The 121609-nt window shown below is 37.8% G+C and overlaps 2 protein-coding genes and 1 non-coding gene across 8 annotated transcripts; all 3 read left to right on the top strand.

The window, feature by feature from the left end:
• Positions 1 to 9883: 9883 nt before the first annotated feature.
• ATXN3 (ataxin 3) lies at positions 9884 to 43277 on the top strand. Of its 6 annotated transcripts, none has more exons than XM_060004022.1 (11): positions 9884 to 9932; positions 16862 to 17026; positions 17254 to 17298; positions 18816 to 18901; positions 19327 to 19393; positions 22236 to 22323; positions 27943 to 28075; positions 28411 to 28577; positions 29881 to 29977; positions 34068 to 34153; positions 38590 to 43277. In XM_060004022.1, the coding sequence occupies exons 1-11, from the start codon at positions 9909 to 9911 to the stop codon at positions 38682 to 38684; spliced, it is 1053 nt and encodes a 350-aa protein (XP_059860005.1). In that variant the 5' UTR covers positions 9884 to 9908; the 3' UTR covers positions 38685 to 43277. The 6 variants fall into 6 exon arrangements, with proteins under 6 accessions (XP_059860005.1, XP_069396512.1, XP_059860007.1 ...); XM_069540411.1 differs by lacking the exon at positions 38590 to 43277 and adding an exon at positions 31164 to 31217 and having other exon boundaries at positions 34068 to 34139; XM_060004021.1 differs by lacking the exon at positions 9884 to 9932 and adding an exon at positions 10013 to 10199.
• Positions 43278 to 50420: 7143 nt separating this feature from the next.
• On the top strand, positions 50421 to 114338 carry TRIP11 (thyroid hormone receptor interactor 11). The gene is given in 22 exon segments (XM_060004025.2): positions 50421 to 51804; positions 55884 to 55945; positions 60844 to 60954; positions 63922 to 64200; positions 66127 to 66195; positions 68040 to 68205; positions 69834 to 70199; positions 72925 to 72965; positions 73545 to 73631; positions 76974 to 77186; positions 78073 to 81096; positions 84192 to 84332; positions 84918 to 85111; positions 88582 to 88745; positions 90849 to 90952; positions 96446 to 96545; positions 108684 to 108765; positions 110039 to 110153; positions 110578 to 110694; positions 111865 to 112009; positions 114108 to 114180; positions 114182 to 114338. Coding segments are annotated over 22 exon segments (5844 nt in total). The 5' UTR covers positions 50421 to 51665; the 3' UTR covers positions 114234 to 114338.
• LOC132421417 (U5 spliceosomal RNA) lies at positions 104310 to 104425 on the top strand. The gene has a single exon (XR_009518670.1). It is a non-coding gene; the product is annotated as a U5 spliceosomal RNA (small nuclear RNA).
• Positions 114339 to 121609: the final 7271 nt, after the last annotated feature.

The following is a 121609-nucleotide window of genomic DNA, read 5'->3' on the forward strand; positions in this document are numbered from 1 at the left end:
GATCACTACATATAAAGTGCTGTAGGGACTAATTAGAGTAGAATTTATTTTTTTAATGTCTAGTCGTTTGTATTATTCCAGCGTGAATTCAGAGGGGCTTACAAAAATGCACACTATATACAATTTTCTTTTTAGAAGTTAAGCGGAAAAAAATTGGGTTGAAGAAAAGGTAATACAGGCATATCAAATTTTATCGTGCTTCACAGATAATGCATTTTTAACAAACTGAAGGTGTGTGGCAACCCTGCATTGTCAGATGTTGGTTAGCATTTTTTTAACAATAATGTGTTTTTTAGTTAAGGTATGTACATTGTATTTTTAGACATAATGCTATTGCACACTTTAAATAGACTCTAGTGTAAACCTAATTTTTATGTGCACTGGGAAACCAAAAAATTCTTGTGACTCGCTTTATCTCTATGTTATGTTCGCTTTATCACGGTGGTCTGGAACCAAACTCATGATATCTCCAAGTTATGTCCTTATTAGGAAAAACGAGATAAAGCCAAAAGTAAGGTTAATATAAATGTTGACCTTTATACTTACTGTAAGAGACAGTAAAGCACCAATGAGCTTGGACCAAGGATCCAGACTGCCTGGGTTTTAATACCAGTCTGCCACTTACTGCAAATGTGACCTTAGGCAAGTTGATTGTCCCTGGATTTCCTCATCTGAAAAAAATATTCCTACTGCATTGGGGACATTGTATTAGTTAATACGTGTATAGTAATGTGAGGATTACATGAATTGGTGATTGTGAAAAGCATTAAGAACCATGCCTTACAGAGAGTACTATAAGAGTCAGCTCTTTCTAAAGGTAGGGAAAAAATTTTGGATCATTTTGGTATCAAAGGATACATCATCCATTACTCAATTCCCTAAGTCCATAAGATAAAAACTAGTTTGTTTTGTTTTGTTTCAGGAATAGCATAGCTACTCCCCAGTTCCGAAGTAAAAAGAAAATTTTTCTTGAGAGATCTTCATATAAAGAAGACACTAATAATATGTGCAGTGACGTTGAGGGCACCCCTGTGGATGTCACTCTTTATCCAAGCCTAGACCTGTCTCATTAGAGATTGTCCCAGGTGCTTGCTGCCCTTTGCCCGTCAGATGAAGCCATTTTGCTGTCTTGAGCCGGTGATCAGGAGCCTGTCTACGTTCCCCCTCCTATCCTTTCTCGAGGGAATCATTCTTGCTCACTTTTTATGTCCATCAATCTTTGTCTTCCCTGGTCATCCCTTTGTCTTTGCAGTGACATATGCAGGATAAATTATGCTGAGTGCCACTGGGTCCCAAAGTCCACTTAGTAGTAAACTGTATAGTTGTAATATGAAATGCCTGTGGGGCTAAGATTTGCCTTTTATGTCTTTGGGATGGAATCAGGCTTCCATCATGGTAGTTGAATCCTGTAGAGTTTCTGTGAGAGCCTGTATACAGCAGGAGTCTCAAGGTCTTGGCTCATCTCTTCTGCTTAGAGTAAAGCCAGACAGAATTGCTTTCTGGCCCTGTTAGAGGAGTACCAACAGTAATGGCTTATAGCCCACAGGTGGCCATGGGCTTATTTAAAAAGTCTTGGGCTGAGAGTCAGCAATTACTTTTTTTGTTGGTTAAATACAGTTATCTTACAGTCAGCTGTGCTGAGTGTTAGAATTGACACCTCTTAAGAAACTTGAGGAATCTAATAAGGACAGGTGGGAGAATAGATGACCCCCCCAGACTTCTCTAGAAACCTATATTGTCTAGTATTTTGTAGTTTAGTGCTTTCCAGGTTACATCATTTGATTAAGGCATGCATTGTTATTCCCATACTTGACTGGTTCAAGTTTATAAAACAAGTGGCTAACTTGATCGGAATCACAAAAAGTACCTAAATGTTTATCAAACAGTATTTAAGGATCTAAATGCAAATAATGCTACTTAGGGAACGTACAATGCTAAGAGAACCACCATCTTCTAGGCATAAGGTAAGATTGGTTACACTTACATTTATATGTCTAAGAACTATTTGCAGCAAATCAGCTGGGGAGTTATTTCAAACATCTCATTTACTTACATCATAATTTTCTAGATCAGTGATATTCAGACTGGAATCTGCTGTGTGTAATATTACACTCTATGAAAGACAGTATGTCGTAATTGTGTGACTTAACTTCATGTCTGTTTCCTAACCCAGTGCCTTTAGATAGTAAAGCTTGAGAAATAAAGAATTAGAATGTGTGTGAGAACCAATATCCTAGAAGGAGCAGCAGGAATCCAGTCTACATAATCCTAGCAGAGTTCAGTGCTAAGCCCTTTTGTTAGCAGTAATGTATTATCTTTCTATGATGTTGTCCTGTCTTCTCAGCCATAATATAGGATTTATTTATTATAGATTCATGTGCATACATACGTATTTTTATTTCATCTTTAGATACAAATTTTTACAGAAAATTGATGATTCAACTGTGTTTTTATTGAATTACTGCAAATTCATTTTCCATATGATGACTTCTAGATCTTCTATGAAGAAGTCCTCCTCTTCTGCCATTTAGAAACTCTTCTTAACACTTAAAAAGTCTTAAGTACCATAAGTATCGATTAGGGGAAGGTTCTCTACAAGAGGCATTTGGATATGATAGAAGGAGCTAGAGCTTTGGAATGAACCTGAGTTTGAATTCCAGATCTACACATAATACCTATTTGGGTTAAACTGTATTCTTACCTGTAAAATAACGATAACAATGTTTCGTGTTATATATTGGACTATATGATGGCTCTGGTACCTAGTAGTCATTCTACAAAAGTAAGTTCCTCTGTCCCCATATGTTTCGTAGAGTCATTTAATTGATATTCAGATCTGTTGTGACATTATTCAATATGATTTTTTAAAATTTCTCATATGTTTTCATTTCCTTTCAAATTTAGTTTTAAAAAAAGTTTTCAATAATCACAGCTTGAAAGAATTCTGCTTCTGACAAAATACTATTATATTTGGTTTAACATTGTGAGAGGTTCTAAAAATATTTTACAAATGTAAAGGTTCTAAATCAATACTAGGAGGGTGCAAATACTCAGCTTTTGCAGGTAGAATTTTTTTAATACTCTATCCATTCCTGTGTTATATCAGATCACTGGTGGAGCTAGAAATAAAAGGTAGTAAATTGACTTCAGTGCAGTATAATTTTTATACTAATCATTGTACCTATATAATCTTCATCAAGTAGATTTTAAGTAGTATACAACATTCTGATGCCAAGCAAATGTAAAGAGGCTTATTATGCTTTTAACATCTATATCCTTCCTGTTTCAGATGTGATTTAAAAGATACTTCAAAGGCAGTTATATTTCTGGTCATTTTTTTTTTTTTATAGCATTCATGATGAACTTACTTCAGATTGTGCGTGACCACTGGGTACATATACTTGTCCCTGTGGGATTTGTCGTTGGATGTTACCTAGACAGAAAGAATGATGAAAAGCTAATTGCCTTCCGGAACAAGAGTCTGTTGTATAAAAGGTTAGTTTTTGTATTTTTTTATTAAACCAACAGTCAGGTTTTAGAAGTATTCTTCTTAATGTCATTTGTGCCAAAATAAACAGAAGGGGTAATTTTCCCCCCCTGAGGATTTAGTTTTAAGTGATATTATTTTGTAGTCTTGTTTGTTGCTTAATCCTTAGACAAAACTCTATGATTACTTTTGGAATGTAAATAAGTCTTTAGTTTCTGAACAGGCTATTTCACATCTTTGAAAGTCTTTTTTTTTTTTTTTTTTTAAGTCAGGGTACATTTTAACCTAGAAACAGTCTTAAACCAGCTTGCCAAAGCCTCCTCTATGTACTTTAACATATATGATCATACACTGTCTTACTTAGGCCATGATGTAGCTGAAAACAATGGCACTAATTGTGGCTTGGTGCTGTGTTCTCAGCAACACTGGTTGAGACCTTTAGACATGGTGGTTGGGTGATCAAATAGCACCTGGCAGCTGCCTGGTCCCACTGTGTCTCTGGAGATGGCACCAGAGTTAGAGTTAGCAAGACAGGGTGTCTGCCACTGACTGTGCAGCCAGGCAGGAGGAAGCTCAAGGGACAAGAGAACCAAGCAGCAGCCAAAGGCGTTGTGTAGAGGAGGTTCCAGCCAGGGATTTCAAGAAAGATAAAATGAGCTAGAAAGAATATAAAAAACATTAAATGAACTCACTGAGAGGATAATTGCTTTCATATAAAGATAGACTAAGAAATTACAGTTCTTTAATCTGGAAAAATGAAGAGATGGTAAAAGTTTAAAATCATGAGAGAATAGAATGAATATGTTGAATCTCCTAACTTTTAAATGGGTCAGTTTAATACAATATGAAATACTGAATCCATATTCTTCTGACTTTCCCTTTTATCGTCTCATAAAAGTTTTATTTACACTTTTGCTTTTTCTTCCTTTTTTTTCTTTCCGTGCAGGGAATTAACACCCAGTGAAGAAGTCACCTGGAAATAAAGGCTGCTGCTGAATTACAGAATGTTCACAGTTTTTAAATTATAAGAGAAATAAAAACACATTCATTACTTAATTTGAAGACTTTGAAGTGTGATTCTTTTTGTGCTGAAATAATCTTTCCCATTTCAAATAACAGACACTTAGTAATTAAAAAATAATCACTGAATCATATGGCTCAATTTTTCAGAAAAATTTTTTCAAACATGTTCTTCAAAGGCACTCTAAAAGGATGATGCTAGGATTTTATTTGGCAGAAATCAATAGCTGAAAATTTTAGTGACCTTGAATTTAGCAAAGATTTCTTAAATACAATACGTAAAGCATGAACCAGTTTTAAAAACCAAGACATTGTACTTTATCAAAATTAAAACTTCTTCAAAAAACACAGTTAAGGGAATGAAAATGCAGCCATAGACTAGGAGAAAATATTTGCAAAACATACACACAACAAAGAACTTATATTTAGAATATGTAAACTCATAACTTACTAATAAGACAACCCGATTTTTAAAAAGCAAAAGATTTTAACAGACACTTCACCAAAAAAGGCATATGAGAATGGCATACAAGCACGTGAAAAGATGCTCTAATCAGTAGTCACTAGAGAAAAGCAAATTAAAACCACAATGAGAAACCACTACACACCTGTCAGAATGGTTAAAATTAAGGAGACTGATCTTACCAAGTGTTGGCAAGGGTGTGGAGCAACTGGAACTCACACCCTGCTGGCAGGAATGGAAAATGTAGCTGCCAGAAGTTGCACCACTTTGGAAATCAGTTTAGCAGTTTCAAGTTAAACATGCACCTACCATACGACCCCGCCATTCCATTCTGAGGTATTTACCTCAAAGAAATGCATATATGCCAAAAGAAAGCATATGTCCACACAAAGACATCTACATGAAAGTTCATAGCAGCTCTACTTGTAATAGCCAAAAATTAGAGACAACCCAAATGTCCATCAACACGGATAGATAAATTGTATTAAATCCATATAATGGAATATTACTACTCGGCAATTAAAAGAAATGATCTATTGATACAACATAGATGAATTCCAAATTAATTATCCTGAATGAAAGAAGCCAGACAAAAAGCACACACTATGTGATTCCACTTATATAAAATGCTAGAAACTGCAAACCATAGTAACAAAGCAGACCAGTGGTTGCCAGGGAGTGGTCCAGGAAGGGGCTGGAGGAATCATTTTCTTGATTATGGTGATGGTTTCTTGGGTATGTACATATGTCATCTGTTATATTCAACTACCTCTTCTTGGAAAGCAAATTCTGTTTCAGGTAAGCTTGAATTTAGGAGAAGTGAAATTACAATGAAATGATACTCCCTTATCACTGATTCTTTTCAGAACTCAGGACATTTAAAGATGACACACACAAATTTTAAAATCTCAGTTGTTTGAAATTCTGTTCAACTATTTGGTTTGGGGTAACAAAATTTAGGCCAGTTTAAAAGAGACAATGTTCAAGAAGATAGATATAACTTTGTGCCATCTTGCTTGTTAACATAAAATTTCAATGAGGTAGATTTAGAGATAAGTTGAACTGTCCAAGGTGAAATAGAAGTCTCCTGGAAGTGCATCTATTTCATGTCCTCTGTCTCCAGGAACTCCTTGATTGGCTCAGTAATCACTGTCTCCTACTGAACTATTGTAATACTTGTCTGTGCCCCCAAAATTTGTACATTTATTCACTTCTATGCACCAACCCTTGTGATAAAGAGTAAGACTCCTTTGACACTCAAAAACTGATAGTCCACTGGCATATGAAGTAGTCAGTCCGGTGTGTTGTAATGAGGGTTTTAATGTAGGCAGGTGCAAGGTATAGTGGTGGCACAAACGGCTTTTCTTCAGAGGACTTTCCGGAAGTCAAGGGAAGCTGTTGTGACTGGAGCAGAGGGAAGTCCAGGAGATAAAGCCAGACAGGTCCAGAGCACAAAGAACCTTTTAATCCAGCAATAGGAAGCCACTGAAAGATTTCAAATAGAGTAATATCGTCTAATTATTTAAGGATCCCCCCCAATATAAGCTCTGTGAAAGTTGGACCGTTTGTCTCTCTCATGGTTATAGTCCCAGTGCCTGATACGTAGTAACATTCCATTTGTAAAGATAAACTGGTGAGGTTTGCATTTTTGAAAGATCACTGACAGCACTATGAATTAAACATACTGAAGCTGGAATCAGAAGACCAATTCAGAGATCCTGGACCTGGAATACACAAGAGACCAAGAAGGCTAAGCAGTAGCAAAGCAAACAGAGAGGAAAGAGCCATGAACATGCACATTTGAGGACTGACTGGAACAAAATGTGAAGTGGAAGAATGGGGGGAAAAGAATCAAGAATGATTCTCAGATGCTAGCTTCACTAATTCATTTGAAAGGCATTGACTACAAGATATACAAAGTCAAATAAGACATGGACCCTGCCATCAAGACATTTATAGGGTATTGGCAAAGATGTATGGTCAAACCAACTGTTATGATACTATGTAAAAGGTACCAAGTAAGACACAGGCACATACAGGAGCTCAGAGGAGGGACAGGAACTTTTAAGTTAGTTGAAGAGCCGGGGATGCTTCCTGGAGAGTGTGGTCATTGAGTTGTTTTTGGTTTTTTTTTGTTTTTTGTTTTGCGGTACGCGGGCCTCTCACCGCTGCGGCCTCTCCCGCTGCGGAGCACAGGCTCAGAACGTGCAGGCCCAGCGGCCATGGCTCTCGGGCCCAGCTGCTCCACGGCATGTGAGATCTTCCCGGACCGGGGCAAGAACCCGCGTCTCCCGCATCGGCAGGCAGACTCTCAACCACTGCACCACCAGGGAAACCCGGTCATTGAGTTTTGATGAACAATACGAGTTAACTTATGAAGTTCAAGTTTGGGATGTGCCGAATATCAAGTGGAGTTATCAGAATAGGAAATGCAACAAATCTAATACCCAACTCACACATGGCTTCAGGGGCAAAGCCACACCCAGAATTTGCATTCTGACTTCCAGGCACTGATCTTTTCATTTTATGATGCTTGCTATTAATCACATACTCAATAGGTCGGAAGGCCTAACGAAACGATTAGTAGTAATTCAACATTACTAAATATTGCCAAGCACTGTTCTACATGCTAAATGAACAAAACTATACGGTCCTTTGGGGTCATTTACATCCTAATAAGCAATTAGTCACTGTAGAGAGTTGGATCATTACCCTCCAAAATTCAAGTCCACCCAGAACCAAAGACCTTATTTGGAAACAGTCTTTGCTTATGTATTTAGTTAAGTATCTCAACATGAAATTACTCTGGATTAGGATGGAACCTAAATCCAATGACTGGTGTTTTATAAGGGGAGAGGACACAAACAGACACAGAAGGAAGAAGGTCATGTACAGAAAGAGGCAGAAATTGGAGTTAGGGTGCCACAAGCTAAGAACACCAGGAGCCACCAGAAGCTGAAAGAAGCAAGAAAGGATTCTCCACTAGAGGCTTTGGAAAGAGCATGGCCCTGCTGACACCTTGGTTTCAGACTTCTGGCTGCAAGAAGAATAAGAAAATAAATTTTATTGTTTTAAGTCACCAAGTTTGTAGTAATTTGCTACAGCAGCCTCAGGAAATGAATAAAATCACATATTTTTTCTGAATTAGTAATACATTAATTAGCTCAAAAAAAAAAGACTAGGGACTCCCCTGGTGGCGCAGTGGTTGAGAATCCACCTCCCAATGCAGGGGACACAGGTTCGAGCCCTGGTCCGGGAAGATCCCACATGCTGCGGAGCAACTAAGCCCATGCACCACAACTACTGAGCCCGCACTCTAGAGCCTGTGAGCCACAACTACTGAGTCCACGTGCCACAACTACTGTAGCCCGCATGCCTACCTGTGCTCCGCAACAAAGAGAAGCCACCACAATGAGAAGCCCGGAAGCCCGCACACAGCAACAAAGAGTAGCCCCCGCTCGCCGCAATGAGAGAAAGCCTGCGCACAGCAACGAAGACCCAACGCAGCCAAATAAATAAATAAATAAATTTATTTAAAAAAAAAAAGGACCAAAATTGTATACAGTGAGAAGTCTCCCTCCCACTCTTTCCCCATTTGCCTTAGTTCCCTTACCACTCAAACATGTAACCTCTGGGTTTTCTGTATATTCTTCCAGAGATTTGTAATGCATATGCATGAAAAAAGAAATACATGTTTCTCTATACAGACACATTTTCTTTAAAAAAAAAAAATCAGAAAAACTGGTTTGCATATTTTTTGCTTCATGAGACCATGGTTTCTTTCCCCAGTTAGGCCACAATTTCTTAAGAACACAAACTATTTCCAATACAGGACTGTATTTCCAATACAGGACTGTATATGCAGAGACATTGGATAAATGGTTACTGAATCCTCCCCTTGAGAACCTGGTCCTCGCTGGCAGTCTCCTTTCCTTCCCTCCCACTGCCCCTTCTGTCCCTCTGGACCTGCACTCACCAAGGTCACCAGTGGTCTCCATAGCAACACAGTTCAGTTGGCTCTTGTAAGTCCTTATGTTGCTGGACCTCTGGGCAGCAACTGACACTGACTGCTCCTTGAAACATTTCCTTCCTGGGGCTTCCATACGTTACACCTTCCTGCTTTTCCTCCCTTCTCCTAGGCTATGCCTTCTCTACCCTCAGGGCTCTGTGAGATCCTCTTCTCAGTCTCTTCCTTTTCTCCAAGATGATTATATCCACTCCTGTGGTTTCAGTTCCCTTTTTTATGCCAACAGCTCTCTGTTCTACAGCCAAACTATCTGTCTACCTATCTAGTTGTGCTGTTCTTAATCTCTTCATGCCTCAGCTTCCTCATGTATAAAATAAGGATAATAACGCCTACATCAAAGTTTGCTGTATTAAATTCGTTAATACATGCAAAGCACTTACAAGAGTGCCCACCGACAGTAAGCCCTACGTAAATATTAACTCTTATTTTTACACAAGTGCTCAGTATTCAGGGATGTAATGAGAATTTCTGCGCAGGAGGAGAAAGATATTAAATAATTGTATGCAAATGCGATAAAAAGAAGGTACAAGGTAAAATAGAAAACAAAAAGAACATAGAATTCAGGTGGTCCTTATCCAATCCCCCTGAAGCCTAAGAATCCACCGCAATGAGTGGGAAGCGGAGATGATCCTCCACACGGCAGGGGCCGCTGCATCATCCTCCAGCCGGGGGCACAACAGGAGATGGGAGGACGCGCTACAAAGGTCACGTGCTCCGGAGTTTACCGCCCCGGCGTTCACGCCTCTTCGATCCACGTGACTCGCATCCTCGGGGGTGATTGGTCTACACGAGACACGTGGGCGGGGGTGGCACGAGGCAGGGTGGGGCATGCTGGGTGGAGGGGTCGGGCTGGGGGCGGAGCTGGAGGGGGTTGGTTCGGCGCGGGGGCCGTTGGCTCCAGACAAATAAACATGGAGTCCATCTTCCATGAAAAAGTGAGTGTCCGCGTTCGGTGGGGAGCTGTCTGCAGCGCGGTGGCGGGCGTGGGGCGCGGCATCGCTGCCTCCCGGGGAGCTGGGTGGGGCCCGAGATGCCCCCATCCCGATCTCGCCGGGCGGGAGGAGCTTCACCTGGAGGGGAGTTTCACCGATGCCCCCATTGCACCCTAAGGCCCGTGCCCGAGGAGCCGGAGGAGACCCGGGCCTGAGATGTCTGGGAAGCCCGCAGGGAATAAGGGCAGGGCCGGCGGCACGAGAGAGGAGGTGACTTCCGCGCTTTCTCTTCACTTTCCGTGGGAGTCCTCTAGTTCCTCTCCCCCACTCTCCCTAGGTTCTAGCTAGTCACCTCTTGGACACGTCGCTCTACCCTTCCCAACTCCACCCCGCTCTCCCAGTCCTACCCGTTGGAAGAATTAACTTTTCCTTCTCTGGGCTCCTCAATTCTAAATTGGAATTTCTCATATACTCAGATCCTTCTGCACTGGGTCCGTGAGCATCCCGGGGGCAGGGACCTTGGCTCGTCCCACGGAGGGCGTGACCCTTAGGGAAGTGAAGTAGGAAACCCAGTGCGCCCCTGAACTGGGAAGTCGTCACAAGAGTTTTTGTTATGAGATGTTTGGGTTTCGTTTCTTTTGGTAATGGCATCTTTCCGGATCAGGAGGCCAGCTTTCTTATTAGGTATTAAGAGTGGGCAGGAATAATTTTGTTTTTGTCTGCCTAGCCTGTTTTGCTTTGAATCTTCCATGACCATGCGCTTGAAGATAATGTTTGTGGCATGTGGAGAAACTCGTCTTTTCTCGCAGTTATCAAATCATTTGGGTGTGAGTGAAACCTTCCTCAGGACAACTTTGTCACATATCTTGTTTCATAATAGTTTCGTGTTTAGAAAGGGTTGCTGGTGAGGCTGTTATTTAGTAGGAGCGAAGGGGTTTTGTTTTGTTAAATACTTGTCCATTTAAAAATACACACACAGCAATCAGATAAAGCAATCGAAGACAAAGGAAGTGCAGTATAAATCTAACCAAATTGTTATGGAATGCTTTTCTTTATAGAAAACATTTCAGAAAGTTTGGTACTAGAATAGACCAGTTTTTATGTGTGGGTGAGGAAGGTCTCAGTGGTACGGTTATCACCAATCTTTTGACTTGACTGACATGTTATATGAATCCTGGACAAGAGAAATTTAGCTGCTTGGCTAAGGAGACTGGATGAAGAGAACCTCGAGTGGGCATATTTTTATGACTGATTTTCAAAAGCTTTGCTGTAGGACCAGATGGTTCAACACTGAAGATTTTAAATTTGTGCACATCACTTCCTGAGAATTATACAATATATATTTTTTAACAATAATGATTGGTACCTAGTTTGGATAGAGTTCAGCGAAGGTAGCTGCTTAACCATGGGATCAAAAGAAGCTGGACGCTAGCCTAATGAAAATCTACTTACCTGAAAGCAGTCACTCTGAATTATCAGCATGAATGTAGACTTAAACCTACTTCAAGAACACATTTACCCTTATCAACTTATAGGTACTTAGCAAATGAAGACTTAAAGTTCTTCAGGCATATTTCAATAGTATGGAAAGCACCTGTAACCATAGGGCCCATTGTCCATCTCATACACTGTCCATTCTGGGAATGTTTGAGCTCAACATGACATTTTCCAGAGCACTCCCTTCCCCTCCTCCACATACATTTAACTCTAGGTCCTGGGTTTGGAGAGCCGGAGAACCAACTTTGGCCCTAGGGAAGCTGTGCATGTAGGGTTATCTGACTACAAAGGACTTTGCAACCACTTCCTCTTGGAATTTTGGTTTCTCCATTTTCAGAATTGTCTCTTGGAGTGCCCTTTGTTAAATTAAAATGTAAACTCAACAGTTGTTTATTGATATATCCCCAGTGCCTGGCACATAGCAGGTGCTCAATAAATATTTGAATGAATCAAGAGTGTTCCTTGAGCACCTAAGATGTATATGGTGCTATTTATCTAAAGTAAACAAGTTTTTCTGTAAATATTTTATTTTTTAAAATAGGATTTTTTGGGGCTACATTGAGTCTTCATTGCTGTGCGGGCTTTCTCTAGTTTCAGTGAGTGGGGGCCACTCTTCGTTGCGGTGTGTCGGCTTCTCATTGCAGTGGCTTCTCTTGTTGCGGAGCACGGGCTCTAGGCTCACAGGCTTCAGTAGTTGCGGCGTGCGGGCTTGGTAGTTGTGGCTCGAAGGTTTGGTAGTTGTGGCTCGCAGGCTCTAGAGCGCAGGCTCAGTAGTTGTGGTGCATGGGCTTAGTTGCTCCGTGGCATGTGGGATCGTCCCAGACCAGGGATCAAACCCATGTCCCCTGCGTTGGCAGGCAGATTCTTAACCACTGCGCCACCAGGGAAGTCCTTCTCTAAATATTTTAGACTTTGCAGGTTTTTTACGTTCTCACATATTCTTGTGTGTGTGTGTGTGTGTGTGTGTGTGTTTTCCCAACCATATAAAAATGTAAAAACCATTCTTAGCTCCTGGGGCAGATTGAATTTGGCCCAAGGGCTAGAGTTTGCCAATCCCTAACTTAAACCCTAGTGCTATATGGCCACCAACTGCTGGAGTTTTTTGTTGTTTGGGTTTTTTTTTTTTTAGTTCTGGTGCCTGATTTCTGTCGTTTTTGTTATCCCTTCTGTTGCTGACAGCTCTTGGTGAGGTTAGTGTGCCATCTGAATTGGTACTTTTATGTGTTTACAGCTGTGAATGATAGCCAAACTTGTTGGGATTATATTTAAAATTAGTGAAAATACTGGAAAGATGCTGAGATTTGACTTTATGACATTCGTTATGTTTTTTTTTGTGATTGGTGGTTCTTAACCATCTTCAGGATATTTGAAGTTTAAGAATCACCACGTTCCAAATAAGTGGCTTAAGGAAGTGGTAATAGTACAGACTTGAAACCTCTGCCCGGGTTTGAATCTCAGCTCTGCCGTTTACTACCTGTATGATCCTGGGCAAGTTACTTGTTATCTCTGTTCTCCAGTTTCCTCCGCTGTATTTGAGGGTTTTGAAGTGTCTGTCTCAGCGTTATGAATGCTTAGAATGCTACTTGGCACATAGTGCTGGACAAGTGCTGGCCACTGTTGTTATTCAGATGCTTGTGCTTGCCAAACTTCATAATAAGGGGTGGGACCTTATTCTTACTAAGATGAGATGAACAAGTGCTGCTAGGTTGATTGTGTGGCCCCAGTTAGGCCATTTCTGAGCACACCTTTGGGTTTATGCCCAGTTTCAGTTGGAGGCAGTAGTGTCTCTGGGAATTTGAACTAGTTTCAGGGAGGTCCTGAAGACTCTGGGGACAGTGAGGGAATGATTTGGTTGAAGTTACCCTTGGTGGTTTTGTAAGATATCTTGGTAAAACTGAAGATGCATTTTGTTCATCCTTGGATCCCAACACAATAAAGTCTGGGCTTGAAATCATGGAATTTCAATACCACTGAACTTTGACTACAGCAAAGTGAACTTCTGTCCAAATTTGGTTAAAGTTTGATGAGAAAGAAGTGGTTGGGGGACTTCCCTGGTTGCATGGTGAAGAATTCACCTGCCAATACAAGGGACGCTGGTTTGAGCCCTGGTCCTGGAAGATCCCACATGCCGCGGAGCAACTAAGCCCGTGAGCCACAACTACTGAGCCTGCACTCTAGAAGTCCGCAAGCCACAACTGTGGAGCCCACACGCCACAACTACTGAAGCCTGTGCACCTAGAACCCATGCTCTGCAACAAAGACAAGCCACCACAATGAGAAGCCCACGCACCGCAACGAAGAGTAGCCCTCGCTCACTGCAACTAGAGAAAGCCCGCACACAGTAACGAAGACCCAGTGCAGCCAAAAATAAATAAATAAATTACTAAATTAAAAAAAAAAGAAAAGAAATGGTTGCGGGGACTTCCCTTGTGGGCCAGTGGTTAAGACTCCATGCTCCCAATGCAGGGGGCCGAGGTTTGATCCCTGGTCAGGGAACTAGATCCCGCAACTAAGAGCCTGCATGCCACAACCAAAAGATCCCACGTGTTGCAACTAAAGATTCCACATGCCTCAACTAAAAAGATTCTGCATGCCGCAACTAAAGAGCCCGCACGCCGCAGCAAAGATCCTGAGTACCGCAACTAAGACCCGGCATAGCTGAATGAATGAATGAATGAATGAATGAAGTGGTTGGGGATAGTTTAGGGGGTGGGATGGGCAGGCAGGGAAATGCATAATCTTAGATGGGACCATTTTACAATTTTTTTGGTCCATGTAGAATTTGACTCATCTTGTGACTTTAAAAAATAATTTTATTTAAATTTGACTGTACAATTTGTTCTTTCCTTCTATTAAATCATCTTAGAAGTACAGAACTTGATATAATTTCCTAAAGCAATACAGTATTACTTCAATTAGGTTTAATTTCAAGTGCTTATTTTTTGTATTTTAAAGCTAATTTTTTATAGAGAGAATTTTAAAATCAAATATTTGGATTCACTGTTTCTATGTATGTTATTACATATGGTGACCATAGTCTGAGAGCCCCAAACTGAAGCATGTAGCCTGACAGCAAACAGAAAATTCCAAGATAATCCAGTGTCTGGTCACTGTATTAGGTAGCTCTTAATGTGAAGTACCTGTATCTTAGTAGAGACTTTTTTATCGTTGTTTGAATTTTTTATTAAGGATAACACGTGTAGGTGCACACAGATCATAAGAGTATAGCTTAATGAAGTGAACACAAGTGTGTAAATAATACTTAGATCAATTAACAGAACATTTACCTGCATCTTATAAGCCCCCTTACATCGTTCGTCTTCCAGGATACTAACTCTCCCTCCACCCCTGCAAGGGTAACCACTACCCTGATTTCTAACGTCATCGATTAGTTAGTTTTGTCTGTTTTTGAAGTTTTGTAAATGGAATCATATAGAGTGTACTCTTTTGAGTCTGTCTTCTTTTGTTTAACATTGATTGAGTCATCCATATTGTTGCAGGTAGTTGTAGTTAACTCACTGTCATTGTTACATAGTAGTCCTTTGTGAATGTAACACAATTTAGCCATTCTACTGTGATGAGCATTTGGGTAATTTCCAGTTTGGGGGCCAATACAAATAGTGCTTCTATGAACGTTCTTATACATGTCTTTTGATGAACACAGGTTTACATTTCTGTTGCTTATGTTATGTACCTAGCGGTGGGATTGCTAGATCATAGGGTAGGTAAATGTTAAGCTGTAGTAGATATTTCAAGTAGTTTTCCAAAGTGGTTAAACTAATTTACACTTCCATCAGTAGTATATAATAGTTTTGATGTCTCTAATCGTCTCCAACATTTTAGCCATTCTGGAGTGTGTAGTAGTAACACACTGGTAGTTTTAATATAGGTTTCTCTGGTGGTTAATGAAGTTGAGCCCCCCTCTGTGTTTTTTATCCATTTGGCTATCCTCTTGTGAGTTCTTGTTTGTCTTGCCCACTTTTCAATAGAATATAAGTAGACATCTGTGTATCCCTCCAATTCACATTATATTGTTCAGTGAGACTGGCTTTCTGGCAGGAGGAATACAGTAGAAGAAAAAAGAAGTGGAGACAAGTACTCTCTCACCATCGTAGTTATGACTTGAGGGTTGGATAGTGTCTTCTTTACTGCAGGTTACTTATTCTGTACCAAAATACGAAGATAAACTTGTTTCAGCCCCCTTTCTCACACTCAGACTGTCTCAGTGCTGCATTCCTATTCCATTATATACATATATCCTGTATCTTCTTCAGCAGCGGAATTTTGTTCCTAGAAAATTAACTCAGGAAAAAGATGTATCTTGCAAGGTGTTGGTCTTTGGGGTCTGACCTATTGTGTGACATAGCTCGAAACAAACTGCAGGATGTCAGACAGGTTGGGTTAATGAACAGACTTTACTGGGGAAATGGAGAACTTAGAGGGCCAGCGTTATTAGCAGGAGAAGAAGGTGTTCTCCCATCTGCCATCATACTATAGAAAGACCAACCCGGGGCTGGGTTCACTGGGAGGGATCTCATCCACCCATTAGTCTCCCTTCTTATAGGGAAACAGGAAAGCAGCAGTGTTGAGGGGAGAGGGGTGATACACAGGCTGCTTAGTTGGAGGAAGCCTGGATTTAGGTTTGGGGTGCCAGTTGTGTGAGAAAGCCAGCTGCCCAGCCCGCGAAGGGCCTGTGGGAAGTTGTTTTCTCCCCACACCCATAACAGGAAGCCAGTGATCCCAGTTCCCAATTGGAGAACTGAGCTTGGATGCAGCCCCGTTGCTGTTTGTCCAGAAGTGAACTCCAGGGGTGGTTTTTGGACAGTTTTGCTCATGCACCAAAACTGTGTACATTATCTGCAGAGTTCTTGAAGAGAACCTTGGCTCTGTAGCTATAAGTTTTCATAAACATCGAACAGAATTTTTCTTACTATATCAATTTTTGAGATTCTTCATCTGTTCATGGATTTGAAATTCCATGAACGAACATTTAGATGGATTAGAGATTATCTTGTTAAAAGAAAAAATGTTCTAGGGATTAAAATTCCTTTTCAGCATTAGTAATTTACCATGGAATCTCCAAAAATGTATTTATTTTGGCCACTGAAAACAAAGGAGGCTAAATGTTTATTATAATAGAGTAGTTTTTAATAAAAATTGGATTTGGTGTATTTGACAGATGATGTTTGTTTAGTATAAATCCTTCTTAAAATTTTGATCATATAGCTAAATAATTGTAGTTTCATTAATGGTAGAATTATAAAATAAATGTTAACAAATGAAAATGCATGTACCCGTGTTAATCATGCTTGTCTAAAGCTAAAAATGTTTGGTTTGGCTGTGTTAAATTAATGATTAAATTTCTGTTTCAGGGAAGATACTGTACAAATCTGTTTTACAAATCCCATTTGAATTTTTTCTTTTGGAAATATTAGCAAGAAGGTTCACTTTGTGCTCAGCATTGCTTGAATAACCTGTTACAAGGAGAATACTTCAGCCCTGTGGAATTATCTTCAATTGCACACCAGCTAGATGAGGAAGAGAGGATGAGAATGGCAGAAGGAGGAGTTACTAGTGAAGACTATCGCACATTTTTGCAGGTACTGATTTTAAACTCACTAAATCACACTTCTTAAAGAAATGTGGGTGCTGTTTAGAAAAGGATGAACCGCTCTTCCTATGGGGATCTGACTTGTTAATTATAAATCAGCTCTCGTCTTTGTAGATGGGAATGCACAAGATGTTACTTTAAATATGCACACTAATGACACTATCCTTCTCTTCCCACCCTCAACCCCTGTCCCAACTACCTATCCAAATTAAACAGCAGCCTTCTGGAAATATGGATGACAGTGGCTTTTTCTCTATTCAAGTAAGTAGTCACAGGCATCTACTAAGTGTTGTTTATGTCCCAGGCACTGTTTAAGCTCAGGGTATGCTTTTCACAGTCTTTCATAGTCACTGTAATGATGTAACCTTCAGAAGTTCCTCCAGTAGATTATGTTTAAGATTCTATACCAGAGTACTAGATTTTTATGCAGATAAACATGACAATTAGGATGACAGGATCTTCATCTCAGAGGAGGGCTTCCTCAAAGGAGGTTGTTAATTTGCATCCGGATGCTAATAACCGTAATTCCAGTAAGTCGCAGGATTTCAAACTTACCATCTCCTGTGTAAATTTGAGAAAATACAACACTTTCCTACCTTCCATTTAAATCAGCCCACTAGGATTGGATTCCTTCATTATGGTCTGTGTCTTTTGCCTTTTTCCTTTTTAAATCTTATCACTCCCCTTGAATTCTGTGGGTGAATATATGTGTACTTGTGAGATTGATTCTTTCATCCGTGGATCTTTCATTCCATTTCTAACACCTGTGAGGCGTATCCAGCGTTCTTTAGAACTTCTCTTGGGGGAACGTTTTCTGCAGATATCTCTGCTTGTGTTCTGCTGTACTGTCCTCCTGGACTCCTCAGTCACCAGCGTTTCCAACCAGTGCTTTATTGTGGACCGTTCCAGGTGACAGCTACTGCACGGCTTGGAGCAGAGGCCTGAGCAGGGCCAGTGCTTGCCATTTCCTGTTTGTGCAACGCTGCTCTTTTTTTTTTGGTTGTACCACGTGGCCGTGACATGCGGAATCTTATTATACTTCCCCAACCAGGGATGGAACCTGCATCCCCTGCAGTGGAAGTGTGGATTCTTAACCACTGGACCACCAGGGAAGTCCCTGCAGCGCTGCTCTTGGTGCCAGTTCACATTTGCGCACCTCATAGCGTTCACTTTTTGTTGTAGTCGTGCCTGGTTCACTTACTGCTTTGTTGGCTACCTTGGAGGGAAGGTAGTGAATTTTCAGAAATTTCCCTTTTTTTTCTCAGTTTGAAATAATCAGGTTTATCTTTTGTTTTTTTTCCTACAAATCACAAACCCATGATAACAGAAGTTTAAAATTTATGAAAGCTTCGGTTTAAATCCCCAGAAATAACTCATTTTAATAGACATAAAATTATCATTATTACATATCAGGTAGTGAGTTGACTATCAGTGTTCTAAAGCAGGACCCGTAGCAGCCAAATTATCACGTTTGCAGTGGACTAGTTTTAAGAGTAGCACTTACTGGATAGAAAATACATCTGGAGTTTTGAGGCAGTTTTATCTAGGAATTGTGTGGTTCTCTGGAACATTCCAGAAACTTAGTGTAAAAAGTACTCTTTTAATGTTACGTTTGTATATTATTTATGGACTTAGTGATATATCTAGACACACACACACACTTTAAAAACCATAACCTTCTGGGGAAATTTATATATGAACTACAATTGTGTATACAACTAACATGGCTACACCACTTAAATTTGGAATTTTTAAAAGTTGTTATTTTTTTATAACAGGTTATAAGCAATGCCTTGAAAGTTTGGGGTTTAGAACTAATCCTGTTTAACAGTCCAGAGTATCAGAGGCTCAGGATCGATCCCATGTAAGATTTTATTTTGCCTTTCCTACATTTGATTTTTAAATTTATACTTTCTTAAAGGAGAAAAATACATCTTGCATGCTTTTGTTTTGATATTGCCCGTTTCAATCCCTCAGGTTTTCCTAGTTCACCTTTTGCGGCTGTCTGTGAACATCTGCCCACTGAGCCCTCCTGACCCCTCAGTGTCTGGCAGTGCAGAGCTGATCCTTGAATGGGGTGTGGTGCCATCGCTTTTGCACGGCGTCACTTATCTGCACAGAGATTCATACTGTTTTGTAATTTTTTAAAAATCAGTGATACTTAAAACTGTGAATATAATCCTAAATCCTCATAGGTTTTGTGTAATACTTTCCAATAGACAAACTAAATGAATATGAACTCTAGTATTTCAACTTAATATTATGTATGTTTTTTTTTCCTGTTTCTAGAAATGAAAGATCATTTATATGCAATTATAAAGAGCACTGGTTTACAGTTAGAAAATTAGGAAAACAGGTAATGCTTCCCCTCTTCCCCTGTCTTTTTCCTCATTCTGTAGCTCATTTGCAACTGAAGTGTAAGGGATTTGTGCCTTCGTCTTTAAGGCGCCTGTCCCTTTCACTTCAGTTGCAAATGAAACTCACCAGTAATGTGTGTATGTGGCCTGGTTTCAATAGAGAGAGAGAGGACATAAGTAAAATTCTCTATTTAATAAGACAATACAGCCGTGGTTACTTTTAATATGTTTATGAGTTTTTATGTTGTAAAGATGCTCCGTCAGTTAACTACTATTTTCATGGGTTTGTATTAAGCGTAGCAATGTCACAAAGCCTGAAATAGTGTCTAGCATGAATAAAAATTTCCAGTCATGTTTGCTTTTGCTTAACAAGGTTATTCGCATTCCAAAATGCCATGTAATATATGTATCTGCATAAATCATTTCTATTTTTTCTAAAAAAAGGACATGGAATGTGTCTTGAGCAAGGCTTTTTCTAAGATCAAGAAAAGTACCTAAAGTGTTATTTTTTAAAATAATTGCCAGTGATCTTTGTATACACGATACCATTTTTGAAAGAGTTAAAGTCCTTTTTCTTAGAATTTTGACACTTTGAAAGAGGATTATTATTATTTTTTGGCATTATTTATTTACTTGTTTATTTATTTATGGCTGCATTGGGTCTTCGTTGCTGTGCGTGGGCTTTCTCTAGTTGCGGCGAGTGGGGGCTACTTTTCATTGCGGTGCGTGGGCTTCTCATTGCAGTGGCTTCTCTTTGTTGCAGAGCTTGGGTTCTAGACACGCAGGCTCCATAGTTGTGGCACGTGGGCTCAGTAGTTGTGGCTTGTGGGCTCTAGAGCGCAGGCTCAGTAGTTGTGGCGCATGGGCTTAGTTGCTCCGTGGCATGTGGGATCTTCCCAGACCAGGGCTCGAACCCGTGTCCCCTGCATTGGCAGGGGGATTCTTAACCACTGTGCCACCAGGGAAGTCCGGAAAGAGGATTATTGAAAACAGGCTAATGTAGTAAAAAGGAATGAATTATTGATACATGTAACAACATGGATGAATCTCAAAATAATTATGCTGAGTGAAAGAACCTAGACACAAAATACTACATACCATATTGTTCCATTTATATAAAAGTGTAGAAAATGCAAACTAATCTGTAGCGACAGAAAGCAGATTGACTAGTGGTTGCCTGGGGATGAGGAGGGCAAGGAGCAGTGAAAGAGGAGGATTACAAGGGGCGCAGGAAAGTTGGCAGTGACGAATATGTTCACTCTTGGTTGTGGTGATGGCTTCATGGGTATATACATATGTTAAAACTTTTCAAATTGTATACTTTAAATATGGCCAGTTCACTGCATGTCAATCATACCTTAATAAAGCTGTTTTAAAAAACAAACTAATACAAAACAAAAAAGGAAATGAAATCAAGAAAGTTGAATTAAATCAATACAAGATAATTCAAAAACAAAAGCCTTGCTATTACCTTTTAAGTCTGCTGCCTAGAAGCAGCTTCATCATAACTGATTATTTCTTAAGGTCCCTCCTTGGGGGGGCAAAGAGCAAGTAAGGAGGTGTGGTGTGATGCAGGAAAGACTGACCCAGGTGGGAATCAACTCTGGGAAAAACCAGGGCAGGACAACTGCCAAGGTTATTTAACCTCTGGGTTTTATTTAGATCTTTAAAAATATGATCAGGTATTCTTCACTTTCAAGATCTGAAGACTTAAATTCTAGAAATTCTTTTGTATTGATTTGCATGTAAACTTACGTTATTATTTTGAGAAAAAAAAATTTTTTTTTGTATTTCTTTATTTACTTTGGCTGCGCCGGGTCTTCTTTGTGGCACTTGGGATCTTTGTTGCAGCATGCGGGATCTTTAGTTGCGGCATGTGGGCTTCTTAGTTGCAGCATGTGGACTTATTAGTTGCGGCATGCATGTGGGATCTAGTTCCCCAACCAGGGATCGAACCCGGGCCCCCTGCATTGGGAGCACAGAGTCTTACCCACTGGACCACCAGGGAAGTCCCCTATTTTGAGAAATTTTTAAAATTTTAGTTCTTCAAAATTGAATTTACACATTTCAAATTATCTTTGACAAATACAGGAAATGTCAAAGTATGGCTTATTATCTTTGGTTCTAATTTGTACTTTTGTTTAAAATTGTATTTTTCCCTATAGACTCTTGTCTGAGGTCCTTGTATAAAGAAAAAGATGACTGAGAAAAATATTATCTCTGTGAAAATCCAGGAAAAGTAGTTGGTCATGTTGCTGACAGTAACTTCTGAAACTTTTGTATCTTGTGGGTTAAACTAGGAGGCCCATGAAGTAGTGACCAAATGATGTTACTTACATGCAGTAATGGCTTACTTTTTAAAATGAGTTGGCAATTATAAATTCTCTTCCTGGAATGTCTGGCTTTCTCTCAATTGAACTATTTTGACCAAGATTATCAGCACTGAGAAAACTGGGTAGTTTTCCTTTTTCTTCCACCAATATAATATGATTAGATGAGGATTTTGTTGGGCTCTTCCTTTGAAAAAAGATTTAATTGTCGCTATCAATAAAGATACTTTAAAATACTGGCTATCAGTTTCTTTTCTTTTTTGGAGGAGGGATTTAAAGCTTATGGCTCAAAGCAAACTTTTAAAACATTTAATAGTGATAAATTTGCAACATTCTATTTCAATTTTTTAGAATCACATTATTTAATTACTTAAAAAAATCTTGATTTGACATGTTTTCAGTCTTTAGACAGTCTTACTAAGTTTAGATGGGTTATATCTATTCTTAACATGTGAAACTTCCTTATTACTTACATGTGCACTAACTTAAACATTGACAACTTTTTTTCCAGTGGTTCAACTTGAATTCTCTCTTGACGGGTCCAGAATTAATATCAGACACATACCTTGCACTTTTCTTGGCTCAGTTACAACAGGAAGGTAAGTAAAGACTGAACATTTTATGTTACCTTTTGAAGTAGCCAAATAAAACTATTTCCTTAGAAGTGAGTGTAACAAGGGGCTTCCCTGGTGGTGCAGTGGTTAAGAATCTGCCTGCCAATGCAGGGGACACGGGTTCGAGACCTGGTGCGGGAAGATCCCACACACCGTGGAGCAGCTAAGCCTGTGCGCCACAACTACTGAGCCTGCGCTCTAGAGCCTGCGAGCCACAACTACTGAAGCCCGTGTGCCAAGAGCCCGTGCTCCGCAGCAAGAGAAGCCGCCGCAGTGAGAAGTCCGCACACTGCAATGAAGAGTAGCCCCCGCTCACCGCAACTAGAGAAAGCCCACACACAGCAACGAAGACCCAACACAGCCAAAAATAAATAAATTAATTAATTTTTTTAAAAAGTTAAAAAAAGGAGTGAGTGTAACAATATTGTTTTCATGGCAGCGGCAGGGATATAATTTTTATGTTTTATGTGGTGAGCTTTAGGCTGTGATTTGGATGATAACTGCTCATTTAGCATTCTTGCTGACACTTGGCCCTCCCCTGGGGATGCTGATTCCTTTGCAGCCCTTCTACAGTAATGGTTCTTTTGTCTTCCGTACCCCACATACCACAGAGCCAAGGGGAGGTGTAGGTATTCTTCTTGCTCCTCTTTGCCCCTTCTTGGCCACTCTTCTTCCCTAAAAACTCCAGGTGCTTTGAAATACATGTCACGAGATTAAACTCTACCCCATGCTCCTTTGTAGTCTTTTGCACTCTGATCTTCCTCCTTTTCCACTGAAGATTTTAGGATCTGACTCACTGTCATCTCTCTACTTCAACTCCTTTCATCTTTCTTGGTGATTTCTACATCAAAAATCAATCCAATTCAACCTCTTCTTACTTTCAAAGATCATTTTCTTCACTCTTGCCTTGCCATTACTAACTACCACCTTCAAATCCCAGTTGTAAGCATCCTACTCTTAGACTATTGCCTCTATGTTTACACCATATTTTTGGATTTTTTTATTTCCAACAATTCTTTAAACCCTACTACAAACCTAAACATTCCCCTTACATCCTAAAATCCTGTATTACCCTGCTTATTTCCAGTAATCCATCATTATAATAATTCTGTTGCATTTCTCAACTCCTTTGTCCTTCTCTCCCTCCATCATACTTTTTTTTTTTTTTTTTTTTTTGCGGTACGCGGGCCTCTCACTGTTGTGCCCTCTCCAGTTGCGGAGCACAGGCTCTGTACGCGCAGGCCCAGTGGCCATGGCTCACGGGCCGAGCCGCTCCGCGGCATGTGGGATCCTCCCGGACCGGGGCACGAACCTGCGTCCCCTGCATTGGCAGGCGGACTCTCAACCACTGCGCCACCAGGGAAGCCCCCTCCATCATACTTTTAAGACAAAATCCCAACCCTGGTTAAAACCCAATCTTGGGCTTGTGCAGTCCTCCATCAGAACAGCTGAACATGACTAAAGATAAAATATGATTTATTTTGCTTTAAATTTATAATCACAAATTTTTTTTAAAATTTTTATATGATCACAAATTTCAAATGAGCCTTTAGTGCTGCTTGACATCCCTACTATGTTCTCTCGGTTAGTTCACTTACCACTGTCCAAGGTGATGATTTCACAACTAATGCCTTCAAACATCTAACCACTCCCCTCCCCCGTCCTGACTCCTAGCTTATGGCCTTCCTTTATATTCTACTACGAAAACAGGAGCAACTAAAAGAGAACGTCCTCATTTTTCTACCAGCAATCTATCACCTTGTTTCTATCTCTACCTGTGCTTTGAGCCTATTAAAATAGATGAATTGTCCCCTGTTCCTAACCAAGACCAACCTCTCCACTTTGGGGCTAGATCCCAGCTCCTCCCACCTACTCAGGATCTTTGCTTCTGCTTTTGTCACTCCACTCTCCTGTGTGATTAGTTTCCCCCTCTTTTCTGTATTATTTCTATCAGCAGAGAAATACACTTTTTCTCTCCATTGAGTAAAAAGAAAAAGCATCTTTAACACCAGGAAACTCCAGCTGTCTCCCATTTTTATTTTCTCCTTAGAATCATCTCTAGGGTGTTGTCTCCTATTCATGAACTCATTCCAGTTACACTGTCATAACCAATGTGTCACTGAAAACCCTCTTCTCAGTGTCACCAATGACCTCCACATTTGCCACTGCCAGTATTCAATTCTCAGTCTTCCTTTGACCTCATCTTTTTTGAGGGTATAGTTGATTATATCCTCCTTTAAACAGAATAAAACAAAACTTTCTTACCAAGAATGTCAAACAAGTATAAAGTATGGAAAATAATGTGATGGATCCTCACGTACCCTTCTCCCCGCCTCAACAAATATCTCATGGCCAGTCTTGTTTTACCTTTACCCTAGCCACTTCCTTTTCCAGTTTATTTTGAGAAAATACTAATTGTCTTATTATGTTCTTTGTAGATGTCTTTTTCATTAAAATCTTTAAAAAACAAGGACTCCTTAAAAAAATATAGTCACAATACTATAATGACACACAAAAATTTAATTACAATTCTGTAATAACATCAACTAATAACACCAACTAGCCAGCCAGTGTTCAAATCTCCAATCTCCTTGGTTAATTCTTCTGGGTTTTTTTTTTGTTTTTTTTTTTTTTACAGTTGAAGCAGGTTGAAATAAAGTTAATTGATTCCATTGGATTGCTGTGTCTCTAAAATATATCTATAGGTTTCTTCTCCTCTTAATTTTTTTCCTTGATTTATTCTTTTGAAGAAAATGGATCTTTTGTTCTCTTTCCCACATTCTAGATTTTGCTGGTTGCATCCTTTTTTTCGTCTGAGCCCTGGATGCCCAATAGACTGGTCCTTATATCTAGAGGCTGGATCAGATTCCGGTTGATTTGGGGAGGACAGAATTCTCTTTACAGATGGTGGTGTCTAGTTAGCTCTCTTTTTGTGATTTGGGTAGCTATTGATGATCAATGCCTAGTCCGTTATTTCATTGAAGACTGCAAAATGGTGATATCAGATTCCTGTCATTCCTTCATTTATTAGTTGGAGGACTTCTATACAAATAAACTTTCCCTCATCAACTGTTTGGTTATCCTGAAGTATAGTTCATATAGAAAAAGCAGGATAAATATTTCTTTTATCAGTTTTTTAAATGAGTCGGTTTCATAGTATCCTTCCTCCAAAGGTAATTGGTTTGTTTCTGAAGTGTCAGTGTAAACAAATCCATTAAAACCATAGTTCATTTGGTTTAGTCCATTGTAATTATTATTCATGTTGATACACAAAATTGTCCCATCTTGGATGAGTGGGAACCTTTTGAACTTGACTCCCAAGCTTCTGAAATGACCACTCTAGCCTTTTGAAGCCCTTCTTTCTCATATAGTAAGAATTTTCAGTCTTATCTTGTATGTTTCCTGCCCTTTTAGTAATGGTGGTTAGAGATCACAGTCTGGGCACTGGCATGCTTATTGCTACCATGTTGGTTGTCATGTACCTCTCTCCAGTTTACATGTAGGATCATAGTGTTGTAACTTCTTTGACTTTATATACTTGTATCCCTTTTCTTTTATGCCTAAAACCTTTGTTCCTAGCTATATCCTCCCTTCTTGAAATACTGTCTACACAAGGCTTCCAGGCCTCTGTGGAGGTTTACCTGCTGCTTGGCTGCTTCTTTCAGATTCCTTTTATGGATCTTACTCTTTTCAATCTCTAACTAATGAAGTGACCCAGAGTTCAGTCTTTGGACAACTTCTTGACTGCTCTCCCATTATTTTAAATATCATCTCTAAATAAAGTCTATCTGCCAATAATTCCTTAGACTTTTATCTTCTGCCTAGACATCTACACTGAACTCCAAACTCCTAACTTTAACATCTCCACTCAGAAGTTCAGAAAGCATTTTGAACTGAACACGTCTACAAAAGACGTATTTTTTTTTTCTCCCCATATATGCTATCCCTCAGGTTTTCCATTTTAGTAAGACCCACTCTTCTTGCACACTGGTTCCTATATATTTTGTGGATAAAGCAGCCTAGAATGCTTTTTAAAGTGTAATGCACATTATGGCACACCTTCATTCGTCAACCCTTCAGTGGCTTCCTAGCACACTTAGAATGAGATCTAATCTTGAATGAAACCCAAGATCCTTACAGTGCCACCTCCATAAGGCAGTTTCTGCCCTTCCTGATACCCTTCATGGAATAGCATCGCGAGCTGACATAGTTTATTCTAGAATCTAGAAACAATTTTATTGGTGTAAAACATGTTAAACCATCTGAACTCTGAGCACACTTGTCCTTGTGAGAAACAAATGTTAAGTGTATTATGATTTACTCTTTTGAGTTTTTCCATTAACAGTCCTTTTCATCTTTGTTCATTTGTTTCATTATCTGTTAGTGTTCACAAAGAATATCCATAACAAGCACCAAAGTTGAAGAAAATTTATGGTAGAAAAATGTAAATTGAGGGACTTCCCTGGAGGTCCAGTGGTTAGGACTCTGCACTTCAATGCAGGGGCACGGGTTCGATCCCTGTTTGGGGAACTAAGATCCCACATGCCACGTGGTGCAGCCAAAAATAAGAAATGAAGAAAAACATAAATTGATTAGAGTGACTTAGGTGTAGCCCACCCTTATTTAGCTATTGTGTGGCGTATCCAGCTGGGAAAACCCTGGCTTTCTAGAATCGTATTTATAAAAAATTACACTGGGCCAGTGTAATTTTTTCAAAACATGAACTGCATCTTCAACACCTTGACTAGATTTGGGATATTGGCTTTCCAGCTCCAGTTTTCAGTTTGGAGGGATGTGTATGTGTCAGTGTCAGGGTCAGGGGCAGCTGTTTCCACAGATGACTCATTTTACCCATATTACACATTATTACACACATCCTCTGATTGTGTCCTCAAATAGCCCTCCGAGGAAGGTACAGTATAATCTATGTAGCAGTTGAAGAAACCAAGACCTAGATGGGTAAAGGGGTTTACCAGAGGCCAGGCAGCTAGGAAATAGATAGGGGATTAAAACCCAGGTCATCTGATTCCAGATTCCTTGCTCTTCCTTATTCCTTTCCTTGCCTCTCTGGTATCATTTAGTGTAACCTACTTGGTCAGGCACTGTTTTAGTAGATCCCTTTACAGATTCGATTATTTCTCATAGTCACTCTGTGAGATGGCTCTTCCCATTTTACAAGTGAAGAAAGCAAGGTTCAGAGACTATGTAATTTGTTCTAGATCACCCCACTAGTAAGCGTAAGAATCATTATTTGAACCCAGGTACTCCTGACTCCTCAGTCTGTGTCCTCACTCCACTGCTCTGTGCTGCCTCTCTATCTGCTGTCATTTTTTTTTTTTGCGGTACGCGGGCCTCTCACTGTTGTGGCCTCTCCTGTTGCGGAGCACAGGCTCCGGATGCACAGGCTCAGTGGCCATGGCCCACGGGCCCAGCCGCTCCACGGCATGTGGGATCCTCCCAGACCAGGTCACGAACCTGTGTCCCCTGCATCGGCAGGTGGACTCTCAACCACTGCGCTGCCAGGGAAGCCCTGCTGTCATTTTTAATCAATTTTGAATCACTTGCTAACTGTTTTAGTTTATTTTTGCCTTTTTTTTTTTTTAGGTTATTCTATATTTGTTGTTAAGGGTGATCTGCCAGACTGTGAAGCTGACCAACTCCTACAGATGATCAGGGTCCAACAGATGCATCGACCAAAACTTATTGGAGAAGAATTAGCACAACTCAAAGAACAAAGGTAAAATTGAGCTTGCAGTATGGAATATATGATAGTATTTCATTACAAAAATTAAATTTTCGTGCTTACACTGAAGATGAGGTCCTTTTATTATTGGTGATTTTTTTTAGACCTTTATGTTTTAGTGAAGTTTATTGGTTTAACCTTGGATCAACTCTGAATTATTTAAATATACTTAGATTCACATCACAGTAAAACCTTTATATTATTAGACCTTATCTGCCAGAAAATGTGTAAGTTTTGACTTACATAAAAATCTTTGGTTTATAAATGTCTCTGTTATATCTAAAATAGAAGAGTGGTCTGCAGTTATTTTTAGTGCTTTTTTTCTTTAGAGTCCAGAAAACAGATCTAGAACGCGTCTTAGAAGCAAACGATGGATCAGGAATGTTAGACGAAGATGAGGAGGATTTGCAGAGGGCTCTGGCACTAAGTCGCCAAGAAATTGACTTGGAAGATGAAGAAGCAGATCTCCGCAGGGCCATTCAGCTCAGCATGCAAGGTATGGACATTCCAACACATACTTTATTCACTGTTGAAGAATTGATTCAGATCATTCTTAGTTCTTCTGGAAGTTAATGTACTATTGGTAGAAGTTCTTGGACAATCACTGCAGAAGCAATAGCTATGTACAATCAGTTATTGTTTTTTAGATTTCTTTTAAAACAACTTTTTACGACTTGTGTTATATTAGGACTAGTTTTATTTTTATTTCTGGTTATTCCACTTGGTTATAATACTGTGCTAACACAGTAGCAAACTGAGGTTAATCATTGTGAGGTCAGTGGGCCCTTACCCAGACCAACTGTTCTAAAAATGTATGCTGGTGCACACGAAGGAAGGCCTGGACAGAGAAAGTAAATTGATTTTACAAAACTCTAACAATTAGTGGCTGTGCAGCTTACAGCTTAAGCCCACTTCGGTGAGCCCACTTTTTTAGTGATATAAGCCCATCAGCTGAGAGTAAAGATGCATCCCTCAGGGAATCCAAGCTGAGGGAGTTGTCTGGGATGTTGTTCAAAGGGGCTTACTTAAAAGTGTGAGGGGTTTTCTTTTCTTTTTCTTTTTTGATAGTTTTGATTTTGTCTAATGTGAATTTGCCTTCTACTTTCTAATGAAATTACTTGTCAGTTGAATTCCTTAAATATCTAAATAAGGAATTCACAGGTGTGCCAGGAGGCTCATGAGTAGTCCATATGGTGTGCAGGCCCATTTTGGATTAGTAGAGCCTTGCTAGATTAGCCCAGTAATGGACAGACACCAGCTTTAATAGTTTTAGATATTTCTGTGTACTTTCCTTTCCTTTCCACTTTATTTCACAGTTTGTGCAGAATCTCTGATTGGTGCAATAATGAAGTGAGAACATGGAAACATACTTAAGTTGTTGTAGTACCCAAATGTTTCAGGATAGAGGGATGCAGAGAATGAGTGTGTTTTATGATCACCCACTTTGAGTTGCTTCTAGGAATTCTTTGCCTTTGAAAGTGCAGATTCGTTTCTAATAAGAGAGCACACAAGTGTGGCGTTAATTATTTCTCCTGCCAAGTTGGTCGTTGGGCTTGCCTCCTCACATCCACTACATCACAGATGGGTAACAGCTTTGGCTGCAGTGGACACAGGTTAGATTTGAACTGCCTTATTCAGATTCTCCCTGAGACTTTCAGAGCCTTTCTTACATTTACAGAATGGTACAGAATATTTTTGAGAACAAAACTTATCGAAAGTTCCTTCACATAAGTATAAACATATTATTGCTTGAATTGGTAAATAAAATAGTATTTTGTTCTGTTTTATTTTGTTTTCAGGTACTTCCAGAAATACATGTCAAGATACTCCACAGACGTCAGGTACACATCTTACTTCAGAAGAGCTACGGAAGAGAAGAGAAGCCTACTTTGAAAAGTAAAGTAGTTGGTACAATATTAAAATTGCATATTTAATATTTACCTTGGCTGTTTTGTCTATTTGTAAACATACAGCTTTGACTTAAACCATTTATTGAGGGTTCTCTCCTTTTTTAAAATACTGGTTACTGCCTGACCCTATGAGCATTTAAATGTATTTTTTAAAAATTTGTAGGTAGGGCTTCCCTGGTGGTGCAGTGATTGAGAGTCCGCCTGCCGATGCAGGGGACACGGGTTCATGCCCCGGTCCGGGAAGATCCCACATGCCGTGGAGCGGCTGGGCCCGTGAGCCATGGCCGCTGAGCCTGCGCGTCCGGAGCCTGTGCTCCACAACGGGAGAGGCCACAGCAGTGAGAGGCCCGTGTACCGCAAAGTAAATAAATAAATAAATAAATAAATAAATAAATAAATAAAAATAAAAATTTGTAGCTAATAAACTGTGAAATCAAATATAGTTTTAGGGGAAAACTTTGCCCCAGTACTAATTAAATTTACATGAAATAGGGTGAAGGAAACCCTGTAAAATTCGTCATCAAAAGGAAAATGGAATTGGGTCAAGGCAAGAGCAAAGCCTAATGATCCTTTGAATGTACTTCTTGGTTACTTGGACCAACCCTGCGAAGTTCTCCTGTGAATTAATAGGAAAAACAGCATTTGCGGTAGGGGAACACACCCCCAAATAGAAGTGATGGTTAATTGCTCCACTCATTGCCACAGTAGCGGGGTACTGCAGGCCCATCAACATCAGGGACATGAGGGTAACCATAAATCTGAATCATCAGCTCCTAAAACCTAACTTTGTGCCCAGGTTTATAAGTGCTTTCAAAATAGAAATTTCACCTATAAAATTATCCTTTCCAGTAACTGTCACTCACGTCTTCATCCCTTTTTCTTTTTTTAATGATATAACTTCATCTTAAGATCACAAGATCTATAATGATACTCAGATCCTCTGATCCCAGGTCAGAAAACAAAGGCCAGTGGCTGAGTCTGGCCTATTATTTACTATATTTCAACAATTCTAAGGTGCACATTTTTTCACATGTCAACATCTCTGCAATTCAGAAGACTCGTACACATCAGAGTTGGTAGTACTTTAGTAGTATATAGAATGTTAGAGCATTTTACATTTGATGGTATAATGAAGATAATATTTACTTTGTTTTCTGTTTTTTTTTTTTAAGTCACAGCTCAGAAGTATATGAAGGAAAGTTCTGATCAACTGACATCCTCTTAATGTGAGATATTTCTAGTCTTTATTCAGTGATAGATTAATGGATTTAATTATGTATAAAATTTCAAAATAGTGCTTATTAGTGCTTGTCACTCCCTTTTAAATTTTAAAATTAACTTTTTTTATTTTTTAATTATGATAAACTTCAAATTTATATAAAAGTAGAGAAACCAGCATAAGGAACCCCTATTTATCTGTTGCCCAGATTTAACAGATATCAGCATATGGGCCATCTTGTTTTTTTTTATGCCCATGCTTTCTACTCTCCCAAGCCCCAGGGTGGGATTATTTTGTAACAAATCTAAATCATCCTACTGCATCTGTATTAATTTCTGTGTGTGTCTCTAAAATATATGTTTTTTTCTTAATATAGCCAAATGCTCTTGTCATACAATAATGGAATAATTATCACATGATGATTATTAATGGTAGTTCTATAATATCATCAACTATCTAGTTATTGCTAAAAATAGCTTTAAATCGATAAAAAATAATATTTTGGAAATTTTATTTTTAGAAATATCTAAATTAAAAAAACATAATCCTACCTTTAATAACTGATGTGAGTGTTTTGGCAGTCATACGCTTCTAGTCACACAAACGCCCATATATTGTATATCAGTTATACCCATTTTCCCATGATACTAAATATTCTTTGTAATAGGCTATGTTATATTTCATAAAATGAATTTATGTATCACAGTTTATGAACCTTTTGATTTTTGCTATTATAATTAATAATGCAATGAACAATCCTTGTATTGACTTTATGCCGCAAATCTCTCATCATTTCTGCTAATTATTCTGAGAATTTCAGATTACTAAGTTAAAGGACATGAACATTTTTAAGGCCTTGGTACAGATTTCTAAACTGCTCTCCAGAACAGTTTCCAAGTGATACTTCTGCCATGCTTTTTTTCAGACTTCAATTTTTTCCAGAATAAAATGGTCCAAACAGACATACTTTATAGAGAAACTATAAAATTCACAAGTACGTGTAAGAAAAAGAAAATGTCTTTAAAATATAAAAACAAATCCCTCTTTTTTTTAAAAAAAGGTTTTTAGATTTTTTTGGATTAAAAATGTAGAATTTCCAATGAGTTAAACTTTTTAGAATACGAAGGATAATGCAGTAACATTCCATAATGACTAAGTAAGTTATAACAAGCGCAATGCCAGCTGTAACTAATGCAGGTGTTTTATTCAACGTTGCACCCTTTTTTAAATGTTTGAGTCTCCTTTCTGACTGGGGGCAGTTGATTGGGTAAGAAAGTACTGTGATGGTTTCCAGCTTCGCCTTACTATCCTCTGCCTCCTGGTTTGGGCTTGAAAATACTGGTGAGAACTTGAGTAGAACTAGAGAATATTTTACAGTTACTTTTTGCTGACTAGAGTTAAGAGCTAACTTCTTGGGGTTTCTTTTTAACTTTGGCTAGCATTCAGAATCTTGTAGACTCATTAGTGAAGGAGCTGAGAAACTAATTTTTGCTTTTCAGTAGAATTCCTGATTACTACACCTATATGGGTCCTTGTCTCAATACCTTCTATTTTGGAGAACTTGGCTCTAAGGTTATGGAGCCGTTTCTTCCTTCTGATTCTTTCCAAACTGACCCTGGTGCTAATTTGTTTTTCATTGAAATGTTTAGATTGTTTTTTTTTCCTATAGAGTGTTTGAAGCTTCACACTTAATATAGTAGCCACAGTGTTCATGCATTAAGCATGAAAATGCTGTTGAAAGTCTACCTGTTGCAAATTCATAGTTTATGAGTAAGAGTTGTTCACTGATATTTTCGTAGCCATGATATTTTTTCCAGTGGTAATCTCCAAATCCATGGTACCTATCATAAAACCCTGAGCAAAACTCTGCTGTGTCAGCTATGTCATTGTAAAACCTTAACTCACATGTTATGTGCATCAGATGAGGCAGTGTGTAAAACTGTTCTGTAAACTGTGAAGTAGCCTACAGGTATATGTCAGTGTTATTAATGCCTTCTCCAGCTCTGAATACCACAGACCCGGACCGGGGTCCCTCTTAATCCTGTGTTTTAAATATAAGCAACAGGGCTTCCCTGGTGGCGCGGTGGTTGAGAGTCTGCCTGCCGATGCAGGGGACACGGGTTCGTGCCCCGGTCTGGGAAGATCCCACATGCCGCGGAGCGGCTGGGCCCGTGAGCCATGGCTGCTGAGCCTGCACGTCCGGAGCCTGTGCTCCGCAACGGGAGAGGCTGCAGCGGTGAGAGGCCCGCGTACCGGAAAAAAAACAAAAAAGCCCCGAAATAGCTACCAGTGACTCCTTTTGTACAATGTGTTATTTTTGTGGTGAAAATACCTACCCATTAATTTGCCTGATAAATTCGAATTTTCTAAGTTTTCTAGGATCAGAACTGTGATGCTTTTCAGTAATTTATATGAGACTGATTGCTCTTTTTTTTAAATTGAAGTATAGTTGATTTATAATGTTGTATTAATTTCAAATATAGAGGAAAGTGATTGAGTTTTAGATATATATATTCTTTTTCAGATTCCATTAGAGGTTATTACATCCATTAGAGGTTATTACAAGATATTGAATATAGTTCCCTGTGCTATCCAGTAGGATCTTGTTTATGTATTTTATATATAGTAGGTGTATCTATGAATCCCTAACTCCTAATTTATTCCCCTCCCTTCCCCTTTGGTAACCATAAGTTTGTTTTCTATCAGACTGCTTGCTCTTGCCTTCTTTTGTGGTGTTCATGCCAGTGACTCTTCTGTTGTGTGGAACCGTTTATTTTCCACGTGAATATTTTTTCTCGTGGCATATTTATTCTTAGGTTTTGTTTTGTAAATACACATTCACTCTTGAATGTTTCAGGCAGCAGCAGCAGCAGCAGCAAGATCCACCAGGACATCCATGTGAAAAGCCGAACACAAGTTCAGGAGCACTTGACAGTGATCTAGGTACGCCTCTCTGATCGCATATCCCATTTGTTACCTGCATGCTCTGTTTGACACCCAGACTCCATGTGATTTTTGGCTTTATAGGCTTTTTTTTCTCCTCGCTTTCATTATATTGACACTCTTGAAGGAATTGGTAATGTACCAAACCTTCTTGGCTTAAGGAGTAGGCTAACTCCTTAGTGTGTATCCTTAAGTGCCCTTGAAGCACTTAAGCAATGTTTTGCTTTAAAATTGTAAACATCACTTGCAACTTCACAGTAATTCGTACATTCTCCAAAAGTTTCTCAGAGATAATGAATATTAGTAGGTGGAAAATAAGTTCATTTTACCACTGGGAAAACTGAAAACACCTGAGTGTAGTCCAGATTACAACAAAGAAATCTAGAGTTACTCCTCAGGCCTTGGTTTAATAATAGGTCTTAAACTTTGGCCAATTATTGGTAGTAGAAATCGAGTGAGAAGGAAACTGTACATGACAAAGAACTTTTAAGTAGAATATGTAAAGAACTCTCAAAACTAAAATAAGAAAACAATTCAAAAAGATGAGTGAAGGAGTTGAACAGACACTTCACCAAATATATGGATGGCAAATAGCACATGAAAACATGCTCAACATCACTAGTCATTAGGGAAATGCAAATTAAACCCACAATGAGACACCATTACACACCTACAAGAATGGCTTAATAAAAAATTAAATTAACAATACCAAATGCGGCAAGAATCAGAGCAACTGGGACTCATACATTGTTAGTAGGAACATAAAATGGTACAGCAATTTTGGAAAACGGTTTAGTATTTTCTTAAAAACTTAAACGTACACTTAACCATGTGATCCAGTAGTCGCACTCCTAGGTATATAACCAAGAGAAAAGGAAATTTAGGTTCACACAAAATCTTGTACATGAGTCCTTACAGCAGCTTTGTTCGTAATAGCCCCAAACTGGAAACTGCTTACATGTTGTCCTTCAGCTGGTACATGCCACAGAAACTGTGCTACATCCAAACAGTGGACTACTATTAGCAATAAAAAGGAATGAATGGGTACTTTTTCCTAATCATTCTGCTAAGTATAGCTAACAACCCCAGACATTTGTATAAAACAAATATAAGAAGAATCTGAAAGGTAGAAGACAGACGGGCTGAGAAGCTCAGGACTAGAGGAAGACATAGTGGTCAGTATTCTGGATTTTCTTTTTGCCCCAAGAAAAGCCTGCTCTATGGAGCGAAAAGGGAATACTTGGCAAGACAAAAACTTTTAGATAATAAACACTCTAGTCCAGCCAGCCTGGACTAGGTAAATAAACTGGTCCTACTGCCACCCTACCCCATTGACAAAGGCCAAGTAACGTAATGAGGCACATCTCCCGCCTCTCTGGGCCAGAGTGGTGTCAGAAAAAGCCAAGTGGAGAGCTGGGATTTTCTTTTCCTCCAGGAGACAATGATGCCCCCTTTCCCATGGTGTCAGTGGTCTTAGGGAGCCTGGACTTCCACCCAGCAATAAAGAGGCATCCTTCTGGCTTGTCGCCCGGGTGATGTCAGAAGAGGTGTAGTGGAGAGTCAGGCCATCACTGATTTGAGGCAGTAATGAGGAGACCACCCCCACAGTGCCAGTGAGAAGCAGTAACGAGGCATTCCAACCCCTCCCAATCAGGCAGGTATCAGTGGGAAGCCGGAACTCCCACGGATGTTCAACAGTAGTGGTCACACACACCCTCTCCCCATCTGGAAGCAGCAGGGCACCACCCTTTTTCTGCCACTGGTGCTCATGTCAGAGGAGGCCTGCTGAAAGAGGAGATTTAAATAAGATTCACGGGACTTGCCTGGAGGCACAGTGGTTAAGAATCCGCCTGCCAATGCAGGGGACACGGGTTCAAGCCCTGGTCCGGGAAGATCCCACATGCCGCAGAGCAACTAAGCCTGTGCGCCACAACTACGGAGCCTGCGCTCTAGAGCCCGCGAGCCACAACTGCCGAGTCTGTGTGCCACAACTACTGAAGCCCATGCGCCTAGAGCCCATGCTCCGCCATAAGAGAAGCCACCATGATGAGAAGCCCATATGCACCACAACAAAGAGTAGCCCTCGCTCGCCACAACTAGAGAAAGCCTGCGTGCAGCAACGAAGACCCAACGCAGCCAAAAATAAATAAATAAATAAATTTATTTATTTATTAAAAAAAATAAGATTCACATTCTTATAAGATAATACCCCAAATATCCAGGATTCACTTAAAAATCACTTGTTATATCAAGAGCCTAGAAAATTTCAACTTGAATGAGAAAAGACAATCAGTAGACACCATCACCAAAATGACACTGATGTTAGAATTATCTGGCAAGGATTTTAAATTAGCAGCCATCATAAAATGCTCCAGTGAGCAGTAATGAACATGCTTGAAACAACTGAAAAAAATAGCCTTAGGAAAGAGATAGAAGATATAAAGAAGAACCAAATAGAAATTTTAGAACTGAAAAATAACAATAACTGAAATTTTGAAACTCAGTGGACAGACCCAACAGGTGGATGGAAGGACAGAGAAAAGAATCAGTGTGAACTCAACAGAACAGTAGATATTACCCATTCTGAGCAACAAAGAGAATTAGACTGGAAAAAATTAACAGAGCCTGAGACCTGTGGGGAAGATCTAACATTTGTGCCATGAGAGTTCCAGAAGGAGATGAGAAAGAGGGTAGAGCTGAAAGAGTATTTAAAGAAATAATAGCTGAAAATTCCCCAAATTTGGCAAAAGGTACCAACCTACAGATTCTAAAAGCTGAGTGAACCTCAAACAGAATAAACCCAAAGAAATCCATGCCAAAACACATCGTAGTCTAACTTCTGAAAACTGAAGACGAAAAAAAAAAAATCTTAAAATCAGCTAGAAACAGCTTGCCTACAGCAATTTGCGTGACATCAGATTTCTCATCTGAAATCGTGGAGGTCAGAAGGAAGTGACAGACATTTTTCAAGTGCTGAAAGAAGAGAAGTCTCAACCCAGAATTCATGAAATTTTCTTCAGGAATGAAGGGGAAAATAATGGCTAAAGGAAGTTCTCTAAACAGAACTGTTAAAAAGTAATTTTGAAACATCAAGAAGGAACAAAGAACAGTAGAAAGAATAAAAATATGGGTAAGCACAACAGAATTTCCTTTTCAGTTTTCTAAATTACATTTGATAACTGAAGGAAGAATTGTAACATTGATTTGGTTTTTAGCGTAAAATATAGGAAGTACTTAAGGTAGTTATAAACAGGGGAAACTAAAGGGAGGTAAGACTTCTAACTTTCATTTGAACTGGTATAGCCACTCTGGAAAATAATTTGGTAATTTCTATAAAAACTGAACATACATTGACCATGCAACCAGCAGTTATATTCCCATTTAATACCAGAGAAATGAAAACTTCCATCCATGCAAAAACCTGTACATGAATGTTCATAGCAGCTTTATTTGTCATGATCAAAAACTGGAAAAAAACAAATGTCCTACAGTAGGTGAATGGTTAAACACGCTGCGGTACCTCCATACCATGGATACCACTCGGGATTAAAAAGAAACCAACTGTGGACACATGCAACAGCTTGGATGCATCTCAAGGGCATTATGCTGAGTGCAAAAAAAAATCTCAAAAGATCTTATACTGTATGATTCTATGTGTGTAACATTCTAAAAACGACATTTATACAGATGGAAAGCAAATTAGTGGCTGCCTGCCGTTAGGGAAGGTGGGGGGGAAGAGAAGTGGGTGTGACTCAAAAGGGATGGCAGGAGGGAGATCTTGATGGTGCCGTACAGTTCTCTGTCTTGATTGCAGTGGCAGTGGTTACACGAATCTACATGTATGACGAAGTCCCAATATTCAGATTTAGGTTTGAGCTGTAGGTATGTAAGATTTAATTATTAGGTGAAATTTAGCCAGAGTGTACACAGGACCTCTCTGAACTATCTTTGCACCTTCCTGTGAGTAAATAATTATTTCGCAGAACAAACTTTTTTAAACTAATTCATCATCGATAGAAAGTTAAACTTTCTTCCCCTTAGCTGAATGCTTTTAAGTGAAAGATGCCATACTGAAAGGCTACATACATAATGATGATTCCATTTGTGTTGACATGCAGGAAAAGGCAGAACTGTAGGGCAGAGAACTGATCAGTGGTTGCCTAGACGTAGGGCTTGGGGATTGATTACAAAGGGGCAGGGCGAGGGAATATTTTTGGTCAGTGGGACGGTTCTGTAGCTGGGTGATGATAATGGTTATACCACTCTACGTATTTGTCAAAACTTACAGAATTATAAAAGTGGATTTTATTGTATGTAAACTTTTAAAATCAACAAAGGAAACTATAGTAGTCAAAACAGTTTCTAAGAGCTTACCTTTTGATGACTTTGGAAATTTTCTAGAAATTTCTAAGAAATATGTGTTTTATCCCCAACAGGTGATGCTATGAGTGAAGAAGACATGCTTCAGGCAGCTGTGACCATGTCTTTAGAAACTGTTAGAAGTAATTTCAAAACGGAAGGAAAAAAATAATACCTTTCACAAATCATTTAGATATTCAGTCTTTCCAATATTGTCCTGTGTGTTTACAGCATAGGGTCCATTTTGGTAATGTGTCAAAGAGAACAATTTTCAACAGAGGAAATAAGACTTAGGTGGTTTGCAAACAAAAAGTTGAGAGGGTGAAAAATACATCCGTTGTAGGACTAAATAACGATCCTCCAAACACTAGCCAAAGAGGCATTCAGCAATTAAAGAAATTTAAAATAGTTTTCTAACTGTTCTTTTTTCTTTTTTGAGTGTGCAATATCTAACATGTTTAAAATTAGGGCATTTTTCTTGGCTCTTTTTGCAGACCAACTAATTATAACCAGCTATTGCCACAGAACTTTTCCCCCACATTTTATCTTCTTTTCCTCCCTTCTGCATAGGGAATTTGGCTGACTTTCATCATCTAAAAGTTGCTCTTATTTCTCTTTAACCAAATTAACCTTTTAGGACAGTGTCTCCTCTGTGTTGATAATAGTAACAGTTCCAGAAGGCTAAGCTGTTTACCCTCTGACTATGTATTGTGCACTTGGGTGTTTTCTCATGTTATTTTCTCTGATCACAGTTTCTCTGCTACGTGGTTTTCATTACTTTCTACAACTCTTTTGAAAGATGGTAATGTTTCTTGAGGTTTTGCTTTTTAAGCCCTCTAAGATGGGATCATTATTTCATGATTCTGGTGCATTCCGAAACTCTGAAATCAGCTCTGCACAAGTATTTGAGAATAAATGAGAATTTTGTTAATGTGTGAGCACATCCTTTCCCAAATGCTTTGTGAATGTCTTCTCAGTTACGTCAGAACTGTATAGGTTTGCTGTAACCCTCTTTCCTGCACCTTGTTATTTCCTTTTCTTTTCCAATTAAGAAAAATAGGAGAAGCATAGTGTGCAAGTTTCCTACTGTTATAAAACAACATCCAGTGCCCACCATGAATGTATGATAGATAAAATTTGGCCTTCAATTTTAGTAGGAGTTTCATTTTATTTTTCCTCTTGTGACTGGAGCTGTCCTGTTTACAATTGAGTCATGAAGTGCAGATGTCTGCTTCTGCTGTACATCTTTTAGTAGGTATAGTTTGCCAGAGATAATGATCTAGAACATGAAAATAACTTACCAACAAAACTACATTTAAATTTATACTGTGATTTAACACGTGCATCATGTTTAAATAGCTTAGAATTACAGAAGTCACAGTACTTACTGGGTCTGTAAATAAGAGAGTCTTTAGTTTTGATAAACATTCTTTAATTGGGATGCAGAGTTTCTTGCTGGGTCAATGCAAGAATGGGATGATTTCAGTGAAAATTAACCATGTCTCTCTGAAATGGGCCTTTTAAATTCTGTCATCTACTCCCCTTCATTCTCCATCCCCTTTTGAAGCCCCTTTGAATGATGAATTGTTCATAAGCTAAAATTTAAGAAGCGAAATTGCAGCGAACAACTTAGAAAATTAAAGTATGATATGTTGCCATATCCTGGTGTATGGCTACACACATTTTATCAGGGAAAAATTTTTGATGTAGGATTTATTGCTAACTGAAAAGAGATGAAAAACTGCCTTTTATTTATGATTATGAAATAGCTTTTTCTTGGATAGAGACAGATTTTTTTTTAGTCATTATTTTGTGCCAAGTAAGTTTTCTGAAGTTTCCCTTACATAAAATTAGATGGTTTTCTTTTAAAATCTAAAGTTTTCTTTTGACAATTGAAAATGTTTTAGAAGAATTACAAAACTTTAGAACTACAAGGGATGTTGGAGTTTGATACTACTCCCTACTACTCCCTATGATTTACAAACCAAAATATTTTAAGACTGGACATTTCTGTAGTTATCCCGAGGATGCCAGTCATATTTTCCATGGATATTCGGCCTGTATCTTTTCCCATTGAAAAATTATGTTAAACTTTTCATATATTTAAATTGATGAGCTACCTAATATAAAAATGAGAAAATGAATATACATTTAAGTTTTAACCTTAAGAGTTAGGGTTAGTTCTTATATTACACACCCTTGTTAAAGCACTTAAAGAAATGTGGCATGTTGACCTTCGTTTGTTAGGGATTTTTTTAAAGCAGGGCTGAGCACACACTGGATATATTTGAATGTGTTTATTTAGTTGTGAAATTGTTATATTTGGCAGGCAGATTCAGAATCACTAGTGAACTGCCATCTTGTGTGGATTGGCATATATTTAACTGAACATTTAGATTCCATTTCTTAATCAGTTGGCCAGTATGAAAAGATGCCAGTGCTCATAACCACAGTAAGAAAATTTTAAAGGTACACAAAGCTATAGTTCACACATCAGGAAGTGCTGTTTACTTTAAACCACCTGCAAGTCAGGAACAATGCAATTCACTGTCCTAAGAACTCTATTTATATAAAGATTTCCATTCTGTTTTACCAATTGGGAACACCTTAATGTTTAATATTTAAACTATTGGTATCATTTTTCTAATGTATAATTTGTATTACCGGGATAAAATACATACCATGACAATACTAGTATTATAAGTAAAGTTTAAACAATCTTTGGAAATAACACTTTCATACTTATAGATGTCATAGATTTAATAAGTAGTTATTTATGTTTTAAAAATTCAGAGAAGTTAACATCTGATCTAAACCATCAATGTACATTTTTATAGTAATTAACATACGAATATTTCAGTAATGTAAATTGTTTGAGGGGGCTTCCCTGGTGGCACAGTGGTTGAGAGTCCACCTGCCGATGCTGGGGACACGGGTTTGTGCCCCGGTCCGGGAAGATCCCACATGCCGCGGAGCGGCTAGGCCCCTGAGCCATGGCCACTGAGCCTGCGCGTCCAGAGCCTGTGCTCCGCAACGGGAGAGGCCGCAACAGTGAGAGGCCCACGTACCGCAAAAAAAAAAAAAAAAAAAAAAAAAAAAAAAAAAAATTGTTTGAAAAGGTTGCTGCAGGTAAACTGTATATCAGCTCTAAGATCTTGGCCAAATAGTTTACAATTTGCAGAATATTTAAGGAGGTGCTTTTTTTCTTTAAAACTTAATTTTTCTTAATTAAGACTTTATTCATGCCAAAGTTAACGAGGAAAAACTCAACTAGTTGAGGATCACTATAGGCAAAACTACCCATAGTCTACATTGTTTCATTTAATATTAAGTCAAATAAAGTAAATTTTATGCCAGTAAGAGCTTAAGTCACATTTTTAATGTCTGCATGTTTGATACTATTTTTAAATAGTATCAAGTTAGTGCCAAGATTTACTAAATGTCTTAAAATTCGCCCATTGGACCTGTGCAAATTCAAAAAAGATTGATTCTCAGTGCATAAGCAAAATATAATGATAATAATTGAAATAGCCTAGAATGAAAACTAAATCTTGATGTTTTAAATTCTTAAGAGGATTCAATTATTAATATTGATGACTTTCTATTAAAAACTTTATCTGCAATTGGAGAGGTCTATGGCCACTACTTTCAAAGTAAATTGTTTGTTGTAGCTGGGCCCTAACAAGCATGGAGATGTTACAGATGTGACCTTAATTAAGAAAAACCAGATTGATTAACTAATCATTTCAGCAATATAAGTAATTTTTCATATTTTCAAAATAAAAACTTTGCTTCATTTCTGGTCCATTTCTAACCGTCATCTTTTGCTAAAGAGATGAATCAACTTGTTTTTTAAAGTCTTATACATAAAATATTTTTGTTCCATTTTGCTCTCATGAATGAGAAGATTATTGACATGGTTGGTTAATTCTTGAATTTTTATCTTTTTGTTTTTTAATTTGAAGAAAACCTCTGCTATTTTAATTGTTTTGCAAAATGGTCTGGCATTTTAAGAATTAATGCTAGTAACCACTTCTAAATTTATAGCAACTGGCATATTTAATTATAATAGTGTATCAATAAATATTTTAAGACTATGGATTCATAGACTAGGAATGGGAAGCATTAGTGAAATATATGTGGAAATGCCTGATTCATTTAGGAAGCACTTCACTTGGCTCCTTCACATTTCAAAGGTGAATGTTTTCAGGAATTTTTTTTAAAGAGGAAAACATACATTTGAATGTGATTATCTAATTTCTACAACACTGGACTACTAGGAATAACTTTTTAAAAATCACTGTTCTGTACAAATAAACTTTGAAATTCAGCTACCAAAAAACATCTGAAGTAAAAAGCATTCTTTTGGCCATGACACAAGTGCACTGTGGCAGTGCCATTTCTCAGGACCCAACTCTGCAGCCCTTCTGTGTGTGCTCCTCTGTCTGAGTTGTTTTGCCGTTAATACACACACAGGCCTTCCTGTCTGGTCCTTAGAAAAGCCGGGCTTCCAAAGCACTGTTGAACACTGAGGATACTGTTGTTAATGTGGATGTTCGATGAGTTGTATTTTAAATATCAAAGATTATTAAATAAAGATAATGTTTGATTTTTTACTTCTGTTTTTATTTGTTTATTGTTAATTTATAGCTTTGCATTCAAAGTATGGTTGGAGCATCTACACCCTCAGAGCTTCTGAGAAATGCAGAGTTTCAGGCCACACTCCCACCTACTGGATCAGAACCTGCATTTTTAACAAGATCCCCAGGGGATTCACATGCAGAGTGAATTTGAGAAGCATTTTTTTATGGCTGTGGTGATGAATGAAGCAGGTCAGGGGAAGCCACTGATTCTCCATTCCAGCTACAGCAAGTGCTGCCGGAAGGCCCATTGTTACTGGATCCTCTGATCTTTTCTAAGAGAGGCTAAGAAGTCCATATTTTTATTTGAAATCTGATTTTAAAATGTTGGCTCAGTTGCTTTTTTAACCCTGAGAGCCAAGCAGAGCACATTAGTGACAGATTTAAGCGTGCCATTTTTCCTCATTTTATCTAACTCCGGACACCAGACTAACAATTGGAATCCACCTGGACTGATTGAGGGTTATAGAATCCTCAGCTTTTATAATGAGCGTTGTATATCCATTTTAGCTTTACTTAGGGTTGGGCACGAATTTTGAAACAAAAATTTCAAATTGATCACATGCATCTTTTTAGCATAACTTCATAGCTTAGTCCTCAGATGGACCAATCCATTGAATTTGGATGCCACCAAATGACTCTGATGTCGTCAACATCACCTGTGGGCCCTATGAAACGTACAAGTTGATTTGAATGCCCATTTTATGGTTAGCTAAGAACTTTTATAAAGGATAGGCAAACTTTGGGTTGTCCTTATCCTGAAGATTTGCGTGTTTCTGGATCCTTTCATCCATTTTGTGTCTGCATCGCTAATGCTCATCGTTTAATTTTATAGGTAATTCGGGTCCAGCTGACCTCTTACGCCTCTACTCTTGACATTTCCCCTTTTCACACTATGGTCCTAGCAGGCCTCCTTATAGGTCTTCAAAGAAGCCGAGTTCTTTCTCACCCCCAGGCACCCTAACACTCTCGTTTGCCCCTTTGCCTTTGCCCCTTGGGTATCCCTGTCCCTAAAGGTCATTGGCCTGCTATGAGGACTTTCTCTTTCAACTGGACTGCCACTCTTCTCTGGACCTTATTCTCTCAAGATTGCTCCAGTTCTCCCTGGGTCAGGATCCCCAACCACCCTTTGTCTCATGGGCTACAAGAGAAAACCAATTCCTTATTCATTCACTCACTCAGCAAGACCTGTGTGCGTTCACCATGTGCCTGGCATGGTTCTGGGTTCTTGGAACAGAGCCATGATTAAGATACTCTGCTCTGCTGGTGCTTGCATTCTGATTGGCCATTAGGCAGAGGAAACATCTGAATTACTGAGCATGGCTTCATAACATGTTAAGAGCTATGCTTGTTCTGTGAGATAGGAAGACAAAATGATGATGTGATAGCATGTAACTGGGAGGGAGTGCTGCTTCAGACTGGTTTCAAGGAAGGTCTCTGCAGAGGTGCCTTTCAGACACCTGAAAAATGAGGAGGCGCTATACTGCCTGGGGAAACAGCAAAAAGCACAATGACTCTGGGGCAGACAGAGGTGGTTGCTTGTCTCTGAAGAACAGAGAGAGCTGGAGAGGCTAGCGGGTAATGAACAAAAGCTGGAACTGGGATGTAGGCAAAATCTTATGTACAGTTTTATAAAGATAAGTTTGAACTGTATTTATATTTTATTACACCAAACACTCTGATTCTAGAATATTCTCTCCTCTAGAATATCCTAAGCCTTTTTTAAAAAAAAATCTTTTAAAAGGCCCATTAACTACATCTTCTACCAAAGAGCCTTCCATGCCAGTGTCCACCTTAAGCAACCCGAAAAACTGAATTTTTAACACTAAAGGTATATTGCTTAACCTCTCTCAGATCAGAATTTTAGGCAAGGCTCCCACTTTCCACTTGTGCATTTTGTTTTCCTTCCCGTTATATTTATGCAGTATTTTTCATCACTGTCAGAAACTACCGTTTTGAAAACTTAGCATTGTATTGATATTTTGCTTGTCAATCCACATCATCAATTGTAGTGATTAATATCTGAGTAGCTCCCTTTGGTCTTTCTCAGCCACTTCTAGTCCAGGACATCATCATGTCACATTTAAGCATGTACCATAACACCTTACCCGTTCACTTGGCCTTTGGCCTCTCTGTTTTTGAAACCAGCTTTCCCAAAGCTCTTTAGGCCTGTCACTCCCATTACCTTTAAGTGAACCTTCATTACTGTCAACATGTTATCGTATGAAATGATGATGTGTAAATATTGGGAAGGATGATGCCTAATTATTTGCTGATATGATTGTACACCTAGAGAACACAAGGAAATTAACTGAAAAGCTACTGGAACTAATGAGGGAGGTCAATAAGTCAACAAAAACCAATAGCTTGTTTGTATACCAGCAATAACCTGGTAGAAAATAAGACGCAAAAGTACCACGCTCAACAATGCCTAATCCTTGGAGCACCAGACGGGTCCTAAGTTCCAAGCAAAGGTGAGTGGAATGGCCTTGTCTCAGCCCCAAACCACACATTGTCACACAGGCCCTGAGAAGCTCTGCTGGTACCCAGAGTCCTGCTGAGTCTCTCAGAAAATCGTTCAGTGGGTTCTGGTATTCACCCCTCTAAAGTGGCTCAAACCCAGTGCCAGAGGCCAGGAAGGAGCTGATCCCACACCTTTCATGCCTTCTCCAAATAAGAGATGTTTTCTCCAAAGGCTGTGTTTCTCTTCTGTACAAGGGTAGCCCTGTCTCCAACACTGAAAACATTCTCAGACCCAAAGCAGATTTAGCTTTTTGGAACAATCATCTGAATCGTCTCCCAGGGACTTTTAGTTAAGTGCAGAGGATTACTGTGTGATTCTACTTATGAGGTCCTTAGAGCGGTCAAATCCATAGAGACAGGAAATAGAATGGTGGTTGCCAGGGGCTGGGTAGAGTAGGCGCTAAGGGGTTGTTATTTAATGGGTACAGAGTTGCAGTTTAGGGAGATGAACAATGTTCTGGAGATGGATGGTGATGATTGCACAACAATGTGCATCTACTTAACGCCACTGAACTGTGTAATTAAAAACAGTAAATTTTATGTGTATTTTTTCACAATAAAAAATACATAGGATTGATCACTGTATTTACTCCCTTCCAAAATCCCACCTAAATGAAAGTAAAGGGACTTCCTTGGTGGTCCAGTGGTTAAGAATCCGCCTGCCAGTGCAGGGGAAACGGGTTCGATCCTTGCTCCAAGAAGATCCCACGTGCTGCGGAGCAACTAAGCCCGTGCACCACAACTACTGAGGCCATGTGCTGCAACTACTGAAGCCCACGTGCCTAGAGCCCGTACTCCGCAACAAGAGAAGCCACCGCAATGAGAAGCCTGCACACTACAATGAGGAGTAGCCCCTGCTCGCCACAACTAGAGAAAGCCCGCGCACAGCAATGAAGACCCAACACAGCCAAAAATAAATAAAATTTTAAAAAAAGGAACTACATAAATGAAAGTAAAGAAAAAAATATAAACTCATAAGTACAGAGAGACCAGCAGAAGAGATGAATTCATTAGATTAGATTTGACTGTCATAGAAAAACCTAATATGACAGTGACTTTACACGCTACAAATTTTTTTCTCTCTCATCTTCAGGAAATGTAGAGATTGCCAATCCAGGGCTGATAGGGCATCACACAGTGTCAGGAATCTGCTTTCTGTATTCTTGCTTTACATACATGGCTTCCATTGCTAATGTCAATTCATGGATCTAAGACAGCTGCTATGGTGCCCATGCTTACATCTGCATTCCAGCAATCAGAAAGCAAAAGGAGGGTGGGAAAAGGCCATGTGCCCTTTAAGGTCACCTCCTTAAAGTTGCACACACCACTTCCAGTTATATGACCCCCAAGGATAGGTGTGCATGAAAACGGTAAAGGGGTGACAGGCTCAGAAGGGGCACTGGCATCTTTTACTGTACCATTGTCCAGGTAAAAAGTGACAGTTCGGTCTTCCCTGGTGGTGCAGTGGTTGAGAGTCCGCCTGCCGATGCAGGGGACACAGGTTCATGCCCCGGTCCGGGAAGATCCCACATGCCGCGGAGCGTCTGGGTCTGTGAGCCGTGGCCGCTGAGCCTGCGCGTCCGGAGCCTGTGCTCCGCAACGGGAGAGGCCACAATAGTGAGAGGCCCGCGTACCGCAAAAAAAAAAAAAAAAAAGTGACGGTTCAATTACTATGCCCAAAGGGGAGAACAGACTTTGGGGAACAATTAGCAGTCACTGCCAGTTGAGGCAACAGCAGAAGAGAAATGCGAACTTTTCTCTGGAAAACGGAGAAAGTTGATACAGGAATGAGCAGAACTGAGGAAGGTGCATACCAAGTATTAAAGAGAAGGACATCCAGCAGTACCCAGGACATGAAGCAACACCGATCATGGAAGGTGGGGGTGAGATGTGGACTGAAACCAGGCGGATTGATTAAAAATAATCCGAAAAACAGCTGTTTCCCTAGAGAGGGGCCATTCATCAATAAAAAGTATTTAAAATAATTTGCAGAACTAAAAGACATGGTTTTTGAAAGGGTTTGCTGAGTCCCCAACATAATTAATGAAACAACAAACCCACCCCAAGGCACATCATTATTAATTTCAGAGCATCACAGATAAAGGGAAGCGTCTACGAGGTTCCAGAAAGAAAAACAAGGCCCAGAGAATAGGTCAGGGGAGAGTGGAGCAGGGAAACAGAGGACTCCGGGTAGAAAGGACTGAGTCTAAGCAAATAATAGAATTCTTGATACTTTCTTGAAGAATTAGGAGCATGTTTTACAATTCTGTTGCTAAGTTTTAGAAGGATTAGTGATTCTGTAATAACATTGTGCAAATCTAAAAGATGGAATTTGTTAACTTCAGGAAGAACAGAAGTTTGAAAAATAAAGGAAATGTTATCTTAGCATACCATGTGGCTCAGCAATGAACAACACTTACGTAGTCATATAAAGTAAACTTTAATTAGTGATGTTACCAATAATTATGATATCACTCTATTGGGAGCTCAGAAGGAAGGGAAATAGAGGCATGTGGTAATACAAGACTGCTAAATCTTTTATGTTCTGTAATAGAGAGAAGGTAATGTCTAAAATTAATGAGAAAATGGCAATTATAAGCATAATATTTAGAAATTCAGAGGGAAAGATCAGACTAATATTTTAAATTCTACTTTAAAAAATGTGTTTTTTTTCCTTCACATTTGCATAAATAAAACATTTGGATGGTTTCATCAGAACAAAGGAACTGTTCTCCCTAGAGAAGTATTGGTGATGCTGCCTCGAGAAATGGAAACCAGTTTGCAGTTGGTAGTACTTTTTGTTGTTGTTGCTGTTAGCTTTTTAAAAAAATCTTCTACCTGTTGAGGTTACAAAAATCCTAAGTTCAGAATTTCAGCTGGGCAGCCTGGATCCCACCACGGGGAGCCATGCAGGTTCATGGGCTCTGTCTGATGTGGTATGTTTGATATTGCTGGGCTGATTTTGCTACTCATTAAGTGATGATGAACACCCTTATTAGCTACAGGGGTTTTGGGTAGGAAAAAGAAGAGGTGTTTTCAGCCCAAACTTCATCAAACTTGTATGTCTTTCAACTTTTGATTATAAAAACTTTCAAATCTATGCAAAAGTAAAAGACCACTATAATGAACCCCTATGTACCCATCACCCAGCATCAACAATGATCAAGTCCTGACAATTCTTGTTTCACCTACCCTGTCCCCATTTTTCTGAAGCACATCCCAAACATCATATCATGCTATTTATCAGAACCAAACTTTAAGTCTCTCAGACCATAGTCCATTGCACTATAAACAATTCCCCATAAGGAGGACTTCAGGATGTAGGTTTTATGTTAATAACTTAATACATGATGTGAAGACATATATTTTGTTTGTTTTCTTCATTAACTGCAGTATCTTTATGGCATAACATGAGTTTATGGAAATGGCACTCCAGAGAACTTACACCTGTAGGAAATAAGAGCTTGATTTACACTAAACTTTTCACTGTCATCCAGGAACCCAATTAGGTCCTAAGTTCACGTGGCTCCTTTTCTCAAAGCAATCCCTCAACCTCCTCTAAGTTCCTATACTGGCTTACCAGGTCCTATGTGATCTGCCCTCTCCTATTCTTACTCCTTGGTCCTCACTGCTTACCACCATTCCCCAGCCCACTCTCCTCCAGCCATCCTTGCTTTTTGCTAATCCTCTAACCTGGCAAGGATTCTCCTACCTCAGGACCTTTGCATCAGCTGTTTCTTTTGCCTGGACTGCTCTTTTCCAGATACCCACATGTCTCACTATCTTATTTCCTTCAAGTCTCTGTTCGAATATCACCTTACCAGTGAGGCCTTGCCTGACCACCATCTACAATATTACAAGTGCCATTTCTCCCCACATCCCTTCCATATCATTCTTACCCTGTTTTATATTTTCCCCATAGCAGCCATCACCACCTGTCTTATATTTATTACATTTAATTTCTCATCTGTTCCTTCCCAGTAGAACGCAAGCTCCACGAGATCAGGGACTTTGTGTGTGTTTTTTCTCCTGCTGTATCCCTGGTGCTCAGAATAATGGGAGACACATTAATAACTTGCAGGTCACCTTTATGTCACAATTTTAAAACTTTACACTTAATAGAACTCACCACGTACCAGGCACTGTTCCAAGCACTTAAAAATTACCTTACTTAATCCTCCAAACAACCCTGCCCAGTAGATACTATTATTATCATTCCCCATTTTACAAATGAGAAACTGGTACAGAGAGGTTAAGTAACCTACCCAAGGTCATACAACTAATAAATGAAAGATCCAGGCAGTCAGGCCCCAGAGTCTGCACATCTAACCCCTGGGCAATGATTCCTTTCAAAAAACTACATGGAAAACATTTAATAAAAACTTCCAGAACGAGATGCAAATTTTATTTGAAAAGCATTCAGATTTCTGGGAGGGCTACTATTCCTATGTGCCATCAGAGTTCAAATACTGGAGGCATTCCCAATGTTCCACTCACAAATGAAATGAAATGAAATCTGTGGCGGCCCCTGCTGTGAATAAAATCGAAGAGAAAGATGCTGGTATATTTGGTGCTATGCTTAAAAGACCTGCAGACCTATCCTTCTCTTTTCAAAGTAAAAACTGTGGCAGTCTCTCTGGCCAGGTAGTGTGTGTCCACATACCACTGCAGCAAATGCCTGTAAGTCACGTGACTTATTTTCCTTTAGGGAGGAAACCAAGCAATTCAGGACACAGGTGTGTGCACCAACTTGTGTAACTGACGGCCGTGGGAGGGGTGGGGCCTTGCAGGGCTAGTGCCACCAATAACTTAGGAGAGTTCACATTAGAAGAGCTTTCCTTCTGTATTAAGTTGGCATACTGTCCTCTAAAAAGTTATTTTTAAAAGAGATTGTCTGTTTTTTCAACTTCATGGGTTAGGTCGGCTTCATGAATAAAGCTCTTCGTATATTAAAGAAGGCAGGGTATCAACTGTGAGCTGGAAAGCCAGCAGAGAACATTTCCATTATGAAGATAATCTATGTAAGTATGTTTGCTGCCTGGACACTTGAATTTGCAACCCATCCCTTCTGTGTATCCTTAGTTAATACCGTAGTGCCGGGCACAGAGCTGCCCTGGACAGGGTGTAGAATAATCGTTACTGTATACGTGTGATAAGTTATGTAAAGTCCACTTCCTGTCCGGTGGAGGGTCTCCGTCCAGTCTCCTCGCACCGCTGCCTTCGCGAGTGTAGTCAGAATTAAAGCACTCAGGTTTCACCAACAGAGTAGGAGTCCACGGGGTTCCCTTCCCAGGCCACGCCGGCTTTGGGGGGCACCCACCGAGGGTCGGCTCTACCTGAAATCCAGCCGCGGTCGGCCGAAAGCGCAGCGTCGCAGCAGGTTCCGGTCGCTCTTCCACCTGCTGCCAAAGCGGGAAGGCTACGTGGAAGACAACCTTGTCCTGGGCTGGAGGCAGCGGCCACCGCGGCCGCATTTGGTCCTCCGAGATCCCATGTTCCCTTGCGCCAAGGAGACGTCCGGCGGCTCCGCAGGGCCTTTCTACGCCATCGCAGGGCCTTTCTACGCCATCGCGGCGCCTCTCTATGGTCCATTGCCGCGTTCAAGGTGGGTGTCATGGCTGCCGGCGTTGAGTTGGCAGGAGTTGCCAACGGAACTGGGGAAAGTCACTAAAGCAGAGGAAGAAGTGGCCTAACCCGGACTGTGGGAAGTCGTGAGAATGAGCGGAGGCCCCGCGGGGGTGCCCATGTCACTGGAATTGGGCCCCTGGTAAAGTCCCAGGCCAGGCCTCTGCGTTTCTAGTCAGAGCCCGGCGGTTGCTGGGGGTCTCCGAAGCCGGCGTTGTCTAGGAACCCCTGTCTTATCAAATCCTGAGTGTTGTGATTTGGACCAGTCCCCCGGAGACAGCGGTTCAAGGACATTTGGCCGGGGTCGTCCGACGACGCTGGCCGCCTTTCTCGGAGCGGAGCAGGTTGTTCTCTAACCCGCAGCGATGTCGTCCTGGCTTGGGGGCCTCGGCTCTGGCTTGGGCCAGTCCCTGGGTCAAGTCGGGGGCAGCCTGGCTTCCCTCACTGGCCAGATTTCAAACTTTACGAAGGATATGCTGATGGAGGGCACGGAGGATGTGGAAGGTAACCGCTGGGGCGATGGGAGGGAGGGATTTACTGGGACCCTGGGAGCGTCCGTTTGGTCCCCAAGTCCATCTGTCACGAGACGCAGACAGGTCCAGAGGAGTGTCACTCCTTTTGCCTCTTAACCGATTTCCTCTGGTGAGAGACCATGGGGGTCGGGGGGTGGGGGAAGAGTTCTGGTTCTTCTCCTTTGAGTACCCAGGATAGTTCAGAGCTGTAGAAACTGCCCCTACGTCGCGTAGTTTATTTTTGTTTGGTTCATCCACGCCCACCTCTTCCTTTGCCCTTAACTTGGGGGCGGAACTGATTTTGATCCTCTTCCTTTATACTGACACAGTTTAAAAAATTATTTGTGTATGACACGTCACTTTTGGGGGGTTTTCTTTCTTCGATTTTCGTTAACAATTGAAGTAACTCATAATTAAGGTATTTAGTGACTCTTACTCTTTCTCACTTGAATATATTGTTAGTGAAACATGGGTATGGTTTTCCTATTATTTTATAGTTTTGCTTATTCTGGTGACACATTACAGCGTTCCAGCTGAAAGTGTACTTTTGTGCCTAATTGCCCACTGCCTCCCCCCCCACACCATATTTCTACAGTAGAACAAGTAAGATAACCCTGTTCTTTGGGTACCCTTAGCAACCTTCACTCATTTTTGAAGTCCTCATTTTGTTTTACTAATGAATAGTGACCCAGAGTTACATGGTAATCGTTGATTAAGTTAATTACTCCTTTGATTTCTTGATATTTCTTTCAGCAAGTAGTATTTAGATCAAAAGACTTTTTAAATTTCATTGTGAGTCTGCCTCCAGAGAGATAATGGGTGGTCTTTTGATGAGAGCAGTTTCTTTGGCAGTTTGTTGTAAATAAATTAGAATTCTGGTTTAATTTTTTAATACTGATTTAACTGAGTTTTCGTGTTTATTTGGTTGAAATAGAGAACGATGGTTTGATTTAGAAAAATAGTATCTATATTTAGAATTTCTGTGGGGTCTACTTAGAAGGGAGGAAGATTGGGGAGCTGCCGAAATCCATTTAACTGCTTGGGGGTACATCAGGTGGGACAGGTTGGGGATGGGAGTTAAAGGGATTCTTCCTGTGTTCAGGAAAGGCTCATGTGACCCTGAGGGCAGTCAGAAGCAGAGAAGGGCTAGATAACATGGGAAATGCCAAGTCTCTCCTTGTTTCCTAGATAGGGGAAAACAGTTGACTATTCCTTTGACCCTAAGCCAGAAAATAGGCACCCCGCCTCTAACTTGGATGTCCCACAGGCTTAAGGTAGAATTCAGTTTGTTCTTCCCACCAAATGTGCTCCTGTATTCTCAATTTTAATGGTTTCACCATCTACCCATTCTAAACTTGGAAATCTTTGTCACTTTGTTTTGCGACTTTCTTTCTTTTCTCCTACTTCCAATTAGTCACCAAATCTTGTTCATCCTGTGCCTGAATTGTTTGTATTTGTCCTTTCCTTATTATTCCTACTTCCCTACTTCAGATCCCCATTATCTCTCCCACACACTATTTCTCTTTCATGTCCTGTCACTTGTTTCTCCTTACATTACTCCATTTCCTGTTGTGTTGCCAATTACTTTTCTAAAAACAAATGTGCTTTAAAATCTCTTGACTCTGTTACTTACAGGATAAAATCCAAGCCTCTCAATTTTGGGAGACCAGAAACCTATCCTATCTGGGTTCAACCTACCTCTTCCAGTCTTACCTCTTGTTCTCTCCCCTTTTCTCCCAATAGCCGCATATATGCACATTCATATACACAAGCATGCTTACACCCAGAGCTTCTGCACAGGCAACGTTGTGAGGTACCTACACAGCTCCAGGCCTTTGCATGGAAAGCCCTTCCTTTCTACTTCCTCCACTACCCTCCTTTGCCTGGAAAACAGTTTTTCCTGTATGACCCTGTATGACCCTGTATGACTCACATGTCAGGTACCTGGTGAAACCATTCTCACTCCATGGCAGGCTGAGTTGTGTCTAACAGAACTTTGTGGATCTCTCTCTGACAGCTCTATTTTATTTATCCTTATATTACCAGTATGTGGTCCCTTCCTTGGTACCTAGTAGATGCTCAATAAAAAATTTGCTGAGTGATTAAAAATCTGCTTTTATTGTTTTCCCTTTGCATTAAAATAGGACTTGCTTAACATCCAATTTATTGATTTTGTGACTCATTTAAAAATAGGGTCAGAGTGCAGTTCATTTATTCATTCAACAAGTATTTATTGAGTGTCTACCCTGTGCCAGCAGTGAACAAGAACCGTTCCAAAATAGCACTGTTGATACAACTTGAAAATTATCCATCTTTACAATATCAGAAAGTTGCTCTTTAACCAAACACTATATTGATTTAGGAGCTTGGGCTTTTAAATCAGACATGGATTGAAATTCCACTTCCATGTGTTACAAATTGTGGGATCTTTGGAAAACTATTAAATACTTAACCTTTAAAAAGCAGAGTGTTCTTATCTGTTAAATAGGGATAATTATACCTGTCATGAAGTTGGGAGGATTAAATGAAATCATGAGTGTAAAATGCATGGCACTGTGCCTAACAAATAGTAAGCATCAATAAATGATAGTTGTTATTTTTGTTTTCCCTCATTGAGGAAAACTTTTTTGGTCTGCATAACATCTCCCATTTATTCTTAAAAAGACCAGGATTTTGTGGGGGAGGCTCTGGGGGGAAAAGCCTTCATGACTTTTTTTTTTTTAATCCCTCTTTGAAACAACTGCTGCTTCTAACAATGACCTTCCTAAACAGATTAGATTATAATTTGTTCCCTTCTAAATAGCAATTAGACAATCCTGTCAGAGTTTCAAGCAAGATGTATAAACAACCACCCAAGCATCCCCACCTGATGATTTTCAAAAGAAGAAGAGTGGGTTTGTCACTGTTATTAATTGGATGCCACTTGTATTTTCTTTTGATTTAAACTAATTCAGAGAAATTATTTTTATAGTATTAAAGGGCTGTGAGTAATGAAGAATACTAGTACTTAGAAAAGAAATCTAGCTCTGTGGATGATGATTATCTGGCAGCATCAGCTGTGCCATTTTGGTACTGTGGGCCTTTGACTTTCCTTTTAAATGAAAATGTACAAAACAAGACTGAGCTCATTCACGTTTTAGATAACTTGTGTCTACGTTACTTGAAATAAGTGTTCTTTTGCTGCATTTTTATTCTTTGTTTGTAGGTCATTAATTTTTTGGTAGTATTGGGAGTAGAAAAAGGCCCTCTAAACCCCAGTTTCATAAGAGAAATACATCCTTGGGAATTCCGTGGTGGTCCAGTGGTTAGGACTTGGCGCTTTCATTGCCGAGGGCCTGGGTTCAATCCCTGGTCGGGGAACTAAGATCCCACAAGCCGCACGGCACGGCCAAACCAAGAAAAAAAAAAGAAAAGAAATATGCCCTTAAAACCCCAGCTGCGTAAGTTTCATCAAAATTTATACTAAGCCAACAGAGAGAGATTAATTTTCCATAACAAAATTTTTTTTAATTTATTTTATTTTTGGCTGCTTTGGGTCTTTGTTGCTGTGCGCTGGCTTTCTCTAGTTGCGGTGAGCGCGGGTTTCTCATTGCGGTGGCTTCTCTTGTTGCAGAGAACGGGCTCTAGGCTCACTTTTTCAATAGTTGTGGCTCGCGGGCTCTAGAGCGCAGGCTCAGTAGCTGTGGCACACGGGCTTAGTTGCTCTGCGGCATGTGGGATCTTCCCAGACCGGGGCTCGAACCCGTGTCCCCTGCATTGGCAGGCTGATTCTTAACCACTGCGCCACCAGGGAAGCCCCATAACAAAATTTTAATGAACACTTCCATGGGGTAAAGGTAGATGCTCTAGGGTATAGAAGATAGGCAAAGAATGACTTACATGACGATAAAGAACATTTGTGACAATAGAAAGTTGTGATAACAATCAAGTGATGTTTGTCTTCTGAATTTGTTCTTAGATCAGCATACCATTCTGTTTAAAGCTCAGTGAAATATGCTTCCCTTAAAATGCCTGTTTACTTCACATGGTGTTGACTGAGTATATATTCAGTATATGCTGTTTCTTTTGTAGCAGAATTACCTAATGCTAGGAGAAAGGAAGTTGAAGCCATTCATACAATCTTAAGATCAGAGGTAAGGAAACGTTAAAGATTTAGATTTTTTTCTTTTTTGAAGCCATGAAAGTTATTCATACTTTATTTCAGTCCTCTCTTTTTAATGCACTTTTTCTCTCTTTCCCTTTATCTTAATTTTTTTTTTTAAGCCCTGTCATCTTCATTTGATGAAGAATATATTTACATGTTACTGCACTTTGCTATTAAATATTCCCACCGCTGCTTCTGAATGCTGGAAGAAGGAAATCTGCCAAATTTAGAAAATAACATTGGCAAGTTTATCATTATCAAGGATTTACTATGTTTTATTAGTATGCTAAACTGCAGTAGTACATTTATTTAAGTATAATGTGAAGAATGCAATTCTGTTTAATCTAGAGCTTTTTAATCCCCTAACATTAAAAAAGTGTGATATTTGTATACAGAGAATGTAGAATATAGGAGTAGCAAATTAATTTTACCATTTTTTTCATTATTAGTCAGTGCCTCATGGTAACTAGCTCTGGACATTGTACTTAATAGGGATGAGGAAATGTTGGAAAGGGTTCAAAGGAAAGCCGTAAAGAAAATGAAAGGTTTTAAAGTGGGATCTGTTGTAAAGTACTAAAGACACCCAACTATTTAGCCTTTGGATAAGAACAGCAAGGGAACACTTAATAGTATTTCAGCAAACAGTATTCTTAGAGGACTGTGGTAAGCATGTTTTCCCTTGCTAAGCCCATAAAAGAGAAAATGGAATTTAAATATAAGAAAATACTTTCTGACTGAGCTCTGGTCTAGATTATCAAGGTCAGATTGTGGAATTTGAAAGTAGAGGGATCTCTCAAGAGGGACTATTGAAGTATTCTGCCTCAATAGAAGATGGCAATTTGGTGGCACTTAAGAGACCTTAGCTGTAATTACCTAATTAGTAGATACTTCAGTGACAGATGAATGTAATAGCTTCTTTCTTTGTAAGGCTGAGATAGGAAATCGTCCCTATAGTCCCTAGAGAAATCCTTGAGAAAGCACTCAGGATGGGCCCACCGAGGAAAATTAGATGGCAGAGATGTGTGTAATGGTATTAATTAAGCTAAATTTGCCAGTATACATTTGGGGGAGGGGGGAAGCAAATGGGGTTAACCTGCTTAATGAATGACTGCTCTGTACTGAGGTTGAGAAGAGAGATAGAAATCTTCTGTCCCTCTGTTGATTTCAACTCTAGTCTCTCTCCTTATTTTATCTTTGGACTGTGGCAAGTATGGTTCTAGTGTTCAAAAATATTTATTTTTGGTATAACACATCCCCAAATGAAAGCCAACTTCCTTGCTTGGTGCTTATTCAGAGTACCGTGAGCTACTCAAATACTGGGTTAGCCAAAAAGTTTGTTTGGGTTCCTGGACAAACTTTTTGGCCAACCCAACACTAGAGGAAAACAGACTATTGGACTTTCCAAAGACTTTATTTTCTAAGGTGATTTTGACTATACATGATTCTTGCCTTCTATCAGCACATAAGCACTTCATAAAGGTAATGCCTTATGTGACTGCAATAGGAGAAAGTGAACATATGATTGAAACCACTAGGAGATTACAATAGAAAATTCTATTTATTTAGAAAGTTTTAGTATAGACAGAGGGCAGTATGTTTTCTAGAGGAAATTAGATTTGCGTACAGATGTTAATATTTGAAATTGACTTAATTAGTTAAGTTTCCTCAGTTGCAACTAATGGCAACCAATCTAAGCTAATTTAACCATCTGTGCCAAGAAAAAGTCTTCACATTTACCATCTCGATCCAATGTACTTTTAATTTTTTTGTTTTAAGTTATTTTATAAAAAATTTACAGAAGTAAGAATAAAGTGATAGTGAAAAACTTTATTACAAATTTTAATAAGAACTTATATATAGCAAATTCAGACTTTTATTCCATGTGTTTCTGCTTTTGAAAGCATATATGCTCAGAATAGGCAATGTTCTTTGAATGCAGTTAACTGCTTATTAACTCTTTTTGTGAACTGGAATGTATCTTGTGAATACTGATTCCAGATTTCAATTACATCTCTAATAGATTTTAACCTATTATTACTTCTGGTTCTTCTTCCTGACTTGTGTCATTAAAACCAATACTTATGAAAACTTTGACGGCTTATGATTTTGTTAAATGCATGGCTGTTTGCTCCATAATTACAAAGCATTTTTATTCTTAGATTTATAAATACCAATTAGAGTGATCAGTCCACTGAGTTTTTTCATTTTTATGTCATCTGTTTCCTCCTAGTCACCTGTGTATACACCTGCCTTCAGCATTTGTCCATGTAGGGACTGTATCAAGTAAATGCTGGTGTACAAATGTGTATAATGAAAGAATACTGTTACATATCCATTTAGTAAAGTGGCATGAATGGTTCAGGTTTTTGTCACAAAATATTGTGAGATAAAATCTTTTCTTATAGAATGACTAACTTCATGAGAACACCATATTTCCTTTTTGCTCTTAGAAATATGTTGTTCACTCCTCAGTTCTTGAGTTTGAGAAATTCATCTAGGATATTGTTATTCGAAGACTTGTCTGAGATTTTGCTCCTACATTCATTTTCACCATAACCATTAGACTCTAGAGTCTAATGCTGTTTTCTGTCTCTTTGCATTTATCTTCTCAGTTGTCTAATTGTGGAATATTTTCCTCTGTCAGTTTTCTTCTCTGTTGAAAAGTGAAAATTCTGAATTTTCAATTGTGTTCAATGAAAGTGAAAAAAAAAAAAACCTCCCCCCAAAACAAACAAAAAAACCACTGCAAAGATGGTGTCTCCAGATTGACTTTTTCCTTTTTAAAAGATGATGCAGTACTTTGGGTAATGCAGTCAGAAAACTGGTTATTTCACTGTTGCATCATTCTTCTAGGTGATTCCATCAGTTCTTCTGTTTTCTTAAGTCTTTTTTTAACATAGTTGTAAATAATTGATGATTAATGATTAATTCTTAGGATGATAAAATAGCAAAACGTTTCAAGATACAGAAAAAACAAGATCATTGTGACCTCATGATTATTCTTAGATTTATATTGTAAAAGGGCCCAATGTACCCTTATGGTAATTGCAAGATAGAATGAGTTTTAATCTTTTTTTTTTAAAAGTGTATTTTCTCTTTGTTTGTTGGAAGACTACTAGGAAAGAATAAATGTTTTAAATATCAGTCCTTAATACTACTCAAAAAAGAAACTCACAAACTAAAATTGGTTCCAGTAGACCTTGATGATATAACAAGGGTTAAGCACAATGGAATAATTTAAGGATATGAGTATCTCATGGATTCCAAGGCATAAATTTTAGCCAGTCTTTAGGAAAGGGCTTCAACCAGAACTGGATGCCATCAGGAATCCATCTGTCTCATTTTTATTCCTCTCTGTTCTTTGTGTGTGTTTATTCTTTTTTCCTTTCAGACCAGCCCCCTCTGCTTCATATTTCATATAATAGAAAATATGACCACGGACAACTCCTGGCATGTTTTGGGTCAGCCACATGAAGAGAATCTGTCCTTCATATGCTTTATCAACCTGACTCTTACATGACTAGGGAGATGAGGAAAGACAACCAATTAGTTATTGGCCAAATTGAAAGTTTTCCAGTTCTAGTTATTCATCAGCGTTAAACAAGTAGCCTTAGGTATTTTTATGTGAAAAAGCCTAGAGTGGACTTTACGACTAGGTTTTGACTTTAGTATATTCTCTTGCTTCAGTTATGTATGGTATTTTCATGTGAACAGCTCACAGAAAATCGTGCAAATGCAGCCAGTACATTAGAAGGTAATTAGTTGTGTGACCATTGATCCTGTTTCTTATTCATATTTCTGCAGGATAACCAAGGTCTGTTAGATTTCTGGAGATAGACTCCCAAAACTAGAGTTTGTGTGTGTGATAATTTTTCCTTTATTTTACACCATTGATTTTCTCTGGGAATTCATTTAATCTCCCTGGTTCATAATTTTCACATATGTTGATGTAAGAAATTCCTAGAATCTAAGAAGAAAACAGATGACATCCTCAAAGTGAAAAAGTCTTCACCTTCTAGCGGGAGCTTTCTTTCCCACCATGAATCTCCTTATTCTCAGTTATCATTGTTAAACTCTGCTTGCAGATACATTAGTAGAATTCTTAGTATATTATTATCTGTAATAATTTGTAAATTCCTTTTTGCAGAAAGTTTTAGTGTCCGTTTCTCTTGCTCCATTATACCCTTATTCATTCAAATGTCAAAGGATGATATTAGGTTAATAATTTACTACTTAGGTACATAAAATTTAAGTAATTTTTTCCAGCATCTTAAAACAAAAGACTGTGATGTCCAGATTCATTGAATTATATTTAGAGTATTTTTTGTACTTCTAACTGTAGTTTTCCAAACTGAGTTCTATTAGTGGTTTTTAAAATGGATTTTTCAGAGGTGCCTCACTCAGGAGCCTAGGGTTCAGTCAGAAAAGTAATGTCAGTTTTTGTCCTCCTACCTATACGTCAGCCATAAGTCTTTTTTAAAAAGGTTTCTTTAAAAAATTTCTACTGTTCAGGGAGAAAACAAAAGTTTAAGCATGTACTCTAGGTCATTCATTTACCAGACACTTATTGCCTACTGCATGCTAGACATTGGGTGTACAAAGATGGGGGAAACACTGATCAGTGAGTTTTCCTTAGCAGAAAATCAAACTGATCAAGATTTTTAAAAAACTTTGGTTCAGAATTATGCATAATCTCTATAAACATGCTTATTGCACTTGTAACTTTAATTGAAATTGTGGTTTAAAGGTCAGAATTCTGAGACCTACTATAGTACATCTTTTTTGTGCATGAAGCAATATGTTTTTCATAATGCCCTGCACATAACTGTTACTAACATGTTTTACTTTTAGTCTTTTTGTTGAAAACACTTTTTTCGTTGCTTCTAGAATGAGAGACTCAAAAAACTTTGTACTGATCTGGAAGAGAAGCATGAAGCATCAGAGCTTCAAATAAAGCAGCAGTCTATGAGTTATCGAAATCAACTGCAACAGAAAGAGGTAAAGGTTATTACAGTTACTTCATGTTTACTTCACTGTAATGTATTTAGGATGGTTTCTAAGAGTTATAATATAAATCAGGCTCTGTTTAGATCCATGAAAATATCAAAAGGGTGTTGAAATTAGTAATTTCCAACTCAGTATGATACCACTAATTTAACAAGAACTCTGAAAGCTTTTACGTTTATATTACATAAACTAACCTTTGTGGAGTTTAATTTCTACTTTCCAAAAGAAGAAAAGTCTTTGTGTACAATATCTTCAGGCATTTGTTGCTTATAATTTCTGATTTTATGAAACTTATTTCTCATCTATTTACCTAAATTTGTTTTAAATCATTGTGATTGTTAATAACATTTCTTTTTAAAAAAATGATTTTAACTACAAGTGTTAACATATGCTTACTAGTGTTTACTTGATTTTCCATGGAAAAACAGAATATTAGGTATTTTATAGTTGACTTATACTGTTCTATAATTTTTCCCCCTTTTTGATAGAAATGGTTATTTTGGAGGTAGCTTATCTTTCCTTTGCGGTTTTGATAATATTATATAATTTAACCAGTGTTACTACAAATCCTTAAAATAATAGACTATGTCCCTAATGTTTCATTCTGTCGTTGAATTCTCTTTAGTGTTTAGTATGTAAGTGGAATTCAGTAAATGATTCTGTGGAATTGAGCCACAGAATTTCTTGTTTAATTATCCAGATCACTGGGGTGTTCTTCAGTTTGTTGATTAAATGTTCATTTCTACCATCACTTTATATTTGGGTTTTTAAAATTTAGATGCATTGATTTCAAGTTCTTTTAGTGACATACTAAGATGAAAAATAAACCACATTGAAGATAAATATAAACATTTAAAGAAGAACTTAAATTTCCAATCTGTTTGGAATTGATTTCATAAAATACAATAAAAATGAATAACTACAAAAATAAAATGAATGTAAAAAAGCACAGTTACAAGTTCAAATTAAAGTTAAAAGCCCACTTTTTTTTTTTGTAAAGATTCAAAAGATGTAAAATTACTCTGTCAACTTGCTTTATTTTTTTAAACTTTATTTATTTGTTTATTTTTGGCTGCGTTGGGTCTTCGTTGCTGCGCGCAGCCTTTTCTCTGGTTGCGGCGAGCGGGGGCTACTCTTTGTTGAGGTGCGCGAGCTTCTCATTGCGGTGGCTTCTTTTGTTGGGAGTACGGGTTCTAGGTGCACAGGCTTCAGTAGTTGTGGCTCACAGGGCTCGAGCCCGTGTCTCCTGCCTTGGCAGGTGGATTCTTAACCACTGCGTCACCTGGGAAGCCCCTGTCAACTTACTTTAAAAGTCTTTAAGCCTTACTCTTTCAGTTTCTTTACTTATCTTGTCATGGACTGGTAGCAAACATTCATGGCATTGGTCCACAGACCACACTTTAAGCAGCACTGATTTACAGATACTCCAATAGAGCAGTAGCTGAATCACCCAGGGGTTTACAGCTGAATCATAAAAAATACACATTGTTAGGTCCTCTAGGAGATTCTGATTTAGCGTACTGGGAAGGGGCTCTGGTATTGGTATTTTTTGAAAACCCCATAGCTGATTCTGATGCTTACATCCTAGTTGAAAAAACTGCTGTGGAATAATCTGGCATTTTATTTTCTACTTCACTATGGATATTAGAGGGCAAATTAAGAATTCAAGTTTAGGAATACGTCTTTGTTAGTAGAGTTTGTACTTTTTAACTCTACAGCTTGATATAAATGTCTGTTGTATAATGAGAACTTTTTTGCATTATAGCTACATTTGAAAAGAATTGTTGATTTCAGTACTTTTTAGTAGAATGAAAGATAATATATACTTTAGATCTGCTATTTTCTGAATCTATTTGTTGCTCTCGTGATGTTCATACTGCCCAGAGATGCAATTTGCCTCATGTCATTTATGGGAAAATAAAATTTGTACATTATTGTAAATCTCCATTAGAGAAGGGGCTCTGATACGAAAAAATGTCTGTTTACTATGACATTTAACATAATTGTATTTGGTTTTTGTTTGTCTAATTGCTTGACATTAGAAATACTGTTACTTGCTGACTGTCTCCTCAGTATCAAATTTTCCTCCATTGTGGCAGGTTGTCTTTTGGACTAGCTTGAGTATTTTACAGAAAGCTTATTTCAGTTTTCTCTAGCTTGCTTTTATGTTTTGAGTAATCTTTTACTTGGAATGGATGTGGCATTATGGTAAGTCCTATTTTTATAACTTCTTTTGGACATTGACTTGGTATTGCAAGCCTTCAGTCAAAACTCTACTCGGGGTTTCACGGTTTTTATACTGTTGTCTCCCTGAATAGAGTCAGATTTTCACGGGCCTTTCTTTGCCAAGGCTAAAGCCAAGGCCTCTTTCAGTGCACGATTTCCTTCTAAGGCTAATGGGCTATTAATCATAGGCTTACTGTGAAGATCGGATTAATAAATCAAAGCTTCCTTCTAGCTGTGTTGTGTAGACCAGTACAGAGTTACCTGATTCATGGTGCATTTTAAGCCTAAATCCAGCCATACATAATCAGTTACCAAAGACTCTTCCAACAGGTGTTCTAAGGAAGCTTACAGTGCATAGACTGTTGCAGCTTTTATTTTCTCATCTCTTGAGGCTTGATAATCACAAACAGAACCCTAAGAAATTGCGTATATACTATACTACCTGGTATGTAGAAGGTGGTAAACTGATGTTTAACTGAGCATTTTATTGCTTTAGTTAATGTATGAGTGGAATTCTGTTGCTCATATTAATCGGAACATTATGCTCTATGGTAATCATGGTTTTGAAATAAAAATGTTATGTTGGGGTGTTATAGACAACTTGGATTCAGTTGATGGAGTACTGTCGTTGGGTAATCTTAAACTATTATAACTTTTAACATTATGAATGTATAAAAGGGTCAATATGCTTATTTTGAAGTACCTTCTCTAAAATATGGATTATAAATATAGGTAGAAATCAGCCATCTTAAAGCAAGACAGATCGCGCTGCAGGATCAGTTGCTGAAGCTACAGTCAGCTGCTCAGTCAGTGATTTCAGGAGCTGGTGGTGTACCAGCAACCGCTGCATCTCCTTCATTCAGTTACGGTTTAAGTCATCATGCTTCAGCGTTCCACGATGATGACATGGATTTTGGTGACATCATTTCATCACAACGAGAAATAAACAGATTGTCAAATGAAGTTTCAAGACTTGAGTCTGAAGTTGGCCACTGGAGGCATATTGCTCAGGTAGGTAGAATTTTCATGAATTTTTGAAAACTGTGAGTGAGTAAAAGTAACGATGCTGTGTGTAGAAGTCTTGGTATCAGAAAGAACCCTGGACTAGGAAGTCAGAAACCTGTATTCTGATTCAGCCAGTGACTTTTTAAATGGTTTTAGTCAGGTCATCTTTCTCTCTCAGCCTCAGTTTCCCCTTCTGTACAATATTTGGAAGAAATTTCCAAAAAATTTAAAGCAAGAGAACCATGCTTTAAAATAAAATTAAAAGCTACAAGTCCAGCACTTAAAGGAGACAAAAATGGAGTTGCTGTGGTTGAACCAGCACCTCTTCCCCTGGAGTCCCTGAGACTTCTCTGGTGGAACCAAGACACCAGATTTGAAACTACTTGCTTAGATGTTGTCTGAGGTTCTTCTTTGCGTTAATTATATGTAAAATGAAAAATCTGATAATTGGGATTATAAGACACATAAACTATTATGTGTTGTTTCTCACACATTAGAATAGAAATTAAGTCCTTCCTATTTTGGGCTGTAAACTTTCTTCCAAGGATCCCTTTTTTGTCTTCTTTATCAGATTTTATTTATTACTGAGGTTGCCAATACACACGAGACCTGAAATAAACTGGAACATTGTTCATATAGACTTTATTCCATCAGTGTGGAGAAAAATAAAGTACATAAGTAAAGAGATTATTTTCTATCTTTTTGTGAGTGTAATCTTGTTGTGTAAAGGAGAAATCCTCCCAATTAAAATGACCTCCTGGGCTTCCCTGGTGGCGCAGTGGTTGAGAGTCCACCTGCTGATGCAGGGGCCGCGGGTTCGTGCCCCGGTCTGGGAAGATCCCACATGCCGCAGAGCTGCTGGGCCCGTGAGTCATGGCCGCTGAGCCTGCGCGTCCGGAGCCTGTGCTCCGCAACGGGAAAGGCCACAACAGTGAGAGGCCCACGTACCGCAAAAAAAAAAAAAAAAAAAAAGATCTCCTTTCTTGTTGAGCCAAGAAAAATATTCTGTGGTGTTTTCCTTCTTATTTTGTAAAAGTATTGTCTTCCCTAATTAGTTAACAAACTCTTGAATGGTATCTTGTATTTATTGTGTATTAGTCACTATTGGACTAGGTTCTTTAAAGGGTGCTTGGCATTCTTTAATAAGAATTTGGGAAATAAATGCCCCCCATTTTTTCTTACTTGTTTTTTAAATTTTTGTTAATTGAAGTATAGTTGATTTATAATAGTTTCAGGTGTACAACACGGTGATTCAGTATTTTTATAGGTTACACTCTGTTTAAAGTTATTATAAAATATTGGCTGTATTCCCTGTGCAAATGCCCCTTTTTAAAAAAACGTATCTTCTAATAAAGCTAGTTTCTGACTTTCTCTTTTTTTTTTTTTACATCTTTATTGGAGTATAATTGCTTTACAATGGTGTGTTAGTTTCTGCTTTGTAACAAAGTGAATGAGTTATACTTTACATATGTTCCCATATCTCTTCCCTCTTGCGTCTCCCTCCCTCCCGCCCTCCCTATCCCACTCCTCTAGGTGGTCACAAAGCACCGAGCTGATCTCCCTGTGCTATGCCCTGTGCTATGCGGCTGCTTCCCACCAGCTATCTGTTTTACGTTTGGTAGTGTATATATGTCCATGCCACTCTCTCACTTTGTCCCAGCTTACCCTTCCCCCTCCCCGTGTCCTCAAGTCCATTCTCTAGTAGGTCTGTGTCTTTATTCCTGTCTTACCCCTAGGTTCTTCATGACATTTTTATTTTCTTAAATTCCATATATATGGGTTAACATATGGTATTTGTCTTTCTCTTTCTGACTTACTTCACTCTGTATGACAGATTCTAGGTCTATCCACCTCATTACAAATAGCTCACTGACTTTCTCTTTTATAAGAAAATCAGTACAACTATTTTCTAATTGTGTTTTTCTGATCTAGACTTCTAAAGCACAAGGATCAGATAGCTCTGATCAAAGTGAAATCTGCAAACTACAAAATATCATTAAGGTAAGGTGGATTGTTGGAACAGTGGCTGTTATACATCTAAAATTTGCTTATTAAAAGTATAAGCCTAGGGGCTTCCCTGGTGGTGCAGTGGTTAGGAATCCGCCTGCCAGCGCAGGGGACACAGGTTCGGGCCCTGGTCCGGGAAGATCCCACATGCCACAGAGCAACTAAGCCCGTGTGCCACAACTGCTGAGCCTGGACTCTAGAGCCCTTGAGCCACAACCACTGAAGCCCATGCGCCTAGAGCCCATGCTCCGCAACAAGAGAAGCCACTGCAATGAGAAGCCTGTGCACCTCAACAAAGAGTAGCCCCCGCTCGCTGCAACTAGAGAAAGCCCACGTGCAGCAACAAAGACCCAACACAGCCAAAAATAAATAAAATAAATAAATTTTTAAAAAGTATAAGCCTAAATTAATAAAAGGCTCAGTTATAAAAGTATTTTATAGATTATGATATTCACTTTTTTTGCTGTTTTTATATCTTCTCCATTTTTTATGGCACCTTAAGTATATAATAATATCTCTCTTTCCAAAATCATTTGGTTTTGAATATTTATTAGGTAGTTTATATTTCATAAGTTTCTATCTTCTATTGTATCTTGTAAAACAGTCTTTATTAAAACAATTCTAGGGTCACTGAAATATCAAGATACTGACAAAATACAATGTTAATATTATTTATTGTAAACAATTATTTTCCCTTCATGGTGGAATTTTGCTAGTTTGTGTCAGTTATTTCCTTCCAGAGAAGTCTCAGTTACATATACTTAGCACGGCAGTGAATTGTTTTTAGTATGTAAATTATTGTTATGTTAGAATTTTTTGGTTTTTGGTTTTATTTTTATTACAATACCAGTGTGGATGGGTTCCTCATTCAGACCTGGCTTTGAATCCTGGCTGTACTAGTTACCAGCTGTGCTGCTTTGGGCGAGTTACTTAACCTTTACAAGCTTCTGTTTATCATCAGTGAAGTAGATATCATAATACCTCTCTTGTAGGATTGTTTTTGAGGTTTAAATGTAAACTTCCTTGTCAAGTACTGGCACATAAGTAAGTGTGTAGGACTAAAGAATAACTTTATTTCTCTTCTCAGGAAATAGAAGCTAATTTATTGATTAGGATTCTTGGCTACAAGCAACGAAAACGGTCTCTGGCTAAGTAAAGCATAAGAGGGTTTATTAGAAGGAGCCAGGTACTCTGTCCACAGGATTGAAGGAAAAATTGAGCATTTTGGCCTCAGGAAGGGTAGAAATTAGACCAGCATCAGAGATCTAGGTAGCGGGACACAGTGGATAGGCTCTCCAGGGTGCAGCTATTATAATGCTTCTGGTCTAACCAGTTTCCCTCTTTGAAAGACGCAGCTGAATATCCAGGTTCCTAGGAGAGAGATAGTGGTCTCAACTTGGGTAGCGAGACACCTTGGTTGACAGTTTAGGGGTCCTATCAAAACTGAGAGAAGGAAAGACTGAGCAAAAAGATAGGTATAATAGGACAACAGGAACAGATTGGCCAGAAGGTGGACACTGGTATTGGTGGAATATGTCATTAGCAGAAGTTCATGGTCACAGATACTAAAGAGAAAAAGATATTTTTGCTTGCATTTTGTTTCAGTTGTTTATTGCTGGTGTTCCCTCATTAAAAGTAGAAAAATTGCTTTTAAGGCCCAAGAAAGGAAAGGGTGGGGTCTTTAGAATTGTCCAGATTTGGGGCCTGTACTTAAATTTTTTCAGCCTGAGCATGTTCAGAGAATTATTTTTAATAATATGGACTTTTGGACAACAATGAAATAGTTTAGTTAAATTCATTTATTTTAAATATGGTTAACTTCGTTTTTATTTTTTAAGGAACTTAAACAGAACCGAAGTCAGGAAATTGACAACCATCAACATGAAATGTCAGTATTGCAGAATGCACATCAACAGAAATTGACAGAAATAACTCGTCGGCATCGAGAAGAATTAAGTGACTATGAAGAACGGATTGAAGAACTGGAAAATCTGTTACAAGAAGGTTATTAATTTTGTTAGTTTAGTGTATTAAATGACATAATTAAATGATAGACTTAGCTGATGTAAACTTGGTCAAAGTTCTAAGGAATGAGTAAATGACTGGTTCTGCTCATCTGCCAGAAATTTACAGCGGCACCACTATTGTCAAGATTCTGCAAAAATGGAAAAGTCCTTTTACCTTTGTGGTAAATAGTTATAATACAGAGATCTCTTTGCATTGTTTGGTGTGTTTTTACTTTATTTCAAACTCAGATACAAAGGCTTCTTAGTATTTGATTCAAGTAATATCTTTCCTTAACTATTTATTTAAAAATGTTTTGTGTATTACGGTAATTTAACTTTTTTTAAAAAAAGACTTTATTTTTTTAGAGCAGTTTTAAATTTATAACAAAATTGAGGAGGTACAGAGATCTCCCTTATACCCCATTCCCCCACATGCATAGCCTCCCCCACTATCTACATCACTCATCAGAATAGTACATTTTTTTACCAAGGCACATCATAGTCACCCAAAGTCCATATTTATCTCAGAGTTTACGTTTAGTGTTGTACATTCTATGGCTTTGGACAAATGTATATCATCATAATATCATACAGAGTATTTTCACTGCCCGAAAAAACCCTCTGTGCTCTGCGTATTCATTCCCCCCATCCCACCCTTAAAACCACTGATCTTTTTATTATCTTCATTGTTTTGCCTTTTCCAAAATTGTCATATACTTGGAACCATATAGTATGTAGCCTTTTCAGATGGACTTCTTTCACTTAGTAATATGCATTCAAGTTTCCTCCATGTTTTTTTTTTTAATTTATTTTTTATTGAGGTGTAGTTTTTTTTTTTAAATATTTATTTATTTTAGCTTAGTTGCACACACGGGATCTTTGTTGCAGCATGTGGACTCCTTAGTTGCGGCATGTGGGCTTCTTAGTTGCAGCATGCATGTGGGATCTAGTTCCCCAACCAGGGATCGAACCTGGGCTCCCTGCATTAGGAGCACGGAGTCTTACCCACTGGACCACCAGGGAAGTCCCTATTGAGGTGTAGTTGATGTACAATATTATATAAGTTTCAGGTGTACACTTCCTCCATGTTTTTTCATGGCTGGATAGCTCATTTCTTTTTAAGCGCTGAATAATATTCCATTGTTTGAATGTGCCACAGTTTTTTTATCCATTCACCTACTGAAGGACATCTCAGTTGTTTCCAGGTTTTGGCAATTATGAATAAAGCTGCTATAAACATTCTTGTTCAGGTTTTTGTGTGGATTTGCTTCCTGCTCCTTTGGGTAAATACTAAGCAGTATGATTGCTGGATCATATGATAAGAGTATCATATTTGTTAATTTTGAAAGAAATCATTAAACTCTTCCAAACTGGCTGTATCATTTTGCATTCCCACCAGCAGTGAATGAAAGTTCCTGTTGCTCCACTTCCTTACCAGCATTTGGTGGTGTTAGTGTCTGGATTTTGGACATTCTAATGAGTAGTTTTATCTCACTGTTATTTTAGCTTTTCTTTTTAAGCCTTCCAAGTTCTGAAGTCTGTTAAATCTTCAGTTGTATACAGCAGGCTATTTGTCTCTTGGTACTTGACATTTGATGTGTCCCTGATTTTATGTTTATGTTCTAGGTGGCTCAGGAATTGCAGTAACTGATCACTCTAAAATCCATGAGATGCAAAAAACTATTCAAGTTCTACAAGCTGAAAAAGTAGAGTCTACAAAAAAAATTGAAGAACTTGAGAATAAAATAAAAGGCATAAATAAAAAATTATCTTCTGCAGAAAATGACAGAGGTGTTTTGAAGAAGGAACAAGAACGACTAAGTGTGGAAAACAGACAATTACTTGAAGAATGTGAAAGCTTGAAACTGGAATGTAGTAAATTGCAGCCTTATGCTGCGAAGCAAAGTGATACTGTGACAGAAAAGGAAATAATTCTTCCACACAGTTCTTCAGTAGAAGAAGAAGTGTTCAGATTGCAACAAGCACTGTCTGGTATAAAATGTTTGGAACTTATTTCTGATTGGTGTTTCATTTCATACTAGTTGTTTTCAGAGACAAACACTTGAATAATTGAACACTATGGAAATGACTATGTGGAATTTGAATAGAATTGCTTGCTTTGGATTCAGTGCCATAATTAATAGATCACAAATAGGATATTTCTACTAAAAGGGTTAAGAATCGGCTAGGTTTCTTTCAGCCTCCCTTCTTCATCCTTTAAGTATTTACACGGAACTCATTGACTTAGGAGGCTATGTAGATTTCTGAGAAATGCTTATGTAAACATTTGTTGGGAGGAGGTTACCAAGTACTTCCTGTAACTCGTTAGGGCCCAGACCCTCCAGTTAGAGAATGCAGTCTATCTTCTTCAAAAGTCTATATTACCTTTCAAAATGATCTGTACCTAAGCAGACCTAAGAATAATAAGAGCCGTAGGTCTTCCACCACTTACTATGCTCAAGATGATATTTAGTTACCGTACCAGTGTTGTAGCTTACAAAAAAAAAAATATTGAATGAAATAGGCCTAACACCAGTATTTATTTATGCCAGGAAAACATAATGGGAGCTCTTCCACTGAAAAGATGCATTTTATTTTTCACTCTGTCCTCTTCTCACAATATGAACTTCCACTTTATGAACTCATTCCTGCTCTAGAGGTTTCTAGCCCTTATGTGCTTGTGATACCCCCTGCCTGCCCCTCCTGTGTTCCTTACTTAGTTGTTTATCGTGAGCTCCTGACCTGGAGTAAATTTGGAGTTAGGCTCAAAGCAGAGTGACCCTCTTCCTCCCCTCTTCCTTTCCCTACCTCGGTGATTGGTAGCATTTACCACTCTCCCAAAACAGAAAACTTGAAGTTATCACCTTGCAAGTCCTATAGGTTCTATTTCCTTGACTTCTCTCTGGCTCAGTGCTATTTCAGGATTGTGTCCCAGAGGAGCTCTAGGGTTTCTCATAGGTGCCTCAGTCTTGGGACTGCCATGAAGACAAAGGGAAGGCTGTGTGGTGGGGTTCTGGATGACTTTGTCATTTGACTTCAGAGTAGCTCTGTTCTTCTCAAAATAAATTTATTTTCTTAATATATTGGGTGATCCATATGAGTTTATTTGCTTTAAAAACAAACCTGCTGCCCTAGTCCTTCCCCTTTTCTCCATTTCCACTGCCACTGAATAACTTCAGCCAATTATAATTTCTTTTTGCCTGTTTAACTATAGCAGTCTCTTAGTAGAGCAGAATAGCATAGTGGTTAAGAACATGACTAGGTTGGAATCCAGCTCCAGCACTAACTAACTGACCTTGGACAGTTAATTAACATCCCTATACTTTGGGTTTTTCATCTCTATGGTTGGGATAGTAATACTATCTCATTCGTGGTTGTAGTAGTAGGATTTTATGAGTTACTAGCTGCAAAGTTCTCTCTAGAACAGTGTCTAGCCCATAATAAGCATTATAAAAGTGTTACCTATTATTCTCTGGTGTCCATGATTCCTTCTTCAATCAATATGTTTTCTTTCTGCAGCCAGAATGATTTTTCAGAAATGTAAAGCAGGTCACTTCCCTGATTTTAGTACTTTGTGGCTCCCTGTGGATTTCAGGATACAGTCTAAACATCTTAGTTGGACATACGGTGTCTTTCATGATCTGGTCTCTGTCTACCTCTGCAGTTTCAACTCTTCCCATTTTCCTAACATTCTAAGCTTTAGCCGTGTTGAACTTTCTCTATAGCTCCTTAAAGCCAGCAATGTTGTCTCTAAGCTCTGTTGCCTTTGCATTTGTTGCTTTTTCTGTGTGGAGTGTCTCTGTTTTTTCCCCCCACTAACTCTTAGTATATTAAGCTTCAGTAGAGGTGTTGCATCCACCGGGAGGTACCTAGCACTGCTGCTTCCCTGACCCCATTCACCCCACTCCCCCGGCCCTCCTAGTTTGGATGAGTTGTTTGGCCCTTTTGCTCTGGTAGCACCTGTGCTCCCTATATCACACTGTACTGTTCTCATGTGTTTCCTTTTTTATCTTCCCCTCTAAATTGTAAGCTTCTTGAGAGCAAGCATGGACTAAATTTTTCCATCTTGTTTAGCAACTCACAATATTTCTTGAGTGAACATTGAATGAATTACTTCAGCTGAACTCATGGTATTTTGTCTTTGTGTTCTTCTTCTAGAACTACTTCTATTTGTGGATCTATCTCTAATACCAGATTGAATGGTCTTTTTATTAGTAGTCATGTCTAAGTCACTTTAGAAAATTGAGAGATTATCTTATTATTGTGGTATAACATGGCATATTGGGGTGTAACATACCAATATGTGGTATAACATATTGTGGTATAATATACATTGTTTTTTCTTTTTTCTAATCTTAGTCCTTATACTATTTCCTGATACACAGACTAATCAGCTCATTTTGAAATGCAGTTGTTGTTAATGTTTTTATCCAGGCAAGAACTTATGACTCATCCAGAACACAGTTATAAATTCTTTCTTATACTAGTCCATAGAATTGGATTTTAACATAGTTTCTGACTGACATTTATATTATGACTTCTTCAGTATAGTCAAAATAGAAATACAAAATAGCAAAAATACATTTCACTGTTAGGGCTTGCTAATTATGCTTATAAATAACATTTTAATTGGATTTCATTTGTGAATTTAGTATAGGAGATAATTACTAAGTTATTTTAAAGAATTTTAATGTCAGATCCATTGTTGTTTTTACAGATGCTGAAAATGAAATAAAGAGACTGAGTAATTTAAACCAGGTAAACTAATTTTTAAGAGAGAAAGCTTTTGTCTTCGGTTTACCAAGAAAAAGGATTTTGGTTATTTATAATTACTTATTTTGTGTTTTTTACAATTCATGTGAACTTATCCAAGGAACTTTCATCTTAGTAATTTTATGTTTGCTGATTAGTAACGGAATCTTTTTGCATCATAAATTGATATAATTTTAAAAGTACATAATTGAAAAATGCAAGTATATTTCTTTGAAGGTTAATTTGACAAATGATACGTATGTGTAGACAGTGGAAGCAGATCCTCTACCAAAGTGAGGAATGCATTTTGATTTCCCTTAAAGAATTCAAGGAGTTTCTTCTTTTATTTTTTAAATGATTACAAGTTATTTTGTAAATATATTTACATATTTTTTCAAATATAATAAAGAAATCCTCTTTAAGAATGTCTATAAAATGATTGTTTTTAGATGGTCCAGTGTTTTATGCTTATAATTTTTATATATCACTGAAGAGTAGAAATGCACAATTGTATAGCTTGCCTGCTTTTTTGTAAACTTTAAATTTCTTGTTATTTGAAAACACAGTGTTTTAACATTTTTATAGGATAACAATCTTGCTGAAGACAATCTGAAACTTAAAACGCATGTCCAAGTTTTAGAAAAAGAGAATTCATTACTGAATCAAGAAAAGGTGGGTACAATAAATATGGAGGCAGAATTAAAATTGTAGGTCATAGCTAAGGGCCAGTTTATATCAAAATGGAATATTTATTTCTTGAGAGTCCTGAGGATAAAGCTGATCTCATTGATGCTGGTCAGGCCAGGTTGAAGTACTTGGGCAAGGTTCAGAGTATGAGAGGCTGGGCAGAGTTTACGTTTAAAGATAAGCCAGTAGGCATACAGATATGAGCAGAAAAGATACGTAATAGCTCTGTTTTGGTTTCAGATGAGGTCCTATCAGCAGCAACATACACAGGTGGGTCGGGAGTCTGGAGTGGCATACTGTAGTAACTATGCACTACTTATATGCCCCAGAATATGTCTGGTGTAATGGACAGGAATTTCTTGATGGTGAGAGGTAAAGAGGGACATTCTCAGTGGTAGAAATATGTATACTAGTAGCAAGGATGGAATAAGATTCTGTAATGCAATGTTGGAAATGGGGAAAGATATTTTTATGTTTGTACCATTTAGGGGGTAAGTCCTTGGTTAAGGCAGCTTCTTAAATATAGAACAGTTGTAAGCTGGTGTTATTTATTATTATTACAGGCCAGTGTCTCAACTCAATTTAAAATCTTAATTTTTAAAAAAGTAACACATATTTCCTGATGTATATATTCAGTAATGCATCCTGAAAAACTTCAGACAGTACAAATATAGTATCCTTCACACTTCTGTTGGTTGGTCTCTTCCTCAGACGTGTTCTTGCTTACCAGTTTCTTGCGTATCTTTCCAGACTATATCTATGCATATATGATTTTATATATATAAATATCTTTAAAAAATACAAATATTAGCATACTGTATATACTGCTCATACATACCTTAACATTATATTTTCCGTGTCCTTGCACATTAGTATGGAGGCAGTGTTTCTCAAAGGGGCACTATTGGCATTCAGGTGGGAGAATTCTTAGTTGTGTCCTCTGCATTGTAGGTTCCTTGCCCCACTTTTTCTACCCACTAAATGCCAGTAGTGTCTCCCAGTCATTTTTAAATTACTATATTATATGTTTCCTCTGTTCTTTTCTGCTTCGACTGCATTCTGCTTATTCAGTTATTCCTTTCTCTAACTGGTCTAAGTGTATTTTGTAGTTTGCAAATCTCTGCATGTATTCTGATAGGGCCTGTAACCTCCTCATGATAATTTTGGATTCTGTAGCTATTCCCGATTAGCTGTTTCTCCTTTCTTTTGATGTTAGGTAATCCATTGCAACTCTTGCTTGAATTGTGTCTGCTATGGGTCTGCTCACTGGTTAAGAATGCCAAAAATACCTGCAAGGTCATGTGCATTCTTTTTTTTTTTTAATATTTTATTTTATTTATTTATTTATTTATTTGCCTGCGTTGGGTCTTTGTTGCTGTGCACGGGCTTTCTCTAGTTGTGGCGAGCGGGGGCTACTCTTGGTTGCCGTGCACGGGCTTCTCGTTGCGGTGGCTTCTCTTGTTGCGGAGCACGGGCTGTAGGTGCTCAGGCTTCAGTAGTTGTGACTCTTGCGCTCAGTAGTTGCGGCTTGTGGGCTCAAGAGCACAGGCTCAGTAGTTGTGGTGCACAGGCTTAGTTGCTCCATGGCATGTGGGATCTTCCCGGATCAGGGGTTGAACCCGTGTCCCCTGTATCGGCAGGCAGATTCTTAACCACTGCGCCACCAGGGAAGTCCTGGTCATGTGTATTCTTAAGATCCACATGACAAAAAATTTTGTGGTTCTCTTCTTAGAATTTTATTTTATTTATTTATTTGTTTATTTTTGGCCACGCTCCACGGCATGTGGGATCTTAGTTCCCTGAGCAGGGATGGAACTTGCACCGCCTGCAGAGGGAGCGCAGTCTTAACCACTGGACCACCAGGGAAGTCCCTTTTGTGGTTCTCTTTTTTTTTTTTAATTTTTAAAAAATATTTATTTATTTATTTATTTGGTTGTGCCAGGTCTTAGTTGCGGCAGGCGGGCTCCTTAGTTGTGGCATGTGAACTCTTAGTTGCGGCATGCATGTGGGATCTAGTTTCCTGACCAGGGATCGAACCTGGGCCCCTGGCATTGGGAGCGAGGAGTCTTAACCACTGCGTCACCAGGGAAGTCCCTGTGGTTCTCTTACTTGAACAGATAACTCTAGAAAGGCATAAGAGAATGATATTTCCATCTTTCGTTTGCGGTTCAGAATAAACTTTTGAATTGGAAGAGAATGAGAATTGTAAGGCAGATGTTCTAATATAGTTTTCATTGGTCTCTTTTGTAAGGTATATATTAGACTACTTATGAAAATTTGAGATTCTTATTTACTTTAAAGTAGATTCCATAGAAGTTTGCTTTTAAAAATCTCTGTCGGGCTTCCCTGGTGGCGCACTGGTTGGGAGTCCGCCTGCCGATGCGGGGGACACGGGTTCGTGCCCTGGTCTGGGAAGCTCCCACATGCCGCAGAGCGGCTGGGCCTGTGGGCCATGGCCGCTGAGCCTGCGAGTCCAAAAAATCTCTGTCAATGAAAGATGTCTTTACAGTGATAGAGGGTTTATCACAACCATCATAGTGATAGAGGTTGAAATAATGTTGAAGCATAGAGAACTGTCCCATGTCTGGGATTTTGGAGGAAAAGCATTAAATACAAATAGAACAGAACATAGAATGTGCTTTAAAAAATCACATACAGGTGTATCTTTAGGAATGTTAGGTCTGAGAGAGGGGAACCTAGTCTGTGCTTAGGTTAGAAGGTAAAGGAAGGAAAGGAGGGTTCTTTCTTGGGTCAAGAAAAGGTTTCATGTTCTGACAAGCCAGTTGTAAGGGAAATTACTTTTATGAGGGAGAAGAAGCCTTTTATTTTCTAATTGGAGAGGACAAACTTCAGAGCAAATGGATATGGATAGCTTACATTTTTGCCTGGGGCTGTTGGTGGTGATGTTAGGGATGGAAGTGAAGGGAGCTGGAAGGCTCGGGATGTTTTGAAAATTATGTGTGTTGTGTGGGGGAAGGAGGAGATGGAAGGGAAGCAGCAGTGGGAGTGGGAGTGGGAAGGCTCTCAAATGGGAAAGTTTTTGTGTAAAGAAGTTGGAGCTAGAGGACAGACTTACAGTTGTTGCATCTTGTCTAGGACTATAGAAATGTTTTACTTGAAGCTGCAAATAAAATTGTACATGAATGAAGGCTGTGGCTTGTTCAATTTTATGTGTTATTGCTGAGGTATTATTCAATAATGTTTCCAACACAGAGCATCTAAAAATACATTCCCAAGTTTTGCTTATATATGTATATTTTTAAACTTTTGGTGTCTCTTCTTCCAATTGATAGTATGTGTTGGTTTTTTCCCCTTTTTTCATTTAAGGAAGAACTGCAAATATCACTTTCAAAATTGAACAATGAATATGAAGTAATTAAAAGTACAGCTGCAAGGGACATGGATTTGGATTCAGAATTATGTGATTTAAGACGTAATTTGGAGGCAAAGGAACAAGAACTCAATCAGAGCATTACTGAAAAGGAAATACTAATAGCTGAGTTAGAAGAATTGGATAAACAGAACCAAGAGGCTACAAAGGTAACAATATATTAAATTATATTTTATGATATATATATATATTTAAATTTATTTTATTTATTTTATTTTTGGCTGCGTTGTGTCTTCATTGCTGCCCACAGGCTTTCTCTAGTTGCAGCGAGCAGGCTTCTCATTGTGGTGGCTTCTCTTGTTGCGGAGCACGGGCTATAGGCGCACAGGCTTCAGTAGTTGTGGTGCGCGGGCTCAGTAGTTGTGGTGCACAGGCTTAGTTGCTCTGCGGCATGTGGGATCTTCCCGGACCAGGGCTCGAACCTGTGTCCCCTGCATTGGGAGGCGGATTCTCAACCACTGCGCCACCAGGGAAGCCCTGTTTTATGATATATTAAAGACAGTGCAGCAGCATGTTCTACTCAGTAGACTGAACACTGGATTAATAAGCAAAACTGGCGTGATTTAATCAATATTTTAGTTAATTGATGCTCAAGTTGTAGAGGTTGGCAAACTTTTTTTGTAAAGTGTTAGATAGTAAATATCTTTGGCTTTGCAGGCCATGTAGTTGCAGTTGCAGCTACTCAGCTCTGCTGTTGTCATATGTAAACGAACGAGCCTGGCTCTGTTCCAGTAAGAATTTACTTACAAAAACAGGTGCAGGTGTTATTTGGCCCATGGGCTGTAGCTTGTTGTCTCCCTGCTTCAGTGTTTATTTGCTTTTAAGTTCTAATCTCTAAAACAATTAAATAGATTTGCTGTAAGATAATTAGTAAATAATTTTGTTGGGAATTTTTAAAAAGTTCCCAACAAAATTAGAAGGATTAGAAATGTCTGAGGATTATTCTTGTATTATGTGTGATATTTTATAAAGTTTCCTTTAGGTACTAAAATGAGAGAATGTTTTAAAGTTCATGCAAATTAATTTTTCTTTCAGCACATGATTTTGATCAAAGATCAGCTATCAAAACAAGAAAACGAGGGAGATAATGTCATCAGTAAACTGAAAAAAGATCTAAATGATGAAAAAAAGAGAGTTCATCAACTTGAAAATGATAAAATGAACATTACTAAAGAGTTAGACGTGCAGAAAGAAAAGTTAATTCAGAGTGAACTGGTACTAAGTGATTTACATTTAACCAAGCAGAAGCTTGAGGATAAAGTAGCAGATTTAGTAGATCAGCTAAATAAATTGCACACAAAAAATTTAAACATCCAGAAGGAGAACTTTGAACTTCAGGAACATATTAAACAAAAGGAGGAGGAGCTCTCTAGAGTCAGGGATGAGTTAATAACGCAGTCTCTTAATCGAGACTCTAACAGTAATTTTAAGGATGACTTACTTAACGAAAGGGAAGCCGAAGTGAGAAACTTAAGGCAAAATCTTTCAGAAATAGAACAGCTCAATGAAAATTTAAAGAAAGTTGCTTTTGATCTCAAAATGGAAAATGAAAAGTTGAATTTAGCATGTGAAAATGTAAGACATCAGTTGGAAGAGTCTATTGCTGGTAACAATCAGATTTCTCAGGAAAAAAACGCTATTGTGGAGGCTCTAAAAATCGAGAAGGAACAGTTAGAAAGAGAATTGTGTCAGGCTGAAAAGAGGCTGTTGGAAGAAGCAAACAAGTATGAGCAAACCATGGAAGAACTGTCCAATGCACGTAATTTGAGTATCTCTGCTTTACAGCTGGACCATGAGCGTTTAATTAAACTCAGTCAAGAGAAAGACTTTGAAATAGCAGAACTCAGAAAGAATATCAAGCAGATGGATACTGATCATAAGGAAACGAAGAAAATTTTGTCATCTAGCTTAGAAGAGCAGAAGCAATTGACCCAACTTGTAAATGAGAACGAAATTTTTATTGAAAAACTTAAAGAAAGAAGTTCAGAGCTTCAGGAGGAATTAGATAAATATACTCAGGCCTTAAGAAAAAATGAAATTTTAAGGCAAACCATAGAGGAAAAAGACAGAAGTCTTGGATCCATGAAAGAAGAAAACAATCATCTGAAAGAAGAGTTGGAACGACTCAGGGAACAGCAGAGTCGAGCTGCACCTGTGGCTGAGCCTAAAACCCTTGATAGTATTACAGAACTAGAATCTGAGGTGAATCAGCTGAATATATTAAAGGATAATCTTAAAGAGGAAATAAAACATCATCAAAAGGTAATTGAAGATCAAAACCAGAGTAAAATACAGCTGCTTCAGTCTTTACAGGAGCAGAAGAAGGAAATGGATGAGTTTAGATACCAGCATGAGCAAATGAACGCCACACACACCCAGCTCTTTTTAGAGAAAGATGAGGAAATTAAGAATTTGCAAAAAACAATTGAACAAATCAAAACCCAGTTGCAGGAAGAAAGACAGGACGTTCAAACAGAGAATTCTGTTATTTTTCAAGAAACAAAAGTTCAGGGCCTTAATATAGAAAATGGAAGTGAAAAGCATGATTTATCTAAAGCTGAAACCGAAAGATTAGTAAAAGGAATAAAAGAACGAGAATTGGAGATTAAGCTTCTAAATGAAAAGAATATATCTCTAACTAAACAGATTGATCAGCTTTCCAGAGATGAGGTTGGTAAACTAACTCAGATTATCCAGCAGAAAGATTTGGAGATACAAGCTCTTCATGCTCGAATTACTACAGCTTCCTACCCCCAGGATGTTGTTTACCTTCAACAGCAGCTGCAGGCCTATGCTATGGAACGAGAACAGGTACTAGCTGTTTTGAGTGAGAAGACTAGGGAGAATAGCCATCTAAAAACAGAATATCACAAGATGATGGATATAGTTGCTGCAAAAGAAACAGCTCTCAATAAGCTGCAAGATGAAAATAAAAAATTGTCCACGAGGTTTGAAAGTAGTGGCCAAGATATGTTTAGAGAAACTATTCAGAATTTATCACGTATCATTCGAGAAAAAGACATTGAAATAGATGCATTAAGTCAGAAATGTCAGACCTTATTGACAGTTTTACAAACATCCAACACTGAAAATGAGGTTGGAGGTGTTAATAGTAATCAGTTCGAGGAGCTTCTACAGGAACGCGATAAGTTAAAACAACAAGTAAAGAAAATGGAAGAGTGGAAACAGCAGGTAATGACTACAGTACAAAATATGCAACACGAGTCAGCCCAGCTCCAGGAGGAGCTTCATCAGCTTCAGGCACAAGTTCTGGTTGACAGTGATAACAACTCTAAATTGCAAGTGAACTATACTGGCCTGATCCAAAGTTATGAGCAGAATGAAACCAAACTCAAAAATTTTGGGCAGGAATTAGCACAAGTTCAGCACAGCATAGGGCAGCTTTGCAATACCAAGGATCTTCTTTTAGGAAAACTTGATATTATTTCACCTCAGCTCTCTTCTGGATCGTCGCTTACTTCCCAGTCAGCAGAGTCTCTTAGAACAATTAAGTCTGATGTATTGAGTGAGTCTTCTAAACAAGAAATAGAAGAGCTAAGAAAATCACTGCAGGAAAAAGATGCAACAATTAGAACTCTCCAGGAAAATAATCACAGATTGTCTGATTCGATTGCTGCTTCCTCAGAGCTAGAAAGAAAAGAACACGAACAAACTGATTCAGAAATTAAGCAGCTCAAGGAGAAACAAGATACCTTACAAAAGTCGCTTAAGGAAAAAGACCTCTTAATCAAAGCCAAAAGTGATCAGTTACTTGCTTTGAATGAAAATTTCACTAACAAGGTGAATGAAAATGAACTTTTGAGGCAGGCAGTAACAAACCTGAAGGAGAGAACATTAATCTTAGAAATGGACATTTGTAAACTAAAGGGGGAAAATGAAAAAATAATAGAAACATCCAGGGGAAAGGAAACAGAATATCAAGCATTACAGGAGACTAATACGAAGTTTTCTATGATGCTTCGAGAAAAAGAGTTTGAATGCCATTCATTGAAGGAGAAGGCTCTGGCTTTTGAGCATCTACTGAAAGAAAAAGAGCAGGTATGTTCTGGATGGCGTGTTGTGGAGGGAAGTTTGGGGTGGAGGAGATTTTTTAGTGTGCTACTTTATTGATGTTCTTTGAAGGGGAAGATGCATTTGTTCCTTTAGAAATATTTATTTCAAGGTATTGTGATTCATTCAAAATAAATTTTCCTCAGAGGCATCTGCAAGTTTCTCCCCCAAATTACTAGATATTTCCAAATATTTTTAGTTCTAGATTAATTTTTTTACAGTCTAAGTAGAAAAAGTTTAGAAGCAGTTAATGTTTTTCTTTAGAAAATAGAAATGTGATATAAGAACTCTGAGGTTACTGCAGTTTAATCACATTTTAGGCATATTTCAGTAACTGCTGGTTTTAGAGGTTCTTATATATAAAGGGGAGCTCTGTGAAATACATGCTACATCTTTGACAATGATCTGAAGTACGAAATACATTTTACATTGTGACACAATAAGCACTTGTGTGTGTGTGTGTGTGTGTGTGTGTGTGTGTGTGTGTGTAAAACTGAAACAAAAGTTTCAGGAATCAGAAATTACCCTTACTACATGTGATGCTCTCTTAAAAGAAGGAAGTGCTGGGTGACCCATTAAATTGATTTTTATGAATCATTCACAGCCTGGTATTTGAAAAGCGTTAGCTATGAATAGTACTTTTCACATAAGTAGACTCAATAAATATTCTAATCCCAGTTGTGTCATTGTGTGACTTTGGGTGTGTTTTGACTTTATTGGTTTGTTTATTCACCCATAAAAAGGAAGGTTGTATTGGTTAAAAGTGTCAGTAGTTTTGATATATTTAAATGTTTACATTCAGTTGATATTTGATTTTGATAAGAATGTTTTGAAGACCCAGTACATCATGCTGTGATCAAAGCTATGGGCTCTTTTGATGTAGTGCCTTTTTACTCTTATTTCTATACTTTTAGTGGTGGAAATTTAGCAAAGAAATGAGGCAGAACAATGGAATATTAAACAACTGCTTCTTTTCTTTTCTTTTTTTTTTTTTGTGGTATGCGGGCCTCTCACTGTTGTGGCCTCTCCCGCTGCGGAGCACAGACTCCGGACGCACAGGCTCAGCGGCCATGGCTCACGGGCCCAGCCGCTCCGCGGCATGTGGGATCTTCCCAGACCAGGGCATGAACCTGTGTCCCCTGCATCGGCAGGCGGACTCTCAACCACTGCGCCACCAGGGAAGCCCCAACAACTGCTTCTTGAGTGTTTACATGCTGCGGGGCACGAGTTACAAAATGATTTAACTTCTTTTGCCAATTAAATTCTATTTTAAAAGTCTCGGATTAAAGTTTGTGAATGCTTGATGTAGTTTTCGCTTGATAAGAAAAGTCTTGCCTCATTTTCCCCTTCTTTGTCATCTGATTAAATAGGTACACTGATGTATTGAGTTGTGCTCCTCCTTTCAGGAATAGCTTCTTAGCTTCTTATGGTACTGATATATATTCAGTATGAAAAAGACTGGTAGAGGGTAGAAGCTTTCTATTGCTCACTAGCCAAAATTGGGTGTAGCATCTTAGGGCTTGTAAGAGTATAATGGAGGAGAGGAGGACAATAAAGTATTCTTTTTATATGTTTTTTCCTATTGTAGTTTTAGCATCTTGTACAGTCTATTTCATTGACATTTATAGATCCAAAGTGTGCAGATTTAATTAAGGCTCACCTACCTTTCAGGAAGCTTTCCTAAGTTAGTTAAGTTGTACTTAAGTATTGTATTACTTGAGGGTAATTGGCATAAACTAATTGATTTCTTATAATATTCTATATAATTGAAGAATACCTTTATTTTGAATATAACAGCATTTTTCTTTAGGGAGACAGGAGTGTTCTCAACAGAAGATCTTCAGCTCTTTATTTGTCAAACATTTCTCTGATATGAAAAAAATGTTTAACTGAAAAACTGTTTGGATGATATTGGCCTTCTTTTCCAGGAGGGGGTGTTGAGATAAAAGGAACAGATGGTTTTATGTTTTGGTTTCAATGATTTGTCCTGGGGGACGTGTTATATATTCTTAAAGAAATGGAAAGTTTACATGAAAATGTAAAAATGATACCAATCTATAAATAGATTCAGACGATAGGCACTTCTCAAACACAGAAAAGAATTGGCTGTAAACAGTCTGACACTTTTTTGTGCTTTTTAGAATTCTAGCTGTCATCTTAAATTCATGGCCCTACTTCTGCAATGAAAGGTTATCTTTTTTTTCCTGCCGGCTTTAATATATTGTTCTTGCATGGAAGGCATTCAGGAATAAATTTTCCTAACAGTCTTAGAAAGATAACATTCCAGAGTTGCTTTCCTTAAATTGTTGCCAAAATGTTCTTTTAAAATAGGCTGTGCATGTGAAATGACTTTCCTTTTTCTCCTGTGACAGCAACTCCACACTGTTACTTTCCCTAACAACAGTTGCATATGCCTGATGAATAGACACACACACACACACTCTCTCTCTCTCTCATTCCCTCTCTCTCTCCCCCCTCCCTCCCTCCCTCTCTCCCCCCTCCCCCTCCCTCTCCCTCTCTCCCTCTCTCCCTCTCTCCCTCTCTCCCTCTCTCCCTCTCTCCCTCTCTCCCTCTCTCTCTCTCTCTCTCTCTTACTTTTGGGTGATTTGGGGGTTTGTGTATGCTTTGTTGTGTAGGGTAAGTTTGAAGAGATTGTGTCTTTTGAGTTCTTCTTAAAGCATTTTAAATAAACTTTTCCTTTAAGAATACTTTCAGATTATTAGAAAAGCTGGAAAGATAGTACAGCATTCCCATATACCTCACACCCTGTTTCCCTTTTAACATCTATGTTACTATGGTACATTGGCAACAACTAATGAACCTTTATAGATACATTAATAGTTTCTTTGAATTATCTTAATTTTTTAGCAGATGTCCTTTTCTTGTTCCGTGGTCCCATCCAGGATACATTATAGTTAGTTGCCATTGTCTCTTTAGGCTCCTTTAGACTGTGATGGTTTCTCAGACTTTCCTTGTTTTGGATGACTTTGACATAGTTAACTGAATTTTTAAATTATTTAATGAAGAAATGTCTTTTTTTAAATGTGTCTTTCTTTAAAGCTAAAGTTATTTCTTTCCAAAAGGGCAAGACTGGGGAGTTAAATCAACTTTTAAATGCAGTTAAGTCAATGCAGGAGAAGACAGTTATCTTTCAGCAGGAGAGAGATCAAGTCATGTTGGCCCTGAAACAGAAACAAATGGAAAATACTGCTGTACAGAATGAGGTATACTTTCACTTTAAAGAAATAGTGATTCAAACACTTAAGTCTAATAACTCTTAAATAAGAAAACTATAAAGATTATCAATTAAAATGAATTTCTCTTAGGTGATTTTTTTCTTAGTCTTACTCTGATGCGCTTTAGTAGGATTTTGATCTCCCAAAGTGCGTTCTGTTTCAGTTTTCAAGCAAAAACCATGATCTAATCATTACGTTTTATACCTGAAATTAAATTATACCTCAAGAAAAGAAAAAGATGGCATATCTTGGATATAAGAAAAATTTCCTACCCACAAAGTATGAAAAAAATGAGATTTACTGAAAAAGTGGCCTGTCACAAAAAGCCTAGTACTTTGTACAATTATTATAGCCACAGGGAATGAGATCTTACAAAGTAAACCTTCCAAATGAATATTTAAGATGATTTCAGGAGCCTTTTTTCTTAGCATAAATATATCTTGGAGTATGAGAAATTAATATACAATTAATACACTTCAATAATGGGGAAAGACTTGATAACAGAGTGGCTTGTAGGAGGGGAAAGGGGGAGCATTTTATGGAAGAAAAATAAAAGAAATATCCTCTACCTAGGTTCAACATTTACGTGACAAAGAATTACGCTTAAACCAGGAGCTAGAGAGATTGCGTAACCATCTTTTAGAATCAGAAGATTCTTACACCCGTGAAGTTTTGGCTGCAGAAGATAGAGAGGCTAAGCTAAGAAAGAAAGTAACAGTACTGGAGGAAAAGCTAGTTTCATCCTCTAATGCAATGGAAAATGCAAGGTAACTTTTTCTTTTTTCTTTTTCTTTTTTTTTTTTTTAGTATTAGCGTTAATTAAATACTTCCTGAGTGTCAGACTCAGAATTGTTCATATGCTACCTTATTTTATTCTCACAAAATTCATTATCTCCATTTTATAGACTAAGAAACTAAGGGTAAAGAGGTTTAATAACCTTCCCAAGGTCAGGCACACAAAGTGCACATGTAGGTTTCACACTTGGGTTTGTAACCCTTATCCAGATCTGGCATTCAAACTGAGGTTTCTCCAGATCTTAATTGTTATCCTAGATAATTGCTTCTCATCATTTTAGGAGGCTAGACTTAAATTCTTACTGATTTAATTAGCGTTGCCAGGTTCCCCAAGAACTAATTTAATTTATGTGATTTAATTTTTAATCAAGTGATATAAGGTTGAACAAAGTTTGGATATTATAAAGGAGAGAGTAAAGGAAGTAGCAAGGGAAAGGCCTAGGTCAATGTGAATTAACTCTTGGCTTGTTAGAACTTTTGAGTGACCAGGTCCCTGCTTATATATTTTTAAATTTTATTTCTCTCAATAAAATGTGTTGTTGTTTTTTTTCTTATTACAAAAACATATTTTCCACTTCAGGAAACTCACATAAACCAAAAGAACATAAAGCCACAGACTCTCTCATCCAGAGATAATCTTTTTTTGTGCCTTTGTATGCTTCTGTATATGTGTGTATATATTACATATTATTTTCTTAAAGCAAAATTGAGATCATACTATTTATACTGTTTTGTAACCTGCTTCTATCAGTTAATAGTATGAATATGAGCACACATTAAGCCATATGTTCCTGCAATATCATTTGTGGTGCATAGTGTACCATTATTTGGATTTGCCATAATTTCTTTAACCCACTCATTTATTATTGGACATTTAGAGTGTTTGAACTTTTCAGAATTACTAAGAGTGCTGTTTTGTTTTTTATATAAGTTTGTTTTATTTTTGGCTGCATTGGGTCTTCGTTGCTGAGAGCGGGCTTTCTCTAGTTGTGGCGAGCGGGGGCTACTCTTCGTTGTGGTGCACAGGCTTCTCACTGCGGTGGCTTCTCTTGTTGTAGAGCACGGGCTCTAGGCACGCGGGCTTCAGTAGTTGTGGCACGCGTGCTCAGTAGCTGTGGCTCGTGGGCTCTAGAGCGCAGGCTCAGTAGTTGTAGCGCACGGGCTTAGTTGCTCCGTGGCATGTGGGATCCTCCTGGACCAGGGCTCAAACCTGTGTCCCCTGCATTGTCAGGCAGATTCTTAAGCACTGCGCCACCGGGGAAGCCCAAGAGTGCTGTTCTGATAACCCAAAATAGGTATTTTTGTGTTGATGACAGATTATTTCCTTAGTGTAAATTTTGAGAAATGGAAATTCTGATTGAAAGGCTGTTTTTAAAACGTTTGAAATGTACTGCCAAATAATCTTCCCAAAAAATCATGTCCATTTATCTTCCCATTAGTTGTATGTGCATCTTTTTATCTTTTTACTTTTTACTGTATGGTGCTGAGGGAAATATAAGGATATAGTAGATATTATCTCTGCAAAGAGATTATAGGCCAGTAGAGATAGTATTTCTGAGGGTGAACTCCTTACTAACCCCTTTGTAGGATGTATTATTGTACCTTCAGACTCAGAAGAACTTGTTTAAAATGAGAATCAAAACAGTGAGTGAACATTTGTGTATGTGTTTCACATTGGCAGAAATAGCAAAACATCCTTAGTCTATAAGATTGATCATCTTTCCTTTCAATTTTCAGGCCCTTATTTTCTCTAATTGAAATAGTTTCTAATCTCTGCCTATTTTTGTTTACTATTCATAATAACTGCAGAATAACCTTCGGAAGGTAGGGCTGGGGTCTTGTTTCTCCTTTTTTCAAAACCAGGTTAGACTGTCATGATTTGGGCCCACTGTTTTTCTGTTAATCCCACCTATTCTTCAAATAGCACTTCATGATGAATTATTTGTTTAGCACCCCACTCCTCAAATCCAAAATCAATCCCTAGTGTGATGTTTTTCCTTTGAACCTGCATAATATTTTGAGTCTTTCATAGGGCACTTGTATTTTTCTTAGGGGTATTTGTAATTGTTGAGCTGTTTTACACTTCCTCCCACCCAACGAAGTGTAAGGCCACCAGTGGGTAGGAATGATGCCATTTATGTCACACTCTTCCCACAGTATACATTCTTACACATAGTTTCATAGATGTTCAGTAAATATTTGGTGTATAAGTAACTCAAATCTACAGAATCAGATAATGGTGTTTTGAGCCCTTAACAATAGTAACATCTTGTTGTATTTATTAACTTTTTGAATGACATCACAGTTCATTTCATCCTTACAATCACCCTTTGAGTGATTTGTTAACCAGCAAAATTGAATAAAGTCCAGGGACATAAGAGGGGAGAGTTAAGTCCTCTGGTTATCAGTTTACTGCCTTTTCCAAAAGAGGGTGCTATTGGGTAAAATTTCTTCAAAGTGAGCTGCTCTTAATGGGTTTTATTGGCCTGCTCTGAATAAAAACTTAACTGGATATTAAAAACCCAGGAAAGGCTATTGCAGTATTTTGTATGTAATAATTGTACATTAAGGAAGTACCTCGGTGACATAAGCCTGGATAGATGTTCTGTAATTCTCTTAGGGATCTCTGATTTGGGACAGGTGTAGGGGTTATTATATTTAATGTAAGCAAAAAGAAAGATGACAGTAAAAGATGGGATAACCTTTGGAAAGTTGTGAGTTCACTAGGATTGTGAGTGCCAAAAGCAAGGCGGGTATCAGAATCCATTGCTTGTTGGGTTGGAGCTGGACAAAATGACTTCCAAGATCCCTTACAACTTACAAGTTTATGATAAATTACGTCTTAGAGTTTTAGCCTCGAAACACAAAGTTGCAGGCTATTTTTAAATTTTTCTTAAGCTGACATACCTTGTTTAGCCCAGTTCTGTGTTTAAAATGACTGCCATTTGTTCAAAGTCACCTTCACAGGAAGGATGATTGAATTAACAAACGCAGGGAGGACGAAGGTCAGAGGAACTCTTCAAGTTTCTTTGAAATCTAACTTGAATTTAATGCAATAAAATGTAGGGAAGGTCAGATTCATAGAGACAGAAAGTAGAATGGTGGTTACTGGGTGGAGAGGGGGTTATTGTTTAATGGGTGTGGAGTTTCGGCTTGGGAAGATGAAAAAGTTCTAGAGATGAGTGGTCGTAATGGTTGTACAGCCATGCAGGTGTACTTACTACCACTGAACTGTACACATAAAAATGGTTAAAATGGTAAATGTTATGTGTATTTTACCACAATAAAAAAAACATAGGGAAGAGGTTTCATCTTGTTAAAGTATCTAAATACTTTGAATATAACTTGCATTTAGTGCAGTAAAATGTAGGGAAGGTATTTCATCTTGTCAAAGTGTCTAAATAGATAGAAACAGTTTGACTTTTATTCTTTTTGTTTAAAGCCATCAGGCCAATTTACAGGTAGAGTCATTGCAGGAACAGTTGAATGTGGCATCGAAGCAAAGGGATGAAACTGCACTACAGCTTTCCATGTCTCAGGAACAAGTAAAGCAGTATGCTCTGTCACTCTCCAACCTGCAGATGGTCCTGGAGCATTTCCAGCACGGTCAGTTGTATGACCAGTCTTTCATTGAAGAAGAGTTATTGTACGGTTGACCCTTGAACAATGCATGGGTTAGGATGGATGCCTACCCCCCATGCAGTTGAAAACCCATAACTTGAGTTCCCCCGAACTTAACTCCTAATAGCCCACTGTTGACCAGGAGCCTTGCTAATAACATAGTCAATTGACACATTTTTTTGTATGTTATATGTACTATATACTGTATTCTTACAATAAAGGAAGCTAGAGAAAAGAAAATGTTATTAAGAAAATCATAAAGAAGAGAAAATACATTCACTGTACTGTATTTATTGATACTATAAGTTTATGTCATCTGTTTACAAAATGAATTGTCTATTAGTACCTACATCAGTATTCTCTTATATGATAGAAAACCCTGTAGATATTATACATATTACTAACACTAGACATCAAAAATGAAATGTGTGAAAAAGAAATTCATATTTAGGTATAAGATTCGTGATTGATAATGAAGAAGTAGCAATATTATTGCTTTATGATAGCCTAACCTTTACACTAATGAATGGTTATAAAATTTTTATGGTATACAGTAATATAGTCATATTCGTAATATAGTACTGGAAACGTTACATTTTTTTAAAAAACCGCTTACTTGTGATGATAGGCTGATATGCAGTTTCTCCAATTACAAGAGAGAGAGGCATACCTTATGGTAATGTGATTCTTTGGAAGCAAAGTTATAAAACAGTAAGAAAACTAACATATTGTTAAATTTATATTATCACTCACCTTCTGCCTATGTTAGGATAGACTAGTATCTATATGTATTTCAAGCATTCGTCACATAACCTTTTTCTTAATGTTTTTGATATTTCTAGTCTATGTGGTTCATCTGCTTTTTCAAATTGTCTCAAATCTCCAAAAAATGTTTCCAGTATATTTACTGAAAAAAATCTACATATGGTGGACCCATGCAGTTCAAACCTGTGTTGTTCACAGATCAGCTGTAGTTTTGGGAATTTTGGCTTGAGTGCTGTTTTAGATTAGGCATAGGGAAATCTTTGAAAGGTTACCCACTTGTAGGGGGAGAAGATAAGTAGCCATCAACAAATTAGACTTTTCTTACAGTTAAGAGTAGAGAACATAAACTGTATATACTAATTATTAAAAAAATTATTTTAGTGTCATATTATGATACTTTAGTTAAGGCGAGAGGTGAGGGAAGTATGAGGGTAACATAGTAAGGATCACATGATAAAGGGGAATACAAAGGAAGAGAGAGGCACACATAGGAAAAAAAAGATAGGTGTTGAGATGTTGGTTGGAGGTTGAATCCACTAAAGAGAGTTAATCATCAGTAATTACTCTTTTGAAGTATTGATTAATTTGTTCTTAGCTGTTCATCTATACTTGAAGGTAACTGCATTTTTCTAGTTCAGGTGGAAAGTACTCTTCTAGGCACATAGTAATAGTGACCAGAGCACACGTACCCCGATAACCAAATATGCTTTTTCACATCTACCTCCCATCATCAGATTTACCCCCTTTAGATCATTCACCCATCCATTTGTCAACTCGTACATTCTGTAATTACTGGCAATGCATGAACTGCTAGTGAGGGGCAGGCGGTTAGAGGATGTGAGGCTAATGAAGCTAAAGAAGTTACAGTTAAAAAAAAAAAAAAAAGAAGAAGTTACAGTTTTGTGCCTGAGCAAAACTTTACATTTGTACATACGTACATGTCAGGGTTACTCCTATGGTTGAAATTTTGAATTTTACACGTAAGAATTCTCTAGGTCTGCTCTGTATAATACTAGAGTAGACATGTGTACAAAATAGTATGGTACTGAGGCCATAGAGAAAGCTTTGCTAAAGAGGAAATATTTGAGTAGAGTTCTGAAGGGAGGGAAAGTTTGCAAGATGGACAAGGTGGAGAAGGATTTAAGCAGAGGAAAGTGATCTCATTACTTTAATTCCAGTTAACGTCATCACTAAGGCATATATAATTTTCTTGTTAAGACATTTGAACTATTTTTGTTGAATTATTAAAATTTCAAGTGGTTTAAAATTCTAATTGTATCACACAATTACAAAATACTAATATAACTTTTTTTTCCTCTTTAGAAGAAAAAGCTATGTATTCTGCTGAACTAGAAAAACACAACCAACTTGTTGCTGAATGGAAGAAAAAGGCAGAAAATCTGGAAGGAAAACTTGTATCATTACAGGTTGGTTGAAATAATTTACTCTTGTAAATTTTATTATGCACAAAACAGTTACTTGTAGAATTTTTGTCTTGGAAATAATCTCCTAAACAGTTAATTTTTTTTTTTCTAAACAGTTAATTTAGTAAATATTGTCACTGAGGCATAACAGTGAATAAGATATTCAGGATTTCCCTCATGTTACTTATAGTTTAGAATAGACACAGCAAATACGAGATTTAAATTTTTAGCACAGGTGGGCATTTTAGAGATCACTAAAAAAAATTAGTGTAAAATTTTAACTGTATAATTTTCTGTTTTCAACAAAATATATTGGGTATTTTATTTCACATGGATTAAAATAATGTGTATTATCCCATTAGATCTTTTTCTTTTGCACCCTTAATTCTTTTTTTTTTTGCTGTATCTTTTTTTTTTTAACATCTTTATCAGAGTATAATTGCTTTACAGTGTTGTTAGTTTATGCTGTATAACAAAGTGAATCAGCTATATGCATATGTATATCCCCATATCCCCTCCCTCTTGTGTCTCCCTCCCACCCTCCTTATCCCACCCCTCTAGGTGGTCACAAAACACCTAGCTGATCTCCCTGTGCTATGCGGCTGCTTCCCACTAGCTATCTGTTTTACATTTGGTAGTGTGTATATGTCAGTGCTACTCTCTCACTTGGTCCCAGCTTACCCTTCCCCCTCCCCGTGTCCTCAAGCCCATTCTCTACATCTCTGTCTTTATTCCTGTCCTGCCCCTAGGTTCATCAAAACCATTTCTTTTTTTTAGATTCCATATATATGTGTTAGCGTATGGTATTTTTCTCTTTCTGACTTAATTCACTCTGTATGACAGACTCTAGGTCCATCCACCTCACTACAAATAACTCAGTTTTGTTTCTTTTTATGGCTGAGTAATATTCCATTGTATATATGTGCCACATCTTCCTTATCCATTCATCTGTCGATGGACATTTAGGTTGCTTCCATGTCCTGGCTATTGTGAATAGTGCTGCAGTGAACATTGTGGTATGTGACTCTTTTTGAATTACGGTATTTTCAGGGTATATGCCCAGTAGTGGGATTGCTGGGTCATATGGTAGTTCTATGTTTAGTTTTTTAAAGAACCTCCATACTGTTCTCCATATTGGCTGTATCAATTTATATTCCCACCAACAGTGCAAGAGGGTTCCCTTTTCTCCACACCCTCTCCAGCATTTATTGTTTGTAGATTTTTTTGATGATGGCCATTCTGACCAGTGTGAGGTGATAGCTCATTGTAGTTTTGATTTGCATTTCTCTGATGATTAGTGATGTTGAGCATCCTTTCATGTTTGTTGGCAATCTGTATATCTTCTTTGGAGAAATGTCGATTTAGGTCTTCTGCCCATTTTTTGATTGGATTGTTTTGTTTGTTTGATATTGAGCTGCATGAGCTGCTTGTGTATTTTGGAGCTTAATCCTTTGTCAGTTGCTTCATTTGCAAATATTTTCTCGGATTCTCAGGGTTGTCTTTTTGTCTTGTTTATGGTTTCCTTTGCTGTGCAAAAGCTTTGAAGTTTCATTAGGTCCCATTAGTTTATTTTTGTTTTTATTTCCATTTCTCTAGGAGGTGGGTCAAAAAGGATCTTGCTGTGATTTATGTCACAGAGTGTTCTTCCTGTGTTTTCCTCTAAGAGTTTTATAGTGTCTGGCCTTACACTTAGGTCCTTAATCTATTTTGAGTTTATTTTTGTGTATGGTGTTAGAAAGTGTTCTAATGTCATTCTTTTACATGTAGCTGTCCAGTTTTCCCAGCACCACTTACTGAAGAGGCTGTCTTTTCTCAATTGTATACTCTTGCCTCCTTTATCAAAGATAAGGTGACCATATTGCACCTTAATTCTTTAAAATATTTTTCTCTTTATTATTGTGCTGTATTTCATGCCTATAAATATTATATATAAGAAATAAATAAAATGAACCCCGTGAAGAGACACCACAGTGACTTGCTGTTTGATGTAGGATAAACTTTTCTGAGTCATAAGTAGACTCTGGTGATAGCTGGTAGAAAGTAATAAAATTTATGTATCTGTCGTTAGAGGTGAATATGCTGTTTAGGCATATTAATATTCTAAACAACTGAAGACATACTTCCATAATATTTTAAAATTTTTACTAAATGTTGAGTGACTGGAAAACAATATTTAGATAATACGTATAAAATATAAGAATAGCAATACAGCAAATACCCACGTACTCACCACCCGGTAAAAGATTGTCACCCTTTGAAGTTCCGTAAGCACCCCTCCACATCTCCTCTCCTTCTTACCACCTTTTATGTGTTTTACCCCCTTGTTTTTCTTTATGGTTTTATCACATAGATTTGCATCTTTTTACAGTACATTGTTTGGTTTTGCATATTTTTAAACTGTATGAATGGAATTCTGAACTGTATGTAAATGGACTTCTTCTGAGGCTTGCTTTTTTTGCTTAGCATTATGTTCATGAGTTTCAGCCGTAACTGTGTAGTTACTGTGTTAGAAGTTTCATTATTTTCACTGCTGTATTCCTTGTGTGAATATGTAATTTATTTACCCATTTTCCTGGTAAAGGACATTTCCCTTATCTGCCATACAAACAATGTGGTTATGAATTTCCTTGTTTATATCTCCTGGTGCACATGTATAAGAGTTTCAGGTGTGTATCTCGATTGGAATTGCTGAATCATGGGATATATATGGGCAATTTCAATTTTATTAGATTTGGGGGCAAATTGTTTTCTAAAGCACTTGTGCTAATTTTCTCCTACCAGTGGTACTAAGAGTTCTTGTTCTACATCCTTGGCAATACTAGCATTATCAGAATTTTTTAAAGTGTTTGCCAATGTGGTAGGTGGGAAGGGCTATCTTATGGTTTTAATTTGCATTTCTAGTAATGAGGTCAAGCATCTTTTAATATGTTTTTTCACCATTTATGCTTACTTTCTCATTAGCTCATTAACACATTAAAAAGACATTTTATTTGACGCGCTTGTTTTCAGTGGGCCAAAATATCTAGCCGGTCATACTGTTAGAAGTCCAGATCTTCTTTTTAAACTAGCTCTATTTAAAAATTTTTTTAATGTAATATATATTTAGAAAAACAACAGAATAAATCAGAAGAAACTAAGAGGGAATTAGTAAAGGTAAAAGTTGAAATTAGTGAAATAAAAAGCAAAAATGTGGTAGAAAGAATAATTAAATCTAAACGTTAATTTTCAAAAATGTCTTAGTGTAGTTTTTTTAAGCTTTACTTATTTCTTAAATATAAATGCTATGAGGTTAACAAAGTCATTTGAAAGTTTATTTCAATTTCCTTTACACTAAATTTAATCTTGTTGATTTTGTTTAAAATTTTTTGTTTCAGTCTCTCTTTGTATCAGTTAAGGTTCAACCTGAGAAGCAGAACCAGTAGGATGTGTATGTGTGTACACATATGTACACATACACACATACATATACATACACATATACATTGATGTATATACCATATATGGATACCTGTGAGGTTTGTTACAAGGAATTGGCAACATTGTGGGGCCTGGCTAAGCAAGTTAGGTAGGTTTGGCAGTCAAAATGGGAGGATCACATCATAGGCAGGCTGGAACTCATAGGCGTGGGCCAAAGCTGTTGTCCACAGGTGGTTAGGAAAAAAAATCACAAGCAGGATGGACTCTGTGGGCATGGGCTGAAGTTGCTGTCCACAGATGGAATTTCTTCTTTATGGAGAAACCTCAGTCCTGATTTCAAGGCATTTCAGCTGGTTCAATTAGGTCCGCCCTGATTATCCAGGATAATGTGCCTTCCTTAAATTCAGCTGATTTGAGCTTTGATTACATTTGCAAAATACCTTCACAGCAATACCTACCTTAAGTTTGACTGGATAACTGGGGACTAGCCTATCCAAGATGATACATCAAAAAAGCTGTCACACTCTGATTCAAGATGATGAAACTTGACCTGACATTTACGTGGGTGAATCCTCTAGAATAGCCAAGAAAATTGTGTGAAAGAATAATGATGAGGAGGGACTTGCCTACTAAATGTCAAAATAGAGCCATAAATCAATACCATATTGACTAGATTAGTGGAACAGAAGGAGAATCCAGAAATGGAGCCCAGGTTATATTTGAGAATTAAATTTAAAACTAAACCCTAAACTACTTTCAGTTCAGTGGGGAAAAGGGTAGGAGGTTATCTAATAAACAGTAGATACAACCGGCTGTCTATATGGAAGAAAATGAAATTGGACCCCTATCTTACACTATATACAAAAGTAAATTCCAACTGTATTAAAGCAAGGATTCTCAGCTGGGAGTGGTGCTGGAAATCTGGGGGGTCTTTTTGGCTGTTACAGTGACTGTGGGTGGGTCTTCTGGCGTTTAGTGGCCAGAGGCCAGGAATGTTGAAAGAACTCCTACTGAGAAATACTATTTTATAGATATGAATGTTAAAAAAGAAAAATACATTCCAAGAAAATCTAGAAAACCAAGTGTGCAGTTCAGGGCAGGGAGGAGCCTAACCTAGACTAAAACTCAAGAATCAAAGTAGGACATGTGTGACTGTATTTGTAGCGCTGATGACAAAGGGTTCATATCTACTATATAAGGTGCTCTTACAAACTGATGAGAGAAAGACAGCTCAATGGAAAAATGGGCAAGATATGCAAAGATTTTTGCACAAGAGCAGATCCAGCTGTCCTATTAACATGAAAAATTACTCAAATTCACTAGTATGTATTATAGTTAGAGAAATAAAAATTAAAGTAATAAAGTAATAATGAAACATCACTTTATACCCATCAGACTTGCCAAAATTAAAAAAGAACATTTGTTGGGACTTCCCTGGTGGTGCAGTGGTTAAGAATCCGCCTGCCAGTGCAGGGGACATGGGTTCGAGTCCTGGTCTGGGAAGATCCCACATGCCATGGAGCAACTAAGCCCGTGTGCCACAACTACTGAACCTGTGCTCTAGAGCCCACAAGCCACAAACTACAGAGCCCGCATGCCACAACTACTTAAGTCTGTGTGCCTAGAGCCCGAGCTCCACAGCAAGAGAAGCCACCGCAATGAGAAGCCCACGCACCTCAACGAAGAGTAGCCCCCACTTGCCTCAACTAGAGAAAGCCCATGCGCAGCAACGAAGACCCAACACAGCAAAAAAAAAAAAATTTGTTGCTATATTTCTTGACTTTTTGTATTTTTTTTGTAGTTTTTATTCTTATTATTGTCATTTTTTAAACTTTTGTCACCATGTTGTCTTTAAATAGCATTCTCTTTTTTATTTAGTTTCTCTGAAAGAGACATTATTGTGTTGTGAAGTGTGGGTTCTATCTTTGATACTTATTAGTATCAAATGAACTTGCCCAAGGTCACAGAAATACAGCTTCTTTAGCTGAAAGGGGTTGACTGACGTTAAGATGTCTTCCAGCCCTATAGTTTGTGAAATAGTTTTTGCATGCTGCTTTTTAATGAACTTTTCTTCCTCAGGAGCGTTTGGATGAAGCAAATGTTGCGTTGGATTCAGCATCAAGACTTACAGAACAGTTAGATTTAAAGGAAGAACAAATTGAAGAACTTAAAAAACAAAGTAGGTTCTTTTCCTTTTCCTTTTTCCCCTACAACGCTAGTATTGAATCAGATGTAGTTTCCCCCCATGCATTGGTACAGTCGAGTGAGACCAACTGCCATTAGTTTGTGACTTCCATTTCCATCTCCCATGACCAGTTTGCTTTGATTTCAATCTGGTCCTAGTGAAACCAAAGTCATAAGCTGGCCCTGGCTGTCCAGTTAGTTTTCCGGAATATTGAGGCAGTCCAGTTGTGCTGTCTGTCACCCTGTTGACCATCAAAGGGATTGATTCGACTGACTCGACTTGTCATGGTATAACTTTTCCCTGTTCAGTCCGTGGTCATCTTGCCTAAAGCTGTCTGATATGCTAGAGAAGGCAGTGTTCTCAAGTAAAAGAGTAACTTTTTGTGGAATGAATGTCTGGCTATAACTAGCTGTTTATGATTATAGATGGTGCTTTACATGCAGGCATGCATTTTTTGATGCTTGTAAATTATCTCATAGGCCCTGTCAATTCCCGAGGGTGAGTCCTGTGTTTAGGATTATCAGTTGGGCCTCAGATAATCAGGTGGTTCATAGTGCTCTGTTAACTCTTAACTGCTGACAAAGATGGCATGCTCTCATTTAATCTCTGATGTAACAGTCCCCAGGAAGTTGAAGCTATTCTAGGGCTACATTTAGTAGATAATGATTAAAGGTTATTGGAAAGGTGATGGGAACCTAGAAATGTGTCAACTTTAGGTGTCTGGGTTAGGCACAATAGTACCAAGGCACGTAATGAAGTAATTAAGAAGTACCCCCTAACATGAAATAGAGTTAGAAGTAGGAAAAAGTAGGAGATGATACAGCACAAATACCGTCAGACAATAACACAGGGACTTGGACATTACAGAGGCAAGTAGACAAATCACTGAAGTGTGGATACCAAAGGACAAGCTGAGGAAGTTGGCCTAAAACCAGCAGGAGACAGGAGATGAGAGATTGTTAGGAATAAAAAATAATAATAAGATCATGTGAGGTATTGTCCTCAAGAAAACTTGATTCTGCGGCAAATTAGTGCCCAACTAAAAGTCCTCTGCTTTGTAAGATTCGGCCAGCCTTAGAACTCTAAATGTAATAGAGGGGCTGGAAATGGACAATAAGGAAACAATTATATATTGAGTATCATGGGCATTTTATATAACATATACTGTATTATTTAGTCTTCTCATATTTTATTTACTCTTTACAGGAAACTCTAAAGTAGGTAGTATTAGTTCCATTTTATAAGTTAAAGAAACTGAGATTTAAACTGATCTTTTATCCTTGACCAAAGTTCATAATCTTTCCATGTTACTGTATTTCTTCTTGTCAGGAAAACAGTTGTTTATAATCTGACTTGTATTTTGTTCTGTATATCTCCTTTGAAGATAGGACAGTATCCACTGTGCTGTGCCCTAAATATTGAAATGGTTGCCCTTACCCGCAGGCAGTGTTTGTTGGGAAAACAGTCTAGTTAGGTTGAAAGCCAATGTAACTACAACATTATCTAGAAGACATACGGGCAACCTGGAGGAGACGTACTGAGCACCCAAGGTTTTAGCCAGGGAATTGATATCCTAGGGAAGGGCTAGACTAATGAAGGTAAAAAGGCAGTATTCTGAAGCAACTCCTTGGTCTGTGACAAGGTTGCTATATATGTCATGTTACTGTAATATTTAAGTTCACATGCCTTTTTAGACAACTACCTGTGTCATTCCCAGTAGATGATGGTAAGATAAAAAATTCTATGACTTACTGTAGTTGCTAAATGTTATCAGAGTCCCTGCACTACTTAGTAAGTTGTTTAGGCACCCATTTAAATCCTCAGTAGTAGAATATTTTTAGATTTTGATTGTAAATGGCAAGGCTTAGGTGGCCTAGGCCCCTATTCATGTAAAAAGTTACCAGTAATAATTCATTGTAAATACATAGGAACTTTGGACTCATTTTGTAAAGTTAATATTAGCCACAGAAAAAGCTCTAATTATGCTTATACAACTGGTATTTGAAAGGGCAGGCGAGAGGCCAGTGTTGCACAGACAGGAAGTGGGGGTAAAAGGACAGACAGTTCTGTTATGTCTTTAAGTCATTCTTGCCATTTAAGCTCTTCTTAACAGTCTGTTTTCTTTTATTACCTAAGTGCTTAATATTGCTTTTAGATCTCTAAACACAAATGTGATTTTATTTTATCAAAGCTGCACTCTTGATTTGATAATATAAATAAAACTTTGATTGGCTTGGTTGTTTCAAAAGAATCACTGTATATTTTCTTTCATAGATCATTAAGTACTTTAAATGTTGATTGATGTTGTAATACTGTACTTTATTTTTAATGCAAAACTTGGCCAGACAGCAAAAATATTTGCCAGGAGAAACAATTTTGAAAAAGACAGATTGGCTTTTGTTGCTAGAAAGTACATAGAGACTTGAATCGTAGAGGCAAAGTATTGTTTTATTTCTAAGCATCTGTAGACTGTCGATGATTAGTTGATATGCAGTTTCAACATTTAAACAATATTAGGAAACTCATTTTAAAAAGTGGTATTTTATTTGAAATGCTTGATTATGTAATTGCCACCAGAGATGAGATGATTCAGTCTGGTCAAACATAGGAAAAGGGAGTTATTGCTTATAACACCAGTATTAAAATAGTAAATTGTCGATGATTTCAATCATTCTTAGAGTCCATAACTGTCAGTGCCGTGTATGTGCAATTGTGGTTTTGAGTTCCAAGTATTTACAGACTTTGTATGAAGAGTATGAAGATGCCTTAATCAGGCATTAAATACTTAATGAGAACCAACTACTTGGCTTCATGTTAGATGCTGTGTGAGAGACTAGATAGGATCCCTTTTTTTTCAAGGAGCTTAGTTAACGAAGTAACACATGACATAGATACACCATAGGTTCATAGTTTAAGACAGTGGTGCTCAACTCTGGTCAGACAGTGCATATTTAGTTCTCCAAGAATCCCATGAAGGGTTAGGGACATTCCATGGAGGAAAGAAACTTGAGCAGACAGAGCTCTAAACTAGTAATAGGATTTTACTCCCCAAATGTAAGTAGTTCTTTGTCTTCTCCCCCTCATCCCCCCTGACCCACACACCAAGGGAAAGTAACAATGAAAAGAAACCCTAAGATCCTATAGGTGCTACGAGCTTCCCTGGTGGCGCGGTGGATAAGAATCTGCCTGCCAATACAGGGGACATGGGTTCGAGCCCTGGTCCAGGAAGATCCCGCATGCTGCGGAGCAACTAAGCCCGTGTGCCACAACTGCTGAGCCCGCATGCCACAACTACTGAAGCCCACACGCCTAGAGCCCATGCTCTGCAACAAGAGAAGCCGCTACAGTGAGAAGCCTGCGCACTGCCAACTAGAGAAAGCCGGCGAGCAGCCACAAAGACCCAACAAAGGCAAAAATTAAAAAAAAAAAAAAAAAAGATCCTATTGGTGCTATATTTTAATAGATAATGTTGGCTGGTAGAAGAATTACTCCTTCCCTTCCTTTTAGAAGTTATTCTTTCAACATTTTACCTGAAAGTCTTCTTTTTCAGCGTAGTTCCAAAGACTTATTTCACATGCCATCCTATATTTTATTAATTTTGTTCAAACTTAAGACATTCATTAGTCCTCTATGAAGCAGATAGGACAGTGCCTTTCATTAACTATTCTGAGTCGATCAGAGTGCAGAATTTCTATGGAATTGTCGTTCATGGGAAAATATACTACCTGTGGAAACCTGAACCATGAAAAGACATGTTATCTTCCTATATTCATGGCCAAATTTAACATTTTCTTTCTTTCGCTTATTATTCTCTACCATCATCCTTGAGATAAATTCCTGCTTAAGTGAAAACGATTGGATAAAATTGAAATAGCAAGCACAAAAGAGTTACTGTTTTGATAATGACTTTTCAAAAGGGTGGTAAATTTTATGGTACACCAAGAAAAATAGATTTTCATAAGCAACACAAGTTTAGATTCTAGCACTGGGGAAGTCTTTTGGTCTGTGTGCCAGTTTATAGCCATATCTGAAGGGGCCCCATCACTGATTTTTTCTTATTTTAAGAAGGTTTGGTGACTGCTTTTAAAAAAAAGTCTTCTATGAGTTCAGAATGGAAAATTTCTTTACAGTGTTTTTTTAAAGAAAATCTAGAAGAATGTATAAAATAAGCCCCAGTAAACCAACTGTAATATGAAGCATAAAAATGTATTTTAAAACTACACATATAAAAGAAGTTTAAAATGTTTTTCATGGAACCGCCTTTATGGTGTTGGATGGTAGAGTTTTTATTTTAAATAAAGACATTCCGTTTTCCAGGACACGATTTATACAAGAAAACATATAATGTCCTGTTGAACATAGGCCAGATACATTCCCAGACGCTTTGTTACCCAAACCTTTTGAGGGATTTCTTTATAGATGTTTTTGGCAGAAGTGGTGATTTTAGAGGAAACATATAAGAAATACCAGATGCAGTTTTCTGAATTGCCATAAATAGTTAAAAAATTATTTGTGATGATATAAACATCTGGGTATACTAGAAAATGTCAACATTTTAGTTAAGAAAAAAGCTATGTCAATTAGGTAAATAATTAGGCCCTTTTCAACTTAATGGTTGTACTTTTAAATGTATATTTTATTAATTCTTCTAGATATAAAGGGAAAAGCAAATTATGTAGATATGAGAATTTTTTGACTTTGTTTTGTGTATTTTTCCTCTTATGAATAATATGAGTAGTTCATAATATAAATCATTTATTCTTTTCTGACCTGTGTTCTATTCTCAGATAGTCTCCCTTCCCAGAGAAAAGTCAGGCATTCTTTCATTTATCGCAGATTCATTGTTTTGTGCTGTGTACCAAGCACTATAATAAGTACTAAAGATACAAAGATACGGGACGAGAGTTCTACCTTCAGGAGGTTTATAGTCAAGCAGAAATAGGGGAAGACTACATGTAGTCACATACATGCAGCAAGCTATTTCAAAAGGAAGAAGCAATCCATTCTACTTCTTGATGGTGGTGTAGAAGGGTAGAAAAGGGTAGTGAAGGGTATACTTGCCCTCACTTGAATGGTGAATACGTACAGTGAAGCAGGCAAAGAGTTCGGGAAGAACATTCTAGACAGAGGGAGGAATTCGTATGAAACTGTCTGTCATAATTTGGAAACTGGCTGAAGATCTGGTGGACTAATAACGTGTGTGTGTGTGTGTGTGCTGTATTGGCGTGGAGTGCCGAGAAGGCAGAGGTGGGAGTGAGCTGCTGTGTGAAGAAATGAAACTATAAGTATGGATCACAAACAGAAATTGTAAACTGGGGCCCAAATTATAAAGGAGCAATTAGGACTAAGTAGAGACTGGTGAATTGGAGAGCTTCTTATAGGGGGCAACAAATTCTCAGCTTCACTGAACTGTTGTTGTGTAGGAATGTGGGTCCAGGGTTGCCAGATCTTCAGGTCTTTCAAGAGTCACCAAAAATGTAGACTTATGTGAAATGTTCCAGTTTTTTAATGTGACGTGTAATTTAAGTTTTTCAAAAAACCCTGTGTGGTCTGAACAAAACATTTCTTTGTATCAGATTTAGTCCGTGCTAATTTGCAACAGTGAGCTTTCAGAAATGGGTTGAGGTTTAGTCTGTAGCCTAGAAAGTCTTTGTCATTAATAAATATCAGTATAAGTATATAGTGATGATGATATTCAGTAAGTGGCAAAATTATTATAATGACTTTACTGCTCACTGACCCAATTGTGGCCCTTTCTTTTGAGATATGGCAGGTCTGTGTGAACCTTTAAAAATTAAATATATAACTTGACTCATAAGCAACTGACAAAGGATTAATCTCCAAAATTTACAAGCAGCTCATGCAGTTCAATATCAAAAAAACAAACAACCCAATCCAAAAATGGGCAGAAGACCTAAATAGACATTTCTCCAGAGAAGATGTACAGATTGCCAACAAACACATGAAAGGATGCTCAACATCACTAATCATTAGAGAAATGCAAATCAAAACTACAATGAGGTATCACCTCACAACAGTCAGAATGGCCATCATCAAAAAATCTACAAACAATAAATGCTGGAGAGGGTGTGGAGAAAAGGGAACCCTCTTGCACTGTTGGTGGGAATGTAAATTCATACGGCCACTATGGAGAACAGTATGGAGGTTCCTTAAAAAACTAAACATAGAACTACCATACGACCCAGCAGTCCCACTACTGGGCATATACCCTGAGAAAACCATAATTCAAAAAGAGTCATGTACCAAAATGTTCATTGCAGCTCTATTTACAATAGCCAGGACATGGAAGCAACCTAAGTTGAATGGATAAAGAAGATGTGGCACATACATACAATGGAATATCACTCAGCCATAAAAAGAAACGAAATTGAGTTATTTGTAGTGAGGTGGATGGACCTAGAGTCAAGTCAGTCAGAAAGAGTAAAACAAATACTGTATGCTAGCACATATATATGGAATCTAAAAAAAAAAAAGGGTCATGAAGAACCTAGGGATAAGACAGGAATAAAGACACAGACCTACTAAAGAATGGACTTGAGGATACGGGGAGGGGGAAGGGTAAGCTGGGACAAAGTGAGAGAGTGGCATGGACATATATACACTACCAAATGTAAAATAGATAGCTAGTGGGAAGCAGCTGCATAGCACAAGATCAGTTTGGTGCTTTATGACCACCTAGAGGGGTGGGATAAGGGAGGGTGGGAGGGAGGGGGAGATACAGGAGGGAAAAGATATGGGGACATGTGTATATGTAAAACTGATTCACTTTGTTATAAACTAGAAACTAACACACCATTGTAAAGCAATTATACTCCAATAAAGATGTTAAAAAATTAAAAATAAAAAAAGAAACTTGATTCATAATATTCAGTCTTTAAGAAAATTTGTTTTGATATGGAAAAATGCAGTACAAATTATCTGAATTCTAATGTATTAAAGGATTCAGGGAGGACGGTGGAGAGGGAAAATAAATTTGATCTGGTTACATTAAAAATATTTACATAAAATCTCTTTCAAATGCACATAGTAACTCTAATTTAACTGTACAAATAATCCAGTAGACTTCAACATTGATATTTCAGTTTAATCACAGATTCTAATCTATTGAAATTCAAGTTAATGAGGTTATACTGTATTAATAAAATTCTTTTCTGTGAGTTCATTGCTAGGAAGTGGAGTTTCAAAAATTACTTTTTACTCTGCAATTAATAATTATAATTATGGAACAAGAAAGCATTCACCATATACTCTAGACCTTAAAATTCCGTTGAAATGGTTGAAAGGAATTGAGTTAAAAGACAAAGCAGTTGCTAATATGTCTTTTTTTTTTAATTTATTTTTGTTTATTTATTTTGGCTGCGTTGGGTCTTCGTTGCTGCACGTGGGCTTTCTCTAGTTGCGGCGAGGTGGGGCTACTCTTTATTGCAGTGCGCAGGCTTCTCATTGCAGTGGCTTCTCTTGTTGCAAGCACAGGCTCTAGGTATGTGGGCTTCAGTAGTTATGGTGCATGGGCTCAGTAGTTGCGGCTTGTGGGGCTCTAGAGCGCAGACTCAGTAGTTATCATGCACGGGCTTAGTTGCTCCGCGGCATGTGGGACCTTCCCAGACCAGGGCTCGAACCCATGTCCCCTGCATTGGCAGGCAGATTCTTAACCACTGTGCCACCAGGGAAGCCCACTAATATGTCTTAACTTCCAATATAAATAAATACAAGGTGCCTTTAAAAAATATCATTTGGATACTCTGGTTTCTCTCAAGAGCAAATAAATCTTTTGCCTTTTACTAAAGATTTCCGTGGAGAGAAACAAATCTGAGTGTTCAGTAAATTTTTTGAGGCCTTGCTTTGGCAGGGCTAGAAAAAAAAAATCGTTTGGTGTTATAATGAAAGTGATCTTGTATAAGTTGAAATTCTGTAATAAAAAGACTGTCAAATTTCTAGCCTTTGCTTTAATTATATTTAATTGACTGAAGAGGCTAAATTTCCTTATATTAGATTTAATATATCAGATTTAAATTTATTTTTTAGGTAGCCAGTCCAAGTAAGACACAAGACCCAGTTTATTTACTGACATATCTATAATAAAATCATATTTCTAACATTCTTTTTTCCTTGCGTTGACTTCTTTGCCATAGTTTGTAAAGATGACAAATAAGGTAAATGGAGGAAAAGTTATCAGTGTTAATGCTAACCAAAGTGGTACATATTATCGATAATGGTTAGGGCTAGGTTGAAAGTTGATATTTTAAAAAATCAGATGAATGAATACTAATGCTTTATATAGAACTTTACTGGTTAAAAATGTCACATTTAATCACTCAGTAGATTTCTCTCAAAATCCTTTGAGATAAGCATGCTCATTTTACAAAATAGGCATCAGAGTCCAGCCCTGGTGACAGGACCATGATTCACATCCAGGTCTTGTGACAAGACCATAATTCACACGCAGGTCTCCGGACACTCAAGTCCTGCTCCAGCCATCTTTCTTTTCTCAGTCAGGTGACTGTTAAATAAACTTGAATCTTGTCCAAGGGAGCTTAGTCATAAAATAGCCAATGACTTTGTAAGGAGTGTGACCTCACTGTACAATGCTCTGTGAAGACAGTATTAATAGTGCGGTGTTACTAATTGCAAATAAAATGTAAAATTATGATGTACTAATTTGTTGTAGTCACTTACATTTTATGTTAAATTTTGATATTAAATCAAGTGATGAAGGTCATGGTACCATCTCTAGGTATTACAGAGACGAGGCTCTGATATGGTTTTAGGATGTCAGATATTCAGAGTAACTCTTCCCCTAAACTAGACCAACCTCAGTTGCTTTATTGCTCAACTTTAAAGTGTACCCCCACTGCCGTTTCTTTCCCGCCTAACTTCCAGACAATTATTTTGGCATGTTTTTAGGTTATTTCACAGGGATATTGTATTTGGCTAAAACCCCATTTCTGAATAACTATGTTTTGCCTGCCCATATAAATATAATTCTGATTTCAAATTGTGGTTTGAATTAGTGTGCAGTTTTTATGGAGAAATATTGAGAATCTTTTGTGGGAGGAGAATAGGTGTGCCTGAGGAAAAAGAGAAATCTGTAGGGACCTTTGAAGTCAGTATTTGCCTTTCTTTTCTTTTCTAAATCTTTCCTAGTTAACCCATCCTTCCAGTCCCTTCCCCCAAATTCTGAGGTTGTTTTCTAGACTCAAATATCAGAACCCATTTAAACTACTGCTCATATTTGAAATAGCCCTCTACATGTCTGCAAGGATATGCACATTGTCAGTTCTCTTTCTCATTAGCTCAGGACTAACTTGTATTCTGATAATGAGTTTAAGAAATTTTACCCTATTATTTTGGCCTTAAGGATGTTTTGATCAGACCTTTCAGAACACAGAGATTTTAATAAAAGTTATACCCATATTAAAGAATTTTCATCAAGAAAATATTTTCTACTTGAACTTTATTAAGATGGATTTCCTGATCAATTTTTCATGGAGCAAAGTTAAATTTTTCCAATTAATTTTACTAAAATCATTTTTATCAGAATCAGCTCTGTGAATTTTACTCTGAAGATATCTATCATTCAGTTTTATCTTCCTTTTCTTTTTTTAATAAGAGACAGTACAGTGTAATGGTTATATCCTGGTTATACTCCAAAGCAGTGCTATCCTATAAAAATGCAATGGAAGCCACATTTATAATTAAAAATAAATTTAGTAGTCATGTTTAAAAAGTAAAAAGATACAGGGAGATTAATTTTAATAATATATTTTATATAACTCAGCGTATCTAGAATATATTATCATTTTGACATGTAATCAATATAAAAATCATTAATTTTAGAAGAAAGTAGTTAGGAGAAGGGAAGTCTCAGAGAAACGGAAGGTTGGGGATAGATTAAGTTTGACCTCTTCTTCTGCTACCTTTGTATAGCCTTGAAGAGAAGTGGAGGAGGATGAAAGAGAAGACTGTGACCATCTTTACTCTAGCTCTTACTTTAGTTCATGAGTGGGGTGGTTAATTCAGAACATCAACAAGAGATTAACTTACTTGCTGTTCTTCCTCTGAATAATTAAGAGTTCTACTTAATTTAGAAGGTAGTACTAGAAAAGGCCCACGTGGCACCATGGTTCGTAGTATATATGTGCCCATTAAGAATCTAAAAATGTCTTTTACTGACTCAGACTTTAGTAATAATCTTGTTCTCTCTGTCTCTGTCTGCCTTTCTGTGTCTGTCTGTCTCTCTCTTAATGTCCAAGCTTAAATTCCTCCCTGGAAAGACAGGAAAGGAAATGTTTGTAGTAGATTTTCCAAACACAAACCTTGCTTTTATAATATGGTTATGACAACCATCTCTGTTTTGGTAAAAGTTAGCCTATTACATTTTGCAGTTTAGATTTTTGCAATGTGGAAAAACCACAAACCATTGCAAACAGTTAAACTGAACATTTTGTATATACATTTAGTACTGTAAATCAGAATTTTAGTACTGTACAGACAGAATGAAAACATAAAGCAGATGAACCTGGCCTAATCTGTAAGGTTCAGAGAAAACTTCTTTGAGGAAGGGACTTGGGAACTGACATGTGAATGGTAAAGAGGAGTTAATAGGCAGTGCCGAAGGAAAAGAGCTTTCCAGGCAAAAGGAAAAACGTTTGCAGAGGTCTTGCAGTGGGAATTGAGAGTTCAGAAATAAATCATACATTTCTGGTCAATTGATTTTCAACAAGGATTCCAAAGGAATAGTTTTTTCAACACATGGTACCAGAACAACTGGATATCCACATGTACTCGAATGAAGTTGGACCCTTACCTCATACCATGCGCAAAAAGTAACTCAAAGTGGGTCATAGACCTACATTTTAGAGTTAAAACTGTGAAACTCTTAGAAGAAAACATAGGAGTAAATCTTTGTGATGTTGAGTTAAGCAGTGGCTTCTTAGATATGACACTAAAGGGGCAAGCAACAAAAGAAAAACTAAATTGGACTTCATTAAAATTAAAAACTTTTGTGCTTCAAAGGATACCATCAAGAAAGTGAAATGACAACTCACAGAGTGTGAGAAAATATTTGCAAGTCGTATACTGGATAAGGAAACCTGTATCCCACTACCACTAGGAAAATGCTGCATCACTCAAAGAGTAGGTTTGTGGAAAGAGGTCAGAGTTGTCTCATGTTGGGATGTGAGTGTTTCTTGATTTGAAAAGTTGAGCTGTACTGCAAAGCATTCTCCTAATTTCTTTCAGAATGAAATTTGTAATCTAGCTTGATGTTAATAAGCATCTCCTTCGGCTCAGACTATCCATTTCTGAGGAAACGGGTGTAAACTCCATGGGTTTGCTGAGAGTTCCTTAGTCTAGGAATCCATGGTCCCATGGCATGGTTGATTATGAACAGGGTCTCTCCTGTTGTAATTCTAGACTTTGATTTTAGTACTGTTCACATTCCTAGTATTCTGCCAAGACTTTACAGATTTTGCTTCCTTTTAAAATAAATAAGAATTTAAAAATAAAATAATCTAAACATCTTTCTAAATCAGTCATAAGCTATAGTATCTTGCCTAGTGTGAGAACCAGTGATCTGAATTGTTTCTTGCAGTTTATTTACCCCAGGATACTCTGCCCTATCAGCTGCCTTCTGAGCCATGGTCTTGGTTGCATTAGCTGCTCTTCCTCTTCTTAGCTCACCAAAAAAGATTCCAGCCGGGAAAATGGAAAAAGGAAAATCTAAAATTGTCCTTTCCGGTATTTTCCCATTAAAGAGTGGCTCTGGAGATGTTTCATGCAAAGGAGCAGTGGTGAAAAATCTCTTCTTTGTTGTTAAGTTTCTGAAGAGAATGAGAAAACCTTTGGTTTTTAAATGTTCTGTTAAAGAATTGATGATTTTATTGGGGGCAAACAATGTGAATTAATGCATACTCTGGCTTCTAGGTAATTTCTATACCAGAGAACCTAATTCCCTGAACCAAAGAAGAGGTGGACGCAATTGAGTATTCCTAATTAGAATAAGTACATATATTCAAAATTCTCACTAAAGATGTCATAGATCTCATTATATATTCATACAGACTATTTTAATCAGTTAATGACCCTCTTTATTCACATATTTTAAAACAGATGAGCTCCGACAAGAAATGCTGGATGATGTACAAAAGAAATTGATGAATTTAGTAAATAGCACAGAAGGAAAAGTGGACAAGTATGCTCTGCCTTTTACTTTTATGTACTTTATGGGGATCACTTTTATGGTAAAATCAATTTCTACATGTAAATGTATGTGATTAAGGTTTTAAAAAACCTTTTCTTTTTCTTATATAATGATGAGCTGCAGTTAGTTTTAATGAGGGGTCAGTAACTTGTCTTCTCTTGATTTTTAAATAGACTTTCCCAGCTCAAATTCTTTTTCTTAAAACCACAGGCAAGAGTTAAAACATCACCACAATATAAAGTACTTAGAAAATATAAAGTTTATTCTTACCATTCTTTTTTGTTCTCTTTACTGCCCTTAAGTGGATATATCTTGCTCAAATGCATTAGGTGTGAAACCTAGGTATACATGTAGTATATCTTTAACATTTTAAAGATTTAGATATTATGAGCAAATTTTTAATGAATGAGGAAATATAAGCATAACCGTTAAGCACAAGAACTATCATCACCATTTAGGATACGGAGGGAAAAATCTGAAGTGTCTCCTTAAGACATCAACCCAGACAGGCACTGAGAATTACTAATGAGGTACCATCTCAGTTGATTATTTGGTTGAAGAAAGTTGGTGACTAGTAAGTGATGTTTTTAAAGGTACACATTTTGGGTTGTTTGCAATATTCTTTTTTTTTTTTTTTTTAAACTTTTTTTTTTTTTTTTTGCGGTACGCGGGCCTCTCACTGCCGTGGCCTCTCCCGTTGCAGAGCACAGGCTCCGGACGCGCAGGCCCAGCGGCCATGGCTCACGGGCCCAGCCGCTCCGCGGCATGTGGGATCTTCCTGGACCGGGGCACGAACCCCTGTCCCCTGCATCGGCAGGCAGACTCGCAACCACTGCGCCACCAGGGAAGCCCCAAAGATCTTTTTTTTTTTCTTTTTTTTTTTTTTTGCGGTACACGGGCCTCTCACTGTTGTGGCCTCTCCCGTTGCGGAGCACAGGCTCCAGACGTGCAGGCTCAGCAGCCATGGCTCACGGGCCCAGCCGCTCCGCGGCACGTGGGATCTTCCCGGATCGGGGCACGAACCCGTGTCCCCTGCATCGGTAGGCGGACTGTCAACCACTGCGCCACCAGGGAAGCCCTGCAATATTCTTAATTAGACTTGTCAAAAAATTTTTAAAGCTACTTTAAAATATTTTAGTGTTTTTTATAACTGTTATTTAAATATGATTAAATATTTGTATGTTTAGTGTTTATTGTTTGGATACACTAGATATTGAGACAACCTGTGAGTTAGCCTGAGCTGTTTCTGCCTCCGTTTTCATAGAGTCCTAATGAGAAACCTCTTCACTGGACACTTCCACACACCAAAAAATCAGCGTCATGAAGTGTTACGATTAATGGGAAGCATCCTAGGTATCAAAAAGGAGGAAATGGAACAGGTAACTGAATATTGAATGCCATTTTGAATACATTTATAACTAAAATGCTTGGTATCATATAAATTTTTTTTTTACTGTGTATTATATAACTTGCTGAATGCAATTTTCTCAATAATGTGGAAATGGAATCATGTTATACTACAGAGAAGAAGCAGATTTGTGCAGCTTGTATAATATTAGTTTAAATGTTTTGTAACTTATATGCAACCGTTCATATCAGAATGCTTCAAGTTTGAGACATGACAGTCCTCAAATTTTATTTGAAATAGTGCTTAGGATGACAGTGTATATGTAGCTTCTGTCAGTAGGAAACTAGGAATTGGACTTGGAAAACATGGTTTACTACGATCTGAAATCATGTAAAAGTGCTCTGTTTTCTTTTCTTGTGTTGATAATATTTTTCTGTTTTAAAATAATCTTTCAGTTGTTGAATGAAGATCAGGGTGGTGTTACCAGGTGGATGACTGGGTGGCTTGGAGGAGGATCAAAAAGTGTTCCCAACACACCTTTGAGACCAAATCAGCAATCTCTGCTTAATAGTGTAAGAGTTGATTTATTCCTGCTGGATATGAGCAGTGAAATGATTGTGCATCATATTCATTTGCAAAGAATTAGACTTCTTTTTCAGGTTATTTTATACAGCCCTTTTATTTTGGGGTTGTGGAAACTGAGATCCAGAGAGGTGATTCGCTTAAGGATAATAAGCCAGTTTTAATAATTTTATTGCACATATCAGTAGGTTTTATTTTAACATTTTGTTTACATGGTACTTTGATTTTTCAAAGCATTAACTGTTTCTTCCTTTGTATTTGATCATGCTGCTATCAGCCCACAATCATTTATCTCTTACTACTAAGTTATGAGATTCTTGAAGACAGAGGCTCTATTTTATGCCTGTATGTATCTACCTAGTCATTGAGCCAGTGAATATTTATTGAGCACCTGCTGTGTACCAGACTGTTCTGAGCATTGAGGATGCAGGTGCAAACCAAATAGGTAAAGTGCTTTCCCTCAACAAACTTACATTCTGGTAGGAGGAGGCAGTTAATAAACACGAAAATATGATGCCTGGTATATAGTAGGCTTAAGATGAGTATTAATTGAATTGAGTAGCACTGTGAGTTAGAATGTGGAGTTTACGTCTTTATTTTATTTTTTTTTTACTAAAGAGGAAACCGAGGATAGGTGACTTACCCAAAGCTGGTGAAAGATAGAACTCAAATTGGATGGCATAAAATTTAATTTAAAGGAAAGTTCTACATGACATTATTTTAATCTGATAATATTACTGGTGAGCTTTTGCTGTACTCATTCATTGGGTGTTACTCTAGAAAAATAGGACTTTAATGCTTGTTTTCTGTTGATATAATTTTTTTATGTCTATGTAAACGGTTACTAAAATGATTTAAGACTTGATGTCTTAAGTGCCATTGATGGTGAGAAATCTGTTATCTGGTGGCTAATTCTCATTATGAGGTTTGTAACAAGTGTTGTCATCAAAGATTATTGATTAAATTGTTAAAGTTTTTGATTGATACCTGTGTATCAGAGTGCTAGCACTTTTAATTGTTCATAAGGCTTGTTCATAAAGAAATGATTCAGGTAGCATGACTAGTTTTTAGTATTTAATTAGAATAGCTGGTACAGTTTCTTAGCTGTAGTGAATATAATTTTATTATCTGCCTAATATATCCCAAATATTTTTTCTTAGTCTTTTTCAGAACTTTTTGTTAAATTTCTAGAAACAGAATCTCATCCATCTATTCCACCACCCAAGCTTTCTGTTCATGATATGAAACCTCTAGATTCACCAGGAAGGAGAAAACTAGATACAAATGTACCTGGAAGTTTTAAAGGTAAAATCAGATATTTTTTCTACAATTTAAAAAATTGATAATTTTTGATTATGTTTTACAGTGATATTAACTAAATTTTTAGTGTTTTTGAAAATGTGCAATAATGACTTTTCCAAAATTCCAGTAAGGCGTTAGATTTTGGCTTCATACATTCTTGTAGCAACCTGATATTTAATTAGCTTAGATTAATTTAAGCAATATGAAATATTTTCCCTTTATATATTGGAATAATTCTTCTCTCTCTGCATAAGACACCTTGAATTATTCGTGGAAGCGGTGGTTGAACTGGTAAACCTTTGCTTGTTCACACATTTTCCTTTCGAATTGTAGTTTATAGTTAGAGAAAGATTTTTCCCCTGTGATAATAATCTAAGTGTTACACTCAAAAACCAAAGTTGGTGTGTTAATAATATGTACAAGAGCTGTTTAGTAAACTGGCCTACACATCCAAGAACATTATGAAGAGTTCTTATATGTTGAAAGGCCTGCCTGGAACCAAATGGTGTGGTGGTTCAACAATATGTGGACGTAGTTTTCTACCCCACTAGGTTGTAAGGATCTTATGCTATTTATATCCCTTATATTGGCATGTACTAAAGTTTCTTGAGTTCAAATTAAAGTATAATCCATTAGACTATATATGAATTCTTTATTGGAAGGTCTTTTATCTGAAATCTTCATATTTTAATACAGACTAACATGTTTGCTAGTTGGACTGTAAAGGAACATATTGTATACTGTCAAGTTTGTCACATGCCAGATACTTAAATTTGGATAAAATACTGAATTTATATTCTGAAATTTAAATAACTTCCTTAGTTCTTATTTAGATGAATATTTCTGTTTTCCTGAACTTTTATAGAAAGAGAAAGTGGTAAAATTATTTTAGATAAAAGATTTGTCTACTAAATTTAGTCTTTAGAAAAGTCTCAACTTTAACATGTGTAGACTATACTAAAACACTTTTTCTTGTTAGACTAGATTTTAGCATCTTGAAGCTAAAATTTATTCTATTTTATTTAAATTTATTTTATTTAAATTTTATTTAAATATACATTATTTAAATTTTGATTCCAAAATTTCTTTTGGCAGGGTCTCCCCTCCCTCTCCCTCCTTCCCCCTGTCTCCACTCCTTCCCCTTCTTCCCTCTCCTCCTCTTTCATACACCTCCCCACCTTCAGTTATCAAGTCACATGCGCAGCTTCATTTGTATTGATCAGAGACAAAAGCCAGAGCTTACCACATAGCACCAGAAGCTTTTTCAGAGTTTGGAAAATTGTCATTCACAGGAAAGTACAACTTGGGGACCCAGGGGTGCTCAATGATAAGAAGATTTGATGAATTTGTCTCAATGCTCCCTTTGTTTTGGAGGCCTCTTTTGAGTTTACCACTGCTGAAGTGGGTGCCTTCAACAGGTTGCTTGTCTCTCAACAATGAAGTTGTTAATGATCTTGGGTAATAAAGCAGAATTCTGCCCACTAAGAAATGAGTACGTAAACCAAATGCCTGTTCCAGTAAAAACTTAATTGTTCAGCCTGACTTTACAGAGAAATAATCTAATGAGAATTATTTTCAGACTTTTGAACGTCTAAAAGGTGATCATTTAATGTAATGCATAAGTTGTTTTTTCTTTTGGTAAGTTAATATTAAATCTGATTGTTATCATTGCAATATGGATGCTGGTTTTTTTCATGACCATTATAATAATTTGGGCAAAACAAGTTCTCAAGTCCTCCCATCTTTCAGGTGGTTAGATAGAGTTTGCCTGGTTACATAGAAAACATCTTTTAAAAAACTGTTGTTATAGTAAATGACATTAATCAGTTATATAAGTGGTATTAAGTATAAGACAACAATACTAATGTGTTTAATAAAGTATTAGCTCTACATACAAATATTTCTCACTTCCATTTCTTTCTCTATTTATTGCCTTATCCTCTTTCACCTTCTGTGTTTCATAGACCTGTTTATCCGATCCAGAACCCGGCAGCATATGAATTAAATTTATTTGGGGGCCAAATCTAGGAACCTAAAACACATGTATAACAGTGACCAAATAACATATGGGAGATTAAATCATTCATATTTTGTCATTTAGATACAACCGAACCCAGGTCTGGTAGAAGAACAGATGTGAATCCATTCCTAGCTCCCCGCTCTGCGGCTGTGCCTCTCATTAACCCAGCTGGACTTGGACCTGGAGGGCCTGGGCATCTCCTTTTGAAACCCATCTCAGACGTACTGCCCACATTTACGCCTTTGCCAGTGTTACCTGACAACAGCGCCGGAGTTGTGTTGAAAGACCTTTTAAAGCAGTAGGTGATTCTCAAGCCAGAGATGACATATATAGCACTTTAAAAAAAACCCGTGAACACTATGTGTATGTAGTTTATCACAAAGTGGCCTTTTGGAAAAAGTCATGTATTTGTTCACAGTTATACTTTATCTAAATTTAATAGCAGTATTCTTAATGCTTCTAGAAATTGCAGGTGTTAAAGGAGGGAGTGTTTGCTATATTATCTGCTTTTTTTCCCTGTCTGATTTGACCTAACTTAAGCTAGAAACATTCACTCTTTTAATTTTAATTTACAAAAATAAGAAAAATTAAAAGACGAAAACACTAGTAGCTATATATCAGCTCTTTATTTCCTTTTCAAGCTCATTTAAGCTAGAGACATGTAGTTTATCTTTTAAAGATAATCAACAGATTTACCAAAAAGAGGGAAGAAGGAAATAGTGGTGGCTGATCTGCGTAGTGCAAAAAATTGATCTAAAGTATATATTAATCATCTTTAAGAGGACGTGGAGTAGACAGGTTAAGAACAAGGCTGTCCCTGGGAGGTCACAGGTGTCCTAAGGTGGAAGGTGTGTGTATTTGGTACTATGCAATTTCATCTCGTGTGTAGATTCATGTGATGACAGTGCAGAGACAGAGGACAGTTTCGTCAAGGACCCCTTGTGCTCCCCTTTCACAATCATAGCCACCTCCTTCCCTACCGTCTCCTTAACCTCTGGAAACCCCTCCCTACACTCCTTCTCTATAATTTTGTCATTTCAAGAGTGCCATTCGGTGGAATCCTACAGTATGTAACCTTTTGAGACTGGCTTTTTTCACTCAGCATAATTCCCTTGAGATCCTTCTAAGTCGCTGAATATATTGGAAACTTGTTCCTCTTTACTGTTGAGTACATACTGTGAACATATGGTTTAGTTTTAAGAGCTAAGGTGTCTCTTTAAAGATAGCATCTTAAAACTGTTTCTACACACCTACTCACAACTTTCATCTAAGTGTTAAATTCTACAGCTGCATTTACATAACTATAATTAGCAATATCACTAGACGTGACACCTCCTGCCTCTATCTGAGGTATTGACATGAGAGGTACGGCCACCTTGGAGTCATCCATTCTCATCCTCACGGTCACTGAGGGTAGTGAAATCACTTCAACGACACCAGCACCAGGTGTTTGGAACTTAGCGGGAAGGGAGTATTCCTTTAATTTTTTTATAAACCCCTCATAAAATTCCTGACTTGGAATTTAATTACGTCGGGACACTCATGTTTGTATTAGTTGTTGAAGTTGTACATTTAAAGACATTTCTTTGCAAATTTTGTAAATTTCGATATGCCTTTAAAATAGAAACATCTGTATAATAAGGAAAGGTGAAAACGATACTAATCCAAATATGTAAATAGGCCTGGCTCTGACCAGGGCTAAATTTGGTTGTTTGTAAATTTTGCTGTGATTAACTGTATACTTTGTACTGTATTTAGAGGATTGGAAGTCTTCATGTGTTGATGGATAAAACTTGTTTTTCTGAAAAATCTAGTAACTTAGACATTGCTGCTTCAGAATATCCCCTGTCTCCTTTGCTAATTTATTTATATTGCCATTCTTTATTTAGCATACTTTAAAGGAAGTTGTCATACAAGTGCTTTATTAGAACTATCCAACTGTCTCCTGTCCGGTTTGCCCATTATTGTTTCTCTACGAAATTATTACTCTTAGGTTTTATAAGGTCCTTTCAAAGGTACTTTCACTGACCATCCTAAATTATTTGCTGCTTGCCATTGAATTTTTCTTTCAGTGTGGAGCATCTGAAATAAAAGTTTCTAAGTTAAAAAAAGAAAAAAAAGACAACATGATCCTTCATTTTGAAGAAATATAGAAAAAAGTTCCCTCTTTTAATTTGAAAAGGAGATGCATGGTGGGTATAAGTAGCATGTCATCATATTTTAAATGCCTTTTATGACATTTTCAGTATTTCCTCCCCAGCTCCAAACAGCCTATCCCCCCCATTACCCCATAGTTTAACATAAGTTGGAAAGCTGTTATGGGTGGATTGCATATTAAACATCCCAACATGACCTTACATGGCTGCTATTTTAAAAAGTACGTGACCTCGTCCTAAAGCTGTAATACCTAATGTTTCAGTTGTATCTTCATCGAAACTATAGCTCACTGGTGTGCATACTGTTTGTTGATCTAAACCAGGCATAACTCATCTGCTTTTCTGAAACTAAGTTGAGTCAGAGATGAAACACCTGCTCAAAGAATCTTCTTAGGAACCATACAGTGAAGAAGCTTGTATTTCTAATGTTAGCAGTTGGACATTGCTAACACTAATTTTACTGCAGTATTTTAACTACAGTAATTTTGCTGTTTACTTCTCTATAAACTTACTAAAATTTGTGGTTGAATTTTTCCATAGCTGCCACAGTTTTTCACAGCATTCCTAATGGTTTTCAGCTGCTATATTGTAGTAGAAAATTCATCCAGTCATTGGATTTGATTTTAGTATAATACTGTATCTCATGGTTGAGTTTTTAGTTCCTGCCATTATTGAGTTGAAAGAAAAAAACAAAACCAAAACTAAGTGACAAAAACATGGGGAAAAAAGGAATGACTTTCTTAAAACCATCCAACTAAATACTAACTATCCCCCCCAAGTAAAGCCTCTAGTTTATTGTAACCTTTTAATGGGTAATTGAAAGGGGGAAAAAGTCAAAATACTTTTCCAGTCAGTAGGTGGAAAAAAAAACAACTATGCTTCAGGGACAAGAGATAATAAGAATTATTGATAAAGAGCTATTATGTGTCAAACTTAAGGCATTTAAATTTGATTTTTAAGGCTAATGAAGTTTTTCATATATCAAACTATTTAAAACATCTTCCTTTAACAAAAATTTATCTTTAGTTTTTTAAATATCAAGTTAAGTATAACATTTATATATTCCTATGGAAAAAATAATGGTACTTTTAATGATCTGACATTTGTGATTATTTGCCAGTCTTTACTTTTTAACTTATTAAGGTTTCTCTACTTAAAACTTATAATTTGTCTTTTGACTTTTAGGGAAATATCTAGTGGGATATTTACAGCCCAGCCTTAATATTGGGTTGTGTTTTATAGAGCTAAAGTCAATGCATTTCTGAATTTCTCAGGAGCACTGCAAGGCAAAAAAACTACTCCAAATAAAAATGATATATGTAAGTTGGCAATGTCTTCATCCACAATAAAAAAAAAACTTTTTAGCAAACAGCTGCTGACTTTTTCTTTAGAAGGGGGAGAAATGACTTACACATGTTGTTTATAGCAGAAGTTGATGAACTACTGAAGCTGATATCTTCAAATGTTCACCGGATGTCTGTTAGGATACTGTTTGAGCCTTGGAAATGTTAAGTATGAACGATTTAATAGATGCTTAAGATTACGTGTGAAAAGAGGGTCTGAGAGGCTTAGCCAGCCCTTTTTATTCTCCAGAGGTGATACTATGCATCATTGGGCTCTTTGTTTTTCTGCAAAATAATCAGTTATGTATTCATTTTTTCTTAGATGTGGAACTTGTATATTTTTAACTGTTCATGTGGTAGGATTGGAAGGAACATGGGTTTTAAATTTGAGAGATGGTTTGGAGTACAGATTTTGAACCTTTCTGTGTGACCTTTAACAAAATTACTTTGACTATGGGACTGATTTTTCTTGTCTCTGAAATAACACACACCTATTAAACTTATGGGTTATAGGGATGAAATGACCCATTCATTCATAATATTTATTAAATGAATAAATGTACCACTTGTGGAAATGCTTTATAAAGTCTATAGTTCTACACAGACATTAGAAGTTGTGGTAATTACTGCCAAAAAGTAGATAAGAATGTCAGGATGTTACTGAATCCAAGTGTTATTTCAGAAAGGTAAGAAGAGGTCAAACGCCTGAAGTTCTTGCCGCTCTGGTGGGCTGAGTTTTAAGAAGAATCAGTTGGATTTAGGAACTGGCTCAGGAAGTTGTTGGCTGTGACCTAGAGAAGTGTCGGTGGAATGGTGGGAGTAAAAAACATGTTAAGTAGGTCGAGTAGGTGCTGAGCAAGTGGTGATGGTGTTTACAGGCATCTCTTCTGAGAAATCAGGTTGTGAAGGGGAAAGGGGTTAGTAGGAGAGGAAAGTGGGGTCGAGGCACTTGCACGCTGGGAGACTTGAGCACGTGTGAATGCTTGTGCGAAGGACACATTTAGATGGAGGCTGAAGAGTGGAGAGAAGAGTTCCTGAGGGGGGAGCTGATAGAGTCTGAACACAGATGGGGGGATTGGCCTCAGTTAGGGAGGACTCCTACCAGGACGGGAGTGATAGAAGAAAGGGGACATGCGGGTAGCAAGAAAACTGCAAATTTTCTTCTGTGAGGTTGGCAAGGAGTTTTATCTGCTACAGATGAGGGAGAGGAGGGTCTGAGGCTTGAGGGATTCAGTCAAATGGGAGAGACAGACGCTTGTCCAGGTACTAGAGCAGTGCTCTTGGGCACGTGCCAAGTGCCTGAGGGCCCTGACTTAGGCCTGACAGACGGGGGGGCGTGGTGGTTAAGCACATCTCAAAGGAAGTACCACTGGCGCACCCTAGATGGGAGCAAGCTAGCAAAGTAAATGTCAGGTAAAAAACAGGTCTTGCTCTAACCAGTTCTAGTGGAATACAAATTATTACTAACCTGAACCTTGTTTTCCTGTCCTTGGAATTTAGGTCATGTGAATATATGATATATCTGAAAGTTTTACAGCATGTTATTATCATAATTTAATACATCCAGTAAATTATTAATCCATTATAATTACAACAATATTTGTTTTGGAGATAGAGAAAAATTTAAGAATGTTAATAAATGGATCGCTTGAGGCAAATATTTGAACCCTTAGTTGGTTTTCTGCCTTGGCTATTACTGTGTATCCGTCTTTTAGCCCCTCTCGGGTTAAGAAATTAATAATTTGCCCTATAATGATGTTATGACCGTGATAATTTTCAGCTGTGACTTTATTTTACAAGAGTACTCTCCTTTTCACCTCAAATATTCTTAGGCTTCAGTGAACTATTTCTGACCCTCAAAAATTAAATCTCAGTGATTGAAAATATTTGTGAACTTAATGTAACTTAGGAGCTGGGTAAAGTTTTCTAGATATACTTGGACTGTTAAGAATGTAAGATACATTATTCTACTTTGTAAAATATAACGCATTTTAGATGTTGAAAGACATTATATTGTTAGGAGGTTTCCTCCAACAATGGTGAATCAGTCTCAAGCCCTATGGACCCATGGGTAAATGGGTGTGTATTTAAAGCGCATAGATTTCCCAAAGGGCAAGGGCAATCCCAGGTGGTGAAGGGAATCATGATTTCATTTAAAGAAAAGAATTGGAAAGAAAGTAACATAAGTTTGCTCAGTTTCCTACGCAGCTCCTTCCATTTAGCTGTATTTAAAGAACCACGGTGTTATATGGGAGCTAACACATTAGTCCCTTTATAGAAGGGATTTTCAGGCACTCTCCTCAAATAAAAAGGGAATGATGGTAATAAAGTTACAAGTTGTAGACTAATGAGGTAATTTTTTATTTTTGAAAACTTATATGGAATGCACAGTCTTTGAAAAATTTTGGAATCATTTCAAAGTCATCTCTCTAAGGCATTTGCAGGGCCTCATGCAAATTTACTACTAGAGTAGCCTGAATACAGGCGTTCAAACTGTGTTGCTTCCTTTAGGACTGCACTTGCCAACTGTAGCTCCTGTGTTGAAACATATTGATGATGGTAAACATCAATTCTCCACAAAATTTCTACTTGAGATATTAATACTTCCATTTTTATAAGTCTTTTCACTTTTATTTTTTTCCCTTCAGACATTAGTTTTAGCGGGTGAAAAGTATTTACCCCTGCCGCCATCCTTTAATTTGTGTGTGTGTATATGTGAAATGTTTTAAACATTTAAGAATAGACAATAAGGACATTATGAGGGACCTCCGGCCAGGGCAGTGTGAAGAGGTCAGTCAATCCTCCCTACAAAAAACAAGTATAAAACTAAAATGGTCAGGGCTTCCCTGGTGGCGCAGTGGTTGAGAGTCCGCCTGCCGATGCATCGGTCACGGGTTCGTGCCCCGGTCCGGGAAGATCCCACATGCCGCGGAGAGGCTGGGCCCGTGAGCCATGGCCGCTGAGCCTGCGCGTCCGCAATGGGAGAGGCCACAACAGTGAGAGGCCCGCGTACCGCAAAAAAAAAAAAAAAACTAAAATGGTCAAAAACAACCATTTGGGGGCTCTGGTAATTGACCAATGTTATGCCTCTCCTTGGCTTATGCACACCTACTTGCACTGTTGACCAGTCAGTGCCTCATGAGAGAGAGAGAGAGAGAGAGAGAGAGAGAGAGCGCTAACCTTTGCTGACAGGCTACTGTGTCTTGACACCTGCTAGGGGCTTTATGAATATTGTCTCCGTTACAACACCATGATATATTTTTGCTCCCATTTTATAGCTGACAACCTGAAGCCCAGCAAGGTTAAAAACTTGCGTAGGGTCCTGTATTTGTCAGGCTTCTCCAGAGAAACAGAACCTATATATATATATAGTTTTTAACGTCTTTATTGGAGTATAATTGCTTTACAACGTTGTGTTAGTTTCTTCTGTATAACAAAGTGAATCAGCTATACGTATACATATATCCCCATAAGCGTCTCCGAGAACCAGTATTTTTAAAGGCCATTATATGTTTAACATAAGCATGACAATGAAGGCAGAAACCTTGAAGGATGGGATTAATCATCTAAATACATACAAATGAAAACTGTGTGTTTCCAAAAATGTTGTGAACAAAATTAAAAGGCAAAAGACAAACTGAGGAAACTATTTGCAACATAAATGGCAATGGAGAAATATTCTCACTATGGAAATAAAGATGGGAAAAGAGAAATTGAGCATGAAATTGATGCTCCTAAGGGTTCTGGCAGAGGTTGCTGCTTGTCCTCTGATGTCCATTCTCTGCTTTCAGAGTAAGTGAACTCCAGATTTTTAGGTAAGTAGGTTCATGATCTCTCAGAACATAGACTACATCTCCCTTGCAGCTAGGTGTAGCTGTCAATTTCTATCCTGCCTCCTGAATTGTGGGTGTGGTTGTGGTGTGCCATTTTGGACTAGGTAGAGGAAGGTCTAGAGACTGCCAAGCAACAAGATGGAAGGAGCTTGAATCTCTGGTACCTTAAAGAGACAGCTGCCATACTAGTTAGCCCTAACCACCAACCAACAGAACGTAGTGTGAGAACATACATCATTTTGCCATCAAAT

Source organism: Delphinus delphis, chromosome 2 (genome assembly GCF_949987515.2).
Source record: "Delphinus delphis chromosome 2, mDelDel1.2, whole genome shotgun sequence".
Lineage (NCBI taxonomy): Eukaryota > Metazoa > Chordata > Mammalia > Artiodactyla > Delphinidae > Delphinus > Delphinus delphis.

Coding starts and splice junctions, on each gene's coding strand:
- ATXN3 (XM_060004021.1), top strand. CDS start 10,146: ATGTCTGGGAAGCCCGCAGGGAATAAGGGCAGGGCCGGCGGCACGAGA. Junction 10,200..16,861: donor CCGGCGGCACGAGAGAGGAG/GTGACTTCCGCG, acceptor TGGAAATATTAG/CAAGAAGGTTCACTTTGTGC. Junction 17,299..18,815: donor GTGGCTTTTTCTCTATTCAA/GTAAGTAGTCAC, acceptor TTTTTATAACAG/GTTATAAGCAATGCCTTGAA.